General features: G+C 41.2%; 1 protein-coding gene across 1 annotated transcript; it reads left to right on the top strand.

Moving 5' to 3' along the window:
* Positions 1 to 61,588: 61,588 nt before the first annotated feature.
* On the top strand, positions 61,589 to 99,797 carry LOC126162749 (39S ribosomal protein L2, mitochondrial). The gene is made up of 4 exons (XM_049919431.1): positions 61,589 to 62,017; positions 64,892 to 65,140; positions 78,890 to 79,102; positions 99,483 to 99,797. The coding sequence occupies exons 1-4, from the start codon at positions 61,780 to 61,782 to the stop codon at positions 99,689 to 99,691; spliced, it is 909 nt and encodes a 302-aa protein (XP_049775388.1). The 5' UTR covers positions 61,589 to 61,779; the 3' UTR covers positions 99,692 to 99,797.
* Positions 99,798 to 121,896: the final 22,099 nt, after the last annotated feature.

Below are 121,896 nucleotides of genomic sequence, written 5' to 3' on the forward strand. Positions count from 1 at the left end.
AACTGCCTAGACTGTTAATTTACATTAAACAATTAAAACATGATCACTAGTTTCGATTGTGTGTAACAACCATCTTCAGATAGTTCACATTGTAAATGCAGGTGACTATGTATTGAACAGTATCAATGGTGTACATCATGCAAAAATATGCTTTCTTATTAAAAAAACAACCAGACTAAGACTATATTGATGTTTTTCTGCATCTGAAATATAACGCATTTTCAAATTTCGCGTCAATCGCATCGCATAAGAGTGGCGCTAGTAGCGCCACTATGAGGTTGCATATCAGGTTTGCTGTAAATACACGCTGTAGTGGTCGTGAGCGTTAGTTACCTTTGCGATTGGAGGTGGTTAGTTGATGGTGGTCAAGAATGCCTTTAAGGTGACAAAGACGCCGTTATCAACATCTCACTAAGTTTGAATGGGGTCTACATCTACATCTACATCCATACTCCGCAAGCGACCTGACGGTGTGTGGCGGAGGGTACCTTGAGTACCTCTATCGGTTCTCCCTTCTATTCCAGTCTCGTATAGTTCGTGGAAAGAAGGATTGTCGGTATGCCTCTGTGTGGGCTCTAATCTTTCTGATTTTATCCTCATGGTCTTTTGTGTAGAGGGAGCAGTATACTGCTTGACTCCTCGGTGAAGGTATGTTCTCGAAACTTCAACAAAAGCCCGTCCCGAGCTACTGAGCGTCTCTCCTGCAGAGTCTTCCACTGGAGTTTATCTATCATCTCCGTAACGCTTTCGCGATTACTAAATAATCCTGTAACGAAGCGCGCTGCTCTCCGTTGGATCTTCTCTATCTCTTCTATCAACCCCACTAGTACGGATCCCACACTGGTGAGCAGTATTCAAGCAGTGGGCGAACAAGTGTACTGTAACCTACTTCCTTTGTTTTCGGATTGCATTTCCTTAGGATTCTTCCAACGAATCTCAGTCTGGCATCTGCTTTACCAACGATCAGCTTTATATGGTCATTTCATTTTAAATCACTCCTAATGCGTACTCCCAGATAATTTATGGAACTAACTGGTTCCAGTTGGTGACCTGCTATATTGTAGCTAAATGATAAGGGATCTTTCTTTCTATACATTCGCAGTACATCACACTTGTCTACATTGAGATTCAATTGCGATTCCCTGCACCATGCGTCAATTCGCTGCAGATCCTCCTGCATTTCAGTACAATTTTCCATTGTTACAACCTCTCGATATACCACAGCATCATCCGCAGAAAGCCTCAGTGAACTTCCGATGTTATCCACAAGGTCATTTATGTATATTGTGAATAGCAACGGTCCTACGACACTCCCCTGCGGCACACCTGAAACCACTCTTACTTCGGAAAACTTCTGTCCATTGACAATGACATGCTGTGTTCTGTTATCTAGGAACTCCTCAATCCAATCACAAAATTGATCTGATAGTCCATATGCTCTTACTTTGTTCATTAATGTCGGCACAGCAGGTCGAATTACCAGACTGACGAACAAATTTGCGGTCAGAGAGTGTGGGATAACCACGAGGGTATTCCTGTTATCGTATGGAGTCGCACTCTAGACGATAACTCTATGTGTAGGCCGAGTATATCTAACATGCAGGCAAGTTGGTTTGCAGGACCTCAACTGGTATCCTTCTAACCAATGCCATAATAGGCCTACGAGAAGCTGGAAGTTCCTTCTGCAACACCGCAGAAATATTTCTTAGGAATGTAGCCACTCTACATGATTGCTGGCAGTAGCGGTTGTCAATAGAATGTACGGTCGCAAGGAGACCGGGCTCCGGACGGCCATGTGGCACTATCGAGCGGGAAGGGCATCGCGTTCGGCGTGGGCCTATGGCTCTGGTGCATCGTACTGCATCTGCAGCAGCAGTTGGCACCACAGTGACACAATGAACTGTTACAAATCGCTTACTTAAGGACAGCTCCGAGCCACACCTCCTGTAGCGTGCATTCCACTGACCCAAAACCACCGCCATTTGTGACTTCAGTCGTGTCAAGGGAGAGATCACTGGAGGGCAGGATGGAAGCCTGTTGTGTTCTCTAATGGAAGCTGGTTCTGCCTCGGTGCCAGTGATGGCCGTGTGTTGGTTAGAAGGATACCAGTTGAGGTCCTGCAAACCAACTTGCCTGCATGTTAGACACACTCAGCCTACACATAGAGTTATCGTCTAGAGTGCGACTCCATATGATAACAGGAGTACCCTCGTGTTTATCCCACACTCTCTGACCGCAAATTTGTTCGTCAGCCTGGTAATTCGACCTGCTGTGCCGCCATTCACGAACGGAATTGCAACGGGTGTTTTCCAACAGGATAAGGCTCGACCTCATGCCACTGTTGTAACCAAACAGTATGTCGACGTATTACCTTGGCCTGCTCGACCACCTGATAGTTCACCAATCGACCACATATGTGATATAATCAGTTTGACGACGACAACTCAAGCGTCATCCACAAACAGATTAACCGCTACAGTATTGACTGACCAAGTGCAACAGACATGGAACTCCATCCCACAAACTGACAGTTGGCATCTGTACATCACAACGAATGCACGTTTGCATGCTTGCATTCAACATTCTGGCGGTTACATCGGTTATTAATGTACCAACATTTCACATTTGCAATGGCTTGTCTCACGCTTACATTACACTGTGGTCTTGCAAATATGTTACCTAGACAAATGTGTTCTCGAAATTTCGTTAATCTACATTAATTATTTTTTGGTGTTACGATTTTTTCCGTCTATGTGTACGAATAATACAAGAAAATACGTGTTTTATAACTGCATGTAATGGATGACTGATGCAATTTTACTTATGAAAGTGCCCTACCCCCGCCCCCCTCTTTTTTACTTGTGTCTTACAATATTACAGATTCCGATGCGGTTCGCCTTGATGATGCATTTAACATCAGTATTATATTAGTTAGCTCGGTTTTTTTAAATATTAATGCATGTTTTTGCTTGATGTTCCCTACTGATGCTGTTCAATACATATTCACTTGCATTTACGATTTCATCGATCTGAAGATAGTTGTCACACATAACCGAAACTAGTTTGAATTGTCTAAAGTAAACTGAGGCCTAGGTATAAAAGTTTTTGGAATTTTTTTTTAATTTGAATAATTTACTTTAAGACCGGTGTCCTCATTCCTGATAATTTCAGGCTTCACAAATATACACACCTTCATGTTGTCATCATTGTATGTACTAGTGAATTCTGAGCAACTAGATTTTACTAAATGCAGTAGCAATCAGTATGGTGCAAGCACGTTCACAATGCACCATACAATCCTCTGTACAAACACTACACTTTGATGCAGAATACTTTTGTCGCATAATAGTACATTGCACAATAACTACGTATTCTGTCACCAAGCGTACAAGGCATACTCGGTGGCAAGAAGCAACATGATTTAAAGCAGAATTCCGTGGCAAGTTGTAATAAAGTTGAATCAATTCTGTCAAAACATGTTAACGTGAAATTCTCTATTAACTGCGAGGGACTGCGGAAACGAAGGTGAACAAAAATAAAGAAGAATAAGCGTAATACATTCACAAGGCAATTACATCGAGCATTTCACATACGGATTCATAAGCGGGAACAAATGTGCGTGAAACCGTAGATCACCATGCGAGGAAAATAGCTTGCGTTTTATATGAAACAAAAACAATTGAGGAATTATTTGGTCCATGCAAAAATCAGGAGGAATACGAACAACCTACTTGAATGCAATTAAAAGAGTGCAGTACACAAAAGAAGTCGTATTCGGGCACAGTGTGATGAAATCAGTTCTGTGTCATGTCATGTCACCTGTTTTTAGGTTTTTACTTGTGTTGATATGCAATTATTTCCAGTTCACAATAGCCAAAATATCGCAAATTGTAATATTGGATTTTACGTACATATGATTTTACTGTCAACAGGCGACCACCATGTAAAATGGCTCTGAGCACTATGGTACTTAATATTTGAGGTCATCAGTCCCCTAGAACTCAGAATTACTTAAACCTAACTAACCTAAGGACATCACACACATCCATGCCCGAGGCAGGATTCGAACCTGCGGCCGTAGCAGTCGCGCGGTTCCGGACTGAAGCGCCTAGAACCGCTCGGCCACCGCGGCCGGCACCACTATCTAATTTATCAAAATTTTACGTTACAGCGAACCCCAGCAACGAGAAATTTATCAGGGTTTTTGGTTGAGATTTCTCGAATATATTACTTTGCAAAGTCACAGAACCGTTTCCAGTCACGCACTTTACCACTTTAGTAGGAGCGCGCACTCATAAATTATGAATTAAAGATATAGTCATAGAATACTCGCATTTCAAAAAGGAAAAATAAAGATTTTTGCGCTATATCTTCCCGTATTCGAAGTTCACCGCCAGGCTACTAGGAGTAGTGCTGTTATTCTCTCCCCCCATGTCGCAACATGGGCAGTACACTTCTTATACTGGTGTTCTGTAGGACTGGAGCTTCAGCATTCGCATCCGTTATTTTAAACACGTGGGCCGCATCACTGTGTTTACATCAACAGGAGACACATGGGCCAGAGATGTTCGGCAGCAAAGCACTTTATGCGAACTGAATCTGTGGTTATATGCTCGATCCGTACTGGAATCTTGATTCATCAGTGGAGGCTGCACGTGGCTAAAAGAATATTCACTGCTTCCTTGACTAAATTATGCCAGAAACATGAAGTCAACGATAGAATTTCGACATTGTCATTCAGAACAAAGTAGTCAATGTGGAAAGCAGCCGATTTGTTGGGCTGTAAGACCTGGGTGTGCCTTCGGTGATCCGTGCATCTTTCTTGAACTGTACGTGTCATCTGCCCAATGTATGACAGACCACACTTGCAGGGCATCTCGTTAACCACAGCCTTGCGGACCATCAAGTCGTCCTTGACGGATCTCAAAAGCACTGTTGTCTTCGGTGGAAGATGAAACATTACTTTAACTTTATACTTCGTAAGGATCCGACGTATTTTTGATAGAGTTCTCATATACAGTAGGAAAGCCACGGGTTTAAAACTCTCTAATTAATCTTCCTCATTCCATAAGTCCAATTCAGGTTTTATCCGTAGGACCTCTGTTGTGGAAAGTACTCGTTTGCTTCATAGCTCTCCACAACTCTCAATGTAAGAGTAAAATTTTGTAAATTAATTTCTTACATAGACTAAGGAACTCAGTAAGAGTCGAACGGAGAAATGCACTACCGCGATAATTTTCAGAGAACTATTACACTATTAAAAATCACCACCGGGTGTATATTGAAAGAATTGTGGAATTAATTAAAGTAATAGCTTGGACATTGTACAGTGAAGTTTAGGTGTGTGACATGAGAAATTTACGAAATCTCCCACGAAGCTTATGTGGAGCAACAAAGAACTCCAGAACGAATTTCACACTCTGCAGCGAAGGAGGCACTGATATAAAACTTCCTGAGAGATTAAAAGTGCGTGCCCCACTGAGACTCGAACTCGGGACCGTTGCCTGTTGAGTACAAGTGCTCTACCGACTGCGCTACACAAGCATGACTCACGACCTGTCAATCATGACTCATGCTTGAGTAACTCAGATACTAGATTCGAAGTCGGGAGATTTTTATTTTAATTTACATTTCCAGAGTTTCATTTTTTGGTTTGCGGGTCCAGGGGAGAACATTAACGCCACTGAAAAAAAAAAAAAAAAAAAAAAAAAAAAAACAGATCACAGTGCTTAAACGCCACACGGCTCCACCATCCAGGCAATATTTCTTATCTTCCCTTTGTAGTAGGTTCCAAAGGCCTTTTTGTGGCAAAAAAATTATATTCTAACTCGTTAGGCGCTAAACACTACTGTATAACATATGTACACAATTTCAGAACTCGTTGCGCTGTGTATCGGGCGTGCAGTAATGCTGGAATTACTAGTTCTGCTTTTACGGCCTCGCTAGACCGCCTCAGGCGATCATTTTCTGCTTACCTTTTTCAATAAGTTTTCTTTTCAGATCCCACGGTGCCTTTTCATTCGTTCTAATCTTTTTTGTTGTTACCCATCAAAAAAGGTTTAATGTACTTTTGGAGGAAGAAGACCAAAGAAATCACGACCATCACAGCACAGGTGTCCACATCGAGTTGCTTTGGATTTCCAGCTTGGCACCATTGCCGTACCGAAGGGATAGCCAAACATGTCCTCGGCAAAGGCGCAGACACAGTAGGAAAACAAATACTGACAGAAAAAAGGAAGAATGGCCGTTTAAGAATTAACTGGAAGAGATCTGTAAGCTCCACCCTCGTGTTCCCATCTTCTGCCTACGAGAAGATTTTACCACCGCCCGCGACTGTAAAGCAAACTTGTGACAGTGTTATTTCGTCCAGGTAGCATCACACAGAAACAACTACTACTGAACTAGACTTGGCCACTGTTTCTATGTTTCGATACAGTGTATCGATACGTGGAACTGTTTCAGTGTTTCGGAACGGTTGTGGTTCACTGTTTCGAAACAGTGGTGTTTCATTCCGCCCCTGTCTCGGACCAGATTCGATCTCGAGCCAGACACAGAAACTGATCGTTGTTTCAAAATAAGGCTGTTTCAGTCCACCTGTGCCTGGAACGGACTAATTGTATCGAAACAGCGATGTTTCATTCCGCTCTGTGTCGGACGAGATTCGGGCTCGGCACAGGTACTGAAACACAACATACCACTTCATGAAACTCTTTCAAGAGTGTCGAAATCTTTTTGACAAGCAATAGCATGAAGCTTAAGATATTCGAAAATAAAGCTTCGTTTCTAGCTAACTGTCCTGTTTCGAAATGGCGTAACATAAGCTTTATAAACACTAACCAAACAATAAAACAACGCATACTATTCACATTCAAAATAATAAATATGTGAAAATCATTCAGTTAAATTACACTTTTTTTTTTATAACATACGCTTCTCTGTTCATGTACAGTAATCATATTAAGAAACGCAAGTAAGCCTACAATATTTTGAATAAAAAAAGGCGTAGAGTGACAGTTATTAGACATATACATAAATTTGATGTAGGTATAATTGCAAGCAATCTGTTTGACAAATCACTGATAGTGTAATGGTGTACGGGAAGGGCTGGGAAGCATGGTGAATTTATAGTAACGGTTCGAAACACCTTGAAAGACAAAAAAATTTATGTTATATTTTGTTATTTATTCGAATTATTTGGCGTTATTTGTGAGTCTATAGTCACTGTGCCTATTATCCACAATGATTCCCTTTGTGTAGATGGAAATTAGCAGGATGGGTATATTACCCATACTAACGGAATGTGTGTTTCTGCAGTTTGCTCCCACCTCCAGTTCCGTTCGTGGTGGTTCTTCTGTCTTCAGCTATGGCTGTTCTCAGCCAACTGAAAAGTATCAAAGTCACGCGACACGAAAGCAGCGCATTTGCTGCAGGAAATACGAAACTGCCAAGACCCCTAAGTGAGTTTCATACTTTCTGCGACATGATTAGCGCTCTCGCACCTCATTTGTGTTTATATGGACATACTTATACAGTAGACATTCAAGATGATAAAATGTGTAGGTTTATTAGAAAACAAAACACAAACTGTTTCACTGTTTCGAAACAACGTATCGGAACATTACATTGTACTGCTTCATTTGTTTCGAAACAATTACGTGTTTCAGTTTGCCCATCTCTACACTGAACTGACGCTTATTGCTAACAAGCGTTATGCAACAGTAGTACGTTTGCTCCACATAGCTACAGCCTACAAAGCTCCTTCAACAATGCTAGTACTCCGCAATGGCATTCTACTCGTAGGGTCTCAATGGTCGGCGAGCGCTTGCTGCAGCAAATATGCTATTTGTCGGAGGGCTTCTGATTTTTGTCGATTTCTAGCGACTGAGTAATTTACAAGAAAACAATAGAATATTCGTGACTTTTCTCGAACAAATGCTGGACAGAATAACGTATCGAGATCACTAATATGGGCGCGACTTTTCTCGTAGAAATGTGTTAGCTATCTATGTGCCAGACAGAAACGTATAAAATACGATGATGCGTACGCGCGTGCTACATAGGGAAGTGCAGCTACGCGATAATTCGATTCAGTTGAGTCGACAGACGAAAGAAACGAACGAGTAGCATACGGGCGACTGGCGGGACCGGCGCGGGTGACAGTGCGGGCGGCCCCGCACGGAGGGGGCTGGCGCCACGCGCGCACCCTGTATGTATCCGCCACTGCCTCCAGCTAAATTTTTGTTGCTCGCGGGTTTCGGTTGGTGAGATCTGTGAGTGGCTGGTAATAATGTTACGGAAGTTGTGCCTGTACACAGCTGTCTTGCAAATACAAAAATAATGTCGACCTTGTTAAATTTTGTATTCGTTACAATTTTATTAGAATGTTTATACAACAAGTAATTTATTTACTAAAGAGATATATGTAACTTGTGTGCAGTATTTTTCTTCAATATGGCTTGGTTAAGTAATACATTTCAATAATCCTTCATTTTTACTAAACTTACTTGCAAAATTATAAAATCTGTTAAATCTGTGTGGAAAGAATCGCAGAAAATCAGTTTTATCGTGTTGTGGGCCGGAAGGGGAGAGGGTGGGGGGAAGGGGGTGCAGTTTTGTCGGTGGTGCAGGAACACCTCGATACGGCTCTATTTGGTACGAGGTGATACACTTTATTGTAAAAACTAGAATGAAGAAATTCTCGGCACAATAACTATTATAAACTCAAATTCAGTGAATTTAAATTTTGCTTCAAAGAGAGTTTATTACACTACCAGTAGTGAATAAAATGGAAATGTAAAGCCTTGCGTTTCACATGTAATTGCCGGCCGGAGTGGCCGAGCGGTTAAAGGCGCTACAGTCTGGATCCGCACGACCGCTACAGTCGCAGGTTCGAATCCTGCCTCGGGCATGGATGTGTGTGATGTCCTTAGGTTAGTTAGGTTTATGTAGTTCTAAGTTCTAGGGGACTTATGACCACAGCAGTTGAGTCCCATAGTGCTCAGAGCCATTTGAACCATTTTTTTCGCAAGTAATTATGGTGGTATGTACTTCAAATTCGAGTAGATAAACTGGAAAACTACGAGGGGCAGTCACATGAAAGCCGAACACCCGGCAGAACGGAACCGCGGAATGGTTCCAATCAAAGGTAATCACCACAAGTTAAGGCATTTATCCCATAGGGAGACGAGTCAATGAATTCCTGTTTCGTAGGACGCGATCGGCCGCTGACAGACGTCTAAACGTGTCTTTCTTCAGGTTGCCAAAGATGTGAAAATCATGCGGAGAACGATCCGGGCTGTACGGAGGATGTGTTGGAGTCCCAACCAAATCGCTGAAGCGTAGCCTTCGTTGGATTGGGAGGGTGGGGGTGGGCGTTATCGTGTAGTGAGATGATTCCGTTCGACAGCATTCCGACAGCCCGAGGGCAAACGACAAAGCTAACAGTGGAAACATTCCACATCTTCCACTCTAAAGGTATCCAAGCTGGAAGTACCCAGGCCCGAATATAGGGGGAAGGGGTGAGAGGGTCAAGGGAGGGGCAAACCGGGGCGCTAAATTAATGTTCTTAAAGAAAAAAACCTTGTTTCACAAGGCGACTAGCATCCGGCGCATGTTGGTCTATTGATTGTTCATGTTATATTGAAAAGCACCTCTGTTGGTTTTTGAACATTTTCTAACACATTCTAAGTTGATATCTGAACAAATTGTACTTTGATTTTTGAAAGCGTGCGTAGTGTACGTGATGTCTCTGCCAGGGGAATTCCCGTCGCGCCTAGAAATAAAATGCTTTCCCGCAGACAAGAGGGACGGGTCTGTACGAGCTGGGCCGAATGGATGAATGCGAATCACTCTTTTCCTTATGTTGTTGATTGGGTGTGTGAATGATAAGCTTTGTTATAATTATTAAGGAAATCCATAGATACAGGCTACGAGAGTGGAAGCAAACGACTAACAGGAATAAAAGGTAAGAAAGATTACATATTATCTTCTCAGTGTACCCAAGAAAATGAAATTTTGAGAGAAATTTTTTGCCATATCGCTACACTACCAAGGACCAGCTGTACAGTCCCCAGTAAGCAGTCGCTTAATTCTGTTCTAGAAATAGCGCGGAAAACACGTTGTATGAACACGTAACAACGCATAACCGGAGAATAAACGCAAGATAACTAAACTGGCAATTCTGACAAGGTTAGTGAAGTTAACTGGAGAATAAGCTTTGACAATGGGAAGAATAGTTACAGAATTACTGATGACAAGATTGTTTGTTAGAACGAGGAAGGAGAAGAAACGGGTTCATTAAACAAATTGTATGGAATAATATGACGATTCCAAAATTATGTGAACATTTCGTGCTAGTTTTCGATCTAATGCTTGAGAAACTGGAGCATGTGATTGAAATGTGAAACTACACTCCTGGAAATGGAAAAAAGAACACATTGACTCCGGTGTGTCAGACCCACCATACTTGCTCCGGACACTGCGAGAGGGCTGTACAAGCAATGATCACACGCACGGCACAGCGGACACACCAGGAACCGCGGTGTTGGCCGTCGAATGGCGCTAGCTGCGCAGCATTTGTGCACCGCCGCCGTCAGTGTCAGCCAGTTTGCCGTGGCATACGGAGCTCCATCGCAGTCTTTAACACTGGTAGCATGCCGCGACAGCGTGGACGTGAACCGTATGTGCAGTTGACGGACTTTGAGCGAGGGCGTATAGTGGGCATGCGGGAGGCCGGGTGGACGTACCGCCGAATTGCTCAACACGTGGGGCGTGAGGTCTCCACAGTACATCGATGTTGTCGCCAGTGGTCGGCGGAAGGTGCACGTGCCCGTCGACCTGGGACCGGACCGCAGCGACGCACGGATGCACGCCAAGACCGTAGGATCCTACGCAGTGCCGTAGAGGACCGCACCTCCACTTCCCAGCAAATTAGGGACACTGTTGCTCCTGGGGTATCGGCGAGGACCATTCGCAACCGTCTCCATGAAGCTGGGCTACGGTCCCGCACACCGTTAGGCCGTCTTCCGCTCACGCCCCAACATCGTGCAGCCGGCCTCCAGTGGTGTCGCGACAGGCGTGAATGGAGGGACGAATGGAGACGTGTCGTGTTCAGCGATGAGAGTCGCTTCTGCCTTGGTGCCAATGATGGTCGTATGCGTGTTTGGCGCCGTGCAGGTGAGCACCACAATCAGGACTGCATACGACCGAGGCACACAGGGCCAACACCCGGCATCATGGTGTGGGGAGCGATCTCCTACACTGGCCGTACACCACTGGTGATCGTCGAGGGGACACTGAATAGTGAACGGTACATCCAAACCGTCATCGAACCCATCGTTCTACCATTCCTAGACCGGCAAGGGAACTTGCTGTTCCAACAGGACAATGCACGTCCGCATGTACCCCGTGCCACCCAACGTGCTCTAGAAGGTGTAAGTCAACTACCCTGGCCAGCAAGATCTCCGGATCTGTCCCCCATTGAGCATGTTTGGGACTGGATGAAGCGTCGTCTCACGCGGTCTGCACGTCCAGCACGAACGCTAGTCCAACTGAGGCGCCAGGTGGAAATGGCATGGCAAGCCGTTCCACAGGACTACATCCAGCATCTCTACGATCGTCTCCATGGGAGAATAGCAGCCTGCATTGCTGCGAAAGGTGGATATACACTGCACTAGTGCCGACATTGTGCATGCTCTGTTGCCTGTGTCTATGTGCCTGTGGTTCTGTCAGTGTGATCATGTGATGTATCTGACCCCAGGAATGTGTCAATAAAGTTTCCCCTTCCTGGGACAATGAATTCACGGTGTTCTTATTTCAATTTCCAGGAGTGTATTTCCTAACTTTAAAACTTTATGCTAGGAGGCCTAATAGTCGTTTGATGTTGTTACTTCGTCAATTATATTCTGACGTGTTATTTATGTAAAAGAGGCAGATAAAAATGACAATTTGTGCCAAAACAATCTCGCTTATCTGGCGCGTATTACAACTGCTGCAATATTGGAAAGGCATATTTCGTTTTATCTAGCAGACAGTGACAGAATTAATCTATCAAATCCAGAAACCACACCAGTCTTGGGTACTATACGTATTAAAAGCTTTTACAGTGTTAGACAACAACATTTTGATTTTTCATTTAGCAAAACGTTTGACGAACTTTGATTAGGTAACAGATTCTTTCGTAGAAAGGAAAGCCTGCTGCGTAAAGCTGTAGCAAGATTAGAGAAAAAAAAATGCTGTGACCTACGGACTGAAGAAATATGCACTGTCTTGCTTGTATCTTATTTTTACTGCTTTTCTGTTCCCTGTATTTAATTTTGTGTCACACAAAAGAGAAAGCTATTAGCTGGCAGGCAATAAAGAGTGCACATTTTCTGAAGACTTCTTATTCTCCCAGTCACAAATAAACAAATAATCGCTCCCCCCCCCCCCTCAGTGTTAATTGTGAGTTTTTTTAAAGCGGGATAGGAAGTCAGACCGCCCGACTGGCAGCAGGAGAGGCACCACAGGATATTTCGATTTCCACTGCCCTGAATATAGGTTTGATGGCTTCCTTTACAAAATATACACGTTCAGTTTCCACAGAGCGAACTACACTGACGAGCGATAGAAGAATGCTGTGTCAAGAGGCGTGGCACTGCACTTTGACACACTTAAGATCAAATAACTTGTCTTACATGTATGTTTTATATATAAAACTCCTCAGAAAGATGTGCGCTACAAAGTGACATATTTTTGAAAAATCGTTTTTTTTAAATTTTTGACTATCTCGACAGAGAGGGATGGGGCTGGTTGGTGGGGAGCGCCACTATCATCCTTTTGGCTCGTTTCAGAAATATCGTAGATCTGGGGCTGAAACTACCTGGCAGATTAAAACTGCGTACCAAACCGAGACTCGAACTCGGACCTTTGCCTTTCAGGGGGCAAGTGTTCTACCGGATGGACTACCCAAGCACACCTCAGGACGCGTCGTCACAGCTCTACTTCTGCCGGTTCCTCGTCTCCTACCTTCCAAATTTCACAGAAGTTCTGCGAAACTTGCAACACTAGCGCAGACATGGCATAGCCACAGTCCGCGGGGTGTTTCCAGAATAAAATTTTTCCTCCGCAGCAGAGTGTGCGCTGATATGAAACTTCCTGGCACATCAAAAGTGTCCCGAATTCGAGTCTCTGTCCGGTACACAGCTTTAATCTGCCAAGAAGTTTCATATCAGCGCACACTCCGCTGCAGAGTGAAAATTTCATTCAGAAATACAGAGTTGTTCACAAGGTTCCAGTAAGGTCACGATGACCTCTCCGTCGACTGCAGGGGACGTCCGCTCGTCGAGTTCCTCGACAGTGGAACCACAATCAATGCTTAGTGTTATAAAGACACTGCAGAAACTACTATGCCCCATAAAGTCAAAACTCCCAGAAATGCTGTGGACGGAATTATTCTGCTGCACCATAACTCCCGCCCCCACACTGCCAATCGGACGAAGGCTGCGCTTCAGCGACTTGTTTGTGGAAATTTTACAACATCCTCCATAGAGCACGGATCTTTCTCCGTGTGATTTTGACACCTTTGGCGACTTGAAAAAAGCCATGCTTGCACTTGAGCTTTGGACGGGCGAGGAAGTGCGAGAGTGGGTGCTGTTGTGCATCCATCAGCGGCCGACGGCGTTTACGAGACAAGAATTGCTTGCTTCGTCTCTCAGCGGGAATAGTGTCTTAATGCGTGTGGTGATTACTTCTGAATCCAAGGCCCAGTTGGGGTTGATGTTCGGTTTTCATTTGACTGCCCCTTATACGTTTCATTCTCTTTCTGGAAAAATGGAGTGGGCTGTTCAACAGCCGACTCATTGTAGAGAGCAAGACCACTTATTTCCTGCCAAATGCCAGGCGAGCAGCAAATGGTGCAGAGGAGGTCACAATAGGGAAGATTTTTGAAGGAATTTCTGGTTTCAGCAATCATGTTACATCCAAGGGAAAAATCCCGAAAACCGTGGTCGGAACAGGGGAACTGGAGCTCATTTTAATTAACGTCTTGGACGATACCGTCCCGATAAAATTGTGATGCCACAGTGCATATTATAGTACCGGTATCTGTATTTGTGTGCATTTATCCATTCATGATGCCGAGAATCCAGTTCATTGTAACTGAAAGCGATGTTAAAATCACTTTGTTTTATAAACATAACATTTGATTACTCCTGTTCAATACAGATTATATCACAGTGAATTTGTAGTTATATGTAGTGATTTATTATTTGTGTGTATATATTTAGGCTTATGATGTGTTTATATGCGTCGATTTTTTGTTTGGTGTGTTATGACAGGCAGTGGTATTCAGCAGCTAACACGTCCAATGGAGAGTGGCTATACTCTTCGGGCAAGTGGCTGGAATCTACTGAGGAGACACTGTTCAATGTAGATCGAAAACAGTTATGAGACTTTCCAATTAATCTGTATCAGCGATCTGAATTAGTGCTGTGTAAGTATACTGGTGTTTTATGATATAAATTGGTAGATATACAACACAGTTTACATTAGCTAAGTGTGCGAAACTATTAGTGGTTTATTAGGTTATCAGCATCGGAAATGGGCTGCAACATTCACGTATAATTTTAGTACCATTTCAGAATATGAATTATACCATTACTCACAACAAATAATAATGACAGTTATTATTGTACAGAAGGAAACACTTTAGCAGAATTTGACTGTGCAGTTTTTTAACTAGATAAATGACTTGCGGCCGCGCGGAGTGGACGCGCGGTTCGATGCGCCATGTCACGAATTGGCTTGGCTCTGAGCACTATGGGACTTAACATCTATGGTCATCAGTCCCCTAGAACTTAGAACTACTTAAACCTAGCTAACCTAAGGACATCACACAAACCCAGTCATCACGAGGCAGAGATGTCACGAATTACGCGGCCTCTCCCGCCGGAGGTTCGAGTCCTCCCTTGGGCATGGCTGTGTGTGTTGTTCTTAGCATAAGTTAGTTTAAGTAGTGTGTATGTCTAGGGACCGCTGATCTCAGCAGTTTGGTCCCTTAGGAATTCACACACATTTGTACATTCTTAAATAACTTTCGAGGATGGTTGACAGCTACAAAACGATACTGATACGACTACCTAACAAAGTTTTTCTAACTCTACCACTATGATTCAGACTAGGCAGACCAAATCAAAAATAAAAGAAATGGCTTATTAGTGGAGATCAGCACAAGGTGGATCAAAATCCCGTAACTCAGTGATGGACAAAAACTCTGAAATAAAATACCGACTCATACATTCTCTGCCATCGCATTTGTAACTTCATTTCCACTACACAGAAAAAATTATAAAAAAAGCTACAAAATTACTTGGCAGCTGTTTAAATTAAAGAATTTCGAATAAATATAGCGATTGCTTTGTGGATGTTATCTAGAATATTGTAAACATTAAGTTAGTTATTGTTATTACATAAAGAGACATTAGTAATCGGCACAGTAAATGGATTTCAACTATGGACAATGAATACACGAGACACATGTTCAGTTTCGTTATGTTGTATTTGAAATGAAACTACTTTCAGTGAGTGCCGGAAGTATAAAATCTTAACAGCTAAAATTCACTATTCCTATCCTACTCTCATCGGTATGTAGTTCGACACTGCTATCTTGTGTTGGTGAAAATGTCCAGGACCAGCTGGCCACATGGATACAGGGATTCTTAGACCCTTACCAGATGATCTCTATACGAGTACAGGACCAACTGAAACCTGTGTTTGCTTCACATCTGAAAGTGGCGAGCCAAGTTTTGTGTGCAGACAAACCCTCTGTCTATGGTTGCTATTAGTCAACTTCCTACATCCTCTCTCTTCTTCTTTTCAAGGCAGGATATGTCTGCAACTGATAATCGTGGGCACGCTCTTATGTTTCGTGAAGATAATTTATGCATAATACGAACTGTTTCAGTTTCATTGTGCAATGCAACTTAGTTGTTAATTTAAATGGTAGTTTACAACAAATAACCATGCTACTTCTGTAGGATAATTCCTGTAAAACACGAAAGTTCCGACAGGTGGTGTTTTAGTTCATATCTAGGCTCTAGCACCCATGGAGTTTGAAATTACAGCCAATAACACAGCCTTAACGAATCATCCAAAAAAGAATTAAAATTTCGTCGTGGGTAATATGGCTACTCGTCTGCTGGATTTTATCTTGTGAATTAGTTTGAAATTACAAGGCGAAAAACCTTAGCGGATGCACGATTTGTGTATTTATGACATTTGTCAAGCAATAAGATTTTTTAAAGTTAACGACAATTTTCCAAAATGCAAAATGCGTCGCTCATGTCGAATATCAATTACACACTCAGGAAAGCACTCAATACTGACTGCATTACGTGATATTTAGTTTGCATCATATTGTCATCCACTGCGTGTGAGGAGCGGTCAAAAGTTTCTGTGCGAAAGCAGTCAGGTCCTGAATCGGCATGCCAATTAGACAATATCTCCGTTAGCACTGAGGCAAACACATCACCGACACACCACGTTGAAGATACCCGTTTGGCAAAACACCCAGTCCCGCTGTTTGGAAAAGTTCGTAACTGCCTGCTGCACATCCTCGTCCAACAGAAATCGTCGACCCTTCAAGGCCTTTTCTAGGGACCGAATTAGTGATAATCACATGGGAAGAGATCAGGGATATAGGGCGGATGCTCGAGTGCCTCTGACTTGAACTGACGTAACTTATGCGTTACGACATTTGCGGTATGGGGACGTGCGTTATCACGTAGCAGTAGCACCTCTTCTCGCAGTTTTACCATTCGAAAACGGTGTTTTCTACAGGCATGTCACCCAGGATGTCTATCGGGATTTGCCCTTCGGCAGCCAAGAACTGAATAAAAGCACGCTGCTCCTACTTGGACGCATTCGGTGATAATGTCACCATAGTTTACGTTTCCGCATTTACCGCACGTGTGCCGGAAAGACACGAACGTAAAACTAATTCCTTGTCTATATGTTGGTGCGTGTACGGCATACCCTTATCAGAGTAGCCTACGTTGCATATAAGCTACACCAACACCCTTAAATGAAAACTCCTTATATAAGTTAAGGCATCAAAGCATACAGCTGCTTACAGAAAAATCATGGACATCTAGAGATTATTGTCACAATAATACATATAACTGAATTTACTCCGACGAAGGCCTTCTGATGTCTACCCTCCCATGGAAGCCAACGTATTCAGATCTCGTCGCAGTATTACTTCAGAGCAATTATTAGTATATTTGTAAGATATTTCACCGTCTTTTCCTCAATAATCTAGAAGAACCGTATTGGTTACCATTTACCATGACATAGTGTCGTGATGTCCACGCAAATATTTTTACTTCAGATGCTCACTGCGTGTGTAATAAGGTGTTGGCTGTTTGATTTGTAAAATAAACACAATAAAAATAAATTAATAGCCGTGTCTACCACGCAATAAAAAACTTTAGCCGGGGTTGACTGGGTATTTTACATTCGATTACAGTTCTTCGCGTGATCCTTTCGTGGCGTATTTTCTCTCAAACTCCCTAATTCTCTTTATTCTAGAGAGCACGAATCTTGTGGCCCTGTTTCTCACCACAACCGTAATTACTGAAAGTACGTCCAGCGACACTGATTTCCGAGTATAACGTCTCTTTTAATTTATTTATTCATGACGAAATGCAGTTGATTATTCTCTATGTGGTTCGCAGCAATAGCTCAAATATTTTTGCTTGCACTTTGCTCTGCCTTTTCATCGAGAGATCGATCTGAAATAACGTATTCATTTTAAGGAGTTCAGACCCGATTCTGATCAAAGATTTCTATATTCACAATCAGGCTAAGCTTTTAAGACCTTCTCGAAACGTGTCCTTGTGATATTTCTCTCGCTTACACGCTGCTAGAGCCCATTTATGCTAACAAATATCTTTATTTTCTTAGTATTTTAATATATTTCATTGTATTTGTAAAACTTATTTGTAGATTGTCATATCTTCGTATAAGAAAGATACCTGTAAGAAAGAGGCAACTATCCGTCGAGAAGTAAACTCAGAAGCCATTGCTTTACAGGGACAACAATATGAGAATGATATGTTAAGCAGTAGAATTATATTCCAAAATGGATTGAAAAATATACACAAGTACACAAAACGGCTTCATATCAATACGATCTAACCATGCTGTGGTGTCTAACCGTTTTCATTTGCGTGATCCTTCGTACAATACTCTCACTACATTGTCAACGGAGCGTATGTATTCACCTGGGAGCGTCATACATCACTTGCGGTCGGAGGGCGTGAACCATTCTCCAGAGAAACGAAGCTTAAAGCTATCTCACAGTGACGGAGAGCTTTGGTAGTCCAGTCACTTGATGCTGAAAACAGCCGTTACAAAAAGGCGGATGTTTATTCCTCAGTGTTTCAATACTTTTTTAGGGCGTTGAATCCGAATTTAATATTTTTTTCCTTGTGGGAAGACGGTTTCGCAATGAAAAAAATATAAATTCAAAATTTTCGCACTTTTTCAATTTTTCGCTTCTATCTCGAAAAGCATATTTTGGAATACGATCACACAGTACAAAATTAGACAAAATTTTCCCATCACTAGTAAGGTTTGATTTTCTGACGAGCGGTATTGACGCTAGGGTTCGCAGTAAAGCATTGATTTTTGGCCCTTCTGCGAAAAAGTCAAAACCGCCCAACGCCGCCTACAACTCGAAAAATATATTCGATATCAACAAAAATCCCTACGCCACGAAAAAAGTACATTAAATTTCCTGCAAGAGACGTCTATAACATTAAATAATCTCACAAGGGGGGAAAGAGCATAGCGAGAATAACGAAAAATGTTTTCTGTGCCCTACAGTCTATCTCTCAGCGGCATTATACGAGGATAAGTCACAAATTATCCGCAATGTAGCTATAGCCCTTTATTGCAACAGAAGTAGGACACGTGCGTCAACATCATTTTCTAATATGTTCCACTTGTTTTCAACGCACTTCGCCTATCGTTCCACGAGCATCTTGATGCCCTCAGAAAAGTAGGCTTTCGGCTGAGCATCGAACCAAACCATGCATGCTAGGACAAGATGAATCGACGGTCTGTAAATGCCTCTTAGAAATGGTAGTCGGAAGGTTCAACATCATTACTATATGGAGGATGACGCATTACTTCAAAGTTGAGTGTGCGGAGCGTTTCAGCAGTGTGTGGACAGGCATTATCGTGTAACAAAACATATTTCGACAGTTGTCCTCGGCGTTTGCTTCGAATTGCAGGCCTTTGTCAGTCAGCATCTCACTGTAGTGCATCCGTTGTTCTGCGGATCGTTGAGATTTGAACTTTTTCTTGCTGGGCAATCGTGGATGTTTCCATTCCATACTCTGCGTTTACTCTCCAGCTCGTAATGGTGGATCCATGTTTCGTCATCAGTGCCCCAGAAACAACCTAACTGAGACGAGTAAAAAGACTGCGCACACGCCATTGCAGTGGGCTGACGTGCACGTGCTATTTCTTCACTGTCCATCAGTCGACCTGACCGTGTCGTTCGTTAATAACAACACTTTTCGAACGACATTAGCAACTCTGATGCTAAATGTTGACCGGTTCGATTTTTCAATACTCTTAGCAGCCAACTAGTCATCACACTTAAAGATTATGCCTCTAAAGCCTTAACGTTACGAGACTGTTACAAACTGTTCCATCAATGCTGACTGGATCGATATGCTTTGTCCTAGCAAGTTCTTGTTTAATATGACTGACTGGCCTTAATTGCGTAACTATGATAAATAAATCTACTCATAATCTCAACCAATAACGTATTTTTTACAGCTCAATATATAGTTGTCGTCCGTTGCTAAGACAACCAGCGATATTAGCACATACTATTAATCGGGTAACGCCCATTTCACAACAGTTCCTGCAAACGTGACTCATTTTGGCGTCACACGTAATATCGACGACCGCATGATCTGGTATCGACCTTGTGACAAGGAAGAATACGGACATTATTGCTCCTCGATTCAGTCGCGGCAATTTAAGCTGTTGTCTTAGGTTCCGGCCTAACCACACACTCGGAAATCGCTACATATTCGGAAATTAAAAGCCAAGTATTGGTGAGAAGAAAGAATAAATTTTATTGCAGCTCGTTTTAGTTGCAGCATTTAAAGCTATACTCCTGTACTCTTAGGTTCCCGCCTGAAAACACACTCGGAAATCGCTACACATTGGTAAATAAACAGCGAAATACTTGTGACAAGGAAGAACTGGAATGTTAACGCCCCTCGTTTCACTTGCAGTAACCTCTTACGTTACTGCCTAATCACACAAGTAGAAATCGCAACATATTCTGAAACAAAGAGTCAAATATTTGTAGAGGAAAGAATATGAATTTTAGTGTTGCTCGTTTAAGTTGCAGTAGTTTATGGTCCCCTCTTAGGTTCCTGCCTAGCCACACAATCGGATATCACTAAATATTTATTTCAGCTTTCTTCTCAAGTCAGACGGAATGTAAATAACATCGGATATTGCAGAACATGCTTGTACTACATTCTTAAGAAAGTTCCAGAACGTGTGAACAATACTAACATGAAAAAAAATGTTTGTAGCAGGATGCGAACCCACAATATTGTGCTCAGAAATCACCACCTTATTCATTTCACTATTTTTTTCCTGATCTCATTTTGATCGTTGATGTTCGTTGCAGTGTCCGGGGCGGCCGTCTCATGAGGCGTGTTCAAGTTCAGCGTTGATCCTTTCACTCAGTTTTATTTTATTATAGAGGGCTGCTAATCCTCTGACCGAACACACTGAGCTGTCGTGTCGGCAATTACACTAGCACTTACTCATGGCATGTACTGATATGTTTCCTATCTTTTTTATCATATTTCCTCTTGAAGCCTTACATCACTGATGCGTTATTAAGTGACATTTAATGATAACGGTGACGTGTCTGTGACAAATTTTCTGTGTTCAATTACTAAAACGGCATACTGCAAATTATAAAACAATCATGTTTTATGCTTAATTTATAAATTATTGACGATAATAACTCGGTCCTTAGAGAGCCCTCTTATATGTAAGCATTAATCGTCGATAAATCATTATGTGACACTTTATTATAGCAATAATGATAAAAAAATCATTCCAAGAATGACGTGTTTTGTGAATCTCCGGTATGTGCGCATCAAGTCTTGTGACAGGACCGTATCGAACGCTAACTTCCCTTTTTCTCAAGCTCTCTCAGATAATGACTCGGTTTCTGTTCGATAACAAGATCTGGATAAGATTTAACACGACGAGCATCTGGCACAAATAAATAACTTCTTAACACAGTTTTAAATTTCGATCAATAACATCCTCTGTTCAGTTTTTATTCGTTCTTCATAATGCATCCGTGTCGTCAATGTAATGACAGAAACTCTGGTTGCGCACACATATGAGTGCGTCTTAATGCTGTGAAGACAATCAGGCAACAAGTGATGCAAGAATTAAGATCATACGAAGCTTTTCATATTTTTTTCCTTCTTGAAGACAATACATTTTTTTTTAAAGTAATCAAAAGCGGTTGGCCCATCGACGTCGTCTTTCTGCTTGACACGGCCGTGAGCTTCACACGTATAGGGGACCAGCTTTGAACGGCGCCGTACCTTGTTGCAGCAAGTCACCGGAAGGAAACAACAAAGCACTGTACACAATATTTTCAACATAGAACTATGCATATCACAGATATACACATCTTTGATATTATGACTCCATATAGCTTAACTACATTTCCTTTAATGTGGATTTCATATTAAAAGTACCGTAGTTAAGCTTTATGGAGTCATAATATCAAAGATAGCTCCATATAGCTTAACTACGTTTCCTTTAATATGAAATCCATATTAAAGGAAACGCACTACATACTTTGTATATCCAGAGTTCATATCACAAACCATGATCGAACCGCGTCACTGAAGGGAGGTAGTGCTGATGAAGGGTGTGCTATATTCTCTCATGAATACAGCGCAACATCAGTGCAGGTTTTTTATTCACACATCGATAGTTCACTATGTAACGTATCTTTGTTTCATATTCATATTTTATCATTAAAAGCTTTGTTTCATTTCCAGACGGAGAACCTACTCCAAATGATGACCCACCTCACTCATTTCATGACAGATGTACATTACTACATTCTGCTCAATATCATGTGCCTAATATATTGGAGGAGTAAATATAATTTGTCAATGTTTTGATGATGCATACTTTTCCATCAATGCATTCAAAACACGAGTCGCGCACGGCTCAATCTCCCCCCTCAAACACTAACCCGGGGTCACATGCCCAAATAAAATTGACCGGCAGCTCCTTAACGAAAGCGAAGACAATGGCTATGAGAAAGCCACAAGCGAGACACTTGCTCGGACCCATCCACGCAGAAGGAACACCTGCCCACTGGGCACCCGACATCCCTGCACCAGGCTGGGACCGACCTAAGTCCCGCAAGATGGTCCATTTAAATACCATTGCTAGCTCAACAACGAAAAGAAGCGAGATACCCACTCGAAGCCAACCAGGCAGAGGGAACACATGCCGATAGACAACCCGACATCCCTGCACTGAGGAAGGTACCGAGCTAAGTCTCACAAGATGACCAACTTCAAGAACTATTCGAAGGTGACAACAAAAAGAGCTACTAGGATTTAAGGCAGTAATATGATGTCTTGGAATAAATGGATTAACCATGCCCACACCCTGTCAAACTGACTGCCACTAGGCTGAGTGCCTTCCAAAACACAAATGGTGTCCTCAAGGCCCCTAATAGCCTTAAACAAAAATTCAATGTCTGCTTCTGTCTCACCCACCGCCGGCCGCTGGTGGCCGAGCGGTACTAGGCGCTTCAGTCTGGAACCACGCGACCGCTACGGTCGCAGGTTCGAATCCTGCCCCGGGAATGGATGTGTGTGATGTCCTTAGGTTAGTTAGGTTTAAGTAGTTGTAAGTTCTAGGGGACTGATGACCTGAGATGATAAGTCCCATAGTGTTCAGAGCCATTTGAACCATTTGTCTCACCCACCACATCTTGCATGACGTCAGTCGGGTTAAGAACAGTAGCATACAAACAGGCCACTAAGTCTGGAACACTGCCTTCAATCTACTGGCGCCCTTAATAGCCTTAAACAAAAATTCAATGGCTGCTTCAGTCTCACCCACCACATCTGGCGTGACGCCAGTCGGCTTAAGAACAGTAGCGTGCAAACAGGCCACTAAGACCGGAACACTGCCTTCAATCTACTGGCGCCCCTTATAGCCTTAAACAAAAATTCAATGACTGCTTCTTTCTCACCCACAACATCTGGCGTGACATCGGTTAAGAACAGTAGCATGCAAACAGGCCGCTAAGTCCGGAACACTGCCTTCAATCTACTGGCGCCTTATCGCCAACTCATAAACAAAGTGGTCCTTCCTCAACAGGCCGATCCCCAGGCACTGCCTGACCGCCATCAAAATAGATCACCTGAAACAGTCAACTACCAAGACAATATGGTGCAACACTAACAGACGTACAAATCAAACCAGCAATAAGTGTAATGGCAATATCACAATCGTAGCCACTCTCTGCTACCAGTATCAGTCAACCAGCTGTAAACGTTACTAGTCTTATCCTCTTGTCAATTATCATACTGGTTGAGCTCTGAAGTAAGGCTAACTATTTTTGCCATATTCGGCCGAATCGCATTTTAGATTCATCTTCCTGTTAGTTTACAGTGCAAGAACATATGTTGAATCAAGGCATTTTTAGTTGAAATGCTGTTTTAATAACTCATGTTTGGCATCTGGTAGTATGAAGTATTCAAACAGTTCCCATGAACAGAAACTTAAAGGGAATTGAACACTCACATCCAATATCCGTAAAAGCTTTAAGTCTTCCTCGTTGGTTACTTATACACTCCTGGAAATGGAAAAAAGAACACATTGACACCGGTGTGTCAGACCCACCATACTTGCTCCGGACACTGCGAGAGGGCTGTACAAGCAATGATCACACGCACGGCACAGTGGACACACCAGGAACCGCGGTGTTGGCCGTCGAATGGCGCTAGCTGCGCAGCATTTGTGCACCGCCGCCGTCAGTGTCAGCCAGTTTGCCGTGGCATACGGAGCTCCATCGCAGTCTTTAACACTGGTAGCATGCCGCGACAGCGTGGACGGGAACCGTATGTGCAGTTGACGGACTTTGAGCGAGGGCGTATAGTGGGCATGCGGGAGGCCGGGTGGACGTACCGCCGAATTGCTCAACACGTGGGGCGTGAGGTCTCCACAGTACATCGATGTTGTCGCCAGTGGTCGGCGGAAGGTGCACGTGCCCGTCGACCTGGGACCGGACCGCAGCGACGCACGGATGCACGCCAAGACCGTAGGATCCTACGCAGTGCCGTAGGGGCCCGCACCGCCACTTCCCAGCAAATTAGGGACACTGTTGCTCCTGGGGTATCGGCGAGGACCATTCGCAACCGTCTCCATGAAGCTGGGCTACGGTCCCGCACACCGTTAGGCCGTCTTCCGCTCACGCCCCAACATCGTGCAGCCCGCCTCCAGTGGTGTCGCGACAGGCGTGAATGGAGGGACGAATGGAGACGTGTCGTGTTCAGCGATGAGAGTCGCTTCTGCCTTGGTGCCAATGATGGTCGTATGCGTGTTTGGCGCCGTGCAGGTGAGCGCCACAATCAGGACTGCATACGACCGAGGCACACAGGGCCAACACCCGGCATCATGGTGTGGGGAGCGATCTCCTACACTGGCCGTACACCACTGGTGATCGTCGAGGGGACACTGAATAGTGCACGGTACATCCAAACCGTCATCGAACCCATCGTTCTACCATTCCTAGACCGGCAAGGGAACTTGCTGTTCCAACAGGACAATGCACGTCCGCATGTATCCCGTGCCACCCAACGTGCTCTAGAAGGTATAAGTCAACTACCCTGGCCAGCAAAATCTCCGGATGTCCGCCGCTCGTGGTCTCGCGGTAGCGTTCTCGCTTCCCGAGCACGGGGTCCCGGGTTCGATTCCCGGCGGGGTCAGGGATTTTCACCTACCTCGAGATGACTCGGTGTTTGTGTTGTCCTCATCATTTCATCATCATCCAGGAAAGTGGCGAAATTGGACTGTGCAAAGATTGGGTAATTGTACGGGCGCTGATAACCACGCAGTTGAGCGCCCCACAAACCAAACATCATCATCATCAAGATCTCCGGATCTGTCCCCCATTGAGCATGTTTGGGACTGGATGAAGCGTCGTCTCACGCGGTCTGCACGTCCAGCACGAACGCTGGTCCAACTGAGGCGCCAGGTGGAAATGGCATGGCAAGCCGTTCCACAGGACTACATCCAGCATCTCTATGATCGTCTCCATGGGAGAATAGCAGCCTGCATTGCTGCGAAAGGTGGATATACACTGTACTAGTGCCGACATTGTGCATGCTCTGTTGCCTGTGTCTATGTGCCTGTGGTTCTGTCAGTGTGATCATGTGATGTATCTGACCCCAGAAATGTGTCAATAAAGTTTCCCCTTCCTGGGACAATGAATTCACGGTGTTCTTATTTCAATTTCCAGGAGTGTATATGTGTCATCTTTTATACATGTTTATCAATAACAACCTTTTTCTCTCCAGACACAGCCATTCATTGAACGTAACTACTGTTGTCTGGTGTGTTTCATACCAGAACGCATTCTTATTTTACATTGATTAGACACGTTTTAGGTCTTACGAATATCCCATTAGTACCTTAAGTGGCATACATGTACTAAAGCATTTGTATTCCTTTTTCAGTGTTGGATCTCCTTTTTCTGTGATCCATCCTTCATTTTCTAAGCCATACATGTCCATTTTCGAAGAAGAAACCTCTGTTTTAATGGTTTATGTGACCCCTACCTGTCTGCTTCTAGAATAATCACATATACAAGAGTGAGAACGTTTTCCCAAATGTTTGCATAGTGTATCTGAGGCGGAACGTGGAAACCAGCCCAATATTTACCTTAGTGGATGTGGCAAACCGCCTGAAAACCACATCCCTGCTGGCCGCCTTACAAGTCGTCGTCATTAATCCGCGGGGCGGATCCGATTCTGGGCAGGCTCTCATCATATCCTGGCAGGGTATTGGACCAGGTTACAAATTTAAAGGCGGTCAATTCAGCTAAATACCTAGGGATTATAATCACCAATAGCTTCAGTTGGAACCATCACATAGCAAATGTTGTGGGGAAGGTGAACCAAAAACCGCATTTTATTGGAAATAAATGGCCTGCACTAAAGGAATGTAATTTTTTGTTTGTCTTGTCTCTTCTTTATTCGGCATAATAATACCGTCTTGTTAAGAAATGTATAAATAACACAATTAAATGGGCAAACTGTACCGAAAATCGTAACAACTTTTACATCAATTTGTTACCAATACATGCACCATCTGCATTTATTGTTGTAGCCGGTTATTATAACTACTTTTTGCTGGCCATAATGTATACTTCCATCAATAATTAACTGAGTTACTTCATCATCGGAAAAGAACTCTAAAAGCTGAATAGAAGAAATGTCATCAAGTAGGACTTTAGGACAAATCCAGGTTTTCCAGGGGAGGTCCTATCTCCTTCGAAAACCGGCTGACTTTCGCGTTATCTGATATGTTTCAACATACATTTGTTGTTTTACTATTAGATATTTTGTTACTTTCTGTTTACGATGAAGTAATTGAAGATGCCTGTAGATTTACTTCTTCATTTCCTATCCTAATATCCTTTGCTTTGCCTCCAAAGAAAGTAGTTGTAATTGCCTCTGACAAACTTCTACGCTGATTTCCTTCCAAGTGTTCAATATTACTTTCATCGTCATCTTCATCGCTCTGTCATATCCAGATAGATTTGGCTCTTCAAACAGGCCAGTGTAAACTGTTGTGTTCATGAGACTATCCTCCTCTTACTAAATGGCAGCAATCCATTTTGCAAGCAGTGGTCGTCAAACTGTGGACTGCGGGCTGCATATGGCCCGAATCGAGTATTTAGGCTGCCCATGGTTCTCAGCCGTATTTTATAGTAATACTAGCTCAGTAGCCCGCGTTGACCAGTATATATTTATTCCAATCCTCTATTAGTCCATCTCCTGCTTCCTCCCCCCCTCTCTATCTCCTTCCTCTCCTCTCTGTCCGTCTTTCGCCTCCCCCTCTGTCCATCAACTCCTCCCTCTCTGCGTATCTGCTCCTTCCCTCTCCTGCCATCTCCTCCTCTCCCCTCAAATTCCATCTCCTCCTTCCTTTTATCTTTGCACTTCTCCTCCTACCACATCTCTGTCTATTTCCTTCCCACCATCCTGCTGTTCATCTCCTCCTCTCTCTTCTCTCTGTCCATCTCCTCCTCTTTCCGTTGTCCATACCCTCGTACCCCTCTATCTCTGTACATCTCCTCCTCTTCCCTTACTCCGCCCGTTTCTTCCTCCCTTCTGTATGCACATTTCTTCCTCCCCTGTCTCTGACCACCACCTCCTCTTCCCTTTCTCTGATCAGTTCCCCCTCCCACACTCTCTGTCCATCTGCTCTTCCCCCATATCTGTGTCCATCTCTTCCTTTCCCGTTACTGTATGTTGATCTCCTCCGCCCTCTTCTAAAATTATCATACCCACCCTAATAGGAAGCTGCTGATTCTCACACCTACAGTATGGTGCAAATGGCTCTGAGCATTAGGAGACTTAACTTCTGAGGTCATCAGTCCCCTAGAACTTAGAACTACTTAAACCTAACTAACCTAAGGACATCACACACATCCATGCCCGAGGCAGGATTCGAACCTGCGACCGTAGCGGTCGCGCGGTTCCAGACTGAAGCGCCTAGAACCGTTACCCCTACAGTATATCTTTCCTGGTAGGAAGGAATACTTACATCTGTACCAAATGTGGTTGGGGATTAGGAGAAGCTTTTTACCCGTGACTCTGTCCGCGTATGCACGTGTCACAAATATATCATACATTTTTAACATATGTCACACATTTGTACATATGTTCCATCTGTAACTCTATCGAAATTCGGCTTGCAGTTTCGTTTTCTTGCAGCTTATGGTTTATGATGTCATATCTCCTGAATTATGTGCCTTACAATGATATAATTTTCCATGTACATCCAGTGTTATATGTGGTTACTCCCTGCTAAATGTGTCGCGAATAGAGTTAGTAGCAAAGAAATAATAAATTTGAATGTCATGAATGATGCGCCGGGTTTTTCATGCATCTCGGTGTTTATGGAGTTAAATCTCCTGTACTATGTGTCGTGCAATGCTATAATTTTGCTGGTACATTCAGTGGTATATGCGAATACTGCATGCAAATATGTCACGAATGTAGTGAGAAGTAAAGAAGTAATAATACGGCATGTGTGGTGCACCAATTTTTCACACATATCAGAGTTTATGGCATCATATCTCTTGTAATATGTGTCGTACAATGACATACTTTTGCAAGTACATTCGGTGATATATGTGGATACTGTCTGCGAAATGTGTTCCGAATAAAGTTAGTAGCAAAGTAGTAACCATTTAAACGCCATCACTGATGTGTCAGTTTTTCACGCATCTCAGTGTTTATGACGTCATGTCTCCTGAATTATGGGTAGTAAAAAGATATAATTTTGCTGGTACATTTAGTGGTATATGTGAATGCTGCGTGCAAAATGTGCTGCGAATACAGTGAATAGTAAAGAAGTAATAAATTAAAACGACATGTCTGATGCGATAGTTTTACTGCGTGAACAGAGAAAATACAGTAACGGATAAACCTCTTTTCTATCATTATTTTGTGAGGGCTGTTAGTGAGAGAAAGTAGCGTGAAGGTTTGAAATTACGAGTAAAGTTTGTTGCAAGTCAGTAAACGCTCTCATTCTCAAATACTGAATGAATATGGTTGGCTATTTGTGTACCACGTTTGGCTGAAATCCGTCATGCCCAACACTACGTCGTCAGGAGTGGAGTGTTGTGATTTGTCCGCCTTTACAGCTTTGTTGCCATATGCACACTGCAGAAAAGATGGAGGCCGGCGCCAGCTGCATTTTCAGTTTTCCCATGTGATTTAGTGTGGTGTCAGACTTCCGTAGAGGGGTTGCATTGACTTGTGTTTTGTAGAGAGGGTAATGGAGGAAAAAGGGCCTCAACTGGTCGTTGTGCAATAAGGGCGACAAAACATTCGAAAGTATACTAAAATTGTAGCGAACGTACTGAAATTTTTACTTCTTACCCGGCCAAGAGTGAAGAAGCCAGGAATAATTCAAATTTTGCTCATATTTATAAACTGATAGCAAAACTTCGTATTATTTCCGAATCGATTGTTTTCTTATTAACATAGCAGTAACATCCAGATATGAGCACGTGCTTTCATCTTCCACGAAAGGGGTGCAAACGAAAACTGAAATCTACGGAATTCGACGATTCGAGAAGTACCGGTAATGCCGTTCTTCGACTTCTCCGCTTACTAGCTTTTCGGCTCAGAACGTGTAATGACGGACGAAAATTTTGAATGGAATGCTGGACATTGCAGCACCAAGAGCGAAGTTTTTGTGTACAATGCACTTATTGTGTGCTGACAACAGCAGTCTTGTAGTACACTTCGGCAAGATCAAATATATTTTGCTCGACGTCAACGGAAATAGTGCACTGAAAATGTCTATAGTTACTTTTGCGTTGCGTATATGGCCGATTTGAATGATGTGTGCGGCGGCGAACAGTCCGTAACGGTTGTAAATAAAAAAGTATCAAGAGGTAGCGATAATCTCTGTCGAACCGTCGAGGCTAAAGTGTTGGCTGTAGCGCACGGAATCTCTCGTAAATAAATTGCTTTCACGGGTGACACGATGCAATAATGATCTCATATGTTATCAAAATTAATTTTATAGTTTTCTTAACAACTTCCTCGTTGGAAGTTTCTCCACGGTCCAGCATGATGTAAACTCACCAGTGATGACATTTTTCGTTACACGAGCGAAACAATTTCACACCTCTTACAGTATTTAATTTATTTATCTCGGAATATTTTTATATTTTCAAGAAAAAAAAATGTACTCATACATACATAAACCTATAGAATGCTCCATACTACCACCTCTGGAAGTTGCCTACCCTACAATCTTAACAGCAGTACCGGTACAGGTAATCCACTCTCAAAGACATCAGACCAATTTCCGCTACTAACTTCCGACTTGGTCGTTTCCAGGCCAGAATCTCTTACCCCAAATTGATACATTTGCGCTTCTCCATTATCTCTGAAAGTTTGAAAAATCATTACGGGATCCCCCTGTATGTACCACATTTGGGGATGACTGTCTCTACGCTGTACATTCAAGAATGCACGTTACTTCCGTTTGAAATTTATACCATAACAGCTGATCGGTGCGAGTCGCGCACGCTCGTGAATTTTCACCACTGGAAGACAAGAAAACATTCTACCTCTCACATCCTCTAACACTGCAGTGGCTACACTGCTTTCACTATGTCCCTGAAGTAAGCGGCCGAATTCACCAACTTCAATTAAAACTAAGTACATCTTAAAACATTGCTGCCTCTGCAAGTATTTTTGTTGCTAAGGAGAAAACTACGCTCTTAAGACGTTCCTAGGGTCGTTTCGTACTTATCCGGCTGCTGGGCAACCGGCGCCGTCACACGGGCGTCGGGAGGCTGTATTGTATTGTATTGTATGTTAACCGGGGACCTAGAAACGACGGAGAGGCTCCGTCCCCGCCGCAGCCGCGGTGGTCCACAACCCCACGAGCACTACCGCAGTCCACTTCACCCCTCCGCCGCCTCACACCGAACCCAGGGTTATTGTGCGGTTCGGCCCCCGGTGGACCCCCCAGGGAACGTCTCACACCAGACGAGTGTAGCCCCTATGTTTGCGTGGTAGAGTAATGGTGGTGTACGCGTACGTGGAGAGCTGTCAGGAGGCTGAGTTAGCCTGTCTTCTAGCTTTAATGTATCGTAGATCCCACGACACAAAAAACCGTGCTCTGTTATTGGAAAAAGGCGCAGTTCATACCCGTCTACAAGAAGGGTAGTAGAAGTGACCCACAAACCTACCAATATCCCTGGCATCGATTTGTTGTGGAATCTTAGAACATATTCTGAGCTGAGATATAATGAGGTATCTTGAACAGAATAACCTTCTCAATGCCAACCAGCATGATCTTCGAAAACATCGATCATGTGAAGCCCAACTCGCACTTTTCTCACATGACATGCTGAAAGCTTTTAATCAACGCAGTCAGGTAGATGGTGTATTTCTTGATTTCCGAAAAGCATGTGACTCAGTACCGCACCTACGATTATTGTCAAAAGTACGATCGTATGAGCTATCAATTGAAATTTGTGACTGGATTGAGGACTTTTGGTAGGAAGGACCCAACATATTATCTTGGATGGAGAGTCATCTTCAGATGTCAGTAGTAACTTCAGGTGTGCCCCAGGGAAATGTGTTGGAACACTTGCTGTTCATGTTGTGTATAAATGACCTGGCAGACAATATTAATAGTAAAATCAGGCTTTTTGCAGATGATGCAGAGATGTGTAATGAAGTACTATCTGAGAGAAGCTGCACAAATATGCAGTCAGATCTTCATAAGAATTCAAAGTGGTGCAGAGAGAACTTGCCCTAAATGTTCAGAAAAATAAAATTTTGCACTTCACAAAACGAGAAAACGTAGTCTCCTATGACTATATTATCGATGAGCCACTGTTGGAATCGGCCAAATTATACAAATACCTGAGTGTAACAGTTTGTAGGGATATGAAATGGAATGCTCACATGGGTTCAGTCGTGGATAAATCAGATGGTAGGCTTCGGTTTATTGGTGGAATACTGGAGAAATACAATCAGTCTACAAAGGAAATTGCTTACAAATCAATTGCTCAATAGTGTGGGTCCCATACCAGATAGGACTAACAGGGCATATTGAACATACTGTAGGGGCACTACCGTTAGGGATAGGAAAAGTCAGTTTTGGTGCAATATTTCTGACCGCGCAAGTTACAGCCAGGTGTGGGCCTTTTTACAGTGAGTTACGCTCACCAGCAGTTGTGAAGTAAAATAGAGGCCACGGGGGCGTAGAACTGCTGGAAAAAGTACACGCAGCAGTTTGCATGGCGCAAGTCACAGGCAGAAGGGGCCCACTGGCCAACCTAAGTGTTATGAGTACGTGATGCAGAGTGGTGCCTTTAGCAAAACAGAGGTGCACAGATGCACAGATGCCGGTTCACTAACAAAGTACTCAAGTGTGGCAGCTCTCCTGCATGGCGGGCCGTGTCACACCAGCGGCTACACACAGCAGCAGATGGGGTGCCAGCATTCCAATCCACAGCGGGTTGCTGGTTCGACCCTCTGAGGCTGACGCAGGGTCTGTAGCCAGCCAGCGGCGGGCCACTCCATGGCTCACTACCACAGGCAGTCGTCTTGGCTCCCAACACCCACCGGAGACATCCAGGGCGAGGGCCGCAGATTCAGCTGCTGGATCCCTGGCACTTGTCGCTGCAACGCAAGTCACCCCGATGGGGATGCACGGTGCAGGCCACCTTGCAGTTGACAGCAGGTGGCGCTGAGGCAGCGTAGGGTGAAGGGTGCTGAGTCAGCTGCCGGTGCAGCTCTGACATCGTCATATCAGTGCCGCTGGACAAGGCTGACACGTTAGTAGAGCGCTTGACAGGTCACTGAGGTGACGTCCTCAGCATTGTGGGACCCGGTGACGCAGATCGAGGGGAATGAGGCACTGTAGGTGGAAACAATAAATCACTTGGAAAGCTTGGACGAGTCTTAATATGCTGCCTTCTACCGCTTCGCGCTACATTTGGTGCTCCTGTTACATTCGGTGTCAAAAGTTGCCACTATATTTTATGTCAGAATAGCGGACGTCGTCTGTACAATACGACGTTCGAGCTCACCGCCTGCATTACAGTCACAAGATATGGTGAGTTTTGACCAGTTTTCTTTTGAGTATTGGACGTTTTCTTTCTTTTTTGTGTTTTTGAGTATGGCACATGGCACATGTATATGTTTTGCATGGGCATATTATTTGTTTGGTGTCAGAGTAAGTGTTCGTGTATTTTGGGCAGTAAGATTTATTATTTTTTGTTGCATTTAATTACTTTTGTATTGGTTTGAGTATGATGTTACTGAGTATGATGATACTGTGTTGTAGGAAGTTGGGCTATTTTTGTGATTAAATTTGCGAGGTGTGACGGAACCAGAAGCGGCACAGATTTTGTTGGAAACGGTAGCAAAGTTGACAGTGTACAATATGCAGTTGAGGAGTGAATTAACATCTAGAAGTGAGCAGGAAAACGTATCGGATCAGTCGGTGTTGCCTAGGATGCCGCAGCAGGAGATTAATCCAGCTGCTGCGAGTTTGATTATTCCGTTTTCTGGCAAGACATCTGAGGATGTGCGTTCGTTTGTGGAGGTGTTGGAAACTTCAGCTGTGATGAATCGTTGGTCGGATGAACAGTTGTTACATGTAGCCAAGATTAGATTAATAGGTGAAGCGGAGACTTATGCAAGGTGTTCTGAGGCCTTAAGTAAGGTGGGACATCTTCAATAAAATTCTTCAGGGTATCAGACCGCATCGTCATAATTTAAAATGCGCCAACGTTTCGGCCAGCGTTGCAGCTAGCCTTCATCAGGGCCTTACGTGGTGGGACAGTTTAAGCAGTTTAAGGAGGGGCTTTTACAGAGATACAAGAAACAGAATAGCACTCGGTACTTCAGGGAGAGGTTGAGTACAACGACGAAGAGCAGGGGGAGACAGTAGAGAAATGTGCGGACAGAAGAAGAGGAATTAGCGAGTATACTTACGAGTTGGGTCAGAGCGATGAAGCGAATGGTGTTCTGTTGCAGGAGGCCGAGCAAAGGGCACTTGATGTATTTTTGAGGGGGTTACCTGCGCATATATCGCGGAAAGTACATGAAGGGACTCCGAAAGATTTGTATTCAGGCATTCAGCTGGCAATCCAATGTGAGGAAATAGATGTGGCAATGGGGACACATGATAGACAAACAGTGTTTACAGTGGGTATAAAATGTTATAAGTGTGGCCGCATGGGACATGTGCAGAGTCAATGTACCCAGTCACCGAGGAATAGAGGAAGAAGTGGAAATCAGCAGTGTGGAAGATGGAGAAGTGGATTTAGTAGAGGTGGACAATCGTTAAACGGCAGAGGGGGCCCAATACCCACCTAAGGGAGTTCTCGTTTAATTTCAATGCCACAAATACGTGTGCAGAAATGGAATGAACAGTGGTAGGATCCATAGGAACCAAAAAGTTTAAGATTTTGTTGGACACAGGGGCGCAAGTGTCAGTAGCTACTAAGAGTTTAATGGTACGAAGGAAGTTAGACCCACCACGTTATAGGTTGCGTGGAGTGGGGGATAAGGAGGTCACACCTTTAGGGTCAGTGACAGTTGACTTTTGCATAGGGAAAGTCCGATTTGATGCATGCATGGAGGGCTACGACATGATCCTCGGAGTAGATTTCTTGCATCAACATCATGCCAAAATTGACCTTGGACAACGAACTGTGGAACTTGGTGGAATGTTATTTCAGCTAGGGGAAACTGTTGGCGATGCAGAGCTGTCGTGAGGGGCGTTCAAAGTAATGAAAAAACCAAATAAACCGCGTACATTAGCATTAAGGCTTAATTTACATGAATGTGTGTCTGTTGTCACCGGGAAGTCGCTTTGGGTAAGTGTGGAGTCGAATCTACCTGTGGGTACAATATGTTTTATTAAACCATTGGAGGATAATGAAGTTTTGGCTCCATTGGGTCGTTTTGTAAAACATAGTATTGTACGCGTGCAGGAGGGGAACGACGGGCGAGTAGTTCCCGTGAACGTGGATAATTTTAGTGCTGTAGACGCGAATTTGAGAAAAGGAGTTTTAGTAGCAAATTTGGATGTGCCAGATGATGGTGTCCGAGAGGTAGGCGAAGCGATCAATCACTAACTGCGATAGAACTTCACTCTGTGACAAAATTAAGCATTTGAAAGGAGGAGAAATGAGCATGTGGAAGAATTATTGTGAGAATTTAAGGATTTGTTTTTCCCGCAAGGGCTGTTGCCAGCAACTCCATTAGTTCAACATAGGATACCAACAAGTAAAGAAGCACCTGTTTACCGTAAACCATACAGAATACCGAGGTATTTGCAGCCGATTGTGGAGGATTTCATTGATCAGCAGCTTGTGGACGGTATTATAGAGCATAGTAATAGTTGCTGGGGAGCGGGCATCGTCGTTGTGCCTAAAAAAATCTGTGGATGGAACTAAGAAATACAAGTTTTTTTGCGACTATTGATACACCAATAATAAGACAGTAACGGACGCATACCCCATTCCAAACATAGCGTAGACTTTGGATCACTTAGGACAGTGCCAGTATTTTTTTACGATGGATTTGATAAGTGGTTATTATCAGCTAGAGGTGGCTCCAGAGGATCGTTCTCCACTCCGGGAGCCCATTACCAGTACATCAGAATGCCATTCGGTTTGAGAAACGCCCCGGCAACGTTTCAGAGGTTGCTAGACAGTGTCTTGAAAGGTTTGAAACCACGGCAGTGTCTTGTCTATTTGGATGACATTATGGTGTTTTCAAGTAGTATGGAGCAACATAGGCAGCAGTTAAGGGAAGTCTTTATGAGGTTAAGACCAGCTCGTTTGACGTTGAGCCTGGAGAAGTGTCATTTTTACATTAGAAGAAGAAAAATATTTGGATCATATTATCAGTAAAGATGGAGTGCGAACGGATCCGAAGTTGGTACAGGCTGTAAGGGATTTTCGGGAACCGAAATTTGCAATTTATGTCGAAATTTCGTGAAGGGTTTTGCAGATTTAGCACAGCCGTTGACGCGATTGTTACAGAAGGGTGTGAAATTTGAGTAGACAGAAGAGTGTCAGAAAGCATTTGACAAACTGAATGAAGTATTAACATCAAGTCCGGTTCTTGTGTTTCCATATTTTAAAAAGGAGTTTATACTAGCATGTGATGCATCGAATCAAACATTAGGGTATGTTCTTTGTCAGGAATTCAATGGGAAAGAAAATCTGTAGCCTAAGCGCCTAGGCAGTTGAATGCAGCAGAGAGGAATTGCTCAACAACAGAAAGGGAGATGCTTAGCGTAATCTATGGAATCATATATTTTAAATGTTATTTATATGAGAGAAGATTTCGGGTAATGACAGATCATGCTGCATTGAAGTGGTTGTTGGGGTTGAAGGATCCTTCCACTAGACTCCCTAGATGGGCTGTGAGGCTTAGTGAATTCGATTACAAGGTGGTGCACAAGCCTGGGAAGAAGCACGGTAATGCAGATGCACTAAGTAGGAAGGTGGCAAAAGTAGAAGTCATGGGTTATGACCCAGCGGTGTGGCAAGAATTACAGGATGCGGACAACGATTATAAATTGTATCGGACACAGCCACAATTTAATATGTACGACAGTCTTATGTGCAGGGAAACGAAGTTAGGACCAGGGATAGTAGTGCCAGTGAAGCTGAGGGATGAAGTTTTAAAGAAAGCACATGATCACATGTTATCTGATCATGGAGGGTATAGAGCGAAGTATAGGAGAGTGGCGGAGAGGGGTTGGTGGAGAGGTAGGAAAGTAGATGTGGATCAGTATGTCAAGAATTGTATACCATGTGCGCAGAGAGCAGATTTGAGTTGGAAACAGATACAGCTACAACGACTGCCAGAAGCGACATGTCCAGGCCGGCAGTGGTGGCCGAGCGGTTCTAGGCGCTTCAGTTTGGAACCTCGCGACTGCTATGGTCGCAGGTTCGAATCCTGCCTCGGGCATGGATGTGTGTGATGTCCTTAGGTTAGTTATGTTTAAGTAGTTCTAAGTTCTAGGGGACTGATGACCACAGATGTTAAGTCCCATAGTGCTCAGAGCCATTTGAACCATTTGACATGTCCAATCTCTATGTTGGGGATTGATGTCTTAGGACCTTTCAGGCGAACACCATCGGGGAACAAATTCGTTCTGACAATAATAGACCATTTTTCGAGGTATTTGGAGATGGTGGCTATGCCAAATCAACAGGCAGCAATGGTCATGCAAGCATTAGTAAACAACTGGATTTTGAAGTTTGGTGTACTGGAGACAATAATTGCTGACCAAGGGACCAACTTCATGTCCGATTTAATGAAGGAACTGTGTAAATTGTTGAATGTAAAGAAGTTGAGGACGAGCGCGTTGCATCCACAGGCATCGGAAGGACAGAACGGGTTCACAGAACAACCGGGAAGATGCTGAGTTTCTATGTGGATTCTCATCACCGTCAGTGGGACGAGTATTTGAAGCATATTGTATGCGCATAGAATGCAAAAGTCCATACCAATACCAGTTTGTCTCCGTATCAGGTAGTGTACGGGCGAAAAATGCCGTCACTATTTGATTTAGTGAAGCTGCTGAAAGGAAGAACTGGTGAATCTGTATGTCAATTCGGAAGAAGAATTCAGGATCTTTGGAAACAGGTAAAAAAGGCGAATACAAAGGCTTTGGAAAGGCAAGAAGACTGAGTGAAGCGGAAATGAAGTTTACAGCAGTATAGAGTAGGGCACTGGGTAATGCTATCCAGCCCCTATACGCCAAAAGGGAAAACGAAGAAGTTCATCACGAGGTATCAAGGGCCATACCAAGTTGTTGAAACAATATCCCCCATTAATGTTAAGCTTCAGCTGCCAACTAGAACAACAATAGTACACACTGGGCGGTTGCGGCCATTTAATGATTGTGTGGATGTGATTCCAGGCATGTCACGGGAAGGGAAGAGGAAGAAAGAGAGAGTGGAAAAAGGTGTTAAGTGCAGGGAAAACCAGGAAGATAGAGTACAGGATGATGTACCGTATGCTTTGCGATCCAGAAAGTAGTGGAATATTTGTAGTTTTTTTTGCTTTCTTGTTATGTATCATTGGGTTTGCATGGATTAATTAGGCATTGTATTTTCATATGTTGTATGTGTTTTCGAGTATTGTAAGCCTCCTAGGGACAGCAGTCTTTTTGAAGAGGGAGGAAGGGTGATGGTGATCCCTGTCCTCAGGTCACTTAAGTGGGGAGCGTTGAGTAAGTTTGTAGAAGTAAAAACTGAGGAGATATTGCTGATCTAGGCAGTTGACAGCTGGTACACCGAGATGACAAGGGAAGAATTACGGAGCTGCCATAGAGGGCAGGTAACGGTATGTCCAGCCAGGGTGATAAGCACCAATCAGGACACGTGCACAGTGTAGTTATTTTTAGCCAGGAGGGAAGAAATAGACTGTCCAAGGGACATCATGGAGCCAAAATTGAGCTTGCAATGGGTCGGGATGCATTGGATCTTCTCCACCTACGAAAAATTAATAGTAGTATCAAGTTGTTTTGAGCAGGGAGTATTTGCCAAAGCGAAACGTATAGAGCTCAAGGCGAGTGGAATTTCAATCAATGGAACTGGGTATAACATAATAGGACCAACCTCCCATCTGCCAGCGTCAATATCAGGAGTCATGCAATTGAATGTTACACAGCCACAGCTGTACTGGTCAGAAGCAACTTAAGAGTTTTTACCAAAGCAGTATCTGACCTTGTTAAATCAAACTCTGGAGTCAGGTCTGTTGAGATCCACAAACCATTTCATTTCAGAGCAAGAGGGGCGCAAATCAGCCGAACAGCTTGTGCAGCATGTCGCTCAGTATAGGGAAAGGCAACCGCAAATAACGATCATTTTGGTCACCTCTGTGCCAAGTGTCTTCACAGCCTTAACTTTGTTACGTATTGTTTTCATTCTGATCAGGCGGAGAGCCAATTTCAAGAGGGAGCCAAGGGTAGTCCAAGTCACAGTGGATTGGATACCGAGGGTGTGAGACGAGTAGGTAATGGGTTGATTGAGTAATGACCGTAAGGTAAGGAATTTTTACGTTTTTCTTCATTTCATGTGTTTTAAGGGGCACTAGACCACATTTAATTTTCCTAAAAGTAAGGAAATATGTCATAGGTGCCGAGCCAAACAATTTAAGAGTTCGTTGAAGGTCGACCTAGGGACCGTGTCTTTCCGAAGGGGAGAATAATGTAGCAGCACTACCGTTTGGGATAGGAAAAGTCAGTTTTGGTACAATATTTCTGAGCGTACAAGTTACAGACAGGCGCGGGCCTGTTTAAAGTGAGTTACGCTCACCAGCAGTTGCGAAGTAAAATAGAGGTCACAGGGGCATAGAACCGCTGGAAAAAGTACACGCAGCAGTTTGCATGGTGCAAGTCACAGGCAGAATGGGCCCACTGGCCAACCTAAGTGTCATGAGTATGTGACTCGGAGTGGCGTGTTTAGCAAAACAGAGGCGCACAGCTGCATATAAATAGGTGCCGGTTCACTAACAAAGCATTCAAGTGTGGCAGCTCTCCTGGATGGCGGGGCGTGACACACCACCAGCGACGCACAGCAGCAGATGGGTTGCCAGCATTCCAGTCCACAGTGGGTTGCTGGATCGACCCTCTGAGGCTGACACAGGGTCCATAGCCAGCCAGCGGTGGGCCACTGCATGGATAGCTATCACGGGCAGTCGTCTTGGCTCCCAACACCCACCGGAGACATCCAGGGCAAGGACCACAGATTGAGGTGCTGGATCTCTGGTGCTTGTTGTCGCTGCGACCCAAACCATGTCGGCGGGATGCACGGTGCGTGCCACCTTGCAGTTGTCAGCGGGTGATGCTGATGCTGCACAGGATGAAGACTGCTGAGTCAGCTGCCAGCACAGCCCCGACGTTGTCATATCAATGTGGCCGTACAAGGCCGACACATTAGCAGAGCGCTTGATGGGTCGCTGAGGTGGCGTCCTCAGCATTGTGGGACCTGGTGACGCAGACTGAGGGGAACGAGGCACTGTAGTTGGAAACAATAAATCACTTGGAAAGCTCGGACGAGTCTTACGGTGCCTTCTACCTCTTCCCGCTACATTTGGTGCTCCTGTCGCATTCGGTGTCAGAAGTTGCCACTATAATATACAGAGAAGCACAGCACAGGTTTGTTTAATCCATGGCAGAATGTCACAGAAATACTGAAGGAACTGAACTGGAAGACTTTTGAAGATAGACATAAACTATCCTGAGAATGTCTATTAATAAAGTTTCAAGAACTGGCCTTAAATGGAATACAGTACAACCCCCTACATATCACTCACATAGGGTTCGTGAGAATAAGATTAGAATAATTACTTCATGCACAGAGGCATTCAAACTATTGTTCTTCCTGTTCTCCATACATGAGTGGAACAGGAAGAAACTCAAATAACTGGCACAATGGGATGTATCATCTGCCGTCGCCTCACTGTAGTTTGCAGGGTATAGATATTGATGTAGATGTGGATGTTGATGTAGACTGGCTGAACATGGTGCTGTGTACTATTAACTGTATTTTAATATAAAAAAGCAAACACTTTCCTGATGTTCTGGAATTACAGGAACAATTAGTCGCAGAACATCAGCAAAGCGTCATTTTGATATTATTGACTTGTACTGTTAAGCATTGATGGATAATTCAATTAATATTAATTGTATTTCTTTAGGTGATCCTATTATTTTGACCATAAACTGCTCTTGTACATTGATGTTGCCACAGTTGTTTTTTAAGATAGAATGTCATTGGTAACTGACCATGCTGCTCTATTTACTTTCTACTTATTGCCCCTTTGGTATTCTGTAATAAAGAAGAACGAATGTATAACTTCAGTTGATCTATTTCTAAACATTTTCTTTGCGTTATGTTTGATTGTAGAGTTGCTGCCCTGAGGGGGGCTCTAATTTTATACATAACATGCCTAGTAAAATCAGTGTGATGTTTACTTAATTTGTTTTTAACAACAATTCGTAACTATCTGAAATGGAATTCAGTGTGTCACAAAAATAATTCAGATCTATATGGGAGTAATTTTTGTAGGTTTATAAAAACTGCTACACTTGCCTGTTTTGAAAGAAAAGACTATAGGGGAATTGTTTACTTAAAGATCTATTTCCTATGTTAGAATTTTATTGGGGGTCAGTGGCTACACTATGACAATACTCGTGTTAATAGACTGTGACAAGACGACATAAAAAACGATTACTTCACATGACCACTTTGTGTGTTGCAAAAGTTCGTGCAGCTAGATGTACTGGGATAGTAATTCTGTATGTTCTGTATATTTGTCACCAGTATTTGAGTCCTGCAGAAGCAGAATGGCACAGTTAATGTGTTTCCAATATATACATTTCTGAAAAAAGAGAGGGATGGCTCCTTGATCTTTGTTTCTGTGTGAATACAAAAATATCGTCTGAACTTCTATGGGAATCAGTATTTGCAAGTACTGAGATCAATGGACGAGAGACACTGGATTGCAGTGTGCGGTATGTTGGGTATCTGAGTTGGTGAGGGACCAAGCCCTGATAGCAAAAGCGATTAAGGCGCATGAGAAGCGGTAAATTCGGGTATCCTGTGACTATAATATCAATGAATTACTATTGGAATCAGCCAACTCATATATTTACTTGGGCGTAACACTTTGTAGGAATATGAAGTGGAATGATCACATAGGTTCAGTCATGCGTATAGCAGGTGTTCGTCTTCAGTTTATTGGTAGAATACTGGGAAGTGCAATCAATCTACAAAGGAAATTGCATACAATTCACTTGTGCGACAGTTTCTAGAATACTGCTCAAGTGTGAGGGACTGCTACCAGAGAGGACTAACAGGGGATATTGAACATATACAGAGAAAAGCACCACAAATGGTCACAGGTTTATTTAATCCGTGGGAGGATGTCACAGATATACTGAAGGAACTGAACTGGTAGACTCTTGAAGATAGATATAGACTACCTCGAGAAAGTCTATTAACCAAGTTTCAAGAACCAGCTTTAAATGATTACTCTAGACCTATACTACAACCCCCTAACCATCGCTCACAAAGGTGTCGTGAAGATAAGATTAAAATAATTACTACGTGCATAGAGGCATTGAAACAACCATTCTTATCTCGCTCTGTACGTGAATGGAACAGGAAGAAACCCTGATAACTGGTACAATGGAACGTACCCTACGTGATGCACCTCACCGTAGTCTGCAGAGTATAGATGTTGATGTAGATGCTGTGGCCACTTACAATGGATTTGATGGGCTGACTCAACACAAAGATGGCCACAGTCCTTGCATCTTGGGAGGTGGAAGGCTTGCCTGTTTCATACAGTGTCTCGTAGCAACTCTTCCTTGTGTCAGTGTGGCAGGTGCCCTGCCTGTCTCATTCATTGTCTAGGGTGAGCTGGGCGTCTCACGTGTCCGATATACACTGAGATGACGAAAATCATGAGATTCGTCCTAACATCCTGTCGGTCCTCCTTTTACTCGGCGTAGTGCAGCAGCTCCATGTAGCAAGGACTCAACAAGTCGTTGGAAGTCCCTTGCAGAAATATTGAGCCAAACTGTCTCTATAGCAGTCCACAAATGCAATGTGGCCGGTGCAGGATTTTGTGCACGCACTAACCTCTAGGTTAAGTTCCATAAATGTTCGATGGAATTCATGTCGGCCGATCTAGATGGGCAAATTATTCGCTCGAACTGTCCAGACTGTTCTTCAAACCATTCGCAATCAACTGTGGCCCAGTGACAGGACATCGATGTTTGGGAATATGAAGTAATGATCTCATTTGGTTCAGTTGGACCCGAGGATCCAGTCTACTCCACGTAAACACAGCCCACACGATTATGGTGTCACTACCAGCTTGCACAGTGCCTTGTTGACAACTTGGGTGCATTGCTTCGTGTGGTCTGCACCGCACTCGAACCCTATCTTCAGCTCTTACCAACGGAAATCGGGGCTCATCTGACCAGGCCACGGTTTTCCAGTCGTCTATGGTCCAACCAATATGGTCACGAGCCCAGGAGGGACGCTGCAGGCGATGTCTTGCTGTTAGCAAAGGCACTCGTATTGATTGTCAGCTACGATAGCCCATTAACGCCAAATTGCGCCTCACTCTTCTAACAGATACGTCCATCGTAGGTCCCACGTGGAATTCTGCGGTTATTTCAAGCAGTATTCTTTGTATGTTAGTACTGACAACTCTATGGAGATGTCGCTGCACTCGATCGTTAATTGAAGACCATCGTCCACTGCCTTGACTGTGGCGAGAGACAATACCTCAAATTTAATATTCTCGACACACTCTTGACACTGTGGACTTCGGAATATCGAATTCCCTAACGATTTCCGAAATGGAATGTCCCATGCGTCTAGCTACAACTTTGCCCGCCATCGTAGCTGAGCAGACAGCACGCTGGCTTATCATGCCAGGAGACCCAGGCTCTATTCGCGGCTGGATTGGAGATTTTCTCCGCTCAGTGACTGGGTGTTCGTGTCGTCTTCGTCATCATTTCATCCTCATCGACGCACAAGTCGCCGACGTGGTGTCACCTCAAAAAACTTGCACCAGGCTATCAGGACTACCTGCCAGGAGGCCTTAGCCACACGACATTTCATTTCATTTTCAGCTTCAACTACCATTCCGCGTTCAAAGTCTGTTAATTCCTGTCGGAAACATTTTCACATGAATCACCCGAATACAAGTGACAGCCCTACCAACGCACTGTCGTTTTATAGCTTGAGTACCCGATACTACCACCATCTGTATCTGGGCATATAGTTTTCCCGTGACTTTTGTCACCTAAGTATATCACAGCTCTTACTCTGCTGACCACTAAAACTGCAATACCGGGAAGACAGTATGAAACAAACATCGAATCGGTATAAAGTGCACTTCGCGCTTAAATAATCAAACGATTAGCATTTCAGCACACTTGCACAAAATAGGTAGGCAAAGTGCCATCTACATCCTGAAGTCGAAAAACAGTCTGAAAATCTTGCAAGGGTGTTGCAGCGTAATTGTATTTGGATATAATTGTAAAAAAATCGATACGTTGAGTCGTCTCTGAGTTAATTAGCGTTGAAGTTAGTCAATAAAACCGCTTCGCGTGTAAATCTGAGCGGCCCGACAGATACAAATAGTTTCAGTCGTTCTCACAGAGTAGATGATAGTGCTCGGACTGCTCAGTGTTTGGCTCGAACTGTAGAGAGGGTTTTCGACTGTGACAGCGGTCACCACATTCCCCAGGTCTCTCTCCCATCGAAAACGCATGATCATGTGCTGCATAGAGACAGGCAAGTCCCAACTCGCCAGACACAATGACTGAACTGAAGCAACACGGCATTATGTACTTACATCTGTCATCCTATCTCATTTGCATTTTATGCTCAGGCGGATCGAACCATTGTTGCTGCCAGAGTTGGCAGTTGTGTGGACTAAATTTGGCACCCTGCATACTCTCATTCCACCTCCTGACGTATTTAATCGCGTAGGCTATTCTTTCTATTGTACTATACATGTACAGTAAGTAAAATTTAGTCATTTGCTACCCACTCCGACGTGGCAGTTTTAATCTCTAGTAGTGTAGTTTCAATGGAAAATCAGTAATATTTATTCCTCAGTGCATCGACAATCTGTTTGTAGTGTGTGTGACTGCACATTCTTCGCCAGTCGTAACGGTGAAGTATACAACTGTTTTTAGTTCGTCCCCCGATATTTTTAATTGTAGTACAGAACTATTAGATATTGCACTCTGGAGGTATGGTCAATAAGATGTGTTTAACTTCATACCGTACATTTCATATTAAAGTGTTTCTGTGTGCCTTGCAGATAACTCTTCGACTTGGCAGCTGTGTGCAGCTGGGCTATGTTTTGATGGAACATAGCCCAGCTGTGTGCAGCTGGGCTATGTTTTGCTGGAACATAGCAATATTAAGCGAATCCAAGACAGTTTGCAACTAGTAGCTAGACTCGTCAACAGGGTGTAATGTTATGAATGTAACCACAAACAGATTTGAAGTGCTTCATTTCGGTATAAATGTGTACGCATAGAAACATCTGATGTGGGCAATTAAAACACTTTGTTTGTGTTAAATGGTAAAACATGAGTTATTAATACGAAAAAAGCAAAATCTAAGCACCTTCGTGGAAGGTGCAAAGAATTGCCTGCCTAAAAGTATTGAAAGTGTTTGCCAGATGGGACAGAAAAACAGGTCGACATAGCTGTAGGAACACAAGAGTGGAGGAATACGTCAAAGCGCTTTTCCACTAAAATAAAAACGAAAACTTCAAGTAAAGTTCATTAAGCAGCAAACAACAAGAAATCTTCAAACGTGAAACAGATTACAGGTATTATTTATCTATTTTATGATAGCTGTGGGAGATACTTCGCTAAGATTAAGAAAAAGGAAGGAAAAACATGAAATATTTTCGAAGTAGGAAAGAAGGAGTTCATTGCAAGAGGTTACGGAATTAGCAGTTATAGTCATCTTGAAGATAAAACCGCTTGCATGATTTTAACTGGAGCAAAGGATGTTTATAAAAATGAAGCACAGTTTGCTTTTAGATCATTAGGGAAAAGATTAGGAAAGGCCAAAATATGAATTAATTATCTCATGAGGACATCCTGTGTAAATACTAATAATAATAATTATTATTATAGTAATTTTATTGTCATTCAGCCATTACAACAATATAACTGTTAATTCAAAGAAAACAAGAGCCTTTTCATTAATACTAGAAAATTATATTACATTTGAAATAATCATTTATGTCATAGAATGGGTGAGCAATTAGCCATTTGTACAGCTTTTGCTTGAATGCTTGTTCAGGTAGTTCCTGTACATATTGTGGAAGCTTATTAAATAATTTCTGCCCCATCAGTTCATAACTGTTAAGCGAGTTTGACAGTCTGTGGTAAGGAGTATAAATGCATCTACTCCTTCTTGTGTTGCAGAAATGTATATTTTCTTAACGTTTTGCTTTCAGTAACGTCTTTCTTGTGTGGAGTAAAACATAGTAAATATATAGGTTTTTTACAGTCATGATTTTTTGTTCACAGAAAAATGGTTTGCAGTGTGCTTTATATGGAGAACCAGTAATTATCCTAATGGTTTTCTTTTGTAGTATTAGGATGTTGTACACAGAACTTGAGTTCCCCCATAAAATAATACCATATATTAGGATGCTTTGGAAAAATGCAAAATACGATGTTCTAACATAATTTCGAGGTACACAGTTCACAAGTCGCCGTAGCAAATACATCACACTTTACCACTAATATATTGTACATGTTGACCTCAGGATAATTTTTCATCTATATATACCCCCAAAAACTTAACACAAGTTGGATCATCTGAAGGAGGCTTGTCTTTTAGACTAAAAACCATCTGCTGCGTTTTGTTATCATTCAGCAGGAAGCCATTTGCTTTAAATCAGTAGGATGCTTGAGCGATTGCCTCTGCAACACAAGCTTTGAGGCTACTGAAATCATTACTGCAATGAAGGAAAGTTGTATCATCTGCACATAGTACTGTCATGGACTCAATGAATAATGTCAGATCATTAATCATTATTAGGAACATAAAAGGCCCCAGTACAGATCCCTGTGGTACACCTTTTTTAACTAATTCAATACTGGATTTTTCTTTACTTACACAGACAGCTGAAACAGACTGAAACAGATGCAACAAACAGCAATCTCCTAAAAATGTATGGAGAGTTTTCAGCAACATAATGCACATTAAAATCTGTTATTCAAACCAGGAAAGACTTCAATTACTTCATGAGGTGTACAGAAACGGAAAAGGCAAAGCAGCTGTGTGCTGTTTAATATTATAGCAGAACCTTAGTCCAGCCTCCATTAATAGCGCCATTAAATGAATTGGGAAAAGTGTGCCTATTCCAGCATCTACTAAATGCAGAAAGAGAATCATCTGCAAAATTGTTTTTATTCAGTCTCTCATTATCTTATGCACAAAAACATGTAATACATACTTTTAATCATAAAGTTTAGTCATAAAGTACATACTTAAATTTGTCTCTATTCATTATATCAATCCTACTTGTCCTTGGAGTGAGAAATTGCTCCTAAAGGCGGAAGAACTTCACAGTCAACGGCATAGGATGGAGAAGGCAACGGGAAACCACTCCATTAAAGATCACTCAAGATATCCCAAGAATCAGTAGCGCACCATGCCAGAATCTTCTGTTAAACATAAATCCGGAGTAATAGTCCCCCAATCGGATCTCCGGGTGGGGACAATGGAAGGTCAGGCAAAGTTGAAGAATACACTAAAAATAGCAACATGGAATGTAAGAACACTCCTCCAATGCGGGAAATTAGAGAACCTCAAACTAGAGATGGACAGAATGGGAACAGACATAATAGGAATATCTGAGATGCGATGGCCTGAACCAGGAGACTTCAGATCAGGAAATTATCGTATCATTCATACAGGTACTAACCAAGGAACAACTGGAATCGGTGGAGTTGGAATAATTCTAAAAGGAAAACTCGGGAATCTAGTCACAGGATATGTGCAATTTAACTCTAGGATAATACTAGTCAAAATTGGAACCAAACCAAAGAACACGGTAATAGTACAAGTCTATATGCCGACATCGGCAGAAGAAGACGATGTAATAGAAACAGTGTATGAAGACATCAACAAAGTTATAAATTATGTTAAAGGTGAAGAGAACTTAATTATAATGGGAGATTGGAATGCTAGTGTTGGAGAAGAGGAAGTTGACGGAATTGTAGGGAAATATGGTCTAGGAGATAGAAACGAAAGAGGAAGCCGGCTAATTGAATTTTGTGCCAAAAACAAGTTGGTCATAGCGAACTCCCTTTTCAACCACCATAAAAGAAGAAGGTACACGTGGAAAGCCCCAGGAGATACTAGAAGACACCAAATCGACTATATATTAGTAAAATCGCGTTTTAAAAACCAAATCAAGGACTGCAGAAGCTACCCGTCTGCGGATATTAATAGTGATCACAACCTTGTAATGATGAAATGCTTACTCAAACTCAAGCGATTAGAGAGAAAAACGAACAAAGTATGGAACAGAGATAACCTAAAGTCTGAAGAACTAGTGATCCCTTATGCACGGAAAACTGATGAGATGGCATCAAACATTATTCCCGGGAGTACTAACGAGGAGTGGAAACAAATCAAAGAAGGCATACATAAAGCAGCAGAAGAATTTATTGGGAAAGCCAAACCTGTAAACAGGAAAGAGTGGATAACACCTGAAATAATTTGTCTAATGGAAGAAAGAAGACTATACAAAAATGCCTTTGACGAGCAAAGCGAAAACAAATATAGACAGCTTAGAAACCAAATAAACAGAGAATCTAGGAAAGCAAAAGAAAATTACCTCAACAGCATTTGTAAAGAGGTGGAGGAAAACATGGTTAAAGGAAAAACTGACTTGGCCTACAGAACAATAAAACAAAACTTTGCTAAACGGAAAGTAAAATCTTCAGGAACTATAAAGAACAAAGAGGGCAAGGTACTATTTGGATATGACACGCTGAAGAGATGGCAAGAATACATTGAAGAGCTATATCAAGGAGACCCTCTAACAGATAATATGATAGAATTAAGCGAAGAAGTAGAGAAAGAAGAACTAGGGGACACAATTCTGAAAGATGAATTTGAAAAAGCACTAAAAGAACTACCAGATAAGAAAGCGGCAGGTGTTGATGATATACCTTCTGAACTAATTAAGAAATCAGGAGACAAAATGAAAGCTACATTACTGCAACTCATACAGAAAATATACAAAACAGGTGAAGTTCCTGAAGACTATCAGAAATGCATCATATTCCCCATACCTAAGAAAGCATCTACTATGGACTGTGAAAACCATCGAACACTCAGTCTTCTTTCACACGCATCAAAAATTCTAATAAGAATAATTTTGAAAAGAGTTGAAAACCAATTGAATAGCACTCTAAGTGAAGACCAATTCGGTTTTAGAAGCGGTGTAGGGACGAGGGAAGCAATCTTATCTTTAAGACTAATAATTGAGAAACAAATTTCCAAAAACAAACAAGTATTTATAGCCTTCGTAGACCTCGAAAAGGCATTTGACAATGTTGTATGGCCAGAAATGTTTAGAATTCTGAAGAAGGCTGGTCTGAAATATAATGATAGAAGGATAATCTTTAAAATATACCAAAATGAAACAGCCTTAGTTAAGAAGGAAAACAAAGAAGAAACAGCAAGAATAAGGAAAGGAGTGAGACAGGGATGCCCACTATCTCCAGTAATTTTCAACGCATATATCCAAGAAGCAATAGACAAAATAAGAGAGAATATTGAAGTAGGAATAAAACTTAACGGAATGAAAATAGATATGTTGCGATATGCAGATGATATCGCCATAATTACAGAAAGGAAAGAAGATTTAGAAGCCGCACTCAATGAAATGGAAAACACCTTAAAAGAACAGTATGGAATGAAAATAAATAAGAAAAAGACTAAAGTGATGGTGAGTGGCGCCCTGAACTACAATGAACCCATACGAATAACAATAAAGGGAGAGAAACTAGGGCAGGTTACAGAATTTAACTACTTAGGTAGCAAAATAACAGCAGATGGAAGGAGCAAAAGTGACATTAAAAACAGAATACAACTTGCCAAAATAGCATTCAATGGAAAAAGAAACTTACTGACGAGTAGAAATGTTAGTTTAGACGTAAGAAAGAGAGTCATGAAAACCTATGTGTGGAGTACAGCCCTTTACGGATGTGAAACTTGGACTTGTGGAAAAGAAGAAAAGAGAAGATTAGAGGCATTCGAAATGTGGTGCTACCGGAGAATGGAAAAAATCAGCTGGCGAGACAAGGCTACAAACGAAGATGTCCTCAGAAGAGTGAAAGAAAACAGATCTCTTTGGCGAAATATACAGAAAAGAAGAATAACCTTCATAGGTCACATTTTACGGCATAACAATTTCATTAAGAGAATATTAGAAGGAATCATTGAAGGAAGAACTCGCCGAGGACGACCTAGATTAACCTACATTCAACAAGTAATAAATGACATCGGGTGCCAGACCTATGCAGATATGAAGAAGAAAGTTGACAAAAGAACGGAATGGCGTGCTGCTGCCAACCAACCTGTGGGTTGATAACCGAAGAAGAAGAAGAAGAAGACTTGTTATAAAAATTTAAATGACATGTATATGCAAGGTGTAAAACCATAGGTAAAAGATTTACTGTTCTATATCTTGTGTGTAATATATGTACTGAAAAAGAGGTTTATATGGGCAAATAAATAAACATCAAATGATGTAGCAAAATCTGGTATGGCAGCGAAACCAGGCAGAGTCAGGACATGCTTCATCATCCACAAATAGCACATCCATGATTGCAGTAGAAGCAGAAGTACGTTCAAGTACTGTTTCAGTGTCCCTCCTGTCATCTTCATTGCTGCTTCCAGTTTTCATCACAGTAGATACAACTACAGGTAACTGCACAGCACCATGTTGCAGGAAGTGGCCACAGTGTTCTTTTATGGTGGCGCCAGAGAATTGTATTGTTAGATGCTTGTAAAACATTTCTCTGGAAATAAAGTCACAATTGTAGTTCCACCAAATGTAAAATGCCAAGTGCAGGTGTCAAATTGTCTTTTTGGATTTATAATATTCTTCATTGAAATGCCCAAATTCTTATCAAATAAGCTGGCTGTCATGGACTATCTCTAAGACTTTTTTGACATAGGTGATATTTGTCTTACAGAACACAGTTTAAAATATGAGGGGGAAAAAAATGGTTCAAATGGCTCTGAGCACTATGGGACTTAACTTCTAAGGTCATCAGTCCCCTAGAACTTAGAACTACTTAAACCTAACTAACCTAAGGACATCACACACATCCATGCCCGAGGCAGGATTCGAACCTGCGACCGTAGCGGCCGCGCGCTTCCAGACTGTAGCGCCTTTAACCGCTTGGCCACCACGGGCGGCATGAGGGGAAAGATTTATGCTGCCCCAAAGGGTACACTATAGGCAACAAGTATTACTCATCATCATCATAATTTAAGACTGATTATGCCTGTCAGCATTCAGACTGGAGCATAGTACCCCTTATAAAATTCATCTATGGTCCCCTATTCGGTGCTAACACTGGTGTCTCTTCTGATGTTAAGCCTATTACTTCAAAATCATTCTTAACCGAATCCAGGTACCTTCTCCTTGGTCTACCCCAACTCCTCCTACCCTCTATGCTGAACCCATGAGTCTCTTGGGTAACCTTGCTTCTCCCATGTGTGTAACATGACCCCACCATCTAAGCCTGTTCGCCGTGACTGCTACATCTATAGAGTTCATTCCCAGTTTTTCTTTGATTTCCTCATTGTGGACACCCTCCTGCCATTGTTCCCATCTACTAGTACCTGCAATTATCCTAGCTACTTTCATATCTGTAACCTCAACCTTATTGATAAGGTAACCTGAATCCACCCAGCTTTCGCTCCCATACAACAAAGTTGGTCGAAAGATTGAACGGTGCACAGATAACTTAGTCTTGGTACTGACTTCCTTCTTGCAGAAGAGAGTAGATCGTAGCTGACCGCTCACTGCATTAGCTTTGCTACACCTCGCTTCCAGTTATTTCACTATGTTGCCATCCTGTGAGAATATGCATCCTAAGTACTTGAAACTGTCCACCTGCTCTAACTTTGTTCCTCCTATTTGGCACTCAATACGTTTATATCTCTTTCCCACTGACATTACTTTCGTTTTGGAGATGCTAATTTTCATACCATAGTCGTTACATTTCTGATCTAGCTCTGAAATATTACTTTGCAAACTTTCAATCGAATCTGCCATCACAACTAAGTCATCTGCATATGCCAGACTGCTTTTTTGTGTTCACATATCTTAATCTCACCCAGCCAGTCTATCGTTTTCAACATATGATCCATAAATAATATGAACAACAGTGGAGACAGGTTGCAGCCTTGTCTTACCCCTGAAACTACTCTGAACCATGAACTCAATTTACTGTCAACTCTAACTGCTGCCTGACTATCTATGTAAATACCTTTAATTGCTCTCAAAAGTTTGCCTCCTATTCCATAATCTTGTAGAACAGACAATAACTTCCTCCTAGGAACACGGTCATATGCCTTTTCTAGATCTATAAAGCATAGATACAATTCCCTGTTCCACTTGTAACACTTCTCCATTATTTGCCATAAGCTAAAGATCTGGTCCTGACAGCCTCTAAGAGGCCTAAACCCACACTGATTTTCATCCATTTTGTCCTCAACTAATACTCACACTTTCCTTTCAACAATACCTGAGAAGATTTTACCCACAACGCTGATTAAAGAGATACATCTGTAGTTGTTACAATCTTTTCTGTTTCCATGTTTAATTACTGGTGTGATTACTGCTTTCGTCCAGTCTGATGGAACCTGTCCCGACTCCCACGCCATTTCAATTATCCTGTGTAGCCATTTAAGACCTGACATTCCACTGTCTTTGATGAGTTCCGACTTAATTTCATCCACCCCAGCCGCTTTATTGCACTGCAATCTATTGACCATTTTCTCCACTTCCTCAAATGTGATCCTGTTTCCATCATCATTCCTATCCCATTGTACATCGAAATCTGAAACATCACTGATCGTATTTTCACCTACATTGAGCAACTCTTCAAAATATTCCCTCCATCTACCCAAGGCATCAACAGGATTCACCAGCAGTTTTTCTGACCTGTCAAAAATACTTGTCATTTCCTTCTTACCTCCCTTTCAAAGACTGCTAATTACACTCCAGAATGGTTTTCCAGCAGCTTGACCCAAAGTCTCCAGGTTAGGTCCATATGTAGGAGGATAAGAGTGGAGAAACTTCAGGATAAGGAAATCAGGAACAAGTACATAACAGTGATCTCAGAAAGGTACCAATTAGTTGAATGTAGTCAATTACAGTCATTGGAAAAGGAATGGACAAGGTACAGGGACACAGTACTAGAAGTGGCTGAAGAATGTCTTGGAACAGTAGTGTGTAAAGGTAGGATGAAGCAAACAGCTTGGTGGAATGAAACAGTCAAGGCAGCCTGTAAAAGGAAAAAGAAGGCGTATCAAAAATGGCTATATACTAGAACTCAGATAGACAGAGAAAGTTATGTTGAAGAAAGTATTACTCAGCGATCAGAAATCATGACAGATGTGTGATCTATCTGTACATGGAGATCAGTTTAGAACTTTTAGGGAAAGTGAATGTTTTCCCATGAGAAATGCTTTGTTACACGAGTATTAGATTTAAATGTCAGAGATAGAACTCTTTATTCAGCATAGACAGGAGACTACTAAGAAGTTGATATTGTTGACATGATAATGTTCGCTTGTGAGACTATCCATTCATATACACTGATGCCCAACGTTAAAGCAACAAAAGGAAATTTTGAAAGGTTGCATTTATTTTGCCACAAAACAGTATAAACAGGTGATAGTAAAGTAGAAAAAATGTAAAGAACACAGAATGTAAGCAACTGCAACATGCATAACGGTAGGCAAAAACGTTCTTCGTTTTTTCCAACTTAAAGTATGTGCACACACATTCCGACAACTGGCTAATTTACTCAGTATGGGGTGTGACCACCTATGGCAGCAGTACAGGCCTCACAACGATGGGGCATGCTGTGAATGATGTCATCAGTCTCATGTTGATGCAATAACGCCCGTTCTTCCCGCACAGCTGCTTGCAGTCTTGGAGAGTGGTTGGTGGATGCTGATGTGATGCAAGCCATCTCCCTAGCGCGTCCCATACATGCTCTATGGGATTCAAACTGGGAGAGCGAGCAGGCCACGCCATGCGTGCAGCATCTTTCATTTCCAAGAAAACATCAAACACCTATGCTGTATGAGGTCGAGCATTATCGTACATCAATACAAAGTATGAGCCCACCACACCTCGCAACAGCCGCAAATGAGGTACCAAGTTCTCATCACAATAACTGAAAACAATTAAACTTTGCCATTCACCTGTAAAACTTCATGAAGAGGGGGTTCGAGTGGTAAACATAAATCCTGCCTACACCATTAGGGATCCTCCTCGATATTGGTCTCTTTCCACAATGTTTGGGTCCCAAAATCACGTTCGACGTTCTCTCCAGATAAAAATCAACCATGAATCACTCTCCAGGCTAAATAGGGACTCATCTGTGAAAACAACATTGGCCCACTGTTCGACCGTCCAGGTGGCATGTTGGTGACTCCACTCAAGACGTTCCCTTCTGTGAAGACGTGCCAGAGGTAGACATACAGCAAGTCTCCAACAATAAAGGCCACTCTGTTGAAGCCTTCTGCACATCGTTTGCCTCAATGCAACCGTTCAGTGGATGCTGCGAGCTCACATGCCAGTTGCTGTGCAGTACTAAGGCGATATTGTCGTTTATTTACAGCCAAATAACGGTCCTCCCTTCTGATGTCACACGTGGTCGGCACTGCCCTGGTCTCTGGGATACAGTTTCGGTCTATGTAATCCATCGCCACATCCGAGAAACCACAGATCGGTTCGCATTAAGCATCAGGCAGCATCAGTTTGCGACTGTCCTGCTTCCTTTCTTTCTATGGCCCTCCACTGCAGAGAGTCTTGTAGGCATCTTCTCTGTGCCATACTGCACCGTCTGATTGTGTACACAGGGATTGTGGATGTGGGGTACCCAGCAAACACTACCTCGTTTCATAGATGATCTGACGTCATTGTTGGCATGGTTGTCCGTTGACTGGAATGCCATCTTTCGAGCAGTACACGATTGTATGGACATCTGGTTGACGGTTTGTATGATTATATTGCGAATTAGACACAGAACAGGGTGATACCAGACTGTTGCTTTAATTCTGGACACCAGTGTAGCTGTAGGATAGTTATATCTGGTAATTTCAATTTAAAGTTTCAGTTATCCACTAATTGACCATCCAGGCCGCCATGCGCTGTTGCCATTTTTTGGGGTACACTCAGCCTTGTGATGCCAGTTGAGGAGCTACATGACCGAATAGTAGCGGCTTCAGTCAAGAATACCATCTTACGACTGGGAGAGCAGTGTGCTGACCCCACGACCCTGCTATCCGCATCCTCCACTGAGGATGACACGGTGGTCGGATGGTACCGGTAGACCACTAATGGCCTCACGATCGAGTGGAGTTATCTATTAATTATACTTTGTTTGAAAATAATATAGTCAACTCTTTTAGGCATTACATTTCAATCACTGCAATAATGAGGTCACAACTGAAACTGTATACACAACCAGCCTTTTCCCAATGTATAAGTTCGATACATATATTCGACACTATAGTAAGGAAGGTTATTGAAATGTCCAGATGTATGTGTATTATACCCAAGATTAGCATCACTGATAATAAAATTAAAACAATTTGAGATACTATACATGGGGAAACAGGGCAACCAAGAGCACAGGAAGACTCTATTACCATCAAAGTTTATTAACAAAAAGTCAGAAAGTGAAAAATTCTTAATAATTATTTTGTAAATGTTGTGGAGAAAATGGGATCCAAATATTCATTGTAAAAGGCAAGACTATACACGTAAGAAGATATTCCTATGCACTTTATAAAACTAAAATCCCACCTACCTCTTCTTCTGAAGTTAAAAAAAGAAATCACTCAGTCAGAAGAAAAGCTCACATGGAATTGATAGCATTTCCAACAGGATACTAAAATCTTGTTACCAACATATAAACATGTCAGCCACATATGTAACAGCTCACTGAAACAGACCATTTTTTATGATAGACTGAAGTGTGTTATTGTTAAATCATTGCAGAAAAAGGGGGAGAGGTCTGATGCCAACATCTACTGCTCGATCTCACTTCTGACTGCTTTATCCAAAATTCTTGAAAAGTAATGTGTTCAAGACTACCTTAGCACATTTATAAAAATAAAGCAGTAGTAATATGTCAATGTGGCTCTCAGGAAGCCTTCCAACAGAAAATATGGTAGATTCTTTCACAGATCAAATATTAAATGCTCTGAATAACTGGACATCACCAGGATTTTTTGGAATGTCTTAAAGGCTTTTGGACAGCACAAATGCTTCACTTCAAATTTAACTGGAAGAGAGCAGAAGGTTGAAGTAAACAGTTCATTAATAAACGAAAATCAGGAGATTTTGCAAACTAGGAACGTATCAAGAAGGGGTCCCACAGGGTTCAGTCTTTGATCACTTACTCTTCTTAATATACAGGGTGTCCAGTTTCAAAATTACATCAAATTTGAATAGCATATTATTGATGTATGGGAAACATCATAGAATAAAAAAACGAAAATTTGATCAACAGGTGGCTCTGTAAGGTTCGTAACATAAATGGGGCCAGCTGCAATTGACATATTAGGCCAAAAACCGCAAAAGCAAATTGACATCGGATTTTTATTGTCTTGGGGCCAAAAACTGCATAAAAAGCAAAATGACATTGGTCTCTGTCCGGAGACGGGCGCAAGTCATGCTCAATATACTATCCACCATCTTCTACCACAAGTTGAAGTAGGGAAACTGCATGTTCCACTACAGACTGGAGTGTCATGAGGGTAATGTTCAGAATCCATTGCACAATGTGTGCTTTCAGTTCAGCTACGTTTGTAATTAGAGCAGTGAAAAAAAAAACTTTCAGATAATCCCACAGCCAGCTTCACATGGATTAAGATTAGGTGATCTGGATGGTCAGGCTGTAGGGAAATGATGGTTGACAATTCTAGCAGTTCCAAAATACTACTGCGGCAGCCGCCTCACTGGCTGTGCAATGTGCAGAAGAGTGCCATCATACGTAAATGATGTTGTCCACACATGTCAACGACCTTGCTGCAGTGGTAACACCAGTTTCCGTCATATCACCGAAGTTCAGTGCTGTTGGGCTTTGTTAGAACTTGGATGGATCACACTCCACGTCTCTCGGGTGCTGTTGGCAAGTGCAGTGCACTCAGCCCTTGTGGGGTCAATTGACAAGCTACTTGATTCATAAGTAGCGGCTCTGGTCATGTAAACTGACAATGGCTGGAAGAGTGGTGTGCTCACCATAAGCCCCTCCATATACAAATCAGTGATGCCTATCAGCAGAGGATGACACAGTGTTGGTACCATTGGATCTTACAAGGCCTGTTTAGACATAGCTACCCACACATTCTGTTGTATCCTGCTTACTCTTCAAATATGGGGTGCCTAGGAAACCTGCTTTCCCGGACCACTAGGGAAGAATTCAAACAAATCGTACTAAAGAGTTTTATTACAGAAAGTAAATGAGAATACTTAACTTTGAGAATGTACAACGATGTGTCCCAAGCAAAGGGCTACACGTGACATAAGAAATCTCTTCAGTATACAGGGTGTTTCACTAAATGTGTTTGCCTCTAAGTTACGAAATAATAGGCGCCGGAAATATTTATTGCGGTAGGTCACCATAAGAAACGTTACATGTCTGCAAAGCTATGAACATAGTTTATTGTGTTATTATCCAAAGAGTTACAGCAAAAAGATACAATTTTTTAAATGGAACAATAGTTGTTTCTACCATGCACTGGGATCAGTAACACCAGCTGTGTTTACATCAATTTAAAATACATTTCTATCACTTTTAGTTTGGGAGCTACAACCCTTTAAAGTTTCAGGGTCAGATACCACACACGCTGCACATAATGCAATGCGCCTTCTAAATGCAGTGCGACCGAGTTGTAACGTCGCCAGTGTCACGGAGCGAGAAGCTTCCTCGATGCGCTGTTAGACTGCCGACTGTCGCCGCACACGGCCATATACCCGTCAGTTCGAGCCACACAAATGGGGCTCAATATACCACAGTTACTGACATCGGATCAAGATGGCATACACAAACAACGAGTACATTGACATGCTGCTGATGCTAGGCGAGTGCCGACATGATGCCACTGAAGCAGTCATGGCATATGTTGTGAGATATCCTAGGCGAAAAGCTGCAGCAGCCATTACATTCTTATGTGCCGAACAACGACTTTGGGAAACAGGCAGCTTGGTAATGCACCACAGTAACAGACGAAGAACTGCAAGAAGTGAGGAGATGTAGGTGTTTGTTTTAGCTGCAGTACACCATAATCCTAATGTCAGCTTATGAGCCATTGCTGCAGTCGCTGGTGTCAGTCTCACATCTGTGTGTGGCGTATAGTACATGGCCACAGGTTTCACCCATACCACCTGTCACTGACCCAGGAGCTGCATGGGAATGATTTCCGTGTGAGAGTTACATTCTGTGAATGGGCCATGCATAATTTCATGCTGGAGTCTTTTCAAGGTGTTATGTTCTCTGATGAGTCCACGTTCACAAATTATGATGCGGAGAATCGCCATAATGTGCACTACTGGCCCACAGACAATCCTCAGTGGTTATGACCTATCGACTGTCAACATAGGTGATCTATTAATGTATGATGTGGAATCCTTGGGGATGAAATCATCGGTCCACACTACTTCCCAGGTACACTGACAAGTGAGTTATATCACACGTTTATAGTTGACAGTTTGGGTGGTCTCCTTGAACATGTGTATCTACACACAAGAGTCCATATGTGGATGCAGCACGATGGTCACCCAGGCCATTCTGCACATACTGTTGTGGAAGAAAAGCAACAGCAGGTCTGCAGGAAGGTGGTTGGGGCGCCATGGTCCTCATTCATGGCCCGCAAGGTCACCTGATTTAACACCATTAGATTTCATTTTGTGGGGATATCTCAAGGATCGTGTTTATGTCACTGAGCCCACATTCCCAGGTGATCTAAAATAGTGTATCGAGGATGCATGTTGCTCCGTGTCACCGGCGCTGTTACATCTTGTCTTCAGATCCTTTGGAAGGAACATTGCAGTGTGCATTCAGGAACATAGACACACATTTGAACATCTCATTTACATCAACTTCTCACCGCCAGAACATCCATCACCCACCACACAGCCATGTATTGTGTACAGAATGAAGTATCTGCCCCTGAAACTTTGAAGGGTTGTAGTTCCCAAACTAAAAGTGATAAGAATGTAATTTAAATTGATTTACACACAGCTGGTGTTACGGATTCCAGTGCACGATAGAAACAACTATTGTTTTATTTAAAAGGTTGTATCTTTTTGCTGTAACTCTTTGGACAATAACACAATAAACTATGTTCATAGCTCCGCAGACAGTGTAACGTTTCTTATGAAGACCTACCACAATAAATATTTCTGTCACCTATTACTTTGTAACTTACAGAGGCAAACACATTTAGTGAAACACCCTGCATATAATTCCCAATACAAGTGAAGTAATACAGTTCCTAAGTCATTGCTATACAAGTGCCTATTGTTGATGTCGTTGTTGAAGTAGCCACGGCCAGGTGGCGCAGCGCTTATGTCCTCTTAGTGTAGAGGACGCTACCATCGCGTTGTCATTCTGTAGAGGGGCCGGTCAGTGTGTAATTGGGTGACGTCGTCTCACAGCCCTCTCTGCTCTAACGTTCCCTCCTGGCGTGCCGGCGCTTGACTTTACGCCGGAACACATCCACATTGTTAAAGTATTGGAATGATGTCGGTGTGCAGAAGACTCTCATAGAATTTCCCAGTGATGATTCAGGCAACAGGACAAGCAGAACACATCTCCTCGAAAAAATGCGGCCCTAAAATAAATGACGCCACCAACCCGCACCACACAGCTACCTTTGCAGAATGAATTGGCAAGGTCGAAATAGGTATAGATTTTTCATTGCCCATGTTCTGCAATCCTGCATATTGACATGTCCTTAGAGATGGAAATTGCCGTTGTCTGTCCACAGTATGTTCCATGGCCATTCAGTGTCTACTTTCATGCAAGCAAAAAATTCCAGGGTGAACATTTCTCTTACTGCCAGGTCAGCAGGAAGCAACTCTTGAACATGGATGATTTTATACGGACAACATTGCTAGATGTTTCATAGGATTTTATGCATCATGTTCACAGGCATTTCCAGTGTTCGAGCAGTTCCCCATGCACTGCATGTTTGCACACCTCTGCTCAGCCGCTCCTGCAATGCTGGGGTCACTTCTTTGGAAGACGTTGGATCAAGTGCTTTCCTCCATTGCCACATTACACTTCAAAAGAAACTGTCTTTTCGATTTTTGTAATTATTTTCTCCAAAATCTTAGCAGAAGTCAGACCAATGTCTTTTTTTCATATCCTTGAACGTCTGGAACTACTGTAGGGCTGCTGGCACAGTCACCATTCTTGAAAAAGAGCTTTACCAACAGCACACTACCTTTCATAGAGGCAGTCATATTGGGTGTCTAGCACGCAAACTGAGGAATAGCCGTGTGCTGCATGTCTGATGCTTACAGCACCATTTGTTGGCCAGATTTTCGTTAATTCTTTTTTCCATGACGTTTCCCCTGCGTTACTAATATGCTGTTTAGTTTTCATACCATTTGAGCAGTGATCCTCTTTCTACAGCAGTTTTAAAATGGAACTTTAATCATAGACTTCCTGTATTTTCATGACTTGCCACTGTACATTCACGACACTACAAAGCCAATTCGTTTTTCTCATGAGTCAAGTACATTAATCACACACCCCCCCCCCCCCCCTCCGGAAAAAAAAGAAAAAGTACAAGAATTAGCTGAGGAAATTGTAAATAATATCTTTCAGAAAATTAGTAAGTGGTTCTCTGCAAATTGACTCTCATTAAATTTTGATAAAGTTCGGTATATACAGTTCTGTTCAAAAGGTGACACAACGCCATTAATAAATACAGACTTCGAACAGAAGTTGTAGCCAAGGCAGAATATTCAAAATTTTTTGGATGTGTGAATTAATAGGGATTGAATTTTGCTATTAGGGTTATTGCATTGTAGATATTGTGGGTGAAAGCTAACTTTGGCACCGAAATGTGTAAATTATGCCCTAGAAATGTCTTTAGTTACTTATCCAATGGCATCAAAACTCTGACAGAAAGCCAACCAGCATTTAAAAACAAATTAGCTCCTTCTATTCAAAGATATAAATTACTGATTTCAGAATTATAAAAAAAAATTATGTAATACAAATAAACCTTTTGTTCAGCTGTCACGTTCCACATAGTTGCAAAGCATCGTATCTATGGTCCATTGAACAAATGTTGATCTGTTCTAATCTAACATTGCACTCTTCTCATCCTCCCACCTCTCTATGTTCAGCTCTTTCGTCTCCCTGTGCAGGAAATATGGAGAATTTATTTATCCTGATCTGTAATCGTTAATGTTATAGTGTGAACTTCCACATCCCAGAGACTCCTCTTCAAGGAATCCATGGAAAACGATAAATTAATGTATTGCCATATGGAGAAAATGTCACACCAGTGTAACCGAGACTAAAGCGTAGAAATTACAAACTATTCACAGAGAGAATTTAAACTAGTCACACACCGTTACTCTGTCTCTGAGACTCTTGACACAATTTCTTCCACTACGGATTATGTTGATAGTTCTGAGATAGTGACTGACGCAGAATTATATTTCTCATTTAATGAAAATTACTTATGACCAGAATTTGTTGTAACGTGCTTAGATAAAATTTTAGGTTACTATAATTGAAAAACGTATGCATATCATTACTTTTTGTTGTACTTTTGTATACATGTGTATGAACAATTCTTTTTGAAGTGAGAGGGACATTGTCTCTAATATGGGAACTTTTGTTTTCGAGCAGATGGCTGCAATGTGCATTGGCCGAAGTTTCGACTGCTGGAGGGGGCGGATGTTTGTTATGAATAGTGAAGTGATGTTGTGTATGGGTTAGTTATATGTCGACAGATAGTTATTTTATAATTTTGGGGCTGGCATAAGGAAACATTCTTCGTATAGGATTATTCTGCCACTTCCACTAATGTCGTGGTTTCAGAAGCTTTCAGTACGTTCTTTACAAAATGTTCTATGTGGACTGAATCAGTCCCTCAAACCCCTTGAAAATGTGCCAGTAAGATGGAAATCAAAAGTGAGTCACCTTGAAGTTCCAAAACCAGGAGTAAAAGGAAAATCATACCGTCGGATAGTTCATTACGAAGAAAAATATACTGTTAAGCCCCTCAGAGTCACAAATTTGGGTGGACGTGATCCAGTTACAGGTATAGTTTGCTTTAAGTTCTGTTGTTGATTGGAGTAAATGAAATGAATTACTGACTGATTATAATAAAACACAAAAAAACTGATCGTATTCTAGATATCTCCCATTGATTATTAACCACACATTGTGTGTTGTCGTAGCAGTGGATGTCTCATACACTAACACTCAGTGTGCCCTTTACTGTTGTGTTTAACTAACCAGATATTAGAGATGCAACAAATACAAAAAGATTTTAGCGTTTTTAGAATACTAGTTGACATTAAAAGTGTGGCCTCTCTCTCTCTCTCTCTCTCTCTCTCTCTCTCTCTCTCTCTCTCTCTCAAACACACACACACACACACACACACACACACACACACACACACACACACACACACACACACACACAGCAAAAATTGCTTGACTAGGTGTTCAAGTTTATGATGCATTATGTAGTGTGTAAACCTAAACCTGTTGACATTTTGAATAATGAGGAACGTTTGATACATGCCATTGTCTTTGATCAGTGATGTAGGAAATGTGCGACAAATGTCATAAACAATGTGGTAATTATAATGTCATATATGCAGCGATTTCTTTCAAATGGACTAAGCTACAGATCAATCTCACCACAACCAAGATGTTTCACATTTGTTGGATTTTGCCAACTCACAACCAAACTATTATAACCTAGAGGTCAGGCTAAGCTACAGATCAGTCAGTCCCCACAACCAGGTTTTTTGTTTTACATTCTTTGGCTTCATACACTAACAATTAACTGTGAAAATAGGGACCAAAGGTGCTGTCACAGCAGTCAATATCATTATGTCACTGGTGGAACCTGATGACTAATGTAAAGTATTCCTCTTAATATTTTATTCCTGACCCTAAATATGAAAGAGTAAAGTAATTATTTTAGCTTCTTTCAATTTAGTATTGTAACTTGGCATCAGCTGAACCTACCGAAACCGCATGCCCAATTTGTCCCCTAGCGTAATGTTGTTGTGACGTATTATGTCATAGGTGCTCATGCGCAAAGAGAACAGGATGCTGACAATTTCTTTTGCAGCTGTATTAGTTTTTGAATTTTAGGTTCTGGGGACGCACTGATCTGTAGCATAGATCTCAGGTTGAAAGGGAAAAGTATGGTTATGAGTTGGTGAAATGGTTTTGAATGCTTCATTAAATCTGTATTCTGAATGTTATTTAAGCTGATATTGATTTTTCTTATTAGCTACACCTAACAAAGAATTTTGAGTACCATGGGGTATATATTTAAACAATACCTGTAGCACCTTCCACCTTTTTGATTTGTGGAACTTCATACGGAAATACTGCAAGTGCTGATATCACTGAGTTATTACAAATTATACAGACTAAATTTAAATCATTTTCCAGTTGGCTAGCAGTTTCGTTACCACTGTGGGCGGGCATAGGATTCAAGCGTCGTCTCCGACCATGACGGCGCTTGTCCGAGGCTTCTTTAGTTCTGCCCTGAACCAAGTAATAACACTAAAAGGGGGGTTAGCCCTATTAGTGGTTTGTTCTTTTTGTCGCCTTTTACGACTGGCAGAACATACTGGAGGCCTATTCTTCTTCTTCTTCTTCTTCTTCTTCTTCTTCTTATTATTATTATTATTATTATTATTATTAGTATTACAATATACTGAGTGACAAGTCATTGAATGATGATATGCGTGTATACGGATGGCGTTAATATCGCGTACACAAGGTATGCAGGGGCAGTGCATTGGCTGTGTTGTCATTTGTACACTCAGGTGATCCATGTGAAAAGGTTCCCGATGTGATTATGGCTGCACGATGGGAATTAATAGATTTTGAATGCAGAATGATAGTTGGAGCTAGATGCAGAGAACATTCCATTTCATAAATCATTAGGGAATTCAACATTCATAGGTCCGCAGTCTCAAGAGTGTGCTGAGAATATCAGATTGAAGCCGTACCTCTCACTGAGGACAATGCACTAGTTGATGGCCTTTTGTCTTTGCTAATAGACAACATCACCGGCAGGGCCTCTCCTGGGCTTGTGCATATTAGTTGGACCCTACATAACTGGTAAACCATAGCCTGGTCAGACGAGTTCCAATTTCATTTCAAAAAGTCGATGGCAGGGTTCAAGTGTGGCGCAGATCCCACGAAGCCATGGACCCAAGTTGTCGAAAAGGCACTGTGCAAGCTAGTGGTGGTGGCTCCATAATGGTATGGACTGGGTCCTTTGGTCCAACTGAACCTATCATTGATTGAAAATGGTTATGTTCGGCTATGTGGAGACCATTTGCAGACATTCATGGACTTCCGAAACAACAGTGGAATTTTTATGGATGCCAATGCACCATGTCACCAGGCCACAATTGATTGTGATTGGTTTGAAGAATATTCTGGATGATTCGAGCAAATGAGTTGGCCACGTAGATCACCCAGAACCCTTCAAACATTTGTGGAGCATAATTGGGAGGTCACTTCATGCACAAAATCCCGGGTTGACAACACCTTCATAGTTACGGACTGCTATAGAAGCAGTATGTCTGCAGGGGACTTCCAAGGAATTGTGTCCATGTCACACTAAGTTGCTGCACTACACTGCACAAAAGGAGGTCTGACACAATATTAGGAGGTATTCCATGACTTTTGTCACCTTGGTGTAACACGTGTAGTTAAAAATATTGGGATTGATGGTGAAAACTTAAATATCTAGGCTATGTGCAAAATATGAATAAGGTATACATTTGTCATATTTTCAGTGCTTAAATGTGTTAATTTTTAATTATTATTGGTCACTTGTTGTTATTGATAATAGTGATTTTACTGTTTAAAGCATATTCATCTACTACCATACAATTTTGACATTGCCTCTAAACAAATCATATGATTTCAGGTCGCCTTGTTGCAAAGGGTATAGGTGGAGGAATTAAACACAAGTATCACTGGATTGATTGGAAAAGGATAGGCCCTTCTTCAGGGCCACCTCTGGTTGAAAGAGTTCTCCAGATTTTGGTTGATGGTTGCAGAACGGCACACATTGCTCTTGTTGGCAGTGGTGATAACCTTAGGTACATCCTAGCCACAGAAAACATGAAAGAAGGTGATCTCATAAAAACATCATCAGAGATACCAAGGATTGCAGGTTTGTGTTGTAAATATAAATATACACTCCTGGAAATTGAAATAAGAACACCGTGAATTCATTGTCCCAGGAAGGGGAAACTTTATTGACACATTCCTGGGGTCAGATACATCACATGATCACACTGACAGAACCACAGGCACATAGACACAGGCAACAGAGCATGCACAATGTCGGCACTAGTACAGTGTGTATCCACCTTTCGCAGCAATGCAGGCTGCTATTCTCCCATGGAGACGATCGTAGAGATGCTGCGTGTAGTCCTGTGGAACGGCTTGCCATGCCATTTCCACCTGGCGCCTCAGTTGGACCAGCGTTCGTGCTGGACGTGCAGACCGCGTGAGACGACGCTTCATCCAGTCCCAAACATGCTCAATGGGGGACAGATCCGGAGATCTTGCTGGCCAGGGTAGTTGACTTACACCTTCTAGAGCACGTTGGGTGGCACGGGATACATGCGGACGTGCATTGTCCTGTTGGAACAGCAAGTTCCCTTGCCGGTCTAGGAATGGTAGAATGATGGGTTCGATGACGGTTTGGATGTACCGTGCACTATTCAGTGTCCCCTCGACGATCACCAGTGGTGTACGGCCAGTGTAGGAGATCGCTCCCCACACCATGATGCCGGGTGTTGGCCCTGTGTGCCTCGGTCGTATGCAGTCCTGATTGTGGCGCTCACCTGCACAGCGCCAAACACGCATACGACCATCATTGGCACCTAGGCAGAAGCGACTCTCATCGCTGAAGACGACACGTCTCCATTCGTCCCTCCGTTAACGCCTGTCGCGACACCACTGGAGGCGGGCTGCACGATGTTGGGGCGTGAGCGGAAGACGGCCTAACGGTGTGCGGGACCGTAGCCCAGCTTCATGGAGACAGTTGCGAATGGTCCTCGCCGATACCCCAGGAGCAACAGTGTCCCTAATTTGCTGGGAAGTGGCGGTGCGGTCCCTTACGGCACTGCGTAGGATCCTACGGTCTTGGCGTGCATCCGTGCGTCGCTGCGGTCCGGTCCCAGGTCGACGGGCATGTGCACCTTCCGCCGACCACTGGCGACAGCATCGATGTACTGTGGAGACCTCACGCCCCACGTGTTGAGCAATTCGGTGGTACGTCCACCCGGCCTCCCGCATGCCCACTATATGCCCTCGCTCAAAGTCCGTCAACTGCACATACGGTTCACGTCCACGCTGTCGCGGCATGCTACCAGTGTTAAAGACTGCGATGGAGCTCCGTATGCCACGGCAAACTGGCTGACACTGACGGCGGCGGTGCACAAATGCTGCGCAGCTAGCGCCATTCGATGGCCAACACCGCGGTTCCTGGTGTGTCCGCTGTGCCGTGCGTGTGATCATTGCTTGTGCAGCCCTCTTGCAGTGTCCGGAGCAAGTATGGTGGGTCTGACACACCGGTGTCAATGTGTTCTTTTTTCCATTTCCAGGAGTGTATTTGTTGAATGCTGCTGATAATTGAATGTTGATTTGGTTCTGTTAGTTAGTTTCACATTCTACGGATAATTTTTCAAGACAAGTTGTAATGATGTGGAATGAGTCTTTTACATTCCATCACAAATTAATTTGTGAATATTATTACATTCAAAAAATTTATAAGATTATTTATTAATGTACACATCTGAATTAATAATTCTCATCCATATTACTAACAGAAAGTTCTTCTACATAGTAGAAAGAGATGTCAAGAAGAGACTTTTTCGGTTTGTTTTCAAAGCTGTCTGTCAACCATTTTATATCCTTGGATAAGGAATCAAAAATTTTTATTGCAACATAGTGCACCCCTTTTTCTGCTAACCTTAATGTGGAATAATGAATGTCATTTATCCTTCCGATATTGTAAATATGTACATCATTGTTCCTTTTGAAATGTAGTGCATTATTTGCAACAAACTTCATGAGGGAATAAATGTACTGTGAAGTTGTAGTCAGAATGCCCAACTTATTAAGCAGATGTCTACAAGATGATCTTTAGTGGGCACCAGTATTGCTCTTGGAGCAACGAAGACTTCGTTTCTTAAAGATTAGTTATCCCAGAACATTGTTCCATATGACATTATTGAATGAAAATATGCGAAGTAAGTCATCTCACTGATTTATCTCTCCCCCAAGATTTGCAATGATTCTGAGTGCAAACGTGGCTGAAGTAAGGTGATTTAGTAGTTGCAAAAAGTGCTTTTTCCAGTTTAAATTCTCATCAATATGGACACCTAAGAATTTTGAAATTTACACCCTGTTTATTATTTCCTCAACATGTGTTAATGTACTGTGTCTTTTTAAAATTGATGTTGAGACCATTCACAGAAAACCAATCAATGATACTTTTAAGAACATCGTTTACCATTTCTTCTCTTTCTGTATGTATGCAAGAATTGATTACAATACTAGAGTCATATGCAAAAAGAACTAATTCTGCTTGTTGTATACTGGTATTAGAAGGAAGATTGTATACATACAAGTACTATATAACCAACAAGGGGAGAGTACTTTAAATAACAAGGTGCAAGTGCAGGAACCACTGGCAGTCCTTTCCCCATCAACGAAATCTTTTTGATCGTTGCTGAAGACTTTTGTAATGTCTCTTTATACATGGGTCTCATCATCTGAATATAACATACTAACAGTGGCTACACATTTCTTCAGTATACTATTATGTCATTTACAAGTCTGAATACAATTAAAAATTACAGTAACTGTTATGTCATTTGATGTACTAATTGTTGTTTGAAGTGAAAAATATATTACTTAGCAATCAAAAACTTTTTCATAAATAACATCCTGATGAGTTATTTATAAAAAGTGATACTCTGTTGAGTGTTTTGTTCAAATGACTAGTAACATGGCACAAATGTGCTTAAAGATAAAAGTAAATCTGTCCGCAACATGAAGGTTGTTCTGAATACTGCAGTGCTTTACTAGGTACAGTTCTGATGGAGTTTGTATGCTTCTTGCCTCCCTTTAATGTTTGAACAGACTGACCCAGATTGTTATGGGAGACTTGCCATGTAACTTGATCTCTGAACAAAAAATACACTCATGTTCAGAAAAAACATCATCCACTTCTCTGCCTACCTTTCACAAATGTGCAGAAACATGCTAGATCATAGTGGCGTGTGGAATGGCATCACTGGGGACAGGAATGGCATCAGATTGTGTTTCAGATGAATCTCAGTTCTGTTTGTTTGAAAATGATGGCTGCATTTTTGGTCTCCAGACAGGGGGAGTGGTATCACAGTTACTGCATTTACACAAGACATACAGTGCCAACTCAAGGCCGTATGGTAAAGGGTGTTGTTGAGTACAACCACAAATCACAGTTGGTGCATGTCCGGGGCACTGTGATCAATGTGACCCACGTGAATGATATCCTGCAACCTGTAACATACCCTTTCTGCATGACACTCCAGACACCATTTTTCAGCAAGACAATGCTTGACCACATGTTGCTGCATGAACACTTGCCTTCTTGGTGTCACAGGACGTTAGCCTTTTGCCCTGGCCCACCATATCACCAGACGTGTCACTAACTGAAAATGTGTGGGATGTGGTGAAATGACAAGTGCAGCGCTGTGACCCAATGCCGTCCACCACAGATAAACTTTGGAACCAGGTGAATGCAGCATGAATGGTTTCACTACAGGATGCCATTTGCACCTTATTTGCACCAATGCCATCACACATGGAACAAGTTATCAGAGCTCATGGCAGACCATTTAGCTACTAGGCAACAGGATACATGCTGAACTGAGGTGACTGAAATGCTAATCATTTCTGCAGAAGATATTAATGTGCACGTACTGTGAATATGAATGTCCCATCTCTAGTTGTTCGAGGTGCTCTGTTTTTTTTTTTTTTTTTTTTTTTTTTTTTTTTTTTTTTTTTTTTTTTTTTTTTTTTTCCTTCTGAACACAAGTGTATTTTCTGTTTTGAGGAAGGGAGGGGGAAAATTTGAGTACGAGTCCTCTTTGTGAATGCAAAATATTTTTTTGGTGTTCATAGGAGCTTTAAAACCTGAAAATTGCTTCCATAATTTAATCTTCTAGTATTGGAACATGCATGATATGCATCATACAAAACAGCTCTGCAACTTAACAGTTACACTGTGACATATCTGATTGCAGTTACGTGACACTGTCCCATTAGCTTCTGAAAAATGTCTGTAACAGGCAGGAAAATACAGAGGATTAGCATTAAAAAGTTGCAGAACAGGTGGGTGGAGGAAGAAAAGAGGAGTACTCCTAGTTATATTATGTAGAATGTCTAACATTGCTAACTCTATGCATTACTTTAACCGCTAGCAGTATGGTAAGACCACTTTGGGAGGTCACATAAACCCAGGACTAAATTGTCTGGTTTTCCCTCTTCCAACATTAATTGCTGTTATTGCTCAGGTAGTCATCCCACACAAAATATAGACACTACACTGTTCATTGGAGAGAGTAAAGGGCAGAAAATAAAGGTAAACACACACACACACACACACACACACACACACACAGAGAGAGAGAGAGAGAGAGAGAGAGAGAGAGAGAGAGAGAGAGAGAGAGATGGCGTAAGTATCAGTACCCACCCATACAGAGACAGGCAGGTGAAGTGGGTACTAGTACTTACATTTACAAGCATCCTTCCTAGATTGCATTAGTAACCAGGTCAGACATTGCTGTAAAGCAGCTGCAGTTGTCATTAGTGTGAGAGTCACCCGGTCCAATCCATTACTCAGGAGGCAGACATCTCAAAATGATGCTTCTACAAAACCACCACATCCCTCATCAAAGATTGAGATAGCTGTGATTAAAACCAATTGCAAAGCAAAGAAGGAAGAGTAAGACTTCAGGAATATAGTTTCTGAATGTATTTTGCTCAGATCCTGTGGAGTGTGCTCTCTGGAATGTAGAAAGGACATGTATGGAATACATTATTATTACCGACAGGGGTGGTGCAGTGGTTAGCACACTGGACTTGCATTCAGGAGGATGATGGTCCAAATCCTTATCCTGCCAACCAGATTTAGTTTTCTATGACTTCCCTAAATCATTGCAGGCAGCTGCCATGAGGGTGCCTTTGAAAGGAACATTTAGAGCATATGTTCCATCTCTAATGACCTTGATGTCAATGGGACATTAAATCTTAATCCTCCTTCCTTCCTTCCTACTTAACATCATTATTGCAAGTATACTTCAACAACAAAGCTTTTGTTAAGCAAAACTTGCTTGCAATTAAATCACAGATAGTAATAAATCCTGACACTTCTGGAAAAATACAAAACAAAAGAATTCTGGAAGTGGATACCTCATGGCCAATACAGTACTTTAAATGTTTGTTGAATAACTCAAGTCAGTGCTGGAGAAAACTGTTTGTAGTTTGAACTGGGAACCGCTCGGATATGAAACACACTCTTGGTGCACCCATATTGTTCTCGATTTGTTCACTTGGACAACAGTTGGTGGAAAGACGAGCAAAGACAGTACTGCATCAGGCAGACAGCGATGGCTGAACTTCACTGGCGGGTAACAGCAATCTCTGAATCATAGTCCAGTAGAAAATCATGAAGTGCAGGGCCATCATCAGTACCATATTTTATGGGCAATAACACACATTTTTTTCTTCAAAAAATTGCCTCCAAAATTCAGGTGCATCTTATACTTGAAATTAATATAAAAATGTCCAGTGTTCGATTTAAAATTTCCACCAGTCTTAAAAATGGCAATGTATTGAATCCCACAGGAAACCTACCTCTTATCAGGCAACATTGGATTCAACTGGCAGCAGCAGTGCACCAATGCAATGAACATGAGTTGTGGGCATTCACAAGCTTGCTAAAACTATCTCCCTTCTACACCGCCATTACAAACCCATAACACTGTCTAGCCTTTGGTGTGTTATTGCAGTCTATGGTGGCAGTGAACTTGAATTGAAAGTGATTTGTGTTATCGATAACAGTACAATATTTTTGTTAGTAGCTAGTTTTGTAATGGAAAAAAGTAAAAGGTATAAATTAAAAGTACACTCGTGTTCCAAAGAAACAGGACACCTTAAACAACTAGAGATAGGATGTTCATATTCACAGGACATGTACATTAGTAAGTTCTGCAGAAATTATTAGCATTTCAGTCACCTCAGTTCAGCATGTGTCCTGTTGCCTAGTAGGCACAGAATCCACGCGTGATGGCATCAACACGTATAAGGCGCAAATGGCATCCTGTGGTATAGCCATCCATGCTGCATTCACCAGGTTCCAAAGTTCATCTGTAGTGGTTGGCATTGGGTCACAGCAGTACACTCATCGCTTCACTGTATCCTACACACTTTCAGTTGGTTACAAGTCTGGTGATCTGGCAGGCCAGGGCAAGAATCTGACAACCTGTGACACCAAGAAGGCACTTGTTCATGCAGCAACATGTGGTCATGCATTGTCTCGCTGATGAATGGTGTTTGGGTGCTGTGCAGGAAGTGTATGGCTACAGGTCACAGGGTGTCATTCATGTAGGTCACAATGACCTGGACAAGCACCAACTGTGATTTGTAGTTGTACCCAATAGTACTCCACATCATAAGGCCTTGAGTTGGCACTGTATGGCTTGTGTGCATCTGCATGCGCTGTGATGCCGCTCCCCCTGTCTGGAAGCCCAAAATGGGTGTTGAGATAAAACAGTCACTAGTGGGCAACCTGTGGGGTACTTTCTGTCCCCCAATTTGTGTAAGGCTTGCTCAAGCATGTGGGGCTATCTTTGGGTTGACATTTGTTTCTCTAGTGGCTCGTGGGATCCCTATGCAGATGAAGCGGATCAACCTTTGTTCCATTGCAGCCCACACAGTCTGTATCTAAAGGAAAGCACTAGCACAGTGTGAAGTGATAAAACCCCACAGCATTTCCTTCCCTGACTACGCTGTGGGAGGAATGTAGGGTTAAGAAGCAAGAATAGAAGTACTCATCACAATACTTAGTTTGCTCTAGTACTGATATAGATTCCTTATTTAATAAAAAGCCATTGTTTTTTGTTGAACATGCTGAGAACAGGTTAGGGGAAGTAGCAGCAATTTCGAAAATGAGAAGTGGTTCAGTTCTGATTAAAATGGCATGCCCTACACAGTTGTGGGTGCTGCTCATGTGTGACAAGCTGGGTGACATTTATGTATCACTCAGTAACAATCTCAATATGGTGCAAGGTACCATCTTCCACCAAAACCTCCTTTTACAGACAGGTGACGAGGTACATGCTAATTTGGAGTGACAGGATGTGTTTCATCTGTCATGTACAGTGGCGTCCAAAGGACGATAGGGGTTGATACTGGGGTCTTCATCTTGGCCTTTGAAGATGACTCATTGCCTAAAAACATCAAGCTGATGGAATGTCGATGTGACGTGAAACTGCATGTTCCCTCTCCCATGCATGTGTCTTCACATTGTAGTGCCAGCCCTGTCTGCAGGGACTACATCAGTTGCACACAAATGCTCCTCCCTCCCTCTGTGTCAGCTGTGGGGGAATGCCACTCCCCCTGTTCACTGGACTGCACTGTGTCTTCCAAAGAGAAAAGAAGCTCCAAGAATACAAGATCCCCCACTTGACCAACTCATGTATGAGGGGGCCATAAAGAAATTAAGATGTCTGCTACAGCTACAGTGGTGTCATCCTCTGTGGTGACAAAACCCTGACCTTTGTGTCTTCCGCATCGGGCCCTTGGGGCTTCTCAACTATACCTGCTCCCCTGGTGGTTGGGGGCCGTTCTCCTACTGTTTCCCCGTATGCGCTTTGGGAGCATTGACTCCCCATTGCCAACCAGAGAAGCAACAGCCTCCTCTGGCATTCCTTATCAGGAAGGAGTTCCTCAGGAAGCTCCCCTCCCAGGATTCTGCTGATCTGCAACAAGATACCAACGAGTGGCTGAAGGAGCCACAGGTTGCTTGTCATAGAGCTTCATGCTCCTTCCCTGTCCATGAAACTAGGGCAGACAAGCCATCATGAACATCAAAGGAGAAGAGAGACAAAAAGAAGTCCTCGAAGACAAAGAAGATTCTGATGATCCCCATACCACCAGACTCCACATATTCCAAATCAGTACCTGAGGAGGAGTTCCCGATGACACCTATGGCACTGGATCCCCCTACATGACCTGATTCAAAATCAGTTGTGTTGATGGTGTATCCTCACAACTGGTGGCAGTAGGTGACCCTAGGGCAAGACCTGCCTGCTTGGTCTCTTCACACCCCCCCAGGATACCAACAGAGTTATCCTCGAGTGGAACTACAGTGGTTTTTACCATTACCTGGCTGAGTGCCAATGTGTCTTATGTTTCCCCCACTTTCTGCATTGTTCTCCAGGAAACTTGGATCCCAGCACTGCAAATCCCTATACTGTGCATTTATTGGGGCCATTTTAACAACTGAGATGATTACAACAGAGCATCAGTTGGAGTTTACACGTATGTTCGGGACTCTGTCTGAAGCAAACATGTGCCACTTGACACGACTTTGGAAGCTCTGGGTCTCCACGTGAGGACGTCTGTGGATTTTACTGCCTGTAAAGTGTGCCTCCCTCCGAATAGTGAAGTATCTCAGACAGTGTTGTCTGCACAGATTTCTCATCTCCCTGTACCATTCATCATTTTTGTGACTTTAATGATCACAACCCTTCCTGGGTGGGAACTACGACCTCCATAGTAAAGCTACTGAAACTTTATTGTTGAGATGGATTTTTGTCTTTGTAATACCAGTACCCTCATATGCATCAGTCTGACATTTAGATATTACTCAGCCATTCCATTTGCAGTACTAGTCTTTTCCTTTCCACCCATTGGCCAGTCAGTGATGACCTGTGAGGCAGTTGTCATTCTCTGATCATCCTGTCTCTCGCTCAGCATCACTTGCCTGGGCGTCCACCCAGATGGGCTCTCAACAATACTGACTGGGACGCCTTTGCCATCGCCATCGCCTTTAGTACCCTGTCAAGAGAGAGTATCAAGGTGGCTTTCCAGAGCACAACTGCAGCCATTCTGTCAGCAGCGGACTTGGTGATCTCCTATTCCTTGGGATACCTGTTGGAAGACAGTACTTTGGTGAGCATCAGAAACCGCCGTGGCCCTTAGAGGTTGTAGATGTGCTCTCGTAATGCCATACATGACATCCATTGATGGAGAATCTCATTCACTTTAAATGGTGCCATGCCCAGGTCCACTGCCTAACAAAACAACACAAACAAGAGTGCTGGGAATGGTGTGTTAACTACTGTTCAACTGCATACCCCTCCTTCGCAGGTTTGGACACTGGTCCCCAACAGGTGTACCTGGTGTCTCCCTGATTGGTGTTGCCTACAGTAGCCCAATGCTGTCACTGAACATTTTGCTCTGCATTTTGTTTGAGCCTCTGGGTCTGAGAATTATCAGCCTATACGTCATGTCCTCAAACAGCAATTAGAGTGAATTTGCTTACCTTTCCCAATATATCACCTTAGGCCATACAATGCTCTGTCAGTGAGTGGGAATTCTTCAGTGCCATAGCCATTTGCTCTGGCACAGTTCCAAGGCTAGATTGCATCCACAACCAAATTATGAAACACCTATTGGTGGATTGCCAAGGTTACATCCTTGCCATTTTCAACCTTATCTGAGGTGTGGGCGAGAGTACCATCTCAGTGGCAACAAAGCATGATCATCCCAGTACTGAAACTGGGTAAACACTCCCTTGATGTGGACAGCTATTGCCCAGTTAGTCTTAGTAATGTTTTCTGGAAGTTGCTTGAATGTATGGTGATCTGATGGCTTTGTTGGTACCTTGAGTCTCGGGGTTTTTTGGCTACATCGAGTTTTTGCCAAAGCCTTTCTACTGCTGACAATTTGGTCTGCTTGGAGTTTGACATACAATCATCTTTTGCACGGTGCCACCACAAATCGCTGTCTTTTTTGACGTGCTGAAGTCTTATGACACCACATGACATCATCACATCCTTCTTACCCTACATTCCTTGTTGCACTGTATTTTCCGACTTCAAGTTGGAATTTTGTGCTGTGCTCCTCACATATACAAGCGAATGGGGTCCCACAGGGCTCTGTATTGAGTGTGCCCCTTTTTCTATTTGCTGTCAATGGTCTAGCTGCAGCTGTGGTGTCTACAGTGTCACACTCCCTTTATGCTGATGAATTTTGCATTTACTATTGCTCTACAGTGTGGGTGCTGCTCAATGCCAGTTGCAGGGTGCCATACAAAACACAAAGTCCTGGGCTGTCACCTGTGGCTTTTGGTTTTCAGCTGCCAAGACATGTGCTTTTTCCATCTTCACCTACCTAAATGAACGCGCTGGTCACAACTTATACTTTTCTCTGCTTCAGTAACACCAGCTGTGGTTGCAGACTGTTCTACACTTTTGCAACTTCACAAAGCTGTGATCCTGGCCTGCTTGATTATAGGAGCCTGCTATATGGCTGGCTTTATATACACCATGTGGGGTCTGACTTACGACAGGCGTCATTCAGCACAACTCTGTAAACAGCCTACACACACAGGCTGGGGTCCTCTACTGTAGATCAGGGGCCAGCTGCTCAGCTGTGCAACACACATTCGCCACTTCCCTACTGTGTCCTTTTTCGTGATAGGGAGATCCACCTCCCACAACAGAGACCCAGGACTGGAGTCACAATCACAGTTCACATACTGTGTCTGCTCTGAACTCCAACTCCCCCACTGTCGCCTCTCATCAGAGATCAACTGCGTATGCGCCCATAGTGCATACCCAGTCCTTGCATCTGTATCAACTAATTCTTTGGACTGAAAGACTCTGTTGACCCAATGGTTTTTCTCGGCCAGTGCCTGGTCATCCTTGATGCTTTACTGGGTTCAGAAGTGGTATACAATGATGGGCCTATGCTCGACAGGTGAACTGGTTTTGCCTGCAGTCGTGCAAGGTGCAGTGAACAGTGTTCCCTGCCAAATGGATGAAGTGTATTCATTTCAAAATTGGTGGCCATCACTTGAGACCCCAGTCACGTTCGTTCTTGCACCAGTGAGACTAATTGCCAGTGACTCCGTGAACAATGTTCACTCTGTCGACCAATGCTAACCTTTACATCAGTTGGTCATGGATGTGCAAGATATTCTCTCTGATTTCCATCAAGCTGGACGGTCGGTTGGCTTTGTCTGGACCCCAGGTTATATTGTAATCCAGGAAATGATCGTGCTACCAGGATGCTGACTTTGGAGGTGGTGGTGCCAGAACCAGACCTTCAGTTGACCCTACTCCATCAGTTGTTGTAGGCTTGGAATATGGATTGTTGTCCCCTAGTGTCTCTGATCAAACTGCAAGCAATGAAGAGGTCCATGACTATGTTGCCACCTTCTCTCCATGCTTCTCACAGGGAATCTACCATTCTTTTTTGACTTGGCATTGGGCACATTTGGCTGACGATCCATTCCACTGTTGGTGTAGTACCTGTCTGATGGTTGCCTATCTCTCTGGATGGCCCAAATTTGGCCATCTTAAGGTGAAACCTTAAACTTGCTGACATGCTGCCTCTTGTGCTAGGAGGCAACACCAAAGTTGCTAATCTGGTCTTAGTTTTTCTCTTCTTTGTAAGGTAGGGCACATTGGCCTCATCGGGTGCTTGAGGGATTGGAAGTCTGCCCCATTGCCAGCTATCCAGGTGGGCCCATGGCTGCTGTAGCTTGGTGGGATAGCTTGGCTCCTGCCCTTCCCACCTTTTTAATTCTTCTTATTCTCTTACATCTGTTGTTGATTTACTGTCTTGTCATTGTTGTTCTCTTTCCTGAGATTTTATCAACTCGTCTATGTTGCCAGTTTTTGTGTGGTAATGGTGAGTTGGGAAACACTGGTTGGATGCAAAGTGTGCACCTCCCATCACATAACATGTTCCAGGGGTCTTCAGCTGCCTTCTTGATGAGACAACTCATCCACCTTCATCCTGTTACCCCTCTCTCACTTTTACTTGCTTCTCTCTCTTGGTTCTCAGTTGCAGTTGGGTTCCTCAGGATTTGCTTTCTGTATTCTTCCTCTCTGCAGACTCTTCCCATCCTGGCACATATAGGATGGAATGCTGTAGTTTGGTCCCTTTCACCCCATCACTCCAATCTGGAAATCGAATAACACATCTTTAAGAATCAAGATGATTTCCATAAGCAGCAGTCATGTGAAACCCAGCTTGCTTTGTTTGCTTATGATACCTAAAAGACAGTAGATAGTGGAGCTCAGATTGATAACACCATTTCCTGTATTTGAGAAGGCCTTCAACACAATTCCACACCTAAAAATAAACAGAATGTGTATAGATCAAACATCGCAACAGATATGTGATTGCAATAAAGGTGTCCTGACAAATAGTACATTGTTGTTAATTGGGAGGTCATGTCAGAAGTGAAAATAATTTCCAGTATACAAGGTGGTTTTATAGTACCACTACTGTCCACATTGTTTATAAATGGCAAGGCACATTTTGTATTTGATGCTCTGAGACTGTTTGCAGATGATGATGATGAGATTACAGGGAGGTGAAATGAAGGAAATATTTATGAAATGGAGACAGTCTTAAAGATGATCAGTGGTTGGGGGAGTGAACATCCAACATAAATGCAGTAAATGTAATCTGCATAAATAAAAGGACTTTTGGCTGGGCCATTGTTTATGGGTCAGTGGAATCAGTCACAATCTTCATGTCTCTGGGAGTATTTGTCTGAGTAAATTAAAGTAGAATTACCACATAAATCTAGCTGTGGGAAAAAGCAGGGTAACAGGCTACTAAGTTAAAATAGTTCAGAACCCTTGTTTGACCATTTCTTGAGTATTATTTGATGGTCTTTTGCCCATGCAAAATTGGATTAAAGAAGGTGAGAGAGAAAATTTAAAGAAAAGCTGTGTACTTCATCACAGGTTCATTTAGTCAGTAAAGCAGTTTTGTAAAAATGCTGTTCAAATTACAGATAGTGGTACAAAAAGCTTATAACTTCCTCTGACATATAATTTGCATAGTGTTCATGACAAAACTAGGGAAATCCCATGTGATTACAGAGGATTGCCGAAAATCTTTCTTCCCACATAACATCCTCATAACTGAATGAGGTAGTGCAGTAGTTAGCACAGTGGATTTACATTCTGGAGGATGGTGGTTCAAATCCCTATCCAGATTTATGTTTTCCATGATTTCCCTGTATCACTTCAGGCAAATACCAGTCTGATTCCTTTGATAAAGACAAGGCCTATTTTCTTCCCTTTCCTTGCCAACCTGGGCTTGTGCTCTCTCTGTAATGAGCCTGTAGTCAATGAGATGTTAAACCATAATATTCTTTGCTTACCACCTATGAATTGATTAGGAAGGGTGTGTATGTGTGAATGTAATATAGTATGTAGCCTCCAATACACATTATACATTGGCTTATGGAGTACAAATATAGGTGTCAAATGTTTTGGTTTTTAATATCTTAAAATAAATACTGAAAAATTCAGATTTTCTAACTTGTGTTGAGAGGAGAAGATACGCCTTAATACTCAGTTCAGTAAACAACATGAATTTTACTATTTCTAACTATAATGACTCCCACTGCCGAGAGCCTCCAAACAGCAGCGCCAATAACATTTTGAGTGTGTTTCATGTTTCTGGCCTATATTTTACTATCTTATATCTGACAGCATGTAGTATTTTTTTATGAATATGTTGTAATAACTTTTCGTTGTAAAAACAAAGACTAGAATACTGATGGCCTAGTGATATTTTACTAATGTGGTTTTAATTTCTACAGTTCGAGCAAATGAAGGCGATGCATATCCCCTTGGTGCATTGCAAGTAGGCACACAAGTTCATTGTGTGGAAAAATACCCTGGTTTGGGTGGATTTTTTGTTCATGCTGCTGGAACATATGCAACAGTTTTACGAAAAACAGGTGACAGAGTAATTATACAGCTGCCATCAAAACGAGAAGTCTCTCTGGCTCAAGAATGCATGGCTACTGTTGGTATGTTAATGGTATTGTTTATTGTGCTTAAATAATGAGTAGTACATACTGTATACAAGACTGGTTCTACAATATGTTTGAAAAGTCGCATACATGAAAATAAATTTGCCTGTAAATAGGAGTAGCATTGGATTCAAGCGGTCAGCCACTGCTAGATAGCAGTGCGGGTATAACTGACAACGAAGACACCAACATAACAGTTACAGATCAAATGACATCTGTGTTATTGCACATTCATTGCTTGGTAAACAAATTGTTTCCCCAAACAACTTTTCGTTGCTCAATGGTATTTCGTCAGTTGTTAACATAAATGTGTTGTGTGTTGTATGTGCATTTCGTAGGAAATATCCAGATACCACAGTGACGAATAATTCAGCAACAATGAGATTAATTGCCTTAATGTCTAATCTCAGATTTCATAAGATTGTGCTAAGAAAATGTTTCAGATATTAAAATTTCCAGCAGACCATGTTCTTAGTATGCTGTAATTCAAGTCATCACATAATGGAAAGCACGGTCATTTGTTGACGTACATTGAGTCACAGAATTGTACCATGTTTTCTCCCCGGTAAGACATGGTTTCCCTTTAGTGGATAAGTTAGTACTCAACACCAAAAATTTGGCTAATTGACAATCAACATGTCTTTCATGAGAACTTCACGTATTATCAGAAAATTTGAGTGTAATGTGCCATATCACTTCGTCGAATAGTGAGCCATATTTCCTTTGAAACTACAGTCAACAGTGCTGTGTACCAAGACATCATTACACAGTTTATTTCACTTCTTGAGGCTGATGTGTGCGACTTTTCTGTCTCCTTAATTAATATTACTTTGTAATGTTTTTCTGTCTTCACATCTAACAGCATATGTATAGTAGTTATGAGATTAACTATAACATTATGAAAAGGATAGATTGTTACTCACGATATAGAGGAGAAACTGACTCATGGACTGGCACAACAAAATGAAAACACACACACACACACACACACACACACACACACACACACACACACACACAAAAGAAACACAGTATGCGTTACTTGAGAAGAAGGCCTTTTGGTCAAAAGCTCAGATATATAGTAGTCTTTTGTTTTGCCTGTCTCCATTTTGTAACTACAGTCATTTTAAAAGTATTAAAAAATTGTTTATTACTGTTTGAGATGTAGTTTCATATAACCATAAAACATTTTCACTTTGCTGGTCACTGATGGCATCAGACCAAACAATGACTACATAAAATGAGAATACTTTGGTATCAGCTGTGCCTCCAGCCTGTTATAAGATCCCCTATTTTTAGATTTTTGTATTTTCAGTGTTTCTCTACTGGTAGTATTCCAATCTAAAATGTGCACCTAACTTATTTTACCAAGATATCTTGTCTTGCTGACAGGGGTATAAATGTGAAGTCAGAATTTGTTTGGTCAAGTGCAGGTTGTAAGGTTACAACAGTAAGATTTTTGTGTTATTGGAGCTCTTTGGTTTAAGTATGATGGTATTGATGCCATGACACCTAGAAAACAGCCTCATCATGCATACTTTGACATCATGGCTGAGTTTGCTAGCTAACTGCACCTGCGTTAGACTTGCCACCTCAGTTGCTGTTTAACAAAAGATAGACATGAATAAGCATGTACTGTATGCTCTGTTGCTTTAGTTTCTAAAACATCAAAGTGTCATAATAGATTTGAGTCATTCCAGTGTCGGAACCTATATCTTTAAAGGCAAAGTATCTGTAATATCAAGCTTTACACATTTACGGCATGTGCTCGTTGCAAATATGAGTTTACTCTTAGAGAGCAACAAAAAAATTGGACATGGGACGGTAGCAAGGGTCAAGCCAATGGCTCTTGTGCTTTCATCTGCTCTGTTGTCAAATGCACTCTTTGTTTGGTTACCTGAAATGTAACAAGAGAGCAACACAAAAATTGGACATGGAATGGTAGTAAGGGTCGAGCCAATGGCGCTTGTTATTTCATCTGCACTACAAGAACAACTGACGTTAATTATATGTGGTGGGCTGTTTGAATTTGTGTGTGCAGTGGCTTTATTGGCTAACTTCAATGCTAATTAAGTCAAACTGCTCAAAGTATAAAATTTTTTTCTTAACAAATATTTCTCAGTGCAACCTATCCTGCAACACTCTTACAAGCTTTTCACTGTTTCTGACTGCCCTGTATAATGAGGATAGTAATTTTCTTTGAAGACAAAAAACATAACATTCACAAACTCTTACGTATTCCACCCTGGATTTTCCATTTTTTGACAAAAAAGTTCACAAATGATAAACTAAAGCATTTATAGGCATTTTTACATACAAAAAGGGCAAAAATGCTACTAAGCCTGTTTCATACTGTCACTCACTAAGGAGATAAATAAACAATTGCTCATCATTATCACAAAAGCATATTGACCGTAATTAATTTTGTCTCACACACACCAGTAATGAGAAAGTGGAAGGGGATGGCAGCTAGCGAATATGTCAGCATTTTATGAAATAATACAAAAATTTCTTTATTTACCAATTATTGTTTTATAAGAAGATGTAGCACATATCAACACTTTTTTGTCATTTTGTAAAAAGTTATACATTTAGTGTCATTTATGTATTTTTACTCTTTGTAAAGTTATTTAATGTGATGTAGTCAAGGGCATGGTTGTTTAAACTATGAAATCCAGGAATCAAATGTCTGATCATATTATTGGCCACTACTTTCACAAGCACATTTCTTTGATTTGCATGTTGCAGGAATGGAATTTCCCTTTCTTTAACAATTTTTTGAAAATTTAAGTGTACATATGTTGGCCATGGTGGTCTGTTGGGTAGTGCACTTCACTACTGCCCAAGATGTCTCAAGTTTGATCCCGTGTATGAGGAGGCAGTTTCCTCATTCCAGTCTCTCCAGGATGATCCTAGGCCCACTTGGCCTGCTATCAAATGAATATTAGGGTGCTTTCACAGGGATCAAAGGTGGCCTGGGCAATGGGCCCACCACCCTTCCTCTCCTAGTACCACAGCAGAGGAGGATTGCAGTCAGGCCTGCGCCACAGACTTTATCTTTCTTTTGGTGTGAACAGTCAAATGTTTCCCTTGCTTTCATCAACATCATAATCATCTGCTATTAAATGTAAAAGCTTTGGTGGAGCTGTATCTTTTCAGTTTGGGATGCCACAACAAGCAGCATCAACATCACAAGTCCTTCTAAATACAAATGCTTTAGCTTTTAATAGGAGACAGCATACTCTGTGCCCTTAATTTTTCTTATGTTTCAAATATTTACCATAACAACATGTGGTAATTTTCCCCATTTAGCTGGTAATATTTCCCCAAACCTATCCTCTAAACTGTCTGTGTTCTGTTCTTCTCACACAGCTAGTAATTACTAAAATGAGTCAAGGCAGCAGTAGCGTGGTCAAGAGTGAAGCACCTGGACATACTTCATTTCACTAGTGAATACCATGAACACAACCATGACATAGTTATTCAAAAAAATGTTGAATATGTTATTAATTGACAGTTGCAGCTCCTGGAAAACATTCCTTAGCCTTTGACCTGTAACCAGTGTTTTAACACTAATAACTTTCCAAATCTGACATAATTTTTATAGATGTGGCAGCACTCTTCCAGTTTTCATTTCCTTGCCTTGAGTGTAAGAAGTGCAAAGCAACAACTTACCATATTGCAGCAGCTCATTTTTTTCCCTATTACATGTTGTTCCATCAGTGCTGTGACAGAAGAAAAACTTCCACTCAGGCTCCCACCAGAGTTAGGTAATGACAGACTTTGCTCCTTTTGTTTAAACCATTTGTTGTTCATGCCAGTTAAAGGGTGAATATTCACAAAATAGTGAAGCGGGCTGTCTGCAGAAGACTGCACAGGATGAATGCATTTTATCTTTACATCATTTCCTTTGTGGTGTTTTTAAGCAACCAACATATCCCTGACCATTCCTGTATTTACCATGTTCGCTATATTGGGTTGGGATTCAGGATATCCTAAAGATATTCAGTTATTTCCAGTTTTTAGCACATATGCCGCTGCCTCCCTAGGTTTCACAACATAGTAAAGTGGGCTGTCTGCAGAAGATTGCACGGGGTGAATGTATTTTATCTTTAGATTAGACGGCCCATAAAAGTTTGGAACAGCTTTTTTATTAGGCTAATTGCATTATTGTCATCCATCTCAGATCTACTTGCTCCTAGTATGGAGTGATCTGATTTATAAGTGAGATAAAAGTAACAGTAATTAGAATTATATTAATACTTTCAGCTGCTGACGGGCATTGATATATATCAATGGGGACAGTTGAAAATGTGTGCTCCGACCAGGTCCATGTAAGCAGGAGATCTTGGGTTCGTGTCCCGGTTGGGGCACACATTTTCACCTGTCCCCGTTGATATATACCAATGCCCGTCAGCAGCTGAAGGTATTAATATAATTCTAATTTCGTTCTAGACAGCTGCAGGTCATCAATGGTGTCTGTTCTTTTGGACATGTCCGAAGGAACAGACACCATATCCATATAAGTATAAAAATAACAGTGGTCCTAGCCCACTATTGCCTGCACTGAAACTGGACTTATTGTGTAGTTTCACTCCCTATAGATCTAGTAAAGCCAACTATAGTCCGACCCACAAACGATGGCAGCTTTCACATGTCGAGGCATGGATGGGAATGGCATCGTTGACGATTCCAAGCGACAGTTGCGGTACGCGCATGCGCATGCTTTCCACTTGAAGGATATCCTGCAAATTATGTCTCTCGCTTGCTTATGCAGAATATATTACTTACCACCACTATCAGCATTGACAGCTCTTGCAACAAGTGAAATATAAATTCAAAACAACTCACTACTATCGTGTTTAATGCTTGTATTAGCTGTGGCATTCAGACCAGAGTACTCAGAAAACTGCTGAACGCGTGTTAGCTGTCGGAGTATGTGTGACGAGGGTGTGCTGAACAAGAAACTTGACCATCATCGTTCATCACACCAACTGTAGTACCCCTAAAGATTAGTAGTAGGCCCTGTGTCCTAGTGCTTTATTAGACGCAGTTTCTTCAGGACTTCATGACCTGAATATTATGTATCTTTTGATGTCTGCAACACTTTACATTGGAAGATTAGATGTGGTGCTGTTTCATCACCCTCACCACACAGCCTACACATAGAGGCTTCTTTCTCTATACCATTCATGTGCAGGTGTTTCTTAAGTTCCTATGGCCTGTCATGAGTGCTACTGTAAGTTTAATCTGCCTACTGTTCAAGTCCAGGAGTACAGAAATACTCTTAAAACGTGGCTTTGGCATCAATGGCTTGCCATGTTTTTGTTTTCAGTTCAATAGTCTACATGCTGCTCTCTGATTCAGTTTCATAGTTTTGATTTAACCATCACCTTAGTAATTGTTAGGACAAATTCTGGTCCAATAAATGGAGTCATCGCACCTGTCCTGGCTAGCCTATTAGTGTGTCCATTGCCATTGATTCCTGACTGACCAGGGACCCACAGCAAGATTACCCTGTTGCTTTCCCCTAGTCTCACAAAGTTTTCATGGCATTCTACAATGATTTTTGACCTTATTGCAGGAGCTGAAGAAGATTTCAGGTCTACTTGACTGTCTGAATAAATGTAGATGCTACGATCTTCATAGTGTGTGTGCAAATTCTTCTCTGTACACACTCTGATAACAGATATTTCCAGCGGGAATACTGTGGCCAGACCTGCTAGGAAGACCACTCCCTCCAGTCTAGGCTGTACCCCTTGCACTGCAGCCTCAGTACCTTCATCTGCTTTTGACCTATTAGTAAAATGGATTATGTCTCCTCCATTGTGTTGTGTTTTATTCTTTCACTGCTTCCTTGAATGTTTTTTGAAGCACTCGCCATTCCCCCGACCAATCCTATATTCACCGCGGTCTCTAAAATGGTATGGGATTCAGGATATCCTAAGGTTATCCAGTTATTTCTAGTTTTTAGCCTGTGTGGCACTGCCTCCCCAGGTGTAATGGGGTATGTCCAGCTTGGTCTCCATTCCAGCAGTGGATGTGCTGCTAATTCTGCCTGTTGTGGCTAAGCAGTCCAATCTCTGTGCACCTTGATAAGCTCCTTAGCAGTCACTCTCTGTTGTACTTTGTTCCACCATTCTGTAACTCCATAAACTATCATAGAGCTAATTATAGTGGTATATATCTAGTATATACGAAGGGCATTTGAAAAGTTCATGCATAGTCTCCTTTTAGACTTATACACTTCGTCCAATGCTGTTCTAATTTGTTGATCCCTTCTGAATAATAGGAATTGTCCAAGTATGCAAAATAGCTATTAGTTGCTGCAATCACCTCCTCGTTTGAATAAAATCTTTGTCCCGCCAACCATTTCTTCAAATTGGGGAACAAATAGTAGTCCGAGGGAGCCAAGTCTGGAGAATAGGGGGGATTTGAAACGAGTTGGAATCCTGTTTCCATTAATTTTGTGACCACAACTGCTGAGGTGTGTGCTGGTGCATTGTCATGATGGAAAAAGACTTTTTTGCAGTCCAATCACCGGCATTTTTCTTGCAGCACGATTTTGAAACAGTCCAATGACAAGGAATAATATGCACATGTAACAGTTTTACCCTTTTCCAGATAGTCGATGAGGATTATCCCTTGCGAATTCCAAAACACAGTCACCATAACCTTTCCGGCCGAAGGACTGGTCTTCGTCTTTTTTGGTGCAGATTCTCCATTGGTAACCCATTGTTTAGATTTTTGTTTGGTCTCAGGAGTAATGTATCCATGTTTAATCCACAGTGACAAAACGACGCTTAAAGTCCTGCGGATTCTTCCTGAACAGCTGCAAACCATCCTTGCAACAATTCACACGATTCCATTTTTGCTCAAGCGTGAGAAATCGCGGAAGCCATCTCATGTTCAAATGTTTATGCAAAATATTATGTACCCATTCATTTGAGATGCCCACATCACTAGCAATCTCGTGCACCTTAACTCTTCTGTCATCCGTCAGCATATCATTGATTTTATCAATGACTTCTGGAGTTGTAACCCCCACAGGGTGTCCAGAACGTTCAGCATCACTTGTGCCCATATGGCCACTCCGAAAATTTGAAACCACTTATAAACTGTTCTGATCGAAGGGGCAGAGTCACTGTAATGTTTATCAAGCTTCTCTTTAGTCTCATGAGGCGTTTTGCCTTTCATAAAGTAATGTTTAATCACTGCATGAAATTCTTCTTCATCCATTTTGTGACAATCACTCAACTTCCTTGATCCACATGAATGCCAAACTCAAAGAAACAGACCAATATGGCTGAAACTTGGTGTGCGTTCTTTCCAAAGACGCTACTAACTAAACATGATCTTGATACATGCCAGTGGTGCCATCTCTCGGACTTTGCTCTAATCCCCCTTGTACATGTGTGGTTGACACTCTAAGTTATATCCCCAGGCTCTTCTAATACTCATAACAGTACCTTTCACCTCGGAACACACATTCTTTATGTAAGGGTCCACGATATTTTCACATCCAGGGTTACCCCTAAATACTTCACTACCCCCTCTATAGGTAAAGTTTCATCAAGAAGCTCAAGACACCAAAATGTATCCTGGATTTGCTCCCTTGTGAATGGTACTACAACAGTTTTCTTGGGGCTGACACTTGGATCCTCTTTCCTGCACCAGTTTTGCACAATGTTCAATGCACATTGTGCTGTAGTTCTGTCAGTATTAGGAAATTTGGCAGATATTACTATGATGAAGTCATCTGCGTATCCTTGGCAAAAGTAGCCTCTAGTGTTAAGTTCTTCGATGAGTTCATTCACCACTGGGTTCCATGGTAGTGTGTACAAAACTACTCCTTGTGGACACTTTCTGATGGTGTTGATCACCAGTTTTTCATTAATCATATTGGTTTCTACTTTTACTTACTCAGCTTGGTCTTAACCCACCGACATATGATCGTCTCAATGCCATGCTCTTCTGCTGCAGCTCTAACCATGGATTTGAAAGTTGTATTGCTATAAGCATCAGCCAGGAAGATGCAGAGGGCAATTTTGTAAAGGTGTAGTTCTTTTTCCATCATCCCAACAAGTTGGAGAATTTTTGTTTCACATGATTTGCGTGGTAGATATGCGAGTTGGTTTACATGTAGAGGAACCTTAGTTAGCCTCTTTTCCTTAACATACACATTAACCAGTTTTTTGAATGTATTAAGAATGAAGACCAAACTGATTGGTTTCACATCCTTGGCCTTGGTGTGATCAGTTCTCTGTGGCTTCAGAACAACTCAGTGGCCTGCAAGCATTAGGACTGATTCCTGCTGCTAGGCTGATCCTAACAGCCCGTATTGAAACCTAATTAAATTCTCTTCTGCCTGTTGCAGTAGGGCCGAAAATATTACATCTAAATGGTTGAAATGTTCCCAATGCCCACTGGATTTTTTGTTCGTCTTTTTTGGAAATCGTTACATTCTGTAGCAGATTTCTAGTTCTGCCTTTGGTGACCTGTGAACCACTGCCTGTCAGGCCTTGAATCTGTTTTGTCTGCCAGAGTGCGCAGAGGAAAATGAGTCTTAGAAGCACATACAACATCTCATTTGCTGTCCTTGTATACTCACTATCCCCTTTCCTTAGAATACCTACTGGATTACTGGTGTGAATTTTGTGAAATCTTACACAAGTAGCTGTAGCTTCCATTTCCTCACAGAATACCTTCAGGACAATATCTTCACTTGCTTAATTGCAAGGTTTTATTTGACAGAGACCTCCCAATATTTTGTCCATTGGCCATTCCTTCTTGCAAAGTTGAACAGTCTTCTTATCTGCTTCCTTTGGAATTCCAGAGCATTATTCCACCACATCGCATTTATTTTTGTACACTTCTAGGTGTTAGGGAGTTTTCTACATATGATGTCATAATGGCAGATTTCACTGTGTCTGATATTTCTCCAAAATCTACTAGATTTCTTATCGAAGCTCAGATTTCAGATAGGTGTGGGTTGAGGTTTTTCTTTCCTGTAATTCCTATAGGTCATAGTCTAGCACCCATTTCAACCTCTAAAGTTACTTTACACATGGTCACATAAGGATGGCTATAATACCACCTGCCAGTATTTGACATAGGTACCTATTAGAATGGACCCAAAAGTTACGCCAATTACTTCTTCCATTCTGATGTTCCTGACCATAAATTCTTTCCCCTATTCAGGATCTCCAGATTACTCTTGAGCAAAAATTTAAGAAGGTACTCACTTCTGCTGTTGTTGTCAGTGCTTTGCCCTAACAGGCACTGGACATTGGCATCACAACCAACCAGTGGTTGTCCATTCTGCTCAGAGCAGCCATCTACCAGTCTCCTAACTTCCTAGGAAGGAGCAGTTCTGTCCTCATAATGAACGTAAGCTTCGGACAATACATTTTCCCTCATGCTGCCTTCCTTCCATGTGTTATTTCATCCTTAGGGTTACCAAGTCCATGGAAAATAAATCTGGTATCAGCATGAATGAAATTCCATTCTTAACATAAATGAATACTCTTGAGTTCTTTAGATTCCTAGCATATATCAATCTACCTCCAGTTTCTCTAAGGTCTCAGACACCACCTCCATGTAGATAAGGCTTTTAAATCTTAGCCATGTCCACCTCTTGTCTTTCCAGAAGATGACTCAGGACAGGAGTTGTCCTTGTATTATATTGGAGGTTCATTTGCAACACTTGCAGCCTCCAACTTGCTGGCATGGTCGTTTCTGATGTCTTTGATTTATCCTGATGGCAAACTATGAGAATGCTAAGTACAAGTACAATTTCAAGTCCTTTTCTCACAGAGATTTTTTTTCTGACTTCCACCGCAAGGGTTTGTCCATTGATACAACGTTTCTGTTATTTACCCTCCAGTACTCCGTCAAGATCATCTGGTTCTGTGACCGTATTTTCTCGAACTGTCTTTGGAGTGGCACCCTTAACAAGTTTTAGTACCCAAATTGATACATTTGTGGCCTTGAAGAGCTCAGCTGCTGTCTTCCTACAGATCAGTGAATACATTTGAAGCCCCAACTTGATTATAAAGGTGAAAACAATGAAGGTAGTGCTTTTAATGTTGACATGTCATCCTGCGCAACCAGTGCCTATGTTTTTATGATCTAAAAATATTCTTTTTTTATCCATTAAAAATGTTTTTAATTAACTAGGAGCAGCCCAACTCTGGTATGATGTGATCCATACCAAGGGGTGTATGTCATATGGGAAGATTCATCATTAACATTGGGAAACCAGGCAACTTCCCCGAGTAATTAGCCTTGCACTGCTTGGGGTTCTGTGGTGTCAGGAGCAGACCCCCTTCTCGTTGGACCAAATGGAGAACATGGAAAACAAAATAAAAACTGAAGACTTGATGAGAGAAGTTTGGGGAGGATGCAGGTCTGGTGCCCAAATTTAGGAGAGTCTATCTGGACAAGGGTGCTCTAATCTCTGTCTGTGAGGGAATAGAAACAGTTGTCTGGCATAAGGAGGTGATGCCCAAGATATCTCCATGGGAGGAATCAAAGCAGCTGGTCGAGAATGAACAACAACCTGGAGTTCCTGAATAGGAGAAAGAATCTATGTTCAGGAACATAAGAAGGGAAGAAGTAATTGGCGTAACTTTTGGGTCCTTTCTAATGGGTACCTATGTCAAATACTGGCAGCTGGTGTTGTAGCTGTCTTTAAGTGACCAAGTGTAAATTAACTTTGAGATTGAAATAGGTGTTAGATTATGCCCTATAGGAATCACAGTAAAACAGAGTGGAACTCTTATAGGAAAGACCTCAAACTCACGCTTATCTGAAATCAGAACTTGGATAAGGAATCTAGTAGATTTTGGAGAACTGTCACGACACAGTGACATCTGCCATTATGACATCATATTTAGAAAACTGTCCAATCAAGAAATGTAATGTGGTGGAATAATGCTCTGGAAGTGCAAAGGAAGCAGTTAAGAAGACTGTTCAACTTTGCAAGAAGGAACGGACAATGGGCAAAATATTGGGAGGCCCTTGCCAAATACAAAATTGCAATTAAGCAAGTGAAGCTATTGTCCTAGAAGGTATTCTGTGAGGAATTCTCACCAGGATACCAACTTATCCAGTAGGTATTCTAAGGAACGGGGATAGTGATTATACAAGGACAGCAAATGAGATGCTATATGTGCTTCTAAGACATTTTCCTCTGTGTGCTCTGGCAGACAAAATAGATTCAAGCACTGAGAGGCAGTGGTTTACAGGCCACCAAAGGCAGAGTGGGAAATCTGCTACAGATTGTGTTAATTTCCAAAAACGAAAAGAAAAAAAGGATCCAGTGGGCAGTGGGGACGTTTCAACCATTTGGATGGAATCTTTTCAGCCCTACTGAAACAGGCAGAAGAGAATTTAATTTGGTTTCAGTAAGGGCTGTTAGGGTCAGCCTCGCAACAGGAATGATTCCTAGTGCTTGCAGGACAGTGAGTGTTGTGATTGTTCTGAAGCCACAGAGAACTGATCATACTAAGGCCAAGCATGTGAAACCAATCAGCCGGGCTTCATTCTTAATATGTTAGAAAAATGGGTTTATGTGTATGTTAAGCAAAAGAGGCTAACTAAGGTTCCAAACCAACATGCATATCAACCAGGCAAATCGTGTGAAACAACATTTCTCCAACTTGTTGGGATGGTGGAAAAAGAACTACACCTTTATAAAATTGCCCTCTGCATCTTCCTGGCTGGTGCTTGTAGCAATACAACTTTCAACATGGTTAGAGCTGCAGCAGAAGAGCATGGCGTTGAGACAACCACATATAGGTGGGTAAGACCAAGCTGAGTAAGTAAAGGTAGAAACCTATTGGTTGGTGATCAATACCATCAGAAAGTGTCCACAAGGAGTAGTTTTGTACACACTACCGTGGAACCCAGTGGTGAATGAACTCATCGAAGAACTTAACACTAGAGGCTACTTTTGCCAAGGATATGCAGATGACTTCATCATAGTAATATTTGCCAAATTTCCTAGTACTGTCAGAACTACGGCACAATATACAGTGAACATTGTGCAAAATTGGTTCAGGAAAGGGGATCCAAGTGTCAGCCTCAAGAAAACTGTTGTAGTACCAATTACGAGGCAACAAATCCAGGATACATTTTGGTGTCTTGAGCTTCTTGATGAAACTTTACCTATAGAGGGGGTAGTGAAGTATTTAGGGGTAACCCTGGATGTGAAAATATCATGGACCCCTTACATAAAGAATGTGTGTTCCGAGGTGAAAGGTACTGTTATGAGTATTAGAAGAGCCTGGGGATAAAACTAGAGTCTAAACCACACAAGTATATACTAGATATACACCACTATAATTAGCTCTGTGATAGTTTATAGAGTTACAGAATGGTAGAACAAAGTAAAACAGTGGGTGACTGCTATGGAGCTTATCAAGGTGCAGAGACTGGACTGTTTAGCTACAACAGGCAGAATTAGCAGCACGCCCTCTGCTGGAATGGAGACCAAGCTGGACATACCCCATTTACACCTGGGGAGGCAGAGCCACACAGGCTAAAAAGTAGAAATAACTGGATATCCTTAGGGTGTCCTGAATCCCATACCAATATAGCGACCATGGTAAATACAGGAGTAGCCAGGGAAATGGTGAGTGTTTCAAAACACATTCAAGGAAACAAATGGAAATAGCAAGCAGGGAAAGAATGAACCACAACAGAATGGAGGAGACATAATGTAGTTTGCTAATAGGTCAAAAGCAGATGAAGGTACTGAGGCTGTGTTGTAAGGGGTACAGCCTAGACTGGAGGGAGTGTTCTTTCTAGGAAGTTTGGCTACAGTAACCCAGGTGGAAATATCTGGTATCAGAATGTGCACAGAGAAGAATTTGCACCCACACTATGAAGATAATAGCACCTACATTTATTCAGATTGCCAAGCAGCTCTGAAATCTTCATCGGCTCCTACAATAAGATCAAAAATCATTGTAGGATGCCATGAAGCCCTTGTGTGACTGGTCAGTCAGAAATCAGTGGCAATGGACAAGCTAATAGGCTAGCCAGGACAGGTGTGACGACTCTATTTACTGGACAAGAATCTGTCCTTACCAGCACTAAGGCAATGGTTAAATCAAAACTATGAAACTGAATCAGAGAGCAGCATGTAGACTATGATCTGAAAACAAAAACATGGCAAGCTATTGATGCCAAAGTAATGTTTAGTGTATTTCTGTAATCCTGGGCTTGAACAGTAGGCATACTAAACTTATGGTAGGACTAATGACAGGTCATGGGGATATAGAGAAAGAAGCCTCTGTGTGTAGGATGTGTTGTGAGGGTGATGCAACAGCATTATGAAGACAGTATTGTTGATTACAGATAAAGCTCCAACTTTGTTTGTGATCAGATTAAGAAACTGGTGACTCTGCTGCTCAATGATTAGGTTTGTTGAAAGTTTGTAACAAGGTCTCAATAAACTATTGTGACTTGGCATTGAAAACTGCAAGCACTTCTCAAAAATCTACAAATATGTGGTCGCCTAGAATACTCAAATGACCACAAAATCATTGAATTACTTACATACCTAAACTGTGTTGAACCGTGACATCTTGGAAGGGAAATTAATTTTATCTTCCTTTCCATACAACTTTCCTGAGAGTTTTTCAAAAATGTCTCCAATCTATGACAAAAAAATATCTCCAATATAGTAGTATAGGCAAACTCACCTGAATTGGTGCCTCAGCTACATCTTTAAACAGCACATACATTTTATTCAGATCATAACTACAAAATAACCGCTTACTTTCATGGGTAACTTCATCTTTTCGGCAGGCTTTAACTCACGGTTATTAATGAAGACACTTAGCAATAAATAAACATTTATAACAACATAACTCAGAATCCAGGGTAAGAATCACCCTTTGACAATACAAGGCACACATTGCTTGGTTTGTTTGTCATGACCCAATCACTGTGTTTTTCACAGTTGCCTGATTTGATTTGAAATTCTTCTAAACTACTGTACTAAGTTGTCTCAATTTCTTTTTGCATGCATTGCACCCATTGCTGAATGGCCTGCCTGCTAAGCTGAGTGGTAACATGCTTGCCTACCATGCAGCACGCCCAGTTTGATTCCCAGCCGGGTTGGAGATTTTCTCCACTTGTGGACTGGGTGTTGTGCTGTCATCATCATTCATCACCGACACACAAGTCACCCAGTGTGGCATCACCTGAAATAAGACTTGCACCTGGTGGCCGAACTTCTCCAAGTTGGGGCCTCCCAGCCAACAATGCCACATGATCATTTCATTTCATTGCTCAATGACTGTTTTGAGTGGCCTTTTTTTCTATACACTCTTGAAGAATATTTGGATCTTCTTGAGCAGATGTCTGCTTTAAAGACAAATATGTAATGCATCCTGGAAACTGATGTGACAGCATCTGGAAATAGACAAGTTCACATGTATCATAAATTGGTCCTGAACCACTATTACCATTGCAACAAAATTAAAGCATACTTAACTTCTTATTATTTTTAAACTGATTAAAAGTATGATCTGCTAAATATTGAAGAAATTTTCACCCAGTTTTCTTCAAATATAAGCAGTCATCCAAAGATACCATAAACAGTTATACATGCTGGAACTGCTTAAAACATTATCCAAATTGAAATGCTATTCACATATCTAAAAATGAGAATTAATCTTAGTGTTGTGAACTTGATGCAAACTGAACAAAGGAAAACTGCAAATAGAACAAATGAAAACTGATTCGAGAGTACTGGCCAGAGAGGGGTCACACAATGATTTGCTGTGCACTGGTGTGCAAAAGTTAAGGACAAAAGTAACATTTCATATGAAATGTCACTGCCAAGTAACATAGCTTGATGAAACTATGACCACACACAGAAAGAACTGCTACAGTGTATAGTACAGAAGTTAACTGAAAGAAATACGCAGCGAGACAAAAAGAAATGTTACTTTTATTCAAAGACAATAATTACACTGAAATCACTGCGATTTCTAGTGGTCCTTTGGACAATATAAAAAGTGGGACATGGTTCTTAATAGTGTGAGTGATCACCATGAATGACAATGCAGACTGCAGCATGCTTCCCTGTTGGCCACAAGCTTGGTAAGGAGTTCTTGGGGTAAGGCATTCCAGTCCTCCATCTGCATGGTTCACAACTTGGTAATCATTGGTGTATGTGGATTTGCTGCAATACATCTCCCCAATGCATCCCACACCTGCTCGATGGATTGTAAGTCAGAAGATTGGCAGACTTGTCTATTCGTCAGATATCTTTTTCATTCAAGAACTCCTCCACCTGCACAGTTTGATGTTCCTGGGTGCATTACCTCTCACAGTATGTGGGTACATAATGCACCTAGGAACATTGTTGAACATGATTGTTTTGGTGGTCAAGGTGTTATGGCTTGAGGAAGAATAATGCTGCATCAGGGTACTGAATTCCAAATATTAGAACACCAGTCAACATTATTGTGACACTGTACTCCTTCCCATTACATATCTTTTCAAGCATGCCTTCAGCCCCGACTTCATTTTTATGGATGAAAATGCATGACAACATTGCATACTGCTCATGGAGGAGCTCTTGCAAAAGAGAGGATATTCGGCGCATTGACTGGCCTGCCCCTCCCAATGATAAACTGGAGCATGTTCACATGCTCCAAAGACCAGTGTTGTATCCACACTGGTGAAGGAATAGATTGTCCTGTTACAAGAATTCCGTAGCAAACTTGTAGCCAGCAGGGGACTACATTGAAGGGCGTACATTGCTGTCTATGGCGATCACGCATCTTATTATGAGCCATTTCCCTCCTTTTTCAGTGTCCGCGGCAACATTAAAGTCATGATGACTTAAGTGTAATTATTGTCTTTGAATAAAAGTGTCATTTCTGTTTGTCTCATTACAAATTTCTTTCAGTTACCTTCTGTAATATGCTGTAGCAGTTGTTTTTATTTATAGGCCAAGTTTCAATGTGCATCATGTGAATGTTACTTTTGTCCTTAAGTTTTGCATACCAGTGCTGTTAATGGATAGAATTTTCAGTTTTGCAGAATTACATTATTAAAAATGTAACAGTATATTAACCAAGATAAGTGTGCAGATACTTATGACAAACTATGTATTGGAGACCCGGTCATCCTATTAATGGTTTAATCCATTTGTCTTAAATATTCATCAGGTGGGAATGTAAAAAAACCTTGATTTTAGGACAGATATCACAATTTATCCTGTAGTTGGACAAACAAAACTTGTGAGGCATTTTAAATAGTCACATGTTTGTGTCACAATCATAATAAAAGAGATTTCCGCCACAGATATAACAAACACAGTGACTACAAAAACATGCTTCAGTTGCTTAAGTTTATAAGTAATGGCTTTGTTTCTAGATGCCATTGGTTGAAACTAGCATGACGAAAAGTAGTGAGAGCGTTAAGTAAATGAAAATGAGAGAAACATATGTTTAATAATAATAATAATAATAATAATAATAATAATAATTTTTATAATTTTTATGAGAAGTAAGCGCTCAGTGAAGGAAAAAAGTTTTAACTATTGCCACCTGAAAGTATTATGGTTACAAAACTTTGTAGTTATGAGGGATGTGCATGTTATGATTCAGTTCCTGCTCCCCCACATCAGTACTTCCTTCACAAATTATATAGGTAAGTTCACAAAATCTTTTCCATTTATGATTTCATTATAATCCATTCAATAAATTGGTTCCATTTAGTGTAGCTCATTGGTTTCCCCATTTTTTGTGTTAACTGAACTTCTTAACATTGGATGCACACAAGTGAAGTGTGGAAACAATTTTGTCTTCATTCATACTAAGAAATTCATGTCCAGTGTCTTTGTTGTTATCAGACTGGTGATTTCAGTGACACCTTGGGCTTTTGATGTAGCCCATAAAATTGATTTCTTTATACTTTTTAACCAGCACACAAATGTACATTTGACTCATCCAGAATTTTTCCTAACAATCTCCACATACCACTAGCCATTAAATAATTTAATTTCACTGTCAACACATATTGCATAATGCTATTCCACTGCAAAATGACACATGATGTGCCTCTGTCATGCATTATAAGCATAAGGTGGCTTGCAAGGTGTAGATGTAGATTTCAAAGATCACTGCTACTGATATTCCAACAACAACACTGTCAGTCCACCATCCAAAAAATTAAAGGATCCCAATCAAGCAAGCTTGCTCTCAATTTTTGATTATTGTCCTCCCCACAATCTATTGTGCTTCACCTTACCATATTTTAGCTTTTTTATATCTTTCTTTCTTTTTTTATTCTTTTTTTTTCTGTTGTCATGCTTCTTTTATCTCTTGACTGTTTGAGGTGGTGCAGTGGTCAGTGCACTTAACGGTCATTTGGGAGGTTAGCAGTTTCTATTCCTGGCCATTCAGATTTAGCTTTTTTGCCATTTCCCTATATTGCAGAGGCAGATGATCGGATGGTTCCTTGGAAATCATCACAGTTAACTTTCTTTCCTCTGTCGGAGCTTACACTGTCTCTCAATAATTTCACTATCAACAGAATATTAAACCTTACTCTCCCTTACTCTCTTCTTTGGTCTCTCATGTTCTTCTATTTTACCACTTTCCCTTCCTAATGTTTCTGTTCCTGCCACTGTTTCTCTTGCTTTTGCATTCATTTCTCTTTTCACTTTTTGTTCATCAGTCATGTCACATCTGAGTGCCAAAACTGAGACAAAAACCTCAAGAACTGCAATGTTGCATACTGCATTCTATTGTGAGTTAATGCCCTAGCTGTACTTGTTTCTTCTAATGGTTTGAGATCTTGAATGTCTCAGTTTAATCATCACCTATAATATTATCTTTTTTAGTGATAATACAAGGAGGTAAATCTTTAGTTTTGAAACATTTGCTATATGTTGATGTTGTATCCATTTATTACAAATCAGTTAACACAAGTGTGTTTCAGGAAAACGAAAATGTGACAGTAAAGTATGTATATGTGCTGTAAATGTGGACACACATATGAGGAGTTCAACATAGATTTGATGGCTCTTGTATGAAAACTCGTTTTCACTATACAGAGTGACACTATTCATATGATGGAGTGTGTAGTAACATTTTGAAAGTATTTGCTCAAGTTTTTATTGTCCTGTGAAAATAGGGATCACGTTTGGCTCAATGATATCCACTTTGATGACAGCATAAGTGAATCTTGTGTCAGAAAGTACACAGTATCAAGAAATAAGTAATGCCTTTCCTTGAGATAGGTCAAACTGTCTTCAAAATGAAGTATGGTTTTGACATGACAATGCTTTGTTATACATGGTCCTACTGGTTGTGTTACACCCATACCTTCGAACTGAGTTACCCGACTAAGTGTATAAGGACCTTCAGTAACTAACTCCAAACCATGATTCAACTTGGAATTTTTACATATATAAATCATTGTTAGAAATGGAAGAAATGATAACTGACAGACAAATTCTTAGAATCTCTGGATTTATAGTCTAAATCAGACAATGGAAAATCCAGGATGGAATGTAACAATATTATGAAAAGGATTGTTCCTACTCACCATATAGCGGAGATGCTGAGTAGCAAATAGGCACAACAAAAGACACACAGTATAAGCTTTTGGCCAACAAGGCCTTTGTGAAAAATAGATGGCGCGCGCGCACGCGCACACACACACACACACACACACACACACACACACACACACACGACCAGGACTGTGGCCATGTGTGTGTGTGTGTGTGTGTGTGTGTGTGTGTGTGTGTGGGAGATCTACTTTTGACAAAGGCCTTGTTGGCCAAAAGCTTATTTTGTGACAGTCTTTTTATTGTGCCTATCTGCAACTCGGCATCACTGCTATATGGATTTATTGTCTAATAATTTGTCATCAAGTCACTTCCATAAGATTTAGAGGTTAAAGAGCTGTTTTACTGACAAACGAGAGAAATCAAAGCTTAAATAGATGTAAACTGTTTCAAAAATGATAACATCTATGTGCTTTTAGGAGGCAAGAAACAGTTCCAAACCTGAGAAGAAATAAAAGTAACATACTGCAGATTGATAAAATTGAGATTTAGAAGTTCTGTCCAGACAATAAAGCAATATTAAAGGCAACATATTTTGAAAGCTCCAATAAAAGATGTTTCAAATAGGTGTCTATAAGTTTACAAATGAAGGATTCGGTCAGCATAACTGAGAAGAAGAAGGGGAGAAAGAATAACATCGTGAACATTGTGTGAAGTACTATTTTTAAGAGTGAGAGGTAGTTTACCAAATACAGCATTAGACAACAATAAAATACTATCAAAATACCATGAAAAAACAGTTGAAACACTGACCACCCTAACAGCTATGCACAGAGCTAATGTACCAATCATGCATTGTTTGTATTGGAAGATTTCCTTTCTAGAAAGATAAGAAAAAATGTAGGAAAAGGAGCTAAAGAAATGAGAAAACTGCTGTGTTGTAAAGTGAATTAATCACAGTACTGCACTAAAAAGATAAGTAAATGATACTCGTTCCATCTGTTTGTTGAAGGAGAAGTAACAAACCACATGAATTCTTGGAGACAAAATATGGTGATAATTTAGTCTTTGATTGCCATATACGATGTTGTTTCCTCTTCTTTTTCTTATGCCTTTGTCCTCTGTTGGTGCAGGGTCGGCTTGATTATTAATGAATCTGGTGTGGTTAATGTAAGAGATGGCCGGATGACTTTCCTGTTGCCACCCCACTACCCCTCCCCACCCTTCACTGTGGCAGGATACGTGTTCCCCAACTCTCTGCTTGTAGTGTTATTCATGTGAAGTGAGCAAAAGTTTCTAAAAGTTTGCAAATTGTGTAACTAAGGTGAGTCTTGGGTACCAACCTGATACTCACCTAATGGAATATGAGAGACTGCCTTAAAACTGCACTCAAGCTGGCCAGCACACTAACCCTTATCATTAATCCATCATGTAGATTTCATCTGGGGCTGGCACACACCTCCCCATCCTGGAAGTGGCACTTTTAACAGGCAAGGCTACCCAGATGAGTATGTCACTTGGGTAATTATTTTAACTGGAACTTTCAGGTTTTTATTCATTTTCATCAAATCTATGGCCTTCTTCTCCATATTTTCATTAGACTGAGAAGGAATCGTTTGGATTTAACACAATAAATACATTAAAGTCCATGTTTTGAGGTGGTTCACTGATTTATTCATTTTCTTTTAACTAATTTTTCTTTTTCTTCTTCTTCTTCTTCTTCTTCTTCTTTTTCTTTTTCCTTATCATCACTGTATGTCAGTGCTTCAGATTTCTGTTTGTTAGGATTAGTATGCAATTATAGGCTACAGTTTGGTATTTTATTTACAGGTAGATTATCCAATGTTATGCATGGAAAAACTCCAATTGGAAGCGCAACAAGAAATCGAGAACTAGGAAACAGACCGCGATCTGGACTATGGCAAAGGAAAGATGGACGTCATGGTCGCAAGATAAGGCGTCTGCCTCCAGTCCGAGTAATTGGAGAAGCTGCCCCGAAACCTCCAACTCCGATTCGTCTGACACTGAATATTGCTTAGTTTATGCATTGTACTTTTGTAGAGTTTTTAAGTGTATAATAAGCAACATAAATGTACAGGTTGTGAAATATTAAAAACTGAAATATTTATATATTAGTAAATGACAGATAGTAGTATTTTTATTATAGAAATATGCCAACATTTGAAACTGACTGGAACCAGAATGCCTCAGATCTATTGCTGTGCTGCTGGTTGTAATTGAAAAATTATGTGCCTGATTCTGTACAAAATTCATGGTGTATGAGTTGCAACCTCTTGGTGGCATCATGCCCTTCATAATCTGTATGCTGTTATGTGTAACATCCTTAGATCTAGATCAGTTCACCTGCACAACAAAAGGGGCAGCAGTGACCAAAGAGAAAATAATTATGTTTACTTTTCAAATTTGCCTGAACTGTCTAAAAGACATCAGCAGATACTTAATGACAGCAGATTAGATTAGATTAGATTAGATTATTTTTTTGTTCCAAACACGTTTACTTCATTAACATGAATTCATCTGATTATGTGAGCTGTATGCTCTTACAAACGAAATTGTTTATTTTGATACCACTGTTTGTACCTTTAATAAATAATTTAGCAAATCAGTTCCAGGCATGTAGCTGGTAGGTTACCCTGCAGATTTCTTCATTTTACTGTACATGCAAAGTGATGATTACATGATTTTGTGTTGTGTTCTCTTCATAAAGCAGTCTCATCTTCATTGTAGACTATGCATGTTATTTTGAATGTTTATAAAAAGCACTATCTCAGCATTAAATAGTGCATATGCATACTAGCTCATACCAATTTCAAATTGCTTGCTGCTGACTAGCTAACTCTTCATCTGCTTTTCACTGCAGATGAATGATTTCGTGCAGAAGTGTCAAAATACTTGGATAAACTTTGGGACTGAGTTCCTTGTCCCAAAACATGGGAAAAAGAACATTTGTAGTGATGTTATCGATACAAGCCAACCTGCAATGAACTGTGTGTATCCAGATGGTGAGCTGATGCCATGAAATGTTAACATTCGCCTTATGTGTAAATTTGTAGTTCCTTAGTGTCTAACACTGTACCCATGTTTAACATGTAACACAGTTATATCTATTTAAGATGACACACTATTCATTTTGTGAGCTGTTAGATGTGATTTTTTATGTAGGGCTACACTTAGGTTCATGGTCTTAGAAGTGTATCATGTGATGGTACTAAACCAAAGGAATCAAGTCATCAGACTTTCGCTGTGATATATCATTGACTTGCAGAGACAGAATCTTTGACACCAACTGTGGATTTTACAGCTAATTAGAGAGAGCACATTCTGCAAGGAGGCAGCTGGCCCCAGCACATGGTACATCTAATAGTAGCACATGGAGAAGCACCTTACCTGTATGAACCACCCCTCACACGATTCAAATCCCAGTCTTTCCCCAAGATTTAGGTATTTATGTTGTTTTCTTTAGCATTTGTATGTGAAAGCTTGGATGTTTCCTGGCAAAAGACAGAAGCCGATTTTCTGCTCCATCAAAGCTTGTATTCTGTCTCTAGTAATCTTCTCATTAGCTGGATGTTAATCCTAAATTGTTTTTCAATCCTTTCTTTTATAATACAGGGAAAGGCAAAAAGTATTTAACAGAAGCAGTGCACAGATTGTGTTTTCCTGGCTACTTGTGGGACTAAAATACACCCTGTTAATTTAATATCTGATATTCCTAATGACTTCCAATGACCACTTCCAATGACCTGCCATAGAGTGCTGAAATCCCCAGGAAAATCAGGACCTAAAAGGTTTGACTGCCCAAGCAAGGACATAATAAAATGAAAACCAACTGTGTAATGGTGCACAAGGTACTAGAATATTTTTATCTTTGTGGAGATAAACAAAACCACATTTGAAGAAACATGCACACTTAAAGTACTTTGAAAGGTATTGTATAATTCCTGTTTTGTTTAGTTGTGGCAGATGTTTTCCCGAAAGTATTAACCTCTTGTGGATATGCCACAATAATAGAATGATGTACCCTCTTTAACTTCAACAAAAAACATTATGAAGTGGAGGGTTATCATGACACTGAAAGCACTAAACAGCAAAAATTGTGTGCATAGGAAAGAGTTGCAATAGTAAAATACATAATGAAAAGAGGCTGTTGAATTCACATATTATTCCTTTCAGTGGTTGTGACAAATACCAAGAATTTGGCATGCAACTGAAATATGTAAGTGTGTTGCTCTATGTATTCCATCCAGGTGTCGGATCCAAGGGGCTCAGGGAAATTTTATGTATTCTATTTTTATTGCTGTTAAAACCCTGGGCATATTTGGCACATTAAATGGGGCTACAGCAGTAAGTTATATTTAAGGACGAGGAGGTGGGGGGGAGGTGAACAATAAACTCGTTCCATCTCTGTCTCCTTTCTGTAAATAAGCTAAGCAGGGACTCCATGAATTGTTGCAGGAACCGTGTAGAGAAGCTATGCTTTCTAACAGTAGGAAGAACCACATGCATAAGTACATAACATAGTGATTCCAAAGTTTTGATAAAACTGTGGCAAAGGATTGTAGGATTTGCAGAAGGATTACCTGTTGGTGTTGGAGCTGAGTGTGGAATGGTAATACTTGTGGAATCAAATTAGTTGCCAGCTCTTCTTCTCATCAATGACATATGTGCTGTTGCTGTTCCAGTCTGTACACCATTTAAGAGCATACTGTGCAACTGGCAACAAATAATAATGTTCATGATGGACTGGGAGACACCTGACTAAGAAATTCCCTCACTCACTTCTCCTACTCTGAGTCTTCAGTGTGAATGAAGTGGCATGCTGGACTGGCATTTGGGAGAAATGGGGCTCTAATCCCCATCTGACCATACTGATTTTGGTTTTCTTTCGTTGATGTAGGTTAAAACAAGAATGGCTCTCTTGAAAATGCCACAGAAAATTACCTTTCATGTCCAAGCTTGTGCTCTATCACTTACTGTATGTTACGGACTATAAAATGCTATGGACTACAGGAGGCACCTTAGTTTTTAAGCAGTTTTTAAAAAAAATCATTTTTACCATTTTCCTTATTAGACTGCAAAGCCAGGCTAAAAAAAGTCTTAGTATATAAAACCAAACTGACTTTTAAAATCCCTGAAAAATGACATGTGAACTTTCTTCTTCCTCCTCCTCCTCCTCATCATCATCATTGGCCTGTTCATGCATAAGACAGTCTTCACTGCCATCGAGAGCATTATTTATGCCACATTTCTTGAAAGATTCAACAATAATGTCTTCTCTCTCTCTAGACCATGAATGTTTTATCCACTGCCACACTTGTTTGATGGTAGAGTGTTTTAAAGCTCCCTTCAGTGTGAATTTATGTTGGGTTTCATCCATCATCCATTTGTTCCACTCCTCTCTCATACACACTTCAAATGGTTTACTTATTGAGACATGAAGAGGTTGCATTCGTGAAGTAAGTCCTCCCAGAATAAGTAAGGTGTATATTTCCCTGTCTCAATTTCTCTTTCACAGAATTTTTCAAATGGCTACTAAACTGATCCAGCACTAGAAGCGAAATTCCTTCAAAAAGCAGCTTTCCTTCTCTCCCACATTCTGTTAAACCATAATTTCTTACCAGCCTCATCCATCCAACTTTTGTCATGTATCTGAACAATACCATCTGGTGGAATTGTTTTGGGGTTGAAAATGATCAGTGGATTAAGTTTAATACCATCAGCACAAAATGAAAGGACAACATTGTAGTGCATTTTTTCATGTACACTTGTTTTTATTGTTAACAATGTAGGCAAAGACAGATTGCTATGTACTGTAAAGAAGACACGTTAAGTTGCAGACAGGCACAATTAAAAGAATTGTGTCTTTTAATTATGCCTGCTTGCAACTTAATGTGACTTATTTACGATATGTATCAATCTGTCTTTTCCTGTATTGTTGATATTCTTACCTGGAATTTCTGTTGGTTGTTTTTATAGCAACAGTTTTAGTTCCTTTCATGGCAAAAGATGTGTTACTCGGCACATCAAATGTCCGAGGGGCTTCGTTGCTATTCACTCTGTGGTTTAGTTCAACACTGGTTTTCTGTCGATGTTCAATAATAAAGTGATGGAAAGATAATATTTTCTCTTCAGACTCATATGCCATTTTCTGAGATTTTTGAGTTTCATTCACATTCTGAGTCCATGATGCTTCATAAATCTGTAGCACCAACCAACTCCACCTTTAAAGCCTGTTAAGTTCAACTGTAGCACAAGTATGTATTTCAGACATTTTTGTATTAATTCCAATGCCATTTCGATGGTGTCCTTGAATCCATTTCAATATGTCATCATCTAGTTTTGTCCATTTTGCGTTCAGTCAGCTATTTGCACATTTAATCTTCCTCACTTTTTTCAGTTCTTCTTCACTGGCCCGCCACTCGCGAATGGTCTTTTCTGTTCGTGGAGGGTCGAAATGCCACTCAGCTGCTCTGTTTCCAAGTTTTTATGCATATGCTATTACTTTCAATTTATAGCCCGCATCATATGAATACCTTTTACTTTTTCCATTACAAAACTAGCTACCAACAAAAATATTGTACTGTTACCGAAAACACAAATCATTTTCAATTCAAATTTACTGTCACCGTAGACTACAATGAGGATTGACAGGTTAGACAGTGTTCTCGGTTTGTGATTGTGGGTCGGAAGGGAGACAGTGTTAGCAAACTTGTGAATCACAGCAACTCATGTTTGTCACATCGGTGCACTGCAGCTGCCAGTTGAATCCAACATTGTCAAATAGAGACAGGTTTCTTGCAGCATCAAATACACAACAGTTTTAAGAATGGTGGGGATTTTAAATCACACACTGGACATTTTTGTACTACTTTGGAGTATAAGACACAACTGAATTTTGGAGGCAATTTTCTGAAGAAAAAAGTGTCAGTGTGCAAAATATGGTGTTACCTTGTCTTTGGAAGGACATTAGCTCTAATCTCTCTCCATTCCTGATAATTTAGGGCATTATTAGTGTAGAATTCGCTAGCATTTATTTAAGAAGCTCTCTCATCATGGGTACTCAAAAGCCTAGATGTTTAGTAAATTCAGATGAGATAGCACATCCTCAGTTATTGATCTCTCCTCATCTCTGAGGCACTATTCAGTGGTAACTGGATGCAAATTTTAATTCCAGTGTTTATTCTCCAGTGTGGAATCATGTTTCAGATAGAGTAGTGATTCAAAATGCAGCTACAAAAATGGATGGTAGGCATGATGAACTTATTTCACATCCTGAAGGTAAGTAGTGGTCAGTAACTCTGTTTCCTGTGATTTTGCTTTAAAGGAATTCTTCTGTAAGGGACAGTCTCAAACTGCATTCAAATTTCAAGTGATCATAGACTTATAACATGTAGAGTAAACAAAGGTATAGCTTGAAAGAACTGGGTTTAAGCATCAGGAGGTACACAAGATTGCTTGGATAGCCAAAGCGATTAAGATGACCGCTTGAATCCTGGTCTGGCACAAATTTTCATCTGTTGCCATTGAGTTATATGAAGAAAAAGTCAGAAATTTCTTTGGTCATATGTGTCGGTCAAAGTGGTGTGTGTGTGTGTGTGTGTGTGTGTGTGTGTGTGTGTGTGTGTTCTTTCCGGCCTGCATGTCCAAAGGAACGCACACCATACCTGTATAATATCCCAGATTAAATTAAGCAACAAGTTCAAAATCTTGAAAACTGAATGTTATACTGTTATACAGACATAGAGAAAGGGACAACTATTTAACAAAGATACTTATGCAGCATAAAATATGTTGCAGAAAAAGGGGGGAGGAAGGTGAGTTAATGAAAACTATTTACATAAATAGAGAAATATATGATCCAGTTCCACTGGAGACAACAGAACACTCAGACAGATGAGGATCCACTCAAGAATGTAACCAGCAACTGGCCATTGAAGATGAGCTTGCCCTTGTACATGTAGATGCCACAGAAGCAACAGCTGCAAATGAGGCAGCTTTAATTACATTGGCAGAACAGGAATTGGTGTCAGCATCAACAGCTGCAGGAATGTAAAATCAGTAGGAACAGAAGATCCAGGACACATTGAAGTGCACAAAAGGAGACGAACAATGTTGATGGGAGTAGTATCATTACCACAAGCAGGGTAGGAATCAACAGCAGCAGTACCAGCAACTGTAGAAGAACTAGCATGTAGCAGTGTGAGCAGACAGACAGTGTCTCCTTCCCATCTGAAGGATTTTTCAATAGAGGGATGGAAGAAGCTCACAATAAGTAAATTTAATTATTTAATGGTATTATACCAGAATGTTCAGTCAATATGAAACAAAGCACAACAATTAGGAATTGAGCTGGAAGCCGCAGACAGCTTGGTTGTCTACATCACTGAACACTGGTGTAAAGGAATTGAATATATTGTTTTGCCTTCTTATGAATTGGCTTGTTACCATAACATTACATTAAAGAGGGGTTGAGGCTCATGTATTAATGTTAAAATAGGACTCCAGTCCATAGTTAGAAGTGACTTCGTTTCTTTGAGTGAAGAAAAACATTTTGAATTCTCAGCAGCAGAGTTAAAAGAACAAAATACACTTAAGAAAAACTGAAACTTCCTGGCAGATTAAAACTGTGTGCCCGACCGAGACTCGAACTCGAGACCTTTGCCTTTCGCGGGCAAGTTCTCTACCATCTGAGCTACTGAAGCACGGCTCACGCCCGGTCGTCACAGCTTTACTTCTGCCAGTATCTCGTCTCCTACCTTCCAAACTTTACAGAAGCTCTCCTGCGAACCTTGCAGAACTAGCACTCCTGAAAGAAAGGATACTGCGGAGACATGGCTTAACCCAAATGAATACAGACTCATTTAAAGACAATGCAGAAGGCGACATATAAGCAGATTTACCAAAGTCTTTATTTGCAAGTTCTGCCATATGATAGGTACGGTAAGCTATAACGTCTCTATCAACAAAACTTTCAAGTCCAGGTAAGTTAGGAACTCCAGTACCTCCACGTACAATGGCTACAGTGAGCCAACCATTACCATGTGAGAATGTATCATTAATGTCAATACTAAAATTAAGTCTACAACCACAGAAAACACAAGGTCCATCAACAAGAGCGTGGGCTGCAACTCTCTTGACTGGGATGCGATTCTTCTTGTCTCCTGCAGTTGTGGCGAACTCGATGTTCTCGATCATTTTATACACTGTATGTTTAGAATGGTGACGAATTCTCCTGTAAGGCATCGTGGCGGCGTTCAATGCAGTTGCCTGTGCAGCAGCAGCAGCGCAAACGAGCGTCTGTGTGGCTCTCGCTCGCTTATATAGTATATGCAGTAGCTTGGACTGTTCACAGTGGCAGCAGAGTGTTATCCCGGACGCGCACACTGGGTGTTCTAGATGTGCGCGTCCTTACATTTCTTCATTCTAAACAAACAGTGTATAAATCCAACGAGAACATCGAGTTTGCCACAACAGCTGGGGACAAGAAGAATCGTATTCCAGTGAAGAGTGTTGCAGCCCATGCTCTTGTCGATGGACCTTGTGTGTTCTGTGGTTGTAGACTTAATTTTAGTATTGACGTTAATGATACATTCTCACATGGTAATGGTTGGCTCACTGTAGCCATTGTACGTTGAGGTACTGGAGTTCCTAATGTACCTGAACTTGAAAGTTTCGTTGATAGAGACATTATTGCCTATCGTACCTACCGTATGGCAGAACTTGCAAATAAAGACTTTGGTAAATCAGCTTATATGTCGCCTTCTGCATTGTCGTTGTATACTCGTAATAAGAGAAAAATATCTGTAAATGAGTCTGTATTCATTTGGGTTAAAGGTAAGGGAATATGTGAATATGTAAAGTTTGTTGGTGATGCTTATCGTCTAGATGGTGGTTACGTAACTGTCTGGCTCGTCGTTGGCGGCGCGCCAGCGGGGACGCGCATACCTAGAACACCCGGTATGCGCGTCCGGGATAACGCTCCCGCTGGCCACTGTGAAAACACTAAGTCCACGCACAGTATATAAGCGAGCGCGCTCTCGCGCTACGCTCACTCTGTGTCTTGCTGCTGCACAGGCAACTGCATTGAATGCTGCCAACATGCCTTACAGGAGATATCGATGTCGTCGTCGCACAACAGTCTACAAAAATATAGAAAACGTAGTTAAGAAAAACTGTTTATACTCTCTTGATGGTAACGTCAAAACCTTTTTCACTAAATTAATACAAGTACTGGACAAGATATGTAATCCTAAAGGACATATTGTTACTTGTGGAGATTTAAATAGCAATATGATGAAAGTGGATGAAGTCGGAAACAGATTCTTGAATATTCTGTACAGTTAAGGTATCTCACAACCAGTAATAATCCTCAATTATTGACCATATTCTAACAGATATCAACCACAACTGATGTACGGTAGCTGTTGAAAAACTTTGGGGCATAGGACCATTTTGGTCACATTGCAGAACTCAGAATACTTACAGTGACACAAACAAAAGTGCTTAGCTACAGAAGGGTGTCTTCAGAATCGAAAAGGTGTGAATTTGCAATGCTTATGGACACCCTGACATGGCCAGAAATACATTCAGGAACACATGTAAATGAAAAATTTAACAAATTCATGAACACACTCAAATTAAAACTTGAGGAGGGATTTCCTAAGGTAGTACATTCTGCTGGAGGACCTAGTAGAAAGCACTCGAGAGCAAAAAATCCTTAGAAACTCTCAAATATCCAAGTTCTATTAAAGAAAATGAGAGTGACCCAGCTTTCTTACAGTTGTTTCTCAGTTACAAAAGGCCATACAGAAAACTGCTGCAGGAAGCAGGAAGAATCCAAAATGCTACGACAATGCAGAACTCAAACAGTAGAAGCAAAGCTATTTGGAATATAATAAAACAAGAAATTGGTAACATAAAGGAAAAGGAGATGAACATAAAAATCTGAAATAATGATAGTTTAATAGATAACCCTAAGAACCTGGTTAATATTGTAAACAACTACTTTTGCACTATAGCAACCAAAAAGCCAGGAATGCTTCCAGAAATACAACATACAGCTGCAAATAAAAGTGTACCTTACCTGATGCTGCTGCTATCCACCACTGGGGAGGAAACCAATAGTATTGTACATACATTTAAGAGTAAAAAGTTCACAGGTCATTATGGAGTTTCAATGTGTGTATTAAAAGACTGCATTAGCAGCATAAAAATACTCCTAACAGAGATTATAAATGAATCATTCTCATCAAGTTGCTTCACTGATTACCTAAAGCAGGCAAAAGTTCTTCGCATACATCAAAAATGTAGAGAATTATTGATAATATAATGTATATGGACAGATAAAAAAAATCTACTCAGCAAGCAGCGGCAGCTTTCCTTCTAAAACTGTCTGGTAAGTCTCACAAACCTGGGGCTTTGTATGACTTTTCTAAACTGTACCCCTTTCCCTAAACCTCTCCAATCCTTCTCCTTCACCCCTCTTCCTTTCACTTGAACTCTTCTGCCAGAAGGAGGAGCCAATGGTTCTGAAAGATTGTGAAAGTTTAATTCTTTTTTGTGTGCCTTCCCCTGCTGTCTCTTGGTGAGTAGATTTTTTTATCTGTCCATTTACACTATGTTATCAATAATTGATTATTTTTGTTGTTATATTAGCCCTTGTGGCCATCATTCCTTTTTATGTAACCCTCTTGTCAGTCTTTGTTGTTGTCTGTCTTGTTCAAAATATGGTCTGTTTTCTACCTTCCGTGTTATTATTCCAATTGTTTATTTATCTGTACCACACAGACTAATCTACACTTTGCCCCTACATCCTTTCTAATACCAGTTTTCATGCATGTAGATGGGCCTATTGTTATTTGTGAATTTGCATATAATAATTCCACTGTTATTTACAATTTTGCCTACAGTTCACTACACTGCTGGACATTTCCCCAATCGTATTTCGCTGATTTACTTTCAAATTTGACAGCTATTTTCTTTCCTATCCTCCACTTACCCTGTTTATACGCAATTCTTTCACAATTTTGTGAGTTTCTTTTTTGCCAGACGACTCTGGTTGACTTTTACTGGCATCTCCTACATTACTTTATTTGCCAAGCAAAGTAGTTTACATTATCTCCTGTGACATTCTCTTTCTGTCTGGCCAGGATTTAAAATTTCATCTCCTTTGCCTATCAGTTTTTTTTTCCAATCATCTCATATAGACCACTCTTGTGGCAAGAAGTTTTCGCCCATTCATTGCCTCTTGTTAACCATTGCCTGTTTTCACAAGTTTCATGCGAATTTTTGTGATTTTTCCGAATTTTTCCCTGCTTTTCTTTCGTTTTTCTATCTTTTTCCACCCTCTGCCTCTTGTTCTTGCCACTCCAACATTAAACTTTCATTCTCATCTTGTCCAGAAAAGTCTCTCCTGACCATGGTACAGATGACTTTCCTAAACTGTACCCCTTTCCCTATACCTCTCGAGTCCTTTCCCTTCACCCCTCTTCCTTCCACCTGAACTCTTCCATCAGGAGGAGGAGCCATTCACCGGCTCCAAAAGCTTGTGGAAGTTAAATCCTTTTGGGTGTGTGTTTCCCTGCCGCCACTTAGTGAGTGGATTTTTTTTATCTGTCCATTTACATTACATTAGAAAATGTAGAGATGAGTTTCATTACTGCCTTCCTTTTCAAAAATAATATAAACTATTATGAAAGACAGATTTATGGATTATTTAAATAAATACCAACTTCTGTACAAAGTACAATATGCTTCCAGGTCTGGAAAAGCAACAAAAGCTGTTATGGCAAACTTTACAAAAAGTTTTAGAAGCCTAGATAAAGGAGAACAAGTAATAGGCATTTTCCTACACCTCAGAAAAGCATTTGACACAGCTGATCATGAAATACATTTAGGTAAACTTTAAGCACTAGGAATAAAAGGTGTGGTAAATAAATGGTTTAGGTCTTACCTAGTAGACTGAGTGCAGATGGTAGAGATATCCCTAGTTTCAAGTGGCTCCAATTGTATGACGAAATATCTTTCAGATCCAGAATTTTTGAACATTGGAGTCCCTCAAGGGAGCATGTTAGGCCTAATGCTGTTTCTCATTTACATTAATGACTCCACACTGTGGGTCACACAAGGAGAAACTGTGTTATTTGCTGATGACAGAATATAATAATTACAGACAGGACACCAGTTTAGAAGCAGAAACTGAGAAAACGCTTATGATGGGCTGCAACTGGTCAAATGACTATAAAGTAGTTCTTAATGTAAAGAAAAGCTAATGGTGTGAACTTCTACATAAATAAAAATCCTAATATAACAAAAAGCAAAATATGTAATGAAACCTTAGAGTTTGTGGCTGGCATGAAATTTTTAGATATGGATGTTGATCAATAATTAAAATGGAATGAACATATCAGGGCACTTGGAAAAAGAATTAGCACAGCATGCTATGCTTTACAAATACTAATCACAGTGTGTAATAGCTCATGCCTAAAAGCAACATACTATGCCTACATAAATTCTAACATCAATTATGGCATAACATTCGGGGGAGGCAAATGCTCAGAATGTCGGAAATGAGTTCAAACTAAAAAAAAATGAGCCATCAGAATAATGACCAAGAGTTACAAATGCTTGAGATATTCCAAAAAGGGGGTCTTCTCGCAGTCCCAACTGAATATGTATTCCAAACTACATTGATCAATATGCAGCAAACAGCTCCATACACGATCAAACCAGATTCAGTGATTGTTTATACCCACCCGGATAGAATGAATAGAGGAAAGATGCAAACTCTTTTTTTTACCAAGGAATCAAGGTATATAATAAACTGCCAAAAAGAGATCAAAACATAAAAGAACTCTATAAATTTAAAACATATCTTAACGAATATTCACGAAAAAAATAGTGTTTACTCCATTACAGAATTCATGCAACATAAAATTATTACAAATAATAAGGAGGTTGGTCAATTACAAAGTCAACAAAGAGGATGGAGTATGCTTGAAAGCAGCACAATACATCATAGTTCATAATTTACTCTATGCAATACAAAACTAGGGTTTATTATTGGAGGTCTTATGATTCATTTCTATTATCTGAAGCAGGCTGTTCTGCCTTATGTAATACAGAGATAAATTGTGTATATGCATATTTGTATTACGAATTTCTTATGTATAACCTGTTTTTCCAATTATCTTATGTACCTCTCTTATAAATGATTCATGTGCATGTGTAATGATGACCTTCATACAAAGAAATTTGGGTATGGATGGATGGATGAATGAATGAATGAATGAATGAATGAATGAATAAATAAATAAATATTGAAACAAAAATTATTCAAATGAAAACTGAAGTCAGAACAAGTTGGTGAATTGTTTTGTTATGGGCTGTTGAAAGCAACTATCAGTTGGAAAGCAAATGGAATAAATAGAATCATAAAAATAAATTGGAATGCTTTTTTTAAACTACACAGAGTTTCCAAACCTAAGTATCTAACATATATGCAGAAGGAAATTTTTCTGTCATTGTGTGTTAAAAGTTTTGATTAATAGCAGTGTTGTAAGGACCTTTGATTTAAAAATCATTGAATAAATGATGTTGGGTCCACAAGTAATGGGCAGATTCATATTGAGAATTACTAGATTAGAAAGAAAACAAATAAATGACTTGGCAAACTCACTGAAGTGGAAGGCATAATTATGACTAAAGAATATGAAATGGAGATGGATGAGATGTAGCCTGATGGGAAAAAATTAAGGATTGCAAGATTCCAAGAGATATAAAAGACCTAATAGGAGATGTAGGTGACATTAAAAAATGTGCAGGAGTAACATTGTTACTTATAAATGAAAATCATAAAGCATGAAAGAGTACACAGGGCACTTTTATTGAGCAGTATACTTCAAATAGCTGGTGCTGCTGATGATGATTATGAATGAAGCCCGACGTTGTCTGGAGGGAAATGACTTAACATAATTTACTGAATAAATTTTTTTAATACAAAAAACTTTAACTGCCTAGACTGCAATTTACATTACAAAATTAAAACTTAAGGTCTAGTTTCAGCCATGTACAACAACCAAACATGCACAGGAAAAAAATCCTACAAAATTTTGTACAAAAAAGCCGAATATAAAAAATGTATAAGAGCTGAATAAAATGTGTATGGAGAACAAAGCCCAATAGTAAAAATGAACATACATAAAATTCATTTATCAGTGCAATACAGGCAATATGTTGCTGGGTTTAAGATAATCCACCATTCAGATTGTAAAAACAAGCTGGATATGCATTGAAAAATATCATAATCAGCAACAGTCATGCAATGAACATGCATTTGTTTTACGGACCAATGAGACTATGACAGTACGCTGTCAAAAGCATCAATGAGAGTGAGCCAGACTGTAAAACTGCCAGAATAATTGAAGGACAAAGCTTGTATCTAAATATAAAAATAACCAGGGAGTGAAATTAAAATTATGAGACAGGGAAACTGTCTCATGTAGTTAAATGGCAAATACTATTTTGTAAAAGACAAATCCTATGTAACTGTCAAGTGACAAAAAAATCAAGTTTCAATGAAATGCTAAGATGTGAAAAACATACCACAATCTCACAACATGCAGGTAATAAAAAAGAAAAATGGCCAGTTGCATAAGTAAAAATTGCATCAATAGCACATTAGATGCAACTGTACACAGGTGGTAAGAGTGGAAAAAATACATGCAACGGTAAAAAGAATTTTCAGCTGTTCCATAGCTATAAACAACCAACCAAATAGTATATAATAATTCTATAAATGATACTATGTGATCAATAAGTCACAAAATAGAGAGAAATACTGTAACCTGGAAATGATCCATCATAGTGTATAAAATAGTCATTCCTATAGTATGTGCACATGTTGATGATTAAAGGTAAAATGCCACAAGCCCAACCAACCTCGCATGACAAGCCAAAACTAACAGTACCGTAACTGAATTATACAAGGTCTCACTCTAGCCAACCAAAGTAACCACCTGTCAGCCTTGTTGGCTACTTCAGTTGGACAGTATTAGTCCTGCATAATTCAGCTGAATTCTATAAAGTAAATTGCAGTACAGGCAGCAAAAGTTTATTAATAAAAAAAATTTTCCAATAGATAATGATTATGAGGGTGTTGACAATGATGAGAAAGCATGTAACACTCTAATTGGATCTCCATTATTGACAAACAACTTCACAAATAGCGTTTCTGGTTACATCTGTCCAACGTAATATGATAATGTGGGAGGGGGGATTACAAATCGCCACACCTCATAGATTTAAGAAATCTGGTTACTTTCTAATGTGATACTGAGAAGTCCCTTGGATGCTGGATCTCACGAACTGAAAATGGTCAATTCATTGTTCATTTGCTTAGTAGAGAGACATTGAGTGTTGGTGCTTAGTGGCGTCTACTGCAGGTCTACAGTGCACTTATCCACTCCCTAATTAAAGAAAACAGTATTATTTGGAGAAGGCACATGACAAAATTGTCTAAGAATACTAGATGCTGCCTAGATAGGGATGTTAAACTGGTAATGTTTTTGCATATGTTGTCAGGTTTTCTTTAAATAAAATGACAGTTGTCAAAAACTAATAATTTTGTATGTGCTGTAATTATGGAGGCTTATTTATGATGAATATTGTATTGCATCATACTGCTGATAGAAGTTACCAAAAATTAATCAAGATAAGCAGAAAATGTATTAATGCAGTTGATGATAATTTTTTAAAATTCTTTTTTTTTGTGGGCAATCCTACTTTTTTACCTTACGTTGGATGCAGCTTTTTAAAGGTCATAGCATTCTGAGAATGGAAAAGTGCATGCGAAAATTATTTGTTTCTTGTATTATTGGTTGTGTAAATCACAATTCTTCTTAAACTGGTTTTTGTTGTACACTATCCATACTATTACTTAGTTGAATATAATAGAGGGAAACATTCCATGTGGGAAAATTAAAGATGATGTGACTTACCAAACAAAAGCGCTGGCAGGTCAATAGACACACAAACAAACACACACACACACACACCTGTCCTTTTTTCCACCTAAGGTAAGTCTTTCCGCTCCCGGGATTGGAACGACTCCTTACCCTCTCCCTTAAAACCCACATCCTTTCGTCTTTCCCTCTCCTTCCCTCTTTCCTGATGAAGCAACCATTGGTTGCGAAAGCTTGAATTTTGTGTGTATGTTTGTGTTTGTTTGTGTGTCTATCGACCTGCCAGCGGTTTTGTTTGGTAAGTCACATCATCTTTCTATTACTTAGTTGTACAGACAAGTTTACATGGGAATTCAAAGAGCCCTGAAGAAGTATTAACAAGATTACACAATATTATTCTAGCATAGTTTTGATGAACAAATATTAGCTAAATTCATGCAGAAGATGATTTCATGATGTAACAGTAAAAAATAAGTGAGTACCTTTGTTTTCATATCAAAATAGGAAAAATGTTATTTTTTCACAAATAAATTTAAATAACTGTATTAGTATGCAGGAAGGTCATATAGAAGAAATGTTGATGTAATTTACAACATAATGGTTAGAAATGAATAACACAATATTGTATAACCATGGGAACCTAAGTTAACTTGCAATGCCCAGTGCATTAGCATTGAAATTCTAGTCACAGATGGAGTGTAAGTTCCTTTTGGCAGTAATAATTCCACAAGCTTTAAGTTTTTCTTTCTTTTCAGGATTTTTTAAAATAAATTTCATACCTATACACTGTAAAAAAAGCCTGGTCAAAGCTTTTCAATCTGTGGTCAGGAAATGTGAAATATTCTTTGTTTTTGGGTAAATGTTGAAACTGACTGAAATTAATATTTTAAAAATAGTCTTCTCGTGTTTGCAGTTGGGTCTTCAACACAAGTAGATGCAATATTTGCTGATTAAACTTGATGATTCTTCAAGTAGAACATGTGTAAACTGGGCGACAACTTCAAAACTGACAAGCACATCAGGGGACCCACGTGTGATGTTTTTAATCACTGGTTTTTGGTGTGTAAAAGGATCTGGGGGACGTAAGTGTAACATTATTTAATTCTGATTATGAATCTGCTTGTAAATTTTCATGTTATCTCCCTGTTTATGCACGTTCCACTTGAAGAATTGTTGAGCTTAATCAGAGAAACAATTGATGTGAAAGTGTTGTAACTTTATGGTTGTGTACCTCCTTCAACTTACTTTTCATGTGATGAAAAGTTCATGAACAAACTGATGGAGTGGCTGTGGGGAGCCCCATATTGCCCTTAGTTGCCAACTTCTTTAAAAATGGTTCAAATGGCTCTGAGCACTATGGGACTCAACTGCTGTGGTCATCAGTCCCCTAGAATTAGAACTACTTAAACCTAACGAACCTAAGGACATCACATACACCCATGCCCGAGGCAGGATTCGAACCTGCGACCATAGCAACAGCGCGGCTCCGGACTGGAGCGCCTAGAACCGCACGGCCACCGCGGTCGGCCCAACATATTTAAGAAGGACTTTGAAGACAGTGTGCTGAGAACACCAACCTTAAAACCAACATGTCCCTGTAGATATGTTGGTGACAGCTTTTTCATTTGGCCACATGGAGCTGACATATTTAACTCTTTTTTGGAACATTTTAATTTCCTTTACCCCAGCATTAAGATTATAATGGAAAAGGTGATTTATGGAAACATCCCATTTTTGACACTCACTTTGGGGACAGCATTAACCACTAACATGTGCATACTGTCCAGTATCTGCATATGTGTAGCTGTCATCCTCACAATTGCTGGTCCGAATTTCATATACCATATCTGAAGCAAAAAGATTACCACAGGAAACTGAATTCCTAAAGTCTAACAATGGAAACTCTGGTAGGATTATCAACAATGTAGGAAAGGACAGACTGCTGCTTACCATAAAAAGGACACATTAGGTTGCAGACATACACAATTAAAAGACACTTATATAAAGCTTTTGGTATCAGCCATAACTAGTAAAAGAGAGACACACACCATTCATACACACAAGCACACGCACCTCATGCACACATGACTGCCAATTCCAGCATCTCGGGCTGGAATTTAACTATTATGTGGGATGCAAACATCAATATGGAGGGGCTGGGAAGGGGAAGAGATAATAGTGTATGGGTAGCGAGAGAGAAAAACACTGACTGACTGAGTGCGCAGGGACTAGAATGTCAACAGGGGCAGCATCAGGAGATTGTGGGGCACTCCACCAGACAGCACTTGTCTCTCTCCCCACCCATACACTTCCCCTTCCCCGCCCCCTCCAGATTGCTGCCTGCATCCCACATGATAGTTGCATTCTGGCCCAAGGTGCTGGAGTTGACAGCTGTGTGCATGAGATGTACCTGCTTATGTGTATGAATGGTGTGTGTGTGTGTGTGTGTGTGTGTGTGTGTGTGTGTGTGTGTGTGTGTGTGTGTGTTTTACTGATGAAGGCTGGGGTTGAAAGTTTTATGTAAGTGCCTTTTAATTGTGCCTGTCTGCTACTTAACTTAGAGTAGCAATCTGTCTTTTCATACATTATAGAATACCTAAAGCCTACCGAGTGAGGTGGCACAGTGGTTAGCACACTGGACTCACATTCGGGAGGACGACGGTTCAATCCCGCGTCCGGCCATCCTGATTTAGGTTTTCCATGATTTCCATAAATTGCTCCAGGCAAATGCCGGGATGGCTCCTGTGAAAGGGCATGGCTGACTTCCTTCCCTAATCTGATGAGACCGATGACCTTGTTGTTTGGTTTCTTCCCCCAAACAACCCAACCCAACCTAAAGCCTTTTTCTAAATAGAACAGAGTCTCTGAGAAACATATTCATCATGCCTTGAAACATATTCATCATGCCTTGGAGTTTTGACTATTCAGGTAGTTCAACAGTTGCTTTCTTACCATCTGCTGGGAGCATAGTGTCAAAAATACAGAGAAGTTTCAACATCAAGACTGTGTTTTGCCCTCCAGCCACATTAGTGGCCTTACGGGTTCTGTTAAAGATGATCTGGGCAAAAGATGCCTGGTGTTTGTAAGATTCCACAACACTACAGTAATGCATACACTGGTCAAACTATCTGTAATGTTGAGGGCAGGTGTGTGGAACGTCACTGCCACACAGGTTACAAGAATTGGAAAAATCTGTGGTGGCGGAGGAGAGCTCAGCAGGAGGACACACAATGAAATATGATGAGACACAGATGGTTGCTGCCACTCCTTGTTACTGTGATTGTGTACTGAAAGAATCCACTGAATTTAGATTTGATGATGATCTCTTCAATAGGGACAATAGCTATATTTTGAGCAAGTCATGGAACTTAGCACTGTCTCACATAAAAACACAGAATTATTTGTCTCAAACAGCAGAAGATTTTGATGATTAGACACAACAGCGATATCTTGTTTTATTTGCCTTCACTACCTGTGGCAACACTCACATCCTTTCAGTGAGGATAGCATTCATGGGACTTGATGTGACGAGATCTCTCAGTTGGCATACAAGGGGTACTGGCTCCAGCATGGCATCAATTTGACGAGACTTAACAAAAGCAATGTCTCACATGAAGAAGACAACCAATCAAATGTCAAATTACTTTTTCAACTTGAATATATGTCTGCAAGTTATTTCACTAGGAAAGTCTACGAAGTCACGGTCCTAGAACATTATATATAAAGATTAAAAGTTCATGTATATATAGGCAATGGATAGTGGACAAAAAGGGTCAAAATTATACAGTTGGTAGTGAATCCTAAATTGTACCTGGAGGTAAGTAATTAACGGTTGGAAATGAATATTTAGTTTTTATGTAAAATAGGGGAAAGTCAACCGCACACTTACAGTGGACTGATGTGCAGAACATTGAAGCACATGATAGACAACAGCATTCACATTAGCTTTCAAGCTCTTGCTCTTTTTATAGCAAAAGTGTATGCATGCACACATGTTCACATGCACGTATGCACATGCGCAAGTGCACGCGCACTCCTGCGGTGAGACAGGTTATTTATTATCGATTATTGAAAGCAGTTGCCTGGGCTGATAGAGGTGGGGAGGGGTAGGGAAGGGTGCACAAAGCAAGGAAGGGTAGTGGGATAGAGTGAGGCAGATCTTTCACCGCATGACTCACTGGCTACACAACAAGATGTAATTATTTCAGAGGGTAGAACATATGAGAGAAGCAGAGAGGGAGAGGGGGAAAGGAGAGGAAGATGGTGATAAAGAGGGACACAGGGAGGGAGAGGGGGGGAAAGGGGGAGGTGGAAAAGTGAGGGGCGGGGAGAATGCCCACATGGGGAGAGAGGAAGAATGGCGGGAGAAGACAGTACATGGTCTGGACAGTAAGGCCTTGTATGGACAGAAGAGAGAAGGGAAAAGGTAAGGTGAGACAGTGGGAAACTGGATAGCAGAGGTTTAGGCCATGGCGATTGTGAGAGTGCAGTATGTGCTGGAGAGAGAATTTTCACCTGTGTAGTTCAGAGGAACTTGGGCTGGAAAGGGGTGTCCAACGGCCTGTGTGGTGAAGCAGTTGTCTGAGTCATTTGTGTTGTGTTGTGGTGTGGTGTGCAGCATGTTTGTCAACTGGAAATCTAGTCTGTGGTTTTCCACAGTTTCGCAGTGACTATTCATGTGAGTAGACAGTTGGTTACATGTCATGTTCACATAAAGTGCTGTACAGTAACTGGAGCATAGCTGATATATTACATGGCTGCATTCACATGTGGCCCTGCCACATACTGTGTAGGTAACGTCTGTGACTGGACTGTGGTAGGAGGTGGTGTGTGGGTGTATGGGACAGGCTTGCATCTGAGCCAACCACTAAGCATGGACCAGGATATTTTATAGGTTGGGTGGGTGTCAGAACACTGCTTTTGGTGATGTAGTTAGGATATCCCTCCTCTCACAGCATTATGAGAGAGAGCTGAAGCTTTTTCCCTTCTCACTTCCACCCACAGCACCCCATCATCCAGATTGTATACCGCCTTCTCTTACCAACTTTTCCTCCCCCCTTCCATGTGTCTCTGTCTCTCTCTCTCTCTCTCTCTCTCTCTCTCTCTCTCTCTCTCTCTGTCTTTCTCGCTCCATCCTCCCCCCTCTCTAACACCCCCACGCCACCCCTCTACTGTTCTCTCTCCTTTCCTTGTCTCCCACTTGAGTTTCACCTTCCACTCTGAACTCCTTTCATTTTGTTGTACAGCCATTGACTCCTTTGTTGAACTGCCTCACTTTATCTCACTACTACCTTCTTGCCTCATGCTTCCTTCCCTATCACCTCCCCACACCCATCAGCCCAGGCAAAGGCATTCAATAATTGACAATCAACAATCAGTCTTGCCACAGGAGTGTGTGTTTGGTTGTCTATGTGGTTGTATGCGTGAATGCATGTCTTTTTATTATAAGAAGAGCAAGAGCTTAAAAGCTAGTGTGTACACTGTTTTCTATTATGAGTTTCTATGTTCCATTGCTGTTCAATGTTCCATGGCTGCCGCCCCTTAATTTATATATTCTTCCATCCAAGACTTTCCATTATTGCTGATATTTAATTTTGACAAAATTATTTAACTGGATAGATAGAAAAGTCTACTTGCCAAGTGACAGCAGAATGCACACATTAAAGACAGTTGTGATTGGTAAATTTTTGGAGCCAGTGGCTCCTTCTTCAGGTGGAAGGGGAAGGAAGAGGGGTGGAGGAAAAGGACTGGAGAGGCTAGTTAAAAAGCAGATTTCAAGGGCCATCACATCCAATCCTGGTACTGCTGATTCCTCCAAAAAACAACTTCGGAGCACACCATTATCCTGGTGTGGAATGTGTTAATCAGCTGCTTTGACAGGGCCGTGACTTCCTAAAATCATGCTCTGAAATGAGATCCATTCTGTCTGAAATTTTGCCCACCACACCTAGAATAGCTTTCAGTTGCCCTTCCAATCTCCCTGTGGCCATTACTGCTGCAAGACTTGCCTTATGCACCCTCCTACCTTCACCTATAACAGCCCTGTAACTGGCAAAACATAATCAAATGGAGAGCCACCTGCGAAACGACACGTCATATACCAGCTGTTATGTAAACACTATTCAGCGCCCTAAATTGGCATGACTACCACCAAATTATCAATTAGGATGAATGGACATAGGCAGTGAGTGTATACTGGCTACTCACAATATCCTGTTGCAGAGCATGCTCTACAACATGACATTCATGACCTTGGTGCCTGTTTCACCACATGTGTCATCTGGATTCTTCCACCAGACACCAGTTTCTCAGAACTCCGTAGGTGGGGACTAGCACTACAACATGTTCTTGGTTCTTGCCACCCATCTGGCCTTAATTTACGTTAATTTCTTCCATCTCAGCATTTCTTCACTGTAACTACTCCTTGCTTCACTCCATTTTAGTGTTCTACATCATTCATTGTCTTTGCCACCTATTTTTCACTGCACCCCCCCCCCCCCCCCCCACCGTTACGTACAATGCACTTAGCTTTTCACTTTTATTCACTCATACATGATGTTTAAGCAGTAATCTCTGCCTGCATATTACCCTGTCTTTCACCTTTAAGCTCTCAGGTTTTCAAATCTCAACTGATGCAGTCTCCAACAATCAGTCTTTCCTCCTCATCCTGCATGCTAAGTCTCCCCTGACCCACGGTTCTGGGTAACTTTCCTGAAATCTACTCCTTTTCCTAGACCTCTCCAGTCCATTTCCTTCACCTCTCTTCCTTCCCCTTCAACCCTTCTGCCCGAAGGAGGAGCCACTGGCTCCAAAAGCTTTCCAGTTACAATGGTCTTTTATGTGTGTTCTGCCGCTGCTTGGTGAGTATATTTTTTTATGTATCCAATTTAATAATTCTGTCAATAATTGGTCATTTTTGTTCTTATAATATTTAGTCTTGTTATTATCATGAAAACTTACACCTTACTGCTACAACTTACACTAACTGTTCAAAGTGATGACTACAAATTTAAGCACAGCCATTGAGTGAGCAAAAAAATTTGACCAAATATCTAAAATATTCCTATCTTATAGTGAGATGGACAGTGAAGGTCCTGTCGACCAGTTACTCTCACTTACTGCTTGGGTTTGAAACACTGATAAATTCATGAAACCTCATAAGAAAAACATCAATAGGAGGCACACCTGATGATCACACACTGTGAAACAGGACTTCCCCTTCCAGTTCACTGTTTATGTGTTCATGAACATTAATATCAAAG

Source organism: Schistocerca cancellata, chromosome 2 (assembly GCF_023864275.1).
Source record: "Schistocerca cancellata isolate TAMUIC-IGC-003103 chromosome 2, iqSchCanc2.1, whole genome shotgun sequence".
Classification (NCBI taxonomy): domain Eukaryota; kingdom Metazoa; phylum Arthropoda; class Insecta; order Orthoptera; family Acrididae; genus Schistocerca; species Schistocerca cancellata.

Excerpts from the sequence above, each read along its gene's own strand:
- LOC126162749 (XM_049919431.1), top strand. The coding sequence starts at position 61,780 with ATGTCGTGGTTTCAGAAGCTTTCAGTACGTTCTTTACAAAATGTTCTA. Across the intron at positions 65,141-78,889 it reads AGAGATACCAAGGATTGCAG|TTCGAGCAAATGAAGGCGAT; the intron begins GTTTGTGTTGTA and ends TAATTTCTACAG. Across the intron at positions 79,103-99,482 it reads AGAATGCATGGCTACTGTTG|GTAGATTATCCAATGTTATG; the intron begins GTATGTTAATGG and ends TTTTATTTACAG.